Source organism: Mobula birostris, chromosome 5 (genome assembly GCF_030028105.1).
Source record: "Mobula birostris isolate sMobBir1 chromosome 5, sMobBir1.hap1, whole genome shotgun sequence".
Taxonomy (NCBI): domain Eukaryota; kingdom Metazoa; phylum Chordata; class Chondrichthyes; order Myliobatiformes; family Myliobatidae; genus Mobula; species Mobula birostris.
The window spans coordinates 181660892-181805070 of record NC_092374.1 but is presented as its reverse complement, the minus strand read 5'-3'; the positions used below and the strand labels follow the sequence as shown (position 1 = coordinate 181805070).

Genomic DNA, 144179 nt, shown 5'->3' with positions numbered 1-144179 from the left:
ATGACCCACAGCAGCTCCTCAAGCTCTACACAGTATTGATACCGCTCATTCTCAGGAAATTTCTTCTGATTTCAGATATCCTTTCAGAAATATGGGAGCCAAAAGTGAACACAATCATCCGCCTGCAAATGGGCCAGCACTTCTCTGCATTGAATTCTATTAGTCGTTGCCTGCCCATTTTGCCAACAGATATGATAAGACCATAAGAGCAGAATTAGGCCATTCAGCCCATCGAGTAGACACTGCCATTTTACCAAGGCTGATCCATTTTCCCTCCCAGCCCCAACTTTTCCTTCTCACCGTATTCCTTCATACCCTGACTAATCAAGAATCTATCAACCTCTGCCTTAAATGTACCAAATGATTTGGCCTCCACAGCCACCTGTGGCAATGAATTCTACACATTCACCACCATTGGCTAAGTAAATTCCTCTTCATCTCCATTCTAATACTATCCACATTGTTGCATTGCAAGCTTTGTGGCTTTTCAAAACTTCAATTACATAGAAACATAGAAAACCTACAGCACAATACAGGCCTTTCGGCCCACAAAGTTGTGCCGAACATGACCCTTCCTTAGAAATTACTAGGTTTACCCATAACTCATATCCATTATGATCTGATAATCAATGTACATCATAAAGAACAGGAGTCTGGGGAGCATTATTGTGTAATTCTCTGCAATCTGAAAAATGATTGCTCAGCACTACTGTTCTTCTTCAGTCAATTATGAGAATTTCTTTTGAAATTCCGAAGAATCATCAACCACTGGCCAGAGTAATACTTTCATTCCTTCAAAGATCTCAATCAAGATAGTAAACCATATGCTATTATTAATAAATCTGCACTGTATTTTAGCTGTCGGCCTATACATTTCTAATTTCAATTGATTTTGACTCATCTTATTGATTTTAGCTATTCATTCACCATGGATAAAAGCTTAACTGACTAGTTAATGGCAAATTTAATCACTCTTCCCTTTCTTAGGAGACTTATAGAACTTAAAACCCTCCAGTGCACCAACATTCCATCAAGGAGGCTTGAAAGGCAAGAATGATTTGTTATGAGCAAGCCAGTTGAACTATTATCAGTGGTGAACAAAGAGAGGATTGAAAGACCATAACATTTATAATTTTCTCCCTTATCGATGCAAGATGTGTCTCATCCTGAACAGGGGATATTTCTTCAAACCCATTACTTTAAATTACATTCTTTTTATGCGTCCCATCTCCTGCACCAAGAAACATCATTATAATAACCTGTTTTCCCTTAATTATTTCAATCTCTACATTTTCCAATCACTTTGAAAGATCTGTGTGGATTCCCTTTCTTTTCTTCACATACTACTGAGTATTTGAATCCTCTACTCTTCTTTGAATAGACAACCCCACGCTCAATTTTATTAATATTTTTTATTTAGTTTAATTTGGAACAGGGTATTCCGGCTCAATGAGCTGCACCACCCAGCAACCCACCCACCCTTGCCTAATCACAGGACGATTTACAATGACCAATTAACCTACTAACGGTACGCCTTTGGAACATGGACGGAAACTGGAGCAGCTGGGGCAACTCGCATGCTCACAGGAAGGACATACTGTACATACTTCTTACAGACAGTGTCAGAATTGAACTCCAAACTCCAATACCCTTTGATGTAATAGCATCTCACTAACCACTACACTACCGTAGCATGCAAGTAGCATAATTACTGTTGTATTATACAATTGTTTTATTCTAGTCTAGATGGGTCAGATCACTTCTAGTTAAAGAACACAATACAACAGACCTGGAGAACTGATACATACACAGAAAAGTTCAGTGAAAAAGACCCCTATGGCATACCACTAACCAGTACTAGACACTGCAAACATATTCAATGCAAAAGTTATCTTTTTCACCTTTTGCAATTTACTTTCCACCCTTGCATTTTACTTCCTTAGTACCCTAGTCTACACGAAAATGTTTGAAGTTCCCCTATAGCCAGTATATCTGGTAACTTCTCACTTGCTGTTTTCTCAGTTAGTTTGTGGGCTGACATCAGTTGAGTTTTACATAGCTCAAATGAACTCGAAGCGGAAACTGAAAGTAAAGATAAGATTTATTGCCTGTTGAATGCAGCAACATCTGTAGCATGTGGTTACTTGAACACCAAAGAATTAAATATCTAATACACGACTGAGTTAACTATTAATAATTTGTAACAATCAGATTGTTTGCATAATAAACCATTCCTTGTGTCCAGCATATTGAGAAAATACAAATATAATTTTCTGCAGAATTAATTGCAGTTTCATGTGTGTAAAGAATTACAATGCACCTTCATTATATGACAATAAATCTGGACCAATTATTTTAAAAAATAATTTGAATCATTTTATTTTTTATATTATACTTTGTTAAGAAAAAAGAACCATTCCAAACTAAGCATTATTTCTGATGGCACGGATTGGAACATATTTGCAACAAATATTGAACCAATACCAGAAGAGCAGCTACATATTTTTTGTATATACGGAAGCCTGTTGTGTCTCATTGATGAACATAATGCTGATAATAGAGTTAGATGTGTTGTTAATAACTGAAAGGGAAATATTCTCCTTATGCTCATACTTCTCTAAGTGCAGTGACCAGTGAAGATTTCTCAGATTGTTTTGGGATTTTCTCAAGCTAATTTAACCCCTAAAGATTATTTTTTTAAAAATCTGCTTCATCCCTTCTTACCACTTATGATACAGAAATTTCATTGTCTCTCAGGTGTGAAAATTACATGTTTCAGCAAATCTTCAGTGCCAATCTTTAAGGAAAACAGATGAGTCCTGTTGCTTATTTACATGCATTACTGCTCAGCTATTCATAAAAGTATAACAGACAGAATGAAATAAATGAAACATTTAAGAAAACCTGTTCAAAATTATTAATATTAATCTTTAAAAGATAATTGAAACTATCATTTCTCAATAGTATTGTTATTGTAACCATTTACCAGCAAATACTGATGTGTATTTCACGTCTGCAAGGATTTCAAAATGTATCGTACAATGTCATGTGTTCTCGCAACTGTCTAGCTGGCACCAAGCTGGAGTGAGACATTTCCTTTGAAAATATCTAACTGTTCTCAGGTTGTAAAAAAAAAATTTGTTGCTTTGTTTTGCAGTGAAGAAAGTCATTATATATCTTTTTATTATATGTGTGGTTTAAAGAATCGAGGGGTGGCACTGCATGCCATCAAAATTTGAGTGTGTGCCCGCTTATCTCCTGCAGTACTATTCTTCACCAGCCGAGACAGGTCTGTTTGACTTCCAAGAGCACTTTTCCAACTGATCAATCTGCTGTCAATGTAGCATCAATTACTGATGAAATGCATTTCTCTTTTGATGAAAGTGTACTGTTTGTCTAAGGATATAAATATGATGTAGAGCACTAAACCCTGCAGCCTCATCAGTCCGCACTACTGTTTCCATTCTACTGCAGCCATCTTCTGTTTTCAAACCTCCAAATATCTAAAGCATAGCCCCTTCTCGTTTTCCATTCATATACTATTCTAAAACTACGCAAGGGTAACATCCTCCCTGAATCTGTCCTGTTAACCCTATCAGACCTTTGTATGTTTCTGTGAGAATAAACAAAAGGCCTTGTCGACCCAAACTCTCCTCATTTGGCAATCTTGCCATTTGTAATCATTTGTTTCTCTCCCTCAATAGTAATAAATGATAATTTAGCCAAGGGGAAAATTATTTTAGTAGACCTTACCCACAAGTATATGAACATTCATTTCCAAATTAAGCATCTTCCGTGGAAATAATTTGCATTGATGCCAAAGTTCAGAAACTCATGATTCTTAACAACTTGAATGGGAAACCTGATGCCAAAATGTTATTTCAATCTGCTTTACCAAGGCTAATAAAAAAGTGGTGCAAATCATCAAGTAATCTGTACAGAACAGGAAATCACAGTAAACTGCAGTATTGTATTACAGTTTAATAATGGAGTGCAGTAATGACTTATATAGCTGATGATTTCCAGTTACTTACACCTGCAGTGCATGTGAGAACCACAATTGCTTAAGATGTTAACATATATTTTTGGTCAGATTCCTTTGTATTATCACAGATTAGACATGATGTATTCTTCATTCCTTCAATCATAATTTTAAAACTAGTTGTTTAAAATATCTGTAATAAACACCAGCATTTACAAGTGCAGTATATTTTCTGGGTCAACTGTTTCAGGTCAAATCCTAACCACGGATGGTGTTTCTAGTCAGAGGCAAACAGAACATAGAACAAAACAGCACAGTATAGGCCCCTCAGACAACAATTTTGTGCTGATATTATTACTTACTTCAAGATCAGTCTCACCCTTCCCTCCCACATAGCCATTTCTCTTTTATCCATGTGCTTATCTGAAAGTGACCTATATGTCTCTAATGTATCTGCATCTACAGTAATGTCTGGCGGTACTTACCACTCTCTGTGTAAAAAGAAACTGGCTCTGATGTCCCCCCTATACTTTCTTCCACTCACACTTGTAATAGCCATTAGCATTCTAGGAATGGGGCACTAGCTGTCCACTCTATTCACACCCCTTATCATACTATGCACCTCTATCAGGTCACCTCTCATCCTCCTTTACTCCAATTAGAAAGCCTGATCTCACTCAAACTTACTCACAAGACATGTCTCTACTCCAGGCAGCATCCTGGCAAATCTCCTCCACATTCTTTCTAAAGCCTTCACATCCTTCCTCCAATGTGGTGAACTGAACTCAACACAATACTCCGAGTTAGGCCTGATCAGACATTGATAGAGCTACAACATTTTCTCATGTCTCTTGAACTCAATCACCTGAACAATAAATGCCAGTATACCACTCGACTTTTTAACTATCCTATCAACTTGTGCAGCCACTTTGAAAAATCTGTGAGTTTGAACGGCAAGATTCCTCTGTTCCTCCATACTGCTAAGAACCTGCTATTGTCCTTGTATTCTGCCATCAAGTACAACCTTCCAAAATTTATCACTTGTCACATTTCTGGATTGAATTGCATCTCCCACTTCTCAGCCCAGCTCTGCATCCTGACAATGTCCTCTGACAGCCTTCTGCATTATCCGCCACTCTAACAACTCTTGTGTCATATGCAAAATCACTAACTCACCCTTCTCCTTCTTCAACCAAGTCATTTATAAAATTCACAAAGAGCAGGGCCCCAGAACAGATCCTTGCAGAACACACTTCATCATGCACTTCAAGGCAAAATATGTTTAATCTTCTACCACTCTCTGCCATCTATGGGCAAACAAATTCCAAACCTGCAGATCCAGGTTTCCTTGCATTCCATGCCCCATGACATTCGTACTGTACTTACGTGGGAATTCCTTGTCAATACTTACTAATATCCAAATACACCATGATCACCGCTTTAACTTCTTCAATTTTGTTTTGTCATACTTATTATCCTCAAGCTATTCCACCTCATGCAATGTTCCAAAATATTCAGTCTTGCTAAAATGGTCTTTAGAGTCACCTGCAAACATACTCATTTAGACAATAATACCATAAGACATAGGAGCAGAACTAGGCCATTCAGCCCATCGAGTATTCTCTGCCATCCCATCGTGGCTGATTTATTATCTCTCTCAACCTCATTCTCCCAACTTCTCCCTGTAACCTTTGCTGTCTTAACTAAATATCAAACTATCTGCTTTAAATACACTGAATAACTTGGCCTTCACGGCTACCCATGGCATTCAATTCCACAAAATCACTACGATCCGGCTGAAGAAAACTGGCCTCACATCAGTTCTAAATAGATGTCACTTTAGTCTGAGGCTATTCCGCCTAGTCCAAGGCTCAGCAACTATAGGAAACATCTGCCCCACATCCATCCTATCCAAACCTTTCAATATTCAAAAGGTTTCAATGAGATCACACCTCAGCCCCATTCTGCTAGACTCCACCAATTTCATCATACAAATCATTACATAACATGAAAAGAAGTGGTGCCAACACAATCCCTGCAGATCACCACGAGTCACCAGCAGCCAAACAGAGAAGTTCCATTTTATCCCACATATTGCCAACCACCTATCAATCAATCTTCTATTCATGCTAGTATCATTCCTGTAATACCATGGGCTCTAATCTTGTTAAGCAGCCTCACGTGTAGCACCTTAAAGACCTTCTGAAAATCCAAGTAAGCGACATCCTCTGTCTCTCCTTTGTCTATCTTGCTTGCTATTTTCTCAAAGAATTCCAAAAGAATTCAGGCAAGGTTTTCCCCTTACGGAAAGCATGCTCACTGTGGCCTATTTTATCATGTGCCTCCAAATAACACAAAACTTCATCCTTAATAATGGATTCCAACATCTTCCCAACCACTGACCTATAACGTCATTTCTTCGTCCTCCCTCCCCTCTTAAAGAGTGAAGTGACATTCGCATTTCTCCAGTCCTCTGGAATCATTACCGACCAAGTCCCACACTGTCTTCAGCTACCACTTTCAGAACCCTGGGGTGAAGTCATTCTAATCAGGATGACTACTCTACCTTCTGATTTTTCAACTTTCTAACCACTTTCTCCTTAGTAAAAGCAACTGCACTCAAGTCTGTCCCATGACACTCTCAAGTTCCTGGCATACTGTCTGTATCTGCCATAGTGAAGAGTGACACAAAATACGTGTTGTTCATCCACAACTTTTTGTCCCCCATCACTACCTCTCCAGTGTTATTTTCAAGTGGTCTGATATCCACTTTTCTCTCTTTTACTCTTTATGTATCTGAAAAAATATCTTGCTATCCTCTTTTATATTATTAGCTAGCTTTCCTTTATATTTCATCACCTCTCCTTATGGCTTTTTAATAGACAATAGATGCAGGAGTAGGCCATTCAGCCCTTCGAGCCAGCACCGCCATTCACTGTGATCATGGCTGATCATCCACAATCAGTACCCCGTTCCTGCCTTCTCCCCATATCACTATCTTCACTATCTTTAAGAGCTCTACCTAACTCTTTCTTGAAAGCACCCAGAGAATTGGCCTCCACTGCCTTCTGAGGCAGAGCATTCCACAGATCCACAACTCTCTGGGTGAAAAAGTTTTTTCTCAGCTCCGTTCTAAATGGCCTACCCCTTATTCTCAAACTGTGGCCTCTGGTTCTGGACTCCCCCAACATCGGGAAAATGTTTCCTGCCTCTAGTGTGTCCAATCCCTTAATAATCTTATATGTTTCAATCAGATCCCGTCTCAGCCTTCTAAATTCCAGTGTATACAAGCCCAGTCGCTCCAACCTTTCAACATATGATAGTCCCACCATCCCGGAAATTAACCTCGTGAACCTCCGCTGCACTCCCTCAATTGCAAGAATGTCCTTCCTCAAATGTGGAGACCAAAACTGCACACAATACTCCAGGTGTAGTCTCACCAGGGCCCTGTACAACTGCAGAGGGCCCTCTTTGTTCCAATACTCAACTCCCCTTATTATGAAGGCCAACGTGCCATTAGCTTTCTTCACTGCCTGCTGTACCTGCATGCTTACTTTCAGTGACTGATGAACAAGTACACCTAGATCTCATTGTACTTCCCCTTTTCTTAACTTGACACCATTCAAATAGTAATCTGCCTTCCTGTTCTTGCCACTAAAGTGGATAACCTCACATTTATCCACATTAAACCGCATCTACCCACTCATCCAACCTGTCCAAGTCATCCTGCATTATCTCAACATCCTCCACACATTTCACACTGCCACCCAGTTTTGTGTCATCTGCAAATTTGCAAATGTTACTTTTAATCCCTTCATCTAAATCATTAATGTATATTGTAAATAGCTGCGGTCCCAGCACCGAGCCTTGCGGTACCCCACTAGTCACAGCTGACCATTCTGAAAGGGACCCGTTAATCCCTACTCTTTGTTTCCTATCTGTCAACCATTTTTCTATCCATGTCAGTACCCTACCCCCAATACTATGTGCTCTAATTTTGCCCACTAATCTCCTATGTGGGAGCTTATCAAAGGCTTTCCGAAAGTCCAGGTACACTACATCTACTGGCTCTCCCTTGTCCATTTTCATAGATAAATCCTCAAAAAATTCTCTAAGATTAGTCAAGCACGATTTCCTCTTCGTAAATCCATGCTGACTCGGACCGATCCTGTTACTGCTAGCCAAATGTGCCGCTATTTCATCCTTTTTAATTGACTACAGCATCTTCCCCACCACTGATGTAAGGCTAACTGGTCTATAATTCCCTGTTTTCTCTCTCCCTCCTTTCTTAAAAAATGGGATAACATTAGCTACCCTCCAGTCCTCAGGAACTGATCCTGAATCTGTAGAACATTGGAAAATAATTACCAATGTGTCCATGATTTCTAGAACCACCTCCTTATGTACCCTGGGGTGCAGACCATCAGGCCCTGGGGATTTATCAGCCTTCAGTCCCATCAGTCTATCCAACACCATTTTCTGCCTAATGTGAATCTCCTTCAGTTCCTCCATTACCCTAGGTCCTCCAGCCACTATTACATCTGGGAGATTGTTTGTATCTTCCCGAGCGAAGACAGATCCAAAGTACCTGTTCAACTCATCTGCCAATTCCTTGTTTCCCATAATAAATTCACCCGTTTCTGTCTTCAGGGGCCTAACTTTGGTCTTAACTAATTTTTTCCTCTTCACATACCTAAAGGAGCTTTTACTATCCTCCTTTATACTCTTGGCTAGCTTGCCTTCTTATCTCATCTTTTCTCTTTGTATTGCCTTTTTAGTTATCCTCTGTTGCTCCTTAAAAGTTTCCCAATCCTCTGGCTTCCTGCTCATCTTTGCTATGTTATACTTCTTCTCTTTTATTTTTATACCATCCTTGACTTCCCTTGTCAGCCACAGTCGCCCCTTACTCCCCTTAGAATCTTTCTTCCTCTTTGGAATGAACTGATCCTGCACCTTCTGTATTATTCCCAGAAATACCTGCCATTGTTATTGCACTTTTAAATTGCCTTCTGTTTGTTTCTCAAAGCTTCCCTGTAATTTTTACTCTACTATATGCCCTCACTTTTTCCTTTGAGCTGCCCTTGACTTCCCTTGTCAGCCAAGGTTGCCTCATCCTACCTTTAGAATACTTCATCTTTGGGATGTATCTATCCTGCACCTTCTGAATTGCTAGTGTCATATGCAGGGATCATATGAGGAGCATTTAATGAGTTTTGGCAGCACCCATGGTAATTTTGAAGAATTAATGGGAGGAGGGGAAATCTCTTTGAAACCTATCAAATACCTGAAGGCCTAGAGTGGATGTGGAAAAGATTGTTCCTTTCATGAGACTGTCTAAGCCAGATGGCTCAGTATCAGAATAGAGGAATATCAATTTGGAATAGAAACAAGGAGGAATAGGAATGTGGTGAATCTATGGAATTCATTGCCACAGGTTGCTGTGGAGGCCAGGTCATTGTGTGTATTTAAGGTGGAGGTTGATAGATTCTTGATTAGTCATGCCATGAACAGTTCAGTGAGAAGACAGGAGAATTTGGTTGAAGGAGAATAGATAAGCCATGATGAAATGACATAGCAGAATCATTGGACTGAATAACCCAATTCTGCCCACATCTCTTTTAATTTTATGGTCTATGTCTCCTTCCAATTAGCTTTGACCAGCACCTCACTCATGCCTCTGTAATTCCCTTTACCCCACTGTAATCCTGATACATTGTCTCCCCCTCAAACCTCAGGGTGAATTCAATCATATTATAATCACTGTTTCCTAAGAGTTCCTTTGCCTTAAGCTCCCAAATCCAGAATTTCCTTTCCCCTGATGGGTTCAAACACAAGCTACTACAAAAAGCCAACTCAGGTATTCTACAAATTCACTCATGGGATCCACCATCTACCTGATTTTTCCAATCTATCTGCATATAGAAGTCCTTCATAACTATTATAACATTGCCCTTTTCACAAGCCTTTTCTATCTCCCACTGTAATTTGTATCCCACATCCTGACTGCTATTTGGAGGCCATCAGGGTCCTTTTACCCTTGCAGATTCTTAACTCTACCCACAAGGATTCTAGATCCCTGATCTTATGTCACATCTCACTAAAGATTTGATCTCATTTTTTGCAACAAAGTCACCCTACCCACTCTGCCTACCTGCTTACCTGCCTCTCCTTTCGATACAAAGTTTGTCCTTGGATGTTTAGCTCACAATTATGGTCTTCTTTCATCCACGATTCAGTCATGCCCATAACAAGGTACCTGCTAATCTCTAATTGCACTACAACATTATCTAACTGATTTCATATATTGTTTGCATTCAGAAATAATACCCTCAGCCCTGTAGCCATCACTCTTTTTGATTTTACCCATAAGACCATAAGACAAAGGAGCAGAAGTCGGCCATTCGGCCCATTGAGTCTGCTCCACCATTTTATCATGAGTTGATCCATTCACCCATTTAGACCTATTCCCCTTTCTTCTCACCATAACCTTTGATGCCCTGGCTACTCAGATACTTATCAATCTCTGCCTTGAATACACCCAATGACTTGGCCTCCACTGCCACTCGTGGCAACAAATTCCATAGATTCACCACCATCTGGCTACAAAAAGTTCTTTGCATCTCTGTTCTGAATGGGTACCCTTCAATCCTTAAGTCACGCCCTCTCGTACTAGACTCCCCCACCATGGGAAACAATTTTGCCACATCCACTCTGTCCATGCCTTTCCATATTCGAAATGTTTCTATAAGGTCCACCCTTCCCCATTCTTCTAAACTCCAAGGAATATGGTCCAAGAGCGGATAAACATTCCTCGTATGTTAACCCTCTCATTCCCGGAATCATTCTGGTGAATCTTCTCTGAAACCTCCCCAACATCAGCACATCGTTTCTTAAATAAGGAGACCAAAACTGCCCACAGTACTCCAGGTGAGGTCTTACCAGTGCCTTATAGAGCCTCAACATCACATTCCTGCTCCTATACTCTATTCCTCTGGAAATGAATGCCAACATTGCATTCACCTTCTTCACTACCGACTCAACCTGGAGGTTAACCTTAAGGGTATCCTGCACGAGGACTTCCAAGTCCTGTTGCATCTCAGAACTTTGAGTTCTCTCCCCATTTACATAATAATCTGCCTGTTTATTTCTTCAGCCAATGTGCATAACCATACACTTTCCCACATTGTATTGCATTTGCCACTTTTTTGCCTATTCTCCCAATCTATCCAAGTCTCTCTGCAGACTGTTTCCTCAGCACTACCAGCCCCTCCACCTATCTTTGTATCATCAGCAAACTGATTCACAAAGCCATCTATTCCATAATCCAAATTGTTGATGTACAACTTAAAAAGAAGCGGCCCCAACATGGACCCCTGTGGAACACCACTGGTAACTGGCAGCCAACCAGAATAGGATCCCTTTATTCCCACACTCTGTTTCCTGCCAACCAACCAAAGCTTTATCCACATATGTAACTTTCCCGTAATTCCATGGGCTCTTCTCTTGTTAAGCAGCCTCATGTGTGGCACCTTGTCAAAGGCCTTCTGAAGATCCAAATATAGAACATCCACTGCATCTCCCTTTTCTAGCCTACTTGTAATTTCCTCAAAATATTGCAATAGGTTTGTCAGGCAGGATTTTCCTTTAAATAAACCATGCTGAGTTCTGCCCATCTTGTCATATGCCTCCAGGTACTCTGTAACCCTACCATGTTACACTAACTCATCCTACTGACACAATTTTCCCCTACCATCCGCCCTCACAGTCCCAGTACACACTGCATTGACTTGCATACCAACTGCCCCATCCTCAGCCTTATCACTCCAGTTGCCATACACTTGCCAAATTTGTTTAAATCCTCCCCAATGGCTCTAGCAAATCTGCCTATGAGGATATTGGTTGGCTTCAGATTCAGGTAGAACCCATTCTTTATGTGCAGGTCATACATTCCTCAGACGAGATCTCAATTACCAAGAAATCTGAAATCCTGTCCTCTGCACCAATTCTTCAGCCACACATTCCTCAGACAAATCATCCTATTCTTACCTTCACTGGCACAAGGCACAAGCAGAAATCCATAGAATCCTACCCTGGTGATCCTACTTTTCAGCTTCCCAACTAACTCCTTATACTCCCTCCACAGAGCCTCCTGAATTTTCATACCTGTGCCATTAGTACCAACATGTAGCACCACTTCTCACCGCTCACTCTCCCGCTTTAGAATGCTGTGAACCCAAACAGTGAAATCCCTGACCCTGGAACCTGAGAGGCAAGATATCATCCAGGTGTCATTTTCATATCTACAGAATCTCTTGTCTGTTCTCATAACTACCTTAGAAAAATAGAGGACTAGGTGTAACCCTAAGTAATTCCTAAAGTAAGTACACATTCGGAACAGCATTGTGGGCTGAAGGGCCTGTATTGTGCTGTAGGTTTTCTATGTCTATGTTTCTAACTATGGAGTCCCCCACCACTAACACACTCCTCTTATCCCCCTTCCCCTTCTGAGCCAAAGAATCAAATCTAGTCCCCAAACAGTATCCAAAGTTCTACACTTATTATTGATGGGAATTGCCATGGGGTACTCTGCTCAGGTTGCCAATTTCCCTTTCCCTCTCCTGACAGATACCCATGTATCTGCCTCCTACAATTTAGGTGTAACTACCTCCCTCTAATTCCTATATATCACCTCCACATTCTCCTGAATGAGTCAAAAGTAACTGAAATGCAGCTCCAGTTCCTTAACACAGTCTCTAAGGAGGTGCAGCTTGGTGCACTTCCGTACTGCTGTAGTTATCAGGGAGACGAGAGGACTGCCAAAGTACCTAGATCTCACACAAGCAACATACTATAAAATATGGACCCGTTTAAAGTGCATTAGTTAGGTACTAACAGAAAAAAAATCCGGAAATTTACTTATACCCTGCACCTTTGTTTGCCTATAGCTGTTCTCGATGAAGCCTATTGAGCCAAAGCTGGACCATTCTAACACTGTCCAACTCAAACAATAGCCACTCCAGCAATCTCTTCAAAGCTACATTTTTATTTCTATTTCTATTTCACATATCCTTAACTCAACAAGTTTGAAACTCTGCTTTTGGCTTTATCTCTAATCGCTTTTGGCTTTAACTCTAATCGCTTTTGGAGAACAGTTCATTGTACTGGTTAGAGAAGGTTCAAGGATTCATTTTGTTGTCAAAGTATGCACATACAAAACAACTCTGATATTCATCTTTTCCAGATAGCCATAAAATACAGAAAACCATGGTAGTCAATGAAAGAAATGATACCAACGCCCCTCCCCACATCATGAAAAGAACAAGAAACAAAACTCGCAAAGCCCAACCCTCCCCCTAAACCCTCCGTCATACAAAAACCCAAAAGAACACCTACCTGGAACATTAAAAACACCAAATCATGAATGCCTTCCCTCACAAAAAGAGCTGCAACAAAATCAAATCCCCAAACTCCTCCTGCACAAACAAGAATAGTGCCGACAGCACCAATCCCCCCTCCCAAGCTCCTCTCTCACCAATCCCCCCCCAAGATCACCCACACACAAATAAAACATCAAACCCCAAATCTCCAGCCCCTCCTTCACATAAAACCCCACACATCACCCATCCAGAACCCCAATCTACAAATTGGGAACAAGAAAGAAAACACAGAAAACTGAAGGAGAGTAATATAAACTACAGTCTAATAATCACATAAATCTCAGAATTTCATAAACGTCCTACTGGCAGAATCAAGGAGACCTGTGGTCTTCCGACTGCCACACCACCAATCTGCGACCATCTGATCACCCCACATTGCCTTCCAATAGTGGTGATAAGAGTACAAAGCAACTTGCATACATTTAGACTTTCTATATCCCTGTCATAGGGACAGCTTGGCAGATTCAGCACAAAAGTTAAAACATGTGGACAGGAAGTATTACAGTAGGTATCAATTTGTCTAAAACGCCAAAAGCAGGGATCTGGAATTAAGGACTAATATATTCAGTTGGAAGAAGGTCCTGCACAGAGATTAAATAAGTGATATTAGTAATTCACATTAATTATATATGCATAGTATGGCTTTGTGTTGGTGCTTTGGCAATGCTCGGAAGATGGAAAGTTTGGAAATAGATCAGAACCAAACAGCCAGATTGGTAAAATAATACTATCAGTACATCATATGACTCACCTGATGATCATGTGTGGTATTGAGCTTTCCTGCTTGTTCCTGGGCTTGTTTGCAACCTAAGGAGCAAAACATTTGTTAATCATCTGGTATGCATCAGTTAGTCATTGGCCTTGTTACAAACACAGCTGGCATCAATGCTTGCTCTTTACAATAATTGTATAGTCAAGAAAAACAAACTGGCTGCACACCCACACAGCTTGAAGGAAAGAGTGAACACTGATAAATACATTGCTAGTAAGATTTACCACTTGGGTTTGCAAATGATTAACATCACTGGTTATCTAAAAATGGAGAGAGTTTGCCAGGGAGGACTCTTAAAAAGACACATGTGCCATCTGTGAATGCTTGTACTTCAGGGAATGCCTCCAATACAAGTATTCTTATTTAGTTTGCTCCAGTAGGCTCACTGAAATGTAGGTAAATTCTTGTCTCTTTGAGGAGGTGCATTCTCTTAAGATGTGGCAGAGGTCATTGGCAGTGGCAATTTGGAATGATACAAATGCTGGCAGGATGAAAGTGACTGTGTACTTGGACCTCCAGGGCCAAACTAGTCAAGGCACACATCAAGTTGTATTTATGTTTGCAGAGGGTTCACAGATCTCACTAACCACAACGAATGAGGTTTGACCACTGAACTTTAAAAAGTAGCGTCTCTGGGGAGGCTTTATTATTTTACAAGTCTCTACATAAACTGTTAAATTTCCAGCCACAGAGATCTTGCAGTTAGTTAAGTTTTAGGCCTAATGAGTGGTAGGAAGAATCAAACACCAACACAGAAATGAGACAAGTCTCTTGGCAGCTGCTCAGAAACCCCAAAAATGTGTTTGTGTTTGATCGGCACCAAGTTAAGCTCACTTTTGAATGACTGCATTTTTACTTTGCAGTTATGTGTGGAAAATTTTACTTGTGGGGACTTTACAAAAAGACATTTGAAAAAATTTAAGGGTGTTGAAAATCTGAAAGAAAAATCAACAGTTCATTCTTCATCTATGGAGAGTGACAAAGGTTAATGTTTTAGATTGATGGCTTGTTGTCAGGGGTTTTTCTATAGAGCAGAGTTAGCTGGAATGAAAGCAAAAGGCTCAGAGGTAATCCCTGGATAAGAAGAGCAAATGGGCGTAGACTCAAAAGGTAGAAGTTTTGAGGGATTTCAGAAATAACCAATGATCTTTCACCACGTATCTCTCTATTCTGAGCTTGCAAGCTCCAAACAGTTGGTCCTTAGCCGGTGTGTCTGGTTGGTTGCTGTACCCAGAAAAATCTCCCCATTCCTTAATTCTGAGCAATGCATGGCAGGAAGACTTAACCACAATGGCGAGTTCATCAAGGTGGCACTTTTGTTAAACGGACCAGTGCACCTACGGCACATGTCCTGTTGTATGCAGGGGGACGAAATGAAGTGATTAAAGAATTTGATGTTTGAGAAAGTCTGGATCAAAGGAGCTTTAAAAATAGAGTAGGGCCCTTTGGGACTGTTTACAGAACGCACATTTTCAACGAGACGGTAATAGAGATCTAAAAGTCACTGCTCTGAAACATCGAGATTAGGTCAAGTAAGATTTTAAAACTAGAATAACTACATGCAATTATGGTACAGGTAGAAATGGCTTGAAGGAGTGTCACCCCTCACCTAATGGAAACACTGTCCTTCCTCAAGATATTACATGGGATTACATACCACTAAGGCAGATTCAGACAAATCTGTTCATGCTGGTGCTTATGCTCTATTTCCTATTAGACCATAAGATATAGGAGCAGAATTAGGCCACTTGGCCAATGAGTTTGCTCCACCATCTCATCATACTGAACCATTTCTCTCTCAGCCCCAATCCACATATCCCTTCATGCCATGACTAATAAAGAAGTTATCAGCTTCTGCCTTAAATATACCCAAAGACAGCCTCCACAATCACCTGTGGAAATGAATTCCACAGATTCGTCACTCTCTGCCTAAAGAAATTCCTCCTCATCTCAGTTTGAAATGTACATCTCTTTATTCTGAGATGCGTCCTTTGGTCTTCAACTCTCCTACTACAGGAAACATCCTCTCCATCAAGCCCTTTCAACATTCAGTGAGATTCCCCTCAATCTTCTGAATTCCAGTGAGTGCAAGCCCACAGCCATCAAACTCTTCATATATTATAAGCCTTACAATCTCAGAATAATTTTCATGAACCTCCTTTGAACTGTCTCCAATGTCAGCAAATACTTTCTTCGCTAAGAGGCCCAAAACTGCTCACAATAGTCCAAGTGAGGCCTCACCAGTGCCTTATAAAGCCACAGCTTTACATCCATGCTTTTATATTTTAGTCCTCTCGAAATGATTGCTAACATTGCATTTGCTTTCCTCACCACTGACTTAATCTGCAAATTAATCTTTATGAAATTCTGCATGAGGACTCCCAAGTCCTCTTTCACCTCATATTTTTGAATTTTCTCTCCATTTAGAAATTTCTTCTTCTGAAGTGTATGATCATACACTTCCTGACACAGTATTCCATCTGCCACTTCATTGTCCATTCTCCTAATCTGCCTTTTTGTAGCCTCTGCTTCCTCAGCACCACTTGCCCCTCCATCTACGTCTGTACTGTCCACAAACGTGGCCACAAAGCCATCAATTTGGTCATCCAAATCGTTGACATACAACATAAAAAGCAGTCCCAAAACAGACCCTTGTGGAACACCACTAGTCACTGGCAGCCAACCAGAAAAGGCTCCCTTTATTCCCATTCTTTGTCTCCAGCCAATCAATCAATGCTCTATCCATGCAAGTATCTTTCCGATACTAGTCATACCTTATTGATCCCGGGGGAAATTGGTACTAACAGCACCTCTTAACTTTTCCTATTTTTTCTCAATAAAATTAATATTCTTAGTGATTGTTTAAATACTGATTCCCAGCTAAATGGCTCTTCTGTAACGTTGAAAGCTTAGCATGTAGAAACAAACTGAGCATTGTCATAAACCCATGCAGCCACTTCAAAAGTTGTAAGTATATACTTAGTATATACAAACCACTTAATATGTTTTCCTGGAACACCTTGGAACTGCTGATGCGGTAGTGCAGCTGAGCAGATATGTTGTGTAAATGGAAGTAAACCTACCAGTGGTAAACTAAATCTTTCTCTATAGTATTAAACTGTATTGTTTATTTAGTTAAACATCAGTAGCAATCTTGTGCTTTCCTGGTGATCTCCAACTCCTCTGTCTATCTCCATGTAAATTTCCTTGACTAAAGAAATAAATCTCAACTAATTAAAATTATAGTGCTGAGCAGATCAGGCAGCATCGATACAGCAAGAAATCTAGTTAACAGTTTCAGTTCGATAACATTTTATCAGAGGCTAGTCAGCTTTAACATTAACTCTGTTTTGCTCTCCACATGAAATACACTGCCTGACTTTAAAAGAGCTTGTAGTGTTTTTGGACCTTATTTTAGTTTCCCAGCATTTGCAGTATTTAGTTTTTGCAAATGAGAGTGTAAGCTGCGAGACCTACGCTTGAGTGAATGAAGTGCAGGTAAACAAGTGCCGAGTTCATAAGCAGCCTGAATTGGAAACTAATAAAATATTGTGGTTTCCTTGTGGTTAGACACTTGATTGGCCAGAAGGAATCAACCCAAAATAGACCAATATCTTCCATAAAGTATTTAATTTCAGAACATAAATGCACATTCATATTCAAAAATACTACCACAAAACCAGAAATATAGCTCACTTCAATATTGTTAAGCCCACTGCTTCTAAATTCCTTAATTCCTTGTAATAACCCAACACTTTATTAGTGATAAGATTATTTTTCTTATGGTTACCTACTCCATGTATTTGCATTATAAATTGATAAACTGTTTCCAATATTTTCTTTCGCCTACTGAAATTCTAAAGAAAAATTACTCCTTATAACATTACCTGCAAATGCTATCAACGCCATATAAATTAGACTCATGCTCTGACATCAAAAAAAAACAGAAGTATCTTTTTTTCAGAAATTACCAAGAACAGGAAATATCAGAATTTTTGGAAACAATCACATGGAACAGATACTCTTAGACAGAAAGAAAACGTATCCCAAATTAAAGAGGTGTATGATTACGGAGAGAAAATGCTTAGAAACAAACTGGAGGAAAAGAATAAACCCAAAGGAAGTTCAAAGGAAATGTAACAAAATAATATCAATGTAATAGCTATACTTTGCAAAAGAGTATTTAATTTGTAAATCACTTGATATTTTTAAAACCCATGGAAGTTGTGAGTAGGATTAAAATCCCATTAATAAGTCTTTTAGTTCATTTCAAGCAAAGTCATTAAAAAATAAGCAGTCACTCTTTACTACATTTTTGAAAATGTTTGGTAACAGGTTGAGGCGTTAAATTGGATTAGAATTGTCATTGCAGGAGAAGGCACAACATGGTATGAAATGATTGCCACTCTAACCGGAGGCCAGTGTCTTGTGGTTGCTGCAAGGATCATTGTGGATCCATAGAAAATAGGTGCAGGAGTAGGCCATTCGGCCCTTCAAGCCTACACCGCCATTCAGTACAATCATGGCTGATCATCCAACTCAGAACCCTGTACCTGCTTTCTCTCCATACCCCCTGATCCCTTTAGCCACAAGGGCCATATCCAACTCCCTCTTAAATATAGCCAATGAACTGGCCTCAACTGTTTCCTGTGGCAATGGAAACAATGTGTCCATTGTTTGTCATCTACATCAATGATCTGAATGATAACTGGATCAGCAAATTTGTGAATGACATCAAGACTGGCGTGGCAGTGGACAGTGAGGAAGACTATCAATACTTGCACCAGGATTTCGACCATATAGAGAAATGAAAGTTGGAATTTAATGCTAACCAGTGAGGTGTTCCAACTTGGGAGGACAAACCAGGGTACGTTATACATGTAGTGAGCATTAGGGAACTGTGGAGCATGGTAGAATAGAGGGATCTGGTATTACAAATCCATAATTCCTTTAAAGAAATATCACAGGTTGATAGAATCGTAAAGAAAGCTTTTGTCACATTGGCCTTCTGTAATCGAAATATTGGGTACAGGAGCTGGGATGTTATGTTGAAATGGTACAAGACATTGCTGATGGCTAATTTGGAGTATTCTGTGCTCCTGGTTACCTACCTACTAGAAAGAGGTCAATAAGTTTGAAAGAGTGCAGAAAATTTACAAGGATGTTTCCAGGAATTGAGGACCTGAGTTATAGGGGAAGGTTGAATAAGGTAGGACTTTATTTTCTTAAGCACAGAAGAATAGGGGAGATTTGATAGAAATATACATATTTGGGTGGTGGTATGGTGATACATTCCTACCAAAGAAGGTGTAAGGCACTCCTCACCTCAGGTAACCTGCAATGTGTACACCTGCCTAGCCTCTCGATCAGGGTCACATGAAGCCAGGGGAGCAGATGGTAGATGGTTGTAGGAGCAACTGGTGCATATCACAAGTCCAGTCTATGCAACCACTGATGCCAGCCAAACAATCTCTGAAGAGTGTTGATAATGCCTGGAGTCACCAATCATGTAAAGACACTTCCCATAAGGCAATGGTAAACCACTTCTGTCAAAAAAAATAGCCAAAAGCAATCATGGTTGTGGATAAGATGATGATGGTACATGGGGTGAGCAGGCTTTTTTCACTGAGGTTGGGTGAGACTAGAATTAGAGGTTATGAGTTAAGAGTGAAAGATGAAATATTTAAGAGGAACATGAATAGGCCATTAAGAGTGTGGAACAAGCTCCCAGTGGAAGTGATTTATGTGGGCTCAAGTTCAAAATTTAAGATATATTTGGATAGGTACACGGTTGGGAGGAGTATGGAGGGCTATGGTCTGGGTCCAGGTCGATGGGACGAGCAAGATAAATAGTTCAGTATAGAGAAGATCAGCCGAAAGTCCTGTTTCTGTGTTGTAATGTTCTATTACTCTATCACTCTGTAACAACTGGAAAATAACTGTAAGTAAACTTCAGAATTTTGTCAAGGATGCAATACCTGGTTCCATGTAGTAAAATCAAATCCTTAGAAGTGATTCAGTTTGTTAATCTGGATCTCCCCACAATAAGAGAGAAAACTATAATCATTGAAGCAGTAGCTCCCTCAGTTCCACACATAGGATTACATGCAGTACAATAATAATCCTCATAAATTTGTAAGTGTAGGTACATTTGTACACACATAGGTGACATCAAGGCTTTGCTCCCAGATGAACTCAATGCCTTTTATGCTTGGTTTGACCATCAAAACATGGAGTCGCCTTCATGAACCCCTAGTGATCCTGTGATTTCACTCTCTGAGGCTGACATGAGAACAGCTTTCAGGAGGGTGAATCCACAGAAAGCATCTGGACCAGACAGGGTACCTGGCCAAGTACTAAAAACATGTGTTCATTAACTGGTTGGAGTATTCACCAATATCTTTACACTCTCACTTCAGCAGTGTAAGGTATTCATCTGCATCGAGTAGGGTTGAATTACACTGGTGGCTATGAAGTACATGGTAACTTACTCAATAACTATCATCTTATTGTAACTATCAATTTTGTCCACTGAGGTGAAGAGTTTTGAAAGATTGATAATGCAACAATAAAGTAAAGTAAAGTAATGCAACATGTCAACTCATGCCTGAGAAGTGACTTGGATTCACTCCAATGTATGTACTGTCATAACAGATCAACAGCAAATGCCACTTTCCATGCTCTTCACTCAATACTGGAGCATCCGGATAGCAAGGATTCATACATCAGGATACTCTTCATTGACTACAGCTTGGCATTCAATAGAAACATAGAAACATAGAAAACCTACTGCACGATTCAGGCCCTTTGGCCCACAAAGTTGTGCCAAACATGTCCTACCTTAGAAATTACTAGGCTTACACATAACCCTCTATTTTTCTAAACACCATGACCTATCCAAAAGTATTTTAAAAGACCCTATCATAACCCACCTCCACCACCATTGCCAGCATCCCATTCCATGCACTCACCACTCTCTGAGTAAAAAAACTTACCCCTGACATCTCCTCTGTACCTACTCCCCAGCACCTTAAACCTGTGCCCTCTTGTGGAAACAATTTCAGTCCTGGAAAAAGCCTCTGACTATCCACACAATCAATGCCTCTCATCATCTTATACACCTCTATCAGGTCACTTCTCATCCTCTGTCACTCCAAGGAGAAAAGGGCGAGTTCACTCAACCTATTTTCATAAGCATGCTCCCCAATCCAGGCAACATCCTTGTAAATTTCCTCTGCACCCTTTCTGTGGCTTCCACATCCTTCCTTTAGCGAGGCGACCATAACTGAGCACAGTACTCCAAGTGGGGTCTGACCAGAGTCCAATATAGCTGCAACATTACCTCTCGGCTCATAAATTCAGTTCCACGATTGATGGAGGCCAATTCACCGTATGCCTTCTTAACCACAGAGTCAACCTGTGCAGCTGTTTTCAGCGTCCTATGTACTCGGACCCCAAAATCCCTTTGATCCTCCACACTGCCAAGAGTCTTACCATTAATACTATATCTGCCATCATATTTGACCTACCAAAATGAACCACTTCACACTTATCTGGGTTGAACTCCATCTGCCACTTCTCAGCCCAGTTTCTGACAGCTCTCCATACTATCCACAACACCTCCAACCTTTGTGCCATCAGCAAACTTACTAACCCATCCCTCCACTTCCTCATCCAGGTCATTTAGAAAAATCATGAAGAGTAAGGGTCTCAGAACGGATCCATGAGGTACACCACTGGTCACCAACCTCCATGCAGAATATGACCCATCTACAACCACTCTTTGCCTTCTGTGGGCTAGCCAGTTCTGGATCCACAAAGCAATGTCCCCTTGGATCCCATGTCTCGTTACCTTCTCAATAAGCCTTGCATGAGGTACCTTATCAAAATGCCTTGCTGAAATCCATATACAATACATCTACTGCTCTTCCTTCATCAATGTGTTTAGTCACATCCTCAAAAAATCCAATCAGGCTCGTAAGACACAACCTGCCCTTGACAAAACCATGCTGACTATTCCTAATCATATTATACCTCTCCAAATGTTCATAAATCCTACCTCTCGGGACCTTCTCCATCAACTTACCAAACACTGAGGTAAAACCCACTAGTCTATAATTTCCTGGACTACCTCTACTCCCTTTCTTGAATAAAGGAAGAACATACATAACACTCCAATCCTCCGGAACGTCTCCCGTCCCCATTGATGATGCAAAGATCATCGTCAGAGGCTCAGCAATCTCCTCCCTCACCTCCCACAGTAGTCTGGCATAAATTTCATTTGGTCCCAACGACTTGTCCAACTTGATGCTTTCCAAAAGCTCCAGCACATCCTCTTTCTTAATATCTACATGTTTATGCTTTTCAATACTATCCTCTCTTAAAATTAATCATGGAACTTCAATTCCTGGGCTACAATATCTGCTTTTGCAATTGGATCCTCGATTTCCTCACCTGCAAATGCCAGTCAGTTTAGATTGGCAACTACATCTCCTCCACAATCACCATCTGCACAGAAGCAGCACAAGGCTGTGTACTTATCCACCTCCTCTACCCACTTTATACTTATGACTGTGCAGATAAGCTGTGAGGATAAGCACAGCTCCAATGCCATATATGTTTGCTGATTCCACCCAGTGCTGTTGGCCATCTCAAAAGTGGTAACAAATTAGCATATTGGAGGGAGATTGAACATAACTGAGTGATGTTACAACAACTTCTCACGAAATGTCAGGAGGAGATAACCTGAGCCAATACTCATCAGGATATCAGAGGTGAAGAGGGGCAGCAACTTTAAATTCATTTGTGTTATCAGTTCAGCAGATCTGTCCTGGGTTCAGCATGCGAGTGCTATTATGTAGAAAGTATAGCAGTACCTCTATTTCTTAGAAGTTTGAAAAGATTCAGCATGTTATCTAAAACTTTGACAAACCTCTATAGCTGTATATTTGAAAGTATATTGACTGGTTGCTTCACAGCCTGGTATGGAAACACCAATGCCCTTGTATGGAAAAGCCTACAAGAATGGAGTGGAGATGGCCCTGTCCATCATGAGTAAAGCCCACTCAACCACCAAGCATATCTATATGGAGTTCTGTTGTGGGAAAGCACCATCCATTATCAAGGACCCCCACCATCCAGTCCATGCTTTCTTCTCAATGCTGCAATCAGGAAGGTACAGGAGCCTCAGGATCCATGCAACCAGGTTCAGGAACAGTTACTACCCCTCAGTTATCAGGCTGTTGAAGTCATCACACAACTTCACTCACAATCACTGAACTGTGTCCACAACCTGTGGACACGGTTTCAACGACTTCATCTCATGTTTTCAATATTTATTGCTTATTTATTTAATATCAGTATTATTTCTTTCTGTTCCTTTTTGTACTTTCACAGTTTGTTAATTTTTTTGCACATCAGTTATTTGTCTGTCCTGTTTGGGTGTGGCCTTTCATTGATTCTATTGTGTTTCTTGTACTTACTGCGACTGCTGCCCAAGAAATTGAATCTTGGAGTTGCATATGGTGACATATGTACAGCAACATTAAATTTACTTTGAACTTTGAATGAGAAAGTAGCATGCAGACAGGACATTGCCTGAAACTAATCACAACATGATGACTTACCTCTTCTCATTTTCATGGAGAAATACAAGGAGATAATAATAATTGCAATGCCAACAGCTGGAAGGATGAATGCGAGCGTTGACTGTGAACCTACACAGAAAAACAAAAGAACGCTTAGAATAAAAACTGAGCTACCTCCATGTCCATTGATTTGCCTGGATATTAAAAGACCATTGATTTCAACCTTGATATGCCCAACATCTGAATATAGGCAACTCATCAAGTGGATAATTGCAAATAACCATAAAACTTCTATCCCAAATTGTTAAGTTTTTCAGACTCATCTCTGCATTCATCATTTCTAGATGAATGAATTCTTATCCTGAGTTAAGGACGCTTAATCCTCAGGCTATGAAGGACACTGGTTATGAATTAAAATGTATTGTTTTCCTTGTTTCATTGGCCACCAACCAGAAATCACTGATATTCACCAGCGACATTTTAAACCAGAAACAGATAGTACCTTATGAAGTTATAATAACTTCTGGCAACAAAGATGGAAATACATTTTGATAAGTCAAAAATAATCATATTAGCAGAATTAAATTTGCAGTTATCACATAATATGAGAGAACGCAATATCAGAGCAGGCCTTAGACAACCAGAGAATGAAACGCAAAGCCAATGCAAAAAAGAAACCACATTCTACCACATAAAACTATAAATCTCCTGGCAAAACTTTCTCTGGTAAATATTTATGTCTGAATTTATAATGAAAATTAGTTATGTAAAGTTGGTGTTCTTAAGACAAACCTCTGCTCTTCCTTAACAGCCATGAAGATCTCAAGAGCATTAGTTATATTTTATCCTTCCATAAAAGCTCTCTTATCTTCATTACAGCATCTTTCTTCTTTTCTGCAACAACCCAATTCACAAATATTCCAGGCATTAATCGATTAACTGCTCAGTATCAAGAGCAGTTGAGCCTATCTAATTATGTTCTTCATTTCAAGTGTGTGGGTTAGTATTAAATTATTCATGGCAGTAAAGTGATATCAGTATACATCACAGACACTGGTTCTTCAGATCACCATATCCACGCCAAAGTTTTTTCCTTCCACGCCATAATTACTTAAGCACTTCCCAAATGCCTTTTAAATGTCTCTCTTTCTCTGGATATCCATCCCATAGGATGATGCTGGTTCCTTTCAGTCAGTTAGTGGAGTTTACCCCACTCCTCAGAGAGGAAGAGCGTGTGCGTGAATGGATTTTAGGTGAGTAGGGGGCTGCATACGTCAGACCCACCCTATCGACACCCCCTCCTAGATCCAGCAGCATGGTGGGGTCCAAGCCGGCTGGGGGGATTTCTGTTGCAATGAAAGGCCAGACCAAGCTTCGATGCAAGGGAAGCCCTTTCCGTGCTTCACGGCACATGTTTGCTAGATGGCCGTTGACCCTACAAGAGGGTTCATCCGCCCTTTGACAGGTCTTGTTTTTTTGTCCTGCAGGGTGTCTAGCCAACTTCCTCAGCAGGCAAGCCTGGTGGAGGAGCCTGTTTAGTCACCAGCCACCTGACCATGCAACAGGTAGTACGGGGTCACATGGTACCAGTAGCACTCAGGCGAGTGACCTGACAACAATGTAATAATTGTATCACACAGTATGGTAGAACACAATTACAGCAACACATTCCAGCATTTTGGGTACAGAGTAAAATAGCTTTGATATATATTAATAACCTAAATGAGGATAAAGGTCATGATTGCAAAGACCACAAAAGACAGAAAACATGGAAATCTGATAAACAACAAGCAAGCTTTAGTACTCACATACATAGAATAATGCCATGGGTAGAAATATGGCAAATGGTGTACAACAGAAATATTAAAAGCAAGCAGGGTTAGTACAAATGGAATAGTAGTATTTAAAATATGGAGCAGGATTAGAAAGATACAGGAATATCTGAAGAGTCCGAAGAAATTGAGAAGTTTGTGATGATCTGGGTTTTATTTACAGGGCAAAATAAGAAAAAAACTTTGAGCACAATGGCCAGCTCCATGTAGATTATGTCCTGCTCTGAACACAAAATCTAAGGATGATGTGAGTGTATTAAGGGGTGTTGAAGTTTTTTTGAAAATGATCCCTAGAATGAACAACATCAGTTCCTTTAAAATTTCTGTTTTTTTTTTTATTTTCCTTCCACAATAGAAAATGATGCTCAAAATCATAAAGGTTTTCGCAAAGCAAACTAGGAAAAAAAAATTTCTGTTGCAAAAAGATCTATAGAATGTGACTGCAGGTGTAAAAAGAATGGAAGATAACATGAAAGAAATTAAAATCAATGCAAAATATCTACTATGGAATAGATAAGAATAAGGTAACTGCAGTTCCAGTAATACTTTGTAAAAGGAAATAGAACAAATGCATAAAGTAGAAACATTTGTACGGTTGTCAAAAAAGACTAACAGTGAGATTAATCTCAAGGAGTCCACACAAGAATAATATGCCAAATGGCTACTTCTGGAAAAAGAATTATTATTTATTCCACTTCAATCTGGTGAAAATACTCAAGAGGCAAACGATTCTACTTACACTCAGATGGCTCTTCATACACCACAATGGTTTTGTAAAACACCACAAGATATAGGAGCAGAATTAAGCTAAATTGGATCACGGCTGATCTAATTTTCCTCCCAGACGCAGTCCCCGCACTTTCCCCCATACCTCTTCATGCCCTGACGAATCAGGAATATTTCTATACCTTAAACATAAATAAACATGGTTTCCACAGCTGCCTGTGGCAAAGTTTTCCATACATTCACCTCTCTCTGGCTAAACAAATTCCTCCTCATCTCCATTCTAAAATGACACCCCTCTAATATGGGGCGATGCCATCTGGTCTTAGACTACTGCGCCATGGGAAACATCCTCTGCATGTACATTCTATCAAGGTCTTTCAACATTCAAAAAGTTTCAATTCGGTCACCCTTCATTCTTCTGAATTCCAATGAATACAAGCCCTGAGCCATTGAGCACACTTCATGTAACAATCCATTCAATCTTGGAATCATTTTCGTGAACCTACTTCAAACCCTCTCCAGTGTCAGCACATTTGTTCTAAGATAAGGGTCACAAAACTGCTCACAATACTCAAAATGAGGCCTCAGTGCTTTACTCCACGCTTTTATATTCTAGTCCTCTTGAAATGAATGCCAACGTCTCATTTACCTTCCTCACCATAGGCTGAACCTGCAAGTTAACCTATAGGGAGTCCTGCACAAGGACTCCCAAGTCTCTTTGCACCTCAGGTTTTTGTATTTTCTCTTCATTTAGAAAATAGTTTACCCTTATACATTGGGCCTTTGAGAGACTGCACCTGGAATGTCGTGTGCAGATCTTGTCTCCTTAACTACCTGTGATGAAGAGATTTCGTTAACCTTTACCCGACTGATTCTCAAAATTTTTCACATGAAGAGAGATTAAACAGCTTGGTCTTACACTGGAATTCAGAACAATAACAAATGATCACATTGAAACATATTGTACAAGATTCCATGGGACGTGAAAGAATGGATGCAGAAATGTTGTTTCCCTTGTATTGTCTGCCTAATCTAATCACATCTCGGAGTAGCGTAAGAAGAAAATGATTTTCCAAAGTAGAAGTGAGACTTCGGTACTCTCCAGCTTCGAAGGTTTGGTTGCTTGGAACAATCAAGACTGATTCCAATAGATTCGGTTATAAAGGGAATAAAACTTTTGTTGGGAAAGTGGGATGTGGAAAATGAGCTGTCATGCTCATATTAAATGCAGGAGCGATCTCTAAGTGGTGAAACTTTAACAGTTGGACGAAACTACTCCAAACCTAGGAAATATACCAACTTTTTTTATTCCTGGTGTCGGTTCTATTCCCGGTGTAGATTCCATTCCCGGAGTGGGTTCCGTTCCCGGTTTGGGTCCTGCTGTCGGTGTCGGTTCTATCCAGGGGAAGAACTGTCAATGTGTAGCTGCAATTTTCCGTTCCCCTTGTGTGGGCGATGGATAATTCATAACTCCCGCTGTCGCTGATCTGCAAATCTTTCAGCAGCAAGGATGCATTCTCCGGGGAAAATGCAGTCCGGTGTTTATACTGGCCTTGCTGTCTACATCCAGCAAAACCGTGGGTTCTGTTTGACAGGCAACGATAATCCGCAATTTTCTTCCCTGCTCTGCTCCATTTGATCCGCAGATACCCTTGAATGTCTGAAACTTTATGACAGACGGGGAAATGTACGATTTGCCCAACGGTCCCATTCAAGCGTTCCTGATGCACTTTCGATGTTACAGCGACTGAAGGAAATAGTAATGTTTTAATATAAATGGACAATACCTGAATAATAAAGTTATTGTTTAATTCATAGTATAACTAATTACAGCAAACATTCACTGTTTTTCATATATTTCATCACCACGGGATGTTCTTAAATCCGATGGGTTTCACGCTGGACCTTTTCTGTCCCCGTGCCTGAGACATTCTTCGACATTGGTAATAATTATTACTAACGATAGACTGGAATCACTGGAAAGACCGACTCATGTGGCATCTTACTGAAAACCAAATTTTTCACAGTATGCACCAACTGATGGAAACAGCACCGGTGTCGTGAAATTGTCTAAATTGATCATGTACGCAGTCGAACCGGTTTCAGTGCTGTCCCTCAATTGTTCCAGACAACTTTGTGATTCCGTTCGGAATGGAGGAAAAAAACGCAGTATGAGGTTAATCGGTCCATCCAGCAGGTGTCAGTTCTTTGAAAAATTTTTCTGGTTCGGAACACTGCCCTCCTCACCCCAGCCACGCACACCCGCAGTTTTATCGTATGGTACCTTGCCAAAGCTGTTTTGTTTATTGAATTGACCGTTCGACTCAGCACATCACTTCGACCGCGTATTATACCATATAACCCCTTCGATTACATCCAAATTCCAAAGAAATATTAAAATATATAATTTCTTATACTAATCGTGGGAATTCTTACCGTTAAGAACAAAGAGGAAAGTGAAAAGAATGACGATGCACAATCCAGAATTCTCACTAAAATTCATTTTACTGCAGGTTGTGTGTGTTCATATAAGTTGAATTTATGGAAGTAACGTCAGTCCGCTTTCAGTCCTGAGATATCGATTCTGATTCTCATCAATCTCAGGTGAGGAAGACCGATAAATCTCTAGCCCCAACAAACCATCATCAGGGCGCAGATTCACGAATGGACATTGATTTAACCTATGGTCAGCGCCCTGACACCAGGGTGATGTCTACTTCCTGGAACGCTCACTGTAGCTTCAGTGCAACCTTGGCGAGATACTGGTGAGGTCGGTTTTAGTCGCTCTTACATTTCATAGGTTTTCAGTGTTATCAGAAAAAACAACAAATAGATGTTCTCATTAATGCAACTAACTAAACATTTGCTTCTGGATGGCCGGAACTTTGGTGATAGAAGATTATTCGTGTGTTATCACCGCTGCAGTACGCAAAACTTGGTGAGAGAGAGAGGTAGGTGTCTATTGAGATTCAAACTGTATTGACAACTGTGAATTGCATTAAAGACAATTTCAGGGCAGTTCGGTACATAATTTCATTGGCAAGGACAAACAGCTGCTACTGGGACCGAGTGACGGTATGAGTTTTCACCATTGATCACACCAAGGCTGATCGAAGTAATTTTCACACTACAATCGATATTGCAATCAAGATTGAGCAACCTGTCACTCAACACTTTCAAACTGAAAACTATCCATCTGGAAGCACTAAACACAAGAGGTTCTGTAGTTGTTGGAAATCCAAAGTAGCACACGCAAAATGCCGGAGAAACTCAGCAGGTCAGGCAGCATCTATAGAAGGAATAAAGTGTCTCCGCCCGAACCGTCTTAATTTCTTTCCATGGATGCCACCTGACCTGCTCAGTTCCTCCAGCATTTTGTGTGAGTTTCTGGAACTCTAACCCTTTCCCTTAAAGTAGAGAAACGTAACAATTCCATATCGCTGATTCAAAAACTATCGCACAAAGTGAAAATTCACCTTTCTGTTTTAGATATATGTGGACTCGGATCAAATCAATCTCTTGAGGCAATTGTATGATTGTGCACGAAAAATGGTCTTGCAGTACAGTACATATAATTGCAGGCGTTGGTTTGCCAAGCTTCCGGTTCAGAGGCTGCTAACAATCAGCATATGGCCTCTAATGTCAAGGATAACAATTAGGGACACGAGGTGAAAAAGTCAGTCTAGTTCTTAGGATCTAAAATAGCTAAGAATCCCCATAGCCACCAATTCTTTATATCTCAAAAAATATTCATGTTTATTTTAGATATAATAATGAGCTAGACATTGACAAATCTCTGGGGTAGAGAATTCGAGCAATTCTTCTCTCCTTTTACTACTACACTGTATGTAAATGCAAGGTGAAATTGACATCGTGTGAAGCTGCAACTTTGGACTCAAGAGCAAGTTTGCACAGAGACTCTGAAAGGGTAAGCAAAACTGAGATTTTTTAAACAAAGGAGACAAAAAACACAGTAGAACTTACAAGGTCCTGGATAACTAGGAACAACTCAGCCAGAACATCTCTAGGAAAGGATCAGAACAACCCAGTACCGAGTAGTTTGCACTGTATAGTACACGAAGCAATCTGTAGCCAGACGATTAAACCCCAGAGTCTTAAGAATGTTGCAAATAACCATTCTTATTACAAATGTCCAAGTATACAAAATTGTACACGTGCAAAATCTCGAGGAGAATTAATTGGAAGTATCCAAGGACAACTGCAATTTAAATGTAAACTAGAGAACTACAATGCATAAAACACCGAAGAGCAAGAATACATTATAATTGTAATTAATAAAACGCAGAGAATACAAAAAAAGACAACGGCAAAAAAACTCAGAGCCCTTAGCCTGCAGACTGTGACAGATTCCCTACCCTTACGGCCGGCACCTGACGGCCCAGAACTATCTCGCCGTAAACAATGGAATTCTGAAACAAGGTCAGGATCCCAAATATCCCGGGAAGGAAGCCAGCACCGTTCCTCTGGACCATATCCTTCCCAGTCTGCCTAGTATTGTAGTTATCCCCTTAACTTCCGTGAAGTAAGCTGTCTAGGACTGTGTAGACACTTTCGCCATCTATGATCCTTGGTAAAGCGGGCTTGGGAATCCGGGCCAAGGAGCTAGAAAGTAACAGTTTCAATTTGGAAACATGAAAAGCGGGATGAACTCTCATAGAAAGGTGAAGTTGCAACTTGCATGTTACGGGTTAATTTTACTAACGACTTTGAATGGATTCATAAAGCTTACGCTAGTTTCCGCTATTCTAGTTTAAACGGATATTTTTAGTTGAAAGCTAGTCCCGCTGACCAACATAGAAAGAAAGACGCAGGCGCCTCTTTCTTTGGGCCTTGGCCTGTTGCCCGGCAGAACTCTTCCAGAGTCTCTTTGGCCTTGAGCCCCCTTTGTTTGCACCTCTGAACAAACTGTCTAGCTGAGGGAAACCCAGCCTCTGCCTTCTAAAGAAGGAAAAGAGAGGGATGACACACAAATCGACATTCAAGAGGGGTCATACCCAATGATGAATGTTGAAACGCATTTTAGGCAAACACCGCCCAGATTAAATGCTCACTCCAGGACGAAGGTTTACCGGACAGTAGGCAGCGAAAGTTTCGCTCCTAATCCTGGTTCATCCTCCCAGTCTATCCACTAGTCGGAGGATGGAACCCTAAGATAGGACTAGAGGTATCCCTAATCAACTTGAAAAATGTTTGCCAGAATTTGAAGGTGAATTCGGGTCCTCTGTCCGAAACAACATCAGTAGGAAAACCATGAATACGGAAAACCTAGTGCATGAGAAGTTCTGCGGTCTTTCGTGCTGATAGCACATTAGTTGAAGAAACGAATCTGCAAGACGTGGAAAACCTGTCGAACACAACTAAGATACCGGTAAAGTAACGTGACGGGAGTCAGACCGATTTTAAAATCTAGATAAAGGTAAGGTCAGGGGCATGAAGGAATGTGTAGAGGTTGAAGAAAGCCTTGAGGTGGGGAATTACGATCTTTGTTGCAGGCACAAATGTCACACGCCTGCACGAACAATTTAATATTATATATACCGGACTCTTGTAAACTCCAGAACCCGTGAGATATCCCGGTGACCTGTGATCTTAGAAGTGTGATTCCATTTCAGAACCTCAGGTCGCAACAAATAATCAGCTAGGGTACTACCTGCTGGAACCTGGTTATGCCCTTCTAGGGCTTGCCTAACTTGGCAATCTATATCCCACGCCACTGAATTTTCGCCCGCTATAAAATTGGGTTTTAACCTCTCCACCTTATCTAGGAGATCGAATTGTCTCGCTAACTCATCAAGTTTCTGATTTTTAGATCCAGTACGATATGTCATAATAAAATTTAAACGACTGAAAAACAACGACAATTGACGCGGGTTTGACGAGAATTCAGTCTTTTCATGTTCTGAATACAAGACAAGTTTTCTGATCCGTCCAAAAGATGAATGGATGCCTAGTCCCCTCAAGCCAATGCCACAACTCCTCCAGTGCCAACTTCCCTGCCAAGAGTTCTCTATTCCTGATGTCGTAACTCACCTCAGCCGATGACAGAGGTCTTGAAAAACAGGCACAGGGATGTAATTTCTGGCTCATCTGTAGATTTCTAAGAAAAAAACGGCACCCACTAGAATATCAGCGGCATCTACCTCATCAATGATTTCAGCTGGACGCAGAATTGTGGCAGTAACAAAACGGTTTTTAAAATTATTAAAATCCGCTTCAGCCTCAGCGTCTGGGACCAACGGCAAGAACAGGATGCCTTTTTGGTCAGTCTCGTCAGAAAGGCCGCTATTGAGCTAAAGTTTCGAATATACCTCCTGTAAAAATTTGCAACCGCTAAATCGGTTGAACTTGCTAAACAGATATAGGTGGGATCCACTCTCGCACTACACGTTTTTTCCCCCTGGGTCCATTAGAATATTCCTTTGGGGAAGAGAAATCCTAAAACAGAAACTTTGGGGATGTAGATGTTGAGCATTTCCCTCAAAACTTCATTAATAAACGTCTGAAAGTCAGCTGGACTTTTGACAAGCCCAAAGATAATCAATAGTATTCATAATGACCTGTCGGGGTATTAAAAGCTGCCTTCGCTCATCCCGGTCACAAATACAGATTCAATTATAAGCATTTCTCGGGTCCAGTTTTCTAAAATAGTTGTCCCTTGCAACAATTCGAACGGTTTTTTTAATTCGTGGAAACCAGTAGCAATTCTTGATTGTTATTTTGTTTAAGTCCTTGTAATCTATACAAGGTCGAAGGCTCCTAACTTTCGTGATTACAAAAACAGAACCCCGCTCCTGCCAATGAAGTGGAGGGTCTGATAAACCTGAGGCGAGTGCATATTGAATATAATTGTCCATGTCGCCTTTCCGGTCCTGATTGGGGAAAAGGTCTTCCTCAAGTTGGACAGGTCTATGGCAATACTCCATGTCACAATCATAGCGCCAATGGGACGGTAGTCTGGTTGCTATCAGTTTACTAAAAACCTCAAGGATATCGGAATACTCGGGGAGGAATTTCATAACGATCATCGTTGGTCACAAACTCAGGAAAGTCAGAGGTAGGCTCAGAAACATGGGTGACTGACTCGGGATCTAGGGAAGCGTTTGAAGACAGACTTTTATCACATCTGGATGAGCCAGGCAGCACTGCGAGAATCATGCTCTTTGACTTCTCCAACGCTTTTAACACCATGCGACCTGCTTTAGAAACATAGAAACATAGAAAGCCTACGACACAATTCAGGCCCTTCGGCCCACAAAGCTGTGGCGAACATGTCCTTAGTTTAGAAATTACCTAGATTTACCCATAGTCCTCTATGTTTCTAAGCTTCATGTACCTATCCAGGAGTCTTTTAAAAGACCCTATTGTATCCGCCTTTACCACCGTCGCCGGCAACCCATTCCACGCACTCACTACTCTCTGCGTAAAAAACTTACCGCTGACATCTCCTCCGTACCTGCTTCCAAGCACCTTAAAACTGTGCCCTCAAATGTTAGCCATTTCACCCCTGGGAAAAAGCCTTCGGCTATCCACACGATCAATGCTTCTCATTATCTTGTACACCTCTATCAGGTCACCTCTCATCCTCTGTCGCTCCAAGGAGAAAAAGCTGAGTTCACCCAACCTATTCTCAGAAGACATGCCCCCCAATCCAGGCAACATCCTTGTAAATCTCCTCTGCACCCTTTATATGGTTTCCACATCCTTCCTGTAATGTAGCAACCAGAACTGACCAGGGTCCTATATAGCTGCAACATTACCTCTCGGCTCCTAAACTCAGTACCACGATTGATGAAGGCCAATGCACCGTATCCCTTCTTAACTACACAGTCAACCTGTGTAGCAACTTCGAGTGTCCTATGGACTCGGCCACAAGATCCCCCTGATCGTCTACACTGCCAAGAGTCTTACCATTATTACTATAATCTGCCATCATATTTGACCCACCAAAATGAACCACCTCACACTTATCTGGTTTGAACTTCATCTGCCACTTCTCAGCGCACTTTTGCATCCTATCGCTGTCCCGCTGTAAGCTCTGACAGCTCTCCACACTATCCACAACACCTGCAATCTTTGTATCATCAGCAAATTTACTAACCCATCCCTCCACTTTCTCATCCAGGACCACTGATCACCTTCCTCCATGCAGAATATGACCCATCTACAACCACACTTTGCCTTTTTGTGGGCAACCCAATTCTGGATCCACAACGCAATGTCCCCTTGGATCCCTATGCCTCCTTACTTTCTCAATAAGCCTTCCTTAACAAATGCCTTGCTGAAATCCATATACACTACATCTACTGCTCTACCTTCATCACTGTGATTAGTCACATCCTAAAAAAATTCAATCAGGCTCGTAAGGCACGACCTGCCTTTGACAAAGCCTTGTCCAATATTCCTAATCATATAATGCCTCTCCAATTGTTCATAAATCCTGCCTCTCAGGATCTTCTCCATCAAGTTAGCAACCACTGAAGTAAGGCTCACTGGTTTATAATTTCCTGGGATATCGCTACTCCCTTTCTGGAATAAAGGAACAACATCTGTAACCCTCCAATCCTCAGGAACCTCTCCCGTTCCTATTTATGATGCCAAGGTCATGGTCAAAGGCTCAGCAATCTCCTCCCTCGCTGCCCACAATAGCCTGAGGTACCTCTTATCCAGTCCCGGTGACTTATCCAACTTGATGCTTATCCAGCTTATCCAAAAGTACCAGTACATCTTCTTTCTTAATATCTATATGCTCAAGCTTTTCAGTCCGCTGTAAGTCATCCCTACAATCGCCAAAACCCTTTTCTGTAGTGAATACCTATGCGAAGTATTCATTTAGTACCTCTGCTTGTCACGGTCCGGTCTGTGAAATCCGCATTCCGGTTTACAGTCCGGTCCCTGGATTCCGTACTCCAGTTATACCATTTCTCCCTTGTTTCGTTGGGCACCTTAATTAAGACACCTGATTCTCGTTTCCAGCTGCCAACATAAATAGCTCTGGAGTCCAGTGTTTCCTTGCTGGACCGTCCTCGGCAGTAACCTCGTCAGAATCCCCGTAAAGTTAACCCGCTGGAGTGAGACTAAAACTGCTGTCTGTAGGTTCTGGGCCACGTCTAGGGCTTGCCACTACTTGGAGCCTTTTCGTGTCAAGATAAAGGTCAGTATTTCGTTGTGTTGTTTTGTCTCTCCGTGTTCTCCCTCCGCTGTGTAGGTCCGGCCGTTTGCCTCTACCTTGAGGGGGAACGGTCTCAGTGTTTTGTGCCCTGCGTCCAAGAAGAGTCCCGGCTCTATGTTCTGTGTCCAAAGAGGAGCTCCAGCTCAGTGTTCCGTGTCCTGTGTCTAAGAAGAGTCCCAGCTCTGTGTCCTCTGTCCAAGGAGGAACCCTGGTTCAGTGTTCTGTGTCCTGTGTCTAGTCAAGTCAAGCTCCAAGTCCAAGTCGAGGGTCAAGTCTTAGCCAAGCCTCCAGTCTAGTCCTAGGTACGGAGTTCCAGCCAAGACCCGAGTTCCGAGTCATGACTTGAGTTCCCTGTCAAGTTCAAGTCTCAAGTCCAAGTCCAGTTTTTCCGGTTTGTCACTCTTCGTCTACCTTCATGTTATCATTTTGTCCTCGCTCCTGGGTTTCCCTAGCATTCTTAAGAAACATAGTCCAGTTCCTAGTACTTCAGTGTCTGGGTCTTGCATTTGGATCCGCTTCCATCGCCCCCTGAAGACACTGTTATCTCCTTCGGTTCCATACACACATTTCCACTGTCGCACTTGATTGGTCCTATTCTCTCACGTCTTATCCTCTTGCTGTTCACATACTTGTAGAATGCCTTGGGGTTTTCCTTAATCCTGTCCGCCAAGGCCTTCTCATGGCCCCTTCTGGTACTCCTAATTTTATTCATAAGCTCCTTCCTGCTCACCTTATAATCTTCTAGATCTCTATTATTACCTAGCTCTTTGAACCTTTCGTAAGCTTTTCTTTCCTTCTTGACTAGATTTACAACAGACTTTGTACACCATGGTTCCTGTACCCTACCATCCTTTCCCTGTCTCATTGGAGTGTACCTATGCAGAACTCCACGCAAATATCCCTTGAACATTTGCCACATTTCTGCCGTACATTTCCTTGAGAACATCTGTTCCCAATTTATGATTCTAAGTGCCAGCTAATAGTCTCATATTTCCACTTACTTCACTTAAACGCTTTCCTAACTTGTCTGTTCCCATCCCTCTACAATGCTATGGTAAAGCAGATAGAATTGTGATCACTATCTCCAAAATGCCCTTCCACCGAGAGATATGACACCTGACCAGGTTCATTTTCCAATTGCAGATCAAGTGCAGCCTCTCCTCCTGTAGGCTTATCTACTTACGGTGTCAAGGAACCTTCCTGAACACACCTAACAAACTCCACCCCATCTAAACCCCTTGCTCTAGGGAGATGCCAATCAATATTTGGGAAATTAAAATCTCCCACCACGACAACCCTGTTATTACTACACCTTTCCAGAATCTGTCTCCGTATATGCTCCTCGATGTCCCTGTTACTATTGGATGGTCTATGAAAAAAACATCTGGTACAGTTATTAACCCCTTCCTGTTCCTAACTTCCACCCGCAGAGACCCCTTTGACAATCCCTGCATGACTTCTTCCTTTCTGCAGCTGTGACACTATATCTGATCAGCAGTGTCACGACCCCACCTCTTTTGCCTCCCTCCCTGTCCTTTCTGAAACATCTAAAACCTGGCACTCGAAGCAACCATTCCTGCCCTGAGCCATCCAAGTCTTTGTAATGGCCATAACATCATAGCTCCAAGTACTGATCCACGCTCTAAGCTCCTCTGCTTTGTTCATAGAAACATAGAAACATAGAAAATAGGTGCAGGAGTAGGCCATTCGGCCCTTCGAGCCTGCATCGCCATTTATTATGATCATGGCTGATCATCCAACTCAGAACCCCGCCCCAGCCCTCCCTCCATACCCCCTGATCCCCGTAGCCACAAGGGCCATTTCTAACTCCCTCTTAAGTATAGCCAATGTACTGGCCTCAACAGCTTCCTCTGGCAGAGAATTCCACAGATTCACCACTCTCTGAGTGAAGAAGATTTTCCTAATTTCGGTCCTAAAAGGCTTCCCCTTTATCCTCAAACTGTGACCCCTCGTTCTAGACTTCCCCAACATCGGGAACAATCTTCCTGCATCTAGCCTGTCCAATCCCTTTAGGATTTTATACGTTTCAATCAGATCCCCCCTCAATCTTCTAAATTCCGACGAGTACAAGCCCAGTTCATCCAGTCTTTCTTCATATGAAAGTCCTGCCATCCCAGGAATCAATCTGGTGAACCTTCTTTGTACTCCCTCTATGACAAGGATGTCTTTCCTCAGATTAGGACACCAAAACTGCACACAATACTCCAGGTGTGGTCTCACCAAGGCCTTGTACAACTGCAGTAGTACCTCCCTGCTCCTGTACTCAAATCCTCTCGCTATAAATGCCAGCATATCATTCGCCCTTTTCACCGCCTGCTGTACCTGCATGCCCACTTTCAATGACTGGTGTATAATGACACCCAGGTCTCGTTGCACCTCCCCTTTTCCTAATCGGCCACCATTCAGATAATAATCTGTTTTCCTATTTTTGCTACCAAAATGGATAACTTCACATTTATCCACATTAAATTGCATCTGCCATGAATTTGCCCACTCACCCAACCTATCCAAGTCACTCTGCATCCTCTTAGCATCCTCCTCACAGCTAACACTGCCACCCAGCTTCGTGTCATCCGCAAACTTGGAGATGCTGCATTTAATTCCCTCATCCAAGTCATTAATATATATTGTAAACAACTGGGGTCCTAGCACTGAGCCTTGCGGTACCCCACTAGTCACCGCCTGCCATTCTGAAAAGGTCCCGTTTATTCCCACTCTTTGCTTTCTGTCTGCTAACCAATTCTCCATCCTCATCAATACCTTACCCCCAATACTATGTGATTTAAGTTTGCACACTAATCTCCTGTGTGGGACCTTGTCAAAAGCCTTTTGAAAATCCAAATATACCACATCCACTGGTTCTCCCCTATCCACTCTACTAGTTACATCCTCAAAAAATTCTATGAGATTCGTCAGACATGATTTTCCTTTCAGAAATCCATGTTGACTTTGTCCGATAATTTCACCGCTTTCCAAATGTGCTGTTATCACATCTTTGATAACTGACTCCAGCAGTTTCCCCACCACCAACGTTAGGCTAACTGGTCTATAATTCCCTGGTTTCTCTCTCCCTCCTTTTTTAAAAAGTGGGGTTACATTAGCCACCCTCCAATCCTCAGGAACTAGTCCAGAATCTAAAGAGTTTTGAAAAATTATCACTAATGCATCCACTATTTCTTGGGCTACTTCCTTAAGCACTCTAGGATGCAGACCATCTGGCCCTGGGGAATTATTTGCCTTCAATCCCTTCAATTTACCTAACACCACTTCCCTACTAACAAGTATTTCGCTCAGTTCCTCCATCTCACTTGACCCTCTGTCCCCTACTATTTCTGGAAGATTATTTATGTCCTCCTTAGTGAAGACAGAACCAAAGTAATTATTCAATTGGTCTGCCATGTCCTTGCTCCCCATAATCAATTCACCTGTTTCTGTCTGTAGGGGACCTACATTTGTCTTTACCAGTCTTTTCCTTTTTACATACCTATAAACACTTTTACAGTCAGTTTTTATGTTCCCTGCCAGTTTTCTTTCATAATCTTTTTTTCCCCTTCCTAATTAAGCCCTTTGTCCTCCTCTGCTGAACTCTGAATTTCTCCCAGTCCTCAGGTGAGCCACTTTCTCTGGATAATTGGTATGCAGCTTCTTTGGAATTGATACTATCCCTAATTTCTCTTGTCAGCCACGGGTGCACTACCTTCCTTGATTTATTCTTTTGCCAAACTGGGATGAACAATTGTTGTAGTTCATCCATGCAACCTTTAAATGCTTGCCATTGCATATCCACCATCAATCCTTTAAGTGTCATTTGCCAGTCTATCTTAGCTAATTCATGTCTCATACCTTCAAAGTTACCCCTCTTTAAGTTCAGAACCTTTGTTTCTGAATTAACTATGTCACTCTCCATCTTAATGAAGAATTCCACCATATTATGGTCACTCTCACCCAAAGGGCCTCTCACGACAAGATTGCTAATTAACCCTTCCTCATTGCTCAAAACCCAGTCCAGAATAGCCTGCTCTCTAGTTGGTTCTTCGACATGTTGGTTCAAAAAACCATCCCGCATACATTCCAAGAAATCCCCTTCCTCAGCACCTTTACCAATTTGGTTCACCCAATCTACATGTAGATTGAAGTCACCCATTATAACTGCTGTTCCTTTATTGCACACATTTCTAATTTCCTGTTTAATACCATCTCCGACCTCACTACTACTGTTAGGTGGCCTGTGCACAACTCCCACCAGCGTCTTCTGCCCCTTAGTGTTACGCAGCTCTACCCAAATCGATTCCACATCTTCCCGGCTTATGTCCTTCCTTTCTATTGCGTTAGTCTCTTCTTTAACCAGCAACGCCACCCCACCTCCCCTCCCTTCATGTCTATCCCTCCTGAATATTGAATATCCCTGAACGTTGAGCTCCCATCCTTGGTCACCCTGGAGCCATGTCTCTGTGATCCCAACTATATCATAATCATTAATAACAATCTGCACTTTCAATTCATCCACCTTATTACGAATGCTCCTTGCATTTTAGGAATGCTCCTTGCATTGACACACAAAGCCTTCAGGCGCTCTTTTACAACTCTCTTAGCCCTTATACAATTATGTTGAAAAGTGGCCCTTTTTAATGCTTGCCCTGGATTTGTCGGCCTGCCACTTTTACTCTTCTCCTTAGTACTTTTTGCTTCTACCCTCACTTTACACCCCCCCCCCCCCCCCCCGTCTCTGTGCACTGGTTCCCATCCCCCTGTTGTGAACTAACCTCCTCATGCCTAGCCTCTTTAATTTGATTCCCACCCCCCAACCATTCTAGTTTAAAGTCACCTCAGTAGCCCTCGCTAATCTCCCTGCCAGGATATTGGTCCCCCTAGGATTCAAGTGTCACCCGTCCTTTTTGTACAGGTCACGCCTGCGCCAAAAGAGGTCCCAATGATCCAAAAACTTGAATCCCTGCCCCCTGCTCCAATCCCTCAGCCACGCATTTATCCTCCACCTCATCGCATTCCTACTCTCACTGTCGCGTGGCACAGGCAGTAATCCCGAGATTACTACCTTTCCGGTCCTTTTTCTCAACTCCCATCCTAGCTCCCTATATTCTCCTTTCAGGACCTCATCCCTTTTCCTACCTATGTCATTGGTACCTATCTGGCTCCTCACCCTCCCACTTCAGGATATCTTGGACATGATCAGAAATATCCCGGACCCTGGCACCAGGGAGGCAAACTACCATCCGGGTCTCTGGACTGCGTCCACAGAATCGCCTATCTGACCCCCTTACTATCGAGTCCCCTATCACAACTGCCCTCCTCTTCCTATTATGTTCATAACACTCCTTGGATTAAAACAGACACATCTCAAACCAACGGTCTGAGCGTGCGTCCTTTCTCTATCACCTGCCTATTCTGCCTCTCGCACCGTGTACAAGCTTTCTCTATTTGTGAGTCAACCGCCTCTTCCTCCGTCTCTTCAGCTCGGTTCCCACCCCCAGAAATTCTAGTTTAAACTCTCCCCAATAGCCTTAGCAAACCTCCCCGGCAGGATATTGGTACCCCTCCGATTCAAGTGCAACCCGTCTTTATTACGGAGCAAGGTCACGGAGAAGTAGCCGGATGACCTTGCTCCGTAATAAAGATTACTGACTACCTGTCCAGACAACCAAAGACAGCGAGCTTTCAGAGCTGCGTATCAGATAGTGTGGTTAGCAGCACAGGAGAACCTCAGGGAATTGTCCTGTCCCCTTCCTGTTCACCATCTACACCTCCGACTTCAGATACAACTCGCAGTCCTGCCAACTGCAGAAGTTTTCGGACGATTCGGCAGGCGTGGGCTGCGTCAGCCGGGATCAAAAGGCTGAGTATAGAAGAGTGGTAGCCAGATTTATTGAGTGGTGTGGACTGAATCGCCTGAAGCTCATCGTCACTAAGACAAAAGAGTTGGTGCTGGATTTCAGGAAGGTGAAAACACCCTGCATTCGCATCTCCATCAAGGGAATGAATGTGGATGTAGTCTGAGACTATACATAAGTTGGAAATCACCTGGACAATAAACTCGACTGGTCTAGAAATTCAGAGGCTCTGTACAAGAAGGGACAGGGCCCACTGTACTTCCTGAGGTGGCATCAACTCAATAAATCCGCTAAAAATATATATTTTATTGTATAACACTTGTTTCTGAAATAGTTGTCGGAGCGTTTAACTTTTGTAGGGTATTGTAAGGAATGTTATATTAAATTTTAGGAAAGTCATGACATTTCCAAGTTTGAAATAAAAAAGTTGATACAAAGGCAACTGTTCTCGGGCGATTTATATTCAATGATCAATTTCAGTTCGAGAGGGGAATTCCCCATGTCAACGGGAAAGCTGACTATAATAAAACAGGGGATAATGCTGGAAGGTCTCGATTTCCATGGACGAATAATGGGATTTAATGTTCATGGTCGTTGAACTTACTTTACACAGGTTAAATATCAAACACGCTTTAAGGTGTTGTAAAGGCAGAGAAATGGATGGCATGTAAAGAGAATGTTTGCTGTCGCGAGGTGGAAATATGAGAATGGCATACGCAACCCTGGTATCAGGTGAGATATCGCCGTGCATATTTCTTAGGTACATCCGCTCTCTCCAGTGGAAGTACAAGTTAGAGAGAAATACGAAAGGGACTGGCGTGAAATCTGCACAATTTTTCCCTGTGAAATGCAAACAAATACAGCAAATTTCAGACGAAACAGAATGATTTAACTAGTTGACAAATCAGATAGAATATACAGAGAGCCCAAATCAAGGTTATTATTACAAGTTGTCACTCCTGGTTAGTTCAGATGCAACATGAAATTTCCAATTATCAGAAAATAGTATGTACTTAATTTGCAATGTAAACATGAGATGCCATTTCCTCATTATTCGTTGCAAGAGTGCAGGAAGCTAAATCGAAGGAGATATGAATGGGAGTAGGACAGAGAATTGAAGAGGCTGGTAACTGGTCTGGAAGTCATCTTGCAGGAACAAATGCATTCTTAAAATAAGTCACAGAATTTCAGTTCATTTCGCCAATACAGAGATGGCATTGGAGATATCAAATTACTTATTTACCTAACAGCATCAACCCTACCGGGGCATAGACCACCGACAGCAGCTCGCCACTGCCCTCTTTTGGTGTAATATCTTTGTAAATCTGGAAAATTTACGAAGGAAAATAAGAACTGAAATGACAATTTTAGAAAACACAATGTCCATTCGAATACCCTTAGATTATCACCACCTAGGACAGAAGGAAGAAGAGCAGTAACACACAAAAAATTACACAACAGTCAGATAAAAATTTAAGGATAACGCAGAGTTCAGCACTCTACATGAGCATATGTAATTGTGATAGGAAATACACACCACTAAACTTAAATGAAAGCACAACCCAGAAAAATGAAGAAATTATCTCTATAGAAGAAAAACAAATACCAATGAAAGAGCATGACCGTCCATGGAAGTCATCCCCATGATACGAGCAGACTACATGTCCACAAGGAAGTGTTGAGTGCCTTCCTCAGAGTTCGAGACCCTTTCCCAGAAGCAGAGGTGTTCCTTGTGGCAATACAGGATCGTGGTTAACACAATAAATATCAAAGACGCATAACAAAAGACCAGCAAATTCAAGACGATAAATGCCAAATATGGCAAGAGAAACCAGAAGCAATCCAACACATTTCAGGATGCTGCAGCAGTTTGACTCGATCTTGTTTATTACACAAACAAAATCAAGTGGTAAAACATTTTTCACCAACATCTTGGTTTAAAACACAAACTCATAAAAGAAACCACATCTTACAAGCTTGATGCAGTTTTGGAGTCAAAATCCCACAAATTATATTATGTCCGAGCCGTTATTACAAATAGAACAATCCATAACAACCTTTCGGATTTGATAATACAGAATAAGCAAGCAAGAACAGCGTACTTAAGAGATACGCCATTCCAAACACACATAACATACAGAATTCAATAAGTGAATAACACCAGAAAGAGTTTAAATTAAAAGAAGAAATTTTAAAAAACCTATGGAATATGAAGAGGATATACATTGCCCCAACAGTCATATCTACAACATGTTTCATCACAAGTCACTACACAATAGCATTAAACAATTAGGGATACACAACAATATCTATGTAAATCTCCAGAAGGCCACAGTACTAAGCACCACTAGAATAGTTCGAAAGTTCCTAGCAATTTAGAAATGAGCGTGCTTGGCTGTGCCCATACCTCAGAATGTACTCGCTTGAGCTGAGAAACAATTAAAACATAATTATGTTATTGTCGTGGAAATTTAACCTTAGTCAGGTGAAAAGAATACTCGACTCCTGAGTCTCTTTTCGGGACCTTTATCTTACTTGGTACCAAGGAGAAAGAGAGAGGGCTAGTCTCCACCAGCTCCCGACTCTACTCTCCTGTTACAATAGCGCCCTTTTATACAGTTCAGCATAGTAACAGCACACTTATTATAACATATTGAATCATTGTATAGAAATATTACCACATTAACAATATGTTACCGTTCACTAAAAGAACTTAGAGTGAAAGGAGCAGTTACAAGTTAAACTATCTTGCAGAGCTCAAAGCATCAGTTTCTGTTTCTGTGGTCGCAGCAAATTAGATTCATATCTTATCTCGTGAGAGTTAGCTCGTACTGTTCTCTGTTTGCACACAAGGGTCTTTGCATTTGCAGTGTCCACTGTCCCTAGTCACGTCGCTTATTAACCCTTTTCCTCCACTGTTATGCAAACATTTAACACCACACTAACAGAATACAACGGAAAGGTCCCAATAAAAGACCCAAAACAAAACACGTCAACAAAATTTCCAAAAATGGTTAATACTCTCAACAATATTATATTACCACAATAAATAGGAAAACAGGAAACATCTGAAGAACTACTCACAATAACGTAATGCGCAGCATTAACAGCAGTGCAGTGCGATGTTTCTATAACAGAGGCATTCGTTAATAGAAACTCAAAACTGAGTAACGAAATGAGAACAACACACATCAAAGTTGCTGGTGAACTCAGCAGGCCAGGCAGCATCTCTAGGAAGAGGTACAGTCGACGTTTCAGGCCGAGACCTTTCGTCAGGACTAACTGAAGGAAGAGTTAGTAAGGGATTTGAAAGTGGGAGGGGCAGGGGAGATCCAAAATGATAGGAGAAGACAGGAGGGGGAGGGATGGAGCCCAGAGCTGGACAGGTGATTGGCAAAGGGGATACGAGAGGATCATGGGACAGGAGGTCCGGGGAGAAGGAAAAGTGGGGGGGAACCCAGAGGATGGGCAAGGGGTATATTCAGAGGGACAGAGGGAGAAAAAGGAGAGTGAGAGAAAGAATGTGTGTATATAAATAAATAACGGATTGGGTACGAGGGGGAGGTGGAGCATTAGTGGAAGTTAGAGAAGTCGATGTTCATGCCATCAGGTTGGAGGCTACCCAGACGGAATACAAGGTGTTGTTCCTCCAACCTGAGTGTGGCTTCATCTTTACAGTAGAGGAGGCCGTGGATAGACATATCAGAATGGGAATGGGACATTCGCACTCTGACATGGCTATCCACGGCCCACATCCCATTCCCATTACTTACCTTCATACATACCTATTAATACATGATAAAACTTTTCTTTTTAACCCTGGGAAAATGCTCGAATTTTTGACAGTCGGCAAAACATATATCTTAACTGAAGGAGAAATCACAAATGATCCATCAAAATATCGTCCTACTAATTATTTAGAAACTAAATCTAAAATTGTGTTATCATACAGCTCACAAATAATCTCCAGAACCGGCATGTGTCATGAAATTTGTTAACTTAGCAGCAGTTCAATGCAATATATAATATAGAAGAAAAAATAATAGTAAATAAATAAATTTCAGTATATGTATATTGAATGGATTTAAATCGTACAGAGGAAAAAATAATATATATATATTTTTCAAATTGAAGTAGTGTTCACGGGTTCAATATCCATTGAAGACTTGGATGGCGGTGGGGAGAAAGCTGCTTCTGAATCGTTGAGTGTGTGCCTTCAGGCTTCTGTACCTCCTGCCTGATGGTAACAGTGAGAAAAGGGCATGTCCTGGGTGCTGGTGGTACTTGATAATGGATGCTGTCTTTCTGATACACCGCTCCTTAAAGATGTCCTGTGTACTTTGTAGGCTAGTACCCATGCAGCTTCTTCCTGCCCTGTGCAGTAGTCACCCCATACCAGACAGTGATGCAGCCTGTCAGAATGCTCTCCACAATACATCTGTAGAATTTTTTGAGTGTATTTGCTGACATACCAAATCCCATCAAACTCCTAATGAAGCATAGTCGCTGTCTTGACTTCTTTATAGCTGTATCGATTCCTATGTGGACATAGAACCCGTGAACACAACATCATCTTTATAACATATATTATTTAAGACCATAAGATATAGGAGCAGAAGTGGGCCATTTGGCCCATTGAATCAGCTCTGCCATTCAATCTTGGGCTGATTCAATGCTTCCAGTCATCCCCACTCCCCTGCCTTCCCCCCATACCCTTTGATACCCTGGCTAATCAAGAACCTAACTGTATCTCTGCCTTAAACGCATCCAATGGCTTGGCCTCCACAGCCACTAGTGGCAACATCTTCCACAGATTTAACACCCTCTGACTAAAGTAATTTCTCTGCCTGTCATAGTGGGGCGCTGGGAGGTGGACCCAAATGCAAGACACAGACTCTGAAGTACTAGGAACAGGACAGGACTAGAGTCTAGAGTTAGGGATGGTGACTGGATGCAGACTAGGAGCTGGGACAAGAACACAGACTTGGGCTAGGACATTGGCTAGGAAAGCGGGACCAGGACAAGGAGCTGAGAACTAGGAGTCTGGGCTAGGGCTCCGAGCCAGAGACTGAACAAGGACCCAAAACCTGGGTCTTGACTCGGGCTCGGACCCCGGATCTAGGTGATGACAAGACGTGGCTACAGGACTGGACGTGGCTTGGGATCCTCGAGGTTTGGGTTCCTCGAGGCGAGGACGTGACGAAGCTTGGGTTGGGATTCCGAGCCAAGAGACTGGACAAGGACCCAGATCCTGGGCCTTGACTCGGGCTCGGACTCCGGATCTAGGCGAAGACATGACGTGGTCTTAGGACACAGGAACCTCGGAACACAAAGCCGGAAGACTTGACTTGGTCTTGGGGAGGACAGGAAAACAGAGCCTTGGTCTAGAGCACGGGAACACGGAGCTTTGGATTTGAGAGACAGGAACATGGAACACAGAGCCAGGACCCCTCCTTGGGAACAGGACGTAGGGCCGGGACTCAGACACAGAATGCTCAACACGACGAGACGGTTCTCAACTCTAGGTAGCGGCAAACGGCCAGACCTACCTAGCGAAGGCGTGGACACAGAGACAGTTCCAGCTCAACGATATACAGTTCCTTATCTTGACACAGCAAGGCTCCAGTCTCACTCTGGTGGTTGAACTTGACTAGGTTGTAGGCAAGGCTTTGGACACAGGTTGAAGGAAGGGGAAGGGAAGGGAACGGTCCAGCCTCAGGGTAACGGCAAAGGCGACCTGGCTTACCCAACGGAGGCAAGGACAGGAAGGGACAGATCCAACCGCAGGGTACGGTAAAGACAGCCTGACTTACCCCACGGAGGCGAGGACGGAATACTGACGAGACGAACTAGCCACCACACTTGAACCCAGAGCCAGTTATATTCCCAGCCCCAAGACGAGCATCAGGTGCCTATGATTAAACCCAACTGAAAAAAGGGACAGCCAGAAGACCTGGAGTCCGGAGTCCACGGACTGGACTGTGAATCAGAACGTGGACTTCACAGACCGGACCTTGACACTGCCTCTCTGTTCTAAATGGACATCCTTCAAACCTGAAGTTGTGCCCGCTTGTCCTAGACTCCTCTACCATGGGAAATAATTTTGTCATATATAATCTGTTTATGCCTTTTAACATTTGGAATGTTTCTATGAGATCCTTCCTCATTCTCCTGAACTCCAGGGAATACATCCCAAGAACTGCCAGACGTTTCTGTTATGGTACCCTTTCATTCCTGGAATCATTCTTGTGTATTTCTGTTTTTGCATGATTTTAATATATTTGATATACATATACTGTGACTTATTTATTTATTCATTATAGCTGTATCAATTTGCTGGGACCAGGTTAGGTCCTCTGAGATCTTGACATCGAGAAACTTGAAACTGCTCACTCTCTCCACTACTGATCTCTCTATGAGAATTGGTATGTGTCCCACGTCTTACCCTTTCTGAAGGCCACAATCAGCTCTCTCGTCCGATTGATGTTGAGTGCAAGATTGTTGCTGCAACAGCACTCCACTAGTTGGTGTATCTCACCCCTGGTCGGCCTCTCGTCTCCATCTACCAACAATGATTGTATCATCAGCCAATGTATAGATAGTATTTGAGCTATGCCTACTCACACAGTCATGTGCACAGACAGAGGAGAGCAATGGGCTATTCACACACCCCTGAGGTTCACCAGTGTTGATTGACAGCGAGGAGGAGATATTATCACTAATCCATACCAATTGCGTTTTCTGGTATGGAAGTTGAGGATCCAATTGTAGTGGGAGGTACAGAGGCCCAGGTTCTGTAACTACTCAGTCAGGATTGCGGAAATGATGGTATTAAATGCTGAGCTATAATCGATGAACAGCATCCTGGCATAGGTGTTTGTGTTATCCAGGTGGTCTAAGGCCATGTGAAGAGCCATTGAGATTGCATCTGCCGTTGACCTGATGTGGCAATAGGCAAATTGCAGTGGGTCTAGGTCATTTAGATAACCAGCATATACTTACAGAAGAGCAGAAATTATGCCTTAAGGATATGGAAGGATGGAACAAACAACTGGTAATAGACTCTGTAATTCCAAATCAATCCCAGAGGAAAAACAAACATCTTTCATGTTGCCGTATTGACTACCAAAAAACATTTGATTCAGAATAACACACATGGTTAATAGGAGTTCTTAATTTATAAAACCTCCACACAATGCTTATAATCTTCCTAAATCTGAGGAAGTACTGCAATAGATGGCAATAATCATGCTATCTATTAACAACCAAAGAAGAACAACGATCACTATCAAAATAAACTGAGACTTCTTTCAGGACGACTCACTAAGCACACAGTGAACATTGCCCGATGAAAATTGCAGAGTCATTATTACATTTAGATCAGCGATCCCTGATCTATACCATAGAGGTTATCTTTAGAACTCATGCAAAAGGCAGACTTTACAGTAAACAACTGAAGGGAAGTAACCTTATCACAGATCTTAGGTTTGAACTTAAGCATACACCAAATGAATGCATAAATAGAACTGGACCAGACACAAGCCAATAGATGAGGCAGGTAGTTTTGGCACAAATGATCTAGATTAAGATTGTGTGTGACGCACATGGTCACTGTGTTTCCATAATACCCTTGAGAAGAATGAAAGAAGGACACAAAGTTGTTAGATCAGAATGCTGGACAAGGAAAAGATCATGTGATTGTTAAGTGTCTACAGTAATACGTAACATTGGTGAGTTTTGTAATGTTTCTTCTCCGAGGATTGTCACTTTGTCGTCGTGGAGAGGTTTGGGAGTTCCTGAAATCCCAAGAGCCATGCTGTGTCGAGTTTAGCCATCCGTTTCTTAGCCCCCGGTAGTGCCACTCAAGCCAGTAAGGTCAAGGGGAGTTTGCAAACAGTGTTCAAACCATGACTTAAATTGTGCAGCTGGCAGGTGAAGATGCATCACAATGGCAGTGAAGTGGAGGAAGGCTGTAGTATTGAAGCATCCCCTGTCATCTTGCATTCCCAGTTACTGAACACGGACCCCGATCTGTCAAGAACTGTGTGGTGGCTGCCCATGTATTGGCCTCCCAACATTAAGCAAAGTCGTGCACGGGTGTTCTCAATTAAGGGAGTCCCCCTTAACATCCTGGATTAAGTCCTATGCTGTGGTGATAAGCAAGTAGCGATGGGGACAGGATTGTGAGGTCAGAATTCTGTGTGTGTATCCTGGATTGGCCTCTACAGCCACCTGAAGATCCTCCAAGAGATAATTTCTTAGGAAAAGATCATACTCGACTCAAGTGATTTCACTTTAGTGTGGTCTCCGTCGGTCGTGGTCTGCCCTAGGTATTGAGCCTCTGGTAGTCACTGGTTTGTCGGGCAGCGTCGGCTGTGGCTTTTGAGGCCGATCCTAGGACGGCAGGCTCTTCCACAGTTGCTGCATGGGTATGGCGTCGTGGAATTGTTGTCCGCTGTCCACTGTGCTCTCCGTTTAGCTTTCTGCTCTTCAAACTGACTCAGGATCACTCTTTCGCCTTGCTCTAGCTGTTGCTGGAGAGAACCTCGCCAATTGTTGCGGTCATCTGCTGTATCCTCCCAGCAATCTGTGTTGATTTTTAAGGCGTTCATGTCGCACTTGCAGAGGTCCTTGAGGCGAAGCTGGGGTTTACCAATGTTCCTCTTGCCTGTTGCTAGTTCTCTGTAGAGGATGTCCTTTGGCAGTCTACCATCCTTCATCGACGCACCTGGCCCAGCCAGCGCAGTCTGCGTTGTCTTAAAAGCGTAAACTGTTGTGGGAAGTCCAGCGCGGGAGAGGACCTTAGAGTTTGGGACTTTGTCTCTCCAGGTGATGCCGAGGATGTGGCGAAGGCTGCGCAGATGGAAACTATTGAGTTTCCTCTCCTGCTTGGAATAGGTGGTCCAAGTCTCGCTACTATACGGGAGGGTGCTGATAACGCAGCAGTCTTGGTCCTTGTAGCGAGTTTCGGATTCTCCAAGACCCGCGAGGAGAGTCGACCAAGGATGCATGCTGCTTTGCCGATACAACTATTGACTTCAGCATCGAGGGAGAGAGTGTCGCTAATGGTCGAGCCCAAGTATGTGAACTGGTGGACCACTTCTAGATCGTAATTGTCGATGGTAGTGACTGGTGTCTCCGCTACTTTCTGGGCAAGGACATTTGTTTTCTTTAGGCTGGTAGTAAGCCTGAAGTCCTTGCATGCCTTAGAGAAGCTGTCCATGAGAGTTTGTAGTGGCTGTTTAGTGTGCGAGGTTATAGAAGCGTCATCGGCAAAAAGCATGTCTTTCGCACCTTTTTTCTTGCTCTCAGGTGCGCAGGGTTGAACAGCCGCCCATCAGACCTGGTGTGCATGTAGATGTCTTCTGATGACGTCCCAAACGCATGCTTCAATAGCAGAGAGAAGATGCCGAATAATGTTGGGGCCAACATGCATCCTGTTTAACTCCACTACAAATAGCGAAGGGTTCTGATGAGCTGCCATCGTACTGAACAGTAGCCATCATGTCGTCATGGAATGAACTGATGATACTTTGGAGTTTCGGGGGGCAGCCGATCTTGAGGAGAATCTGAAAGATTCCATCCCTGCTGACAAGCTCGAAAGCCTTGGTCAAGTAGATGAAAGCGAGATAGAGGGGTTTCTGTTGTTCCCTGCACTTCTCTTGGAGTTGACGGAGTGAGAAAATCATGTCGACAGTTGACCTCCATGCGCGAAAACTATGTTGGGACTCAGGGTAGACCCCTTCTACCTACTACTTTTGTAATGTGTCTAGCATGTACTGGGATATCCAACATCCAGAAGATTTAACAGCATCTGAAAGTTGATTTGATGACTGTACATGTTATGAGTCATTTCATCCTGCATGTCATGAGAGGACAAGATTAGTAAGAAAGCAAAAATAACAAACATAGTGGGAGTGTGGCACTGTTGATCAGAGATAGTGTCACGGCTGCAGAAAAGGTGGACGCCATGAAGGTGGACGTCTACGGAGTATCTGTGGGTGGAGGTTAGGAACAGGAAGGGGTCAATAACTTTACTGGGTGTTTTTATAGGCCGCCAAATAGTAACAGGGATGTCGAGTAGCAGATAAGGAAACAGATCCTGGAAAGGTGTAATAATGACAGAGTTCTCGTGATGGGAGATTTTAATTTCCCAAATATCGACTGGCATCTCCCTAGAGCAAGGAGTTTAGGTGGGGTGGAGTTTGTTAGGTGTGCTCAGGAAGGTTTCTTGACACAACATGTAGTTAAGCCTACAAGAGAGGCTGTAATTGATTTGGTATTGGGAAATGAACCTGGTCAGGAGTCATATCTCTCAGTGGGAGGGCATTTTGGAGATAGTAATCATAATTCTATCTCTGTTACAATAACATTGGAGAGAGATAGGAATAGACAAGTTAGAAAAGCGTTTAATTGGATTAAGGGGAATTATGAGGCTATCAGGCAGGAAATTGGAAGCTTAAATTGGGAAAAGATGTTCTCAGGGAAAGGTACTGAAGAAATGTGGCAAATGTTCAGGGGATATTTGCGTGCAGTTCTGCATAGGTACGTTCCAATAAGACAAGGAAGGATAAGGGACAAGGATAGGGTACAGGAACCATGGTGTACAAATGCTGTAATAAATCTGATCTAGAAGAAAAGAAAAGCTTACAAAAGGTTCAGAGAGCTAGGTAGTGTTAGAGATTTAGAAGATTATAAGGCTAACAGGAAGGAGTTTAAGAAAGAAATTCGGAGAGCCAGAAGGGGACATGAGAAGACCTTGGCGGGCAGGACTAATGAAAATCCTAAGGCATTCTACAAGTATGTGAAGAGCAAGGGGATAAGACGTGAAAGAATAGGACTATCAAGTGGGACAGTGGGAAAGTATATATGGAACCGGAGGAAATAGCAGAGGAACTTAATGAATACTTTACTTCAGTATTCACTACGGAAAACGATCTTGGTGATTGTAGTGATGACTTGCAGCAGCCTGAAAAGCTTGAGCATGTAGATATTAAGAAAGAGGATGTGCTGGAAATTTTGGAAAGCATCAAGTTGGATAAGTCGCAGTGACCGGATGAGATGTACCCCAGGCTACTGTGGGAGGCGAGGGGGGACTCTGCTGAGCCTCTGGCGATGATCTTTACATCATCAATGGGGACGGGAGAGGTTCCAAAGGATTGGAGAGTTGCGGATGTTGTTCCTTTCTTCAAGAAAGGGAGTAGAAATAGCCCAGGAAATTATAGACCTGTGACCTCAGTGGTTGGTAACTTGATGGAAAAAATCCTGAGAGGCAGGATTTATGAACATTTGGAGAGGTATAATATTATTAGGAATAGTCAGCATGGCTTTCTCAAGGGCAGGTCCTGCCTTATGAGCCTGATTGAATTTTTTGAGAATGTGACTAAACATGCTGAAAAAGGAAGAGCAGTAGATGGATTTCAGCAAGGCATTTGATAAGGTACCCCATGCAAGGCTTATTGAGAAAGTAAGGAGGCATGGGTTCCAAGGTGACATTGCTTTGTGGATCCAGAACCAGCTTGCCGACAGAAGGCAAAGAGTGGTTGTAGATGGGTCATATTCTGCATGGATGTCGGTGAACGGTGGTGTGCCTCAGGGATCTGTTCTGGTACTCTTACTCTTCGTGATTTTTAAAAATGACCTGGATGAGGAAGTGGAGGGATGGGTTAGTAAGTTTGCTGATGACACAAAGGTTGGAGGTGTTGTGGATAGTTTGGAGGGCTGTCAGATGTCGGATCTTGGGGTCCGAGTCCATAGGACGCTGAAAGCAGCTGCGCAGGTTGACTCTGTGGTTAAGAAGGCATATGGTGTATTGGCCTTCATCAATTGTGGAATTGAGTTTAAGAGCCGAGAAGTAATGTTGCAGTTATCAGACCATGGTCAGACCCCACTTGGAGTACTGTGTTCAGTTTTAGTCGCCTCACTACAGGAAGGATGTGGAAAGCATAGAAAGGGTACAGAGGAAATTTACAAGGATGTTGCCTGGATTGGGGAGCATGCCTTATGAAAACAGGTTGAGCGAAATGGACCTTTACTCCTTGCAGCGACGAAGGATGAGAGGTTACCTGTTAGAGGTGTATAAGATGATGAGAGGCATTAATCGTGTGGATAGTCCGGGGCTTTTTCCCAGGGCTGAACTGGTAGCCACAAGAGGACACAGGTTTAAGGTGCTGGGGTGTAGGTATAGATGAGATGTCAGGGGTAAGTTTTTTACTCAAAGAGTGGTGAGTGCGTGGAATGGGCTGCCGGCAACGATGGTGGAGGCGGATACGATAGGGTCTTTTAAGAAACTTTTGGATAGGTACATGGAGCTTAGAAAAATAGAGGGCTATAGGTACTGTATTGTGCCGTGGGTTTTCTATGTTTCATCAGACGAAGTAACGGGTATACTAACCTCGGGTCCACATTCAAGATTTAAAAGCAGAGTTTCGCGCCAGTTTCCTCTTAGTTATACAATTCACGCCAGGCTGCATAAGTGCCACCTTTTAATCAAGACGATCGAGATTTCAAAGGCAGAGTTTCGCCGCAGTTTATTTGAGTTGTCGAATGACCAATCAACAAGAGGCAGTGTGTAAGAAGAGCTACCTTGCAGTCAGGTTCGCATTCTAGATTTAAAAGCAGAGCTTCGCGCCAGCTTTCTCTGGGTTGGACAACCCACAAAAGGGCTGCGTAAAAAGAGCTATCTTTTAATTCGGAGAGCAATCAGAAGAAAAAGTATTTCAGGATGTATATTGTATACATTTCTCTGACATTAAACGTACCTTTGAATCTAGATTTTTAAGCCAAAGGTCAGGCGCGTCCATTCAACAAGAGGGATTCAAAGGGCCCATAGGAATTATTCAAGCGCAAACGAAGCGGCCATTCTATTGACTGTACCAGTGTATAGTGCGGCTTTTGCTTATCATGTTTCGGCGAGATCAGGTTTGGGTGAGGTATATTGTCTTATATGTTACCCTCGCTCTTTCGTTATTTGTTCACTACTCATCTGTTCGGGCAGAGTAGATTCGTCCTCCACAACTTGGATCAACATGTTGACATCGCGTGGAGGCTTGCGTATTTCAATGCCGGCCCATGATGCAACGGCTGTGGGCAAGATACCGTACGAAGATTGATCGAACCGCGGCTCCCGAACAGACAGGCTCGCGTCTGCCCCTCCTGGACCTCTCTTCATCATCTAAACAAAGACCAATTAGAAATGTGAAGAGAAAAACACAAGCCATACAAAACACAAGGTATATTAGTGAGAAGGGTTCCAGAGGCAGTGTTTTGAACTCTGTATGGGTTGTGGGAAGTCTGGAAGACATCCAGCCTCCCGGATAAACACATGTGCGCCAGATGCACTGAGATGCAGCTCCAGAGAGAACATATTAAGGAACTGGAGCTGCAGCCTAGTGATCTTTGACTCAAACGGGAAAATGAGGTGATAGACAGGAGCTCCAGGGAGGTAGTCACGCCGAGGTTGCAGGAGACAGGTAACTGGGTGACTGTCAGGAGAAGGAGGGAAAATGCACAGCCAGTGCAGAGTACTCCTGTGACCATTCCCCTCAACAATACGTACACTACTTTAGATACTACTAAGGGGGACAAACTACCGGGAGAGGGGAGACACAGACAAAGGATCTCTGGCACTAAGTCTGATGCTGTGGCTCAGAAGAGTGGAGAGGTGAAGAGGACTGCACTATTGATAGATTCCTTAATCAGGTGAAAAGAGATTAGGTTCCATTGTCACGATAGAGACATCGGGTGGGATGTTGCCTCCCTGGTGCCAGCGTCACAGATAACTCAGATCAAGTCCATGGCATTCTCATGGGTGAGAGTGGGCAGCCTGAAGTCTTGGTGCAGATTGGCACCAATGGCATAGGGAAACAAGGCGAGCAGGTCCTGAACAGAGATCTTAGGGAGCTGGGCAGAAAGCTGAGAAACAGAACCTCCAGGGTAGTAATCTCTGGTTTGCTGCCTGTGCCACACGCCAGTGAGGATAAGAATAGAATGATTTGGCAGATTAATGTGTGGCTGAGGAACTGGTACAGGGTGCAGAGGTTCAGATTTATGGATTATTGGGATCTTTCCTGGGGAAGGTATGAGCTATACAAAAGAGACTGGTTACACCTGAACCCAAGGGGGACCAATATCCTTGCGGGCAGGTTGGCTAGAGTTGTTCCGGTAGGGTTAAGCTAATTTGGAAGAGGGATGGGAACCAGGGTGACTCTGCTGAAGATGAGGTTGGTGATTTACAGAGGCAATGTGGGCAGTGAGACTCCGAGCAAGAAGTTAATGATAGGGCAAAATTGCAGTCAACAGGATGAGTTGCAACATAAAAGGTGGACACAATTGAATAGGGTGAACACAGGACTGAAGTTGTTATACTTGAATGTGCACAGTATACGACATAAAGTAGGTGAACAGTTACAGATTTCATTTGTGTTATTGTAGGCATCACTGAATCATGGCTGAAAGAAGATTATAGCTGGGAGCTTAATATCCAAGGATACACATTGTATCAAAAGGAGAGGCAGGAAGGCAGAGGGGTTAATGTTGCTCTGTGGGTAAAAATGAAATCAAATCATTAGAAAGAGGTGGCATAGGGTGGGAAGGTGTTGAATCATTGTAGATAGAGCTAAGAAACTGTAAGGGTAAAAGACTCTGAAGTTATATATAGATCCTCAAACAGTAATAGCGACGTGGCCTACAAATTACAATGGGAGGTAGAAAATGCATACCAACAGGGACATTTTACAATAGTTATGGGGGATTTCAATACGCAGATAGGTTGCAAAAGTCAGGATGGTGCTAGATTCCAACAGTGGGTATTTCTAAAATGCCTATGAGTTTGCTTTTTAGAAAAGCTTATGCTTGAGCCCACTAGGGGACCAGCTATTCTGGATTGGGTGTTGTGCAATGAAATGAAATTGAGAAGAGAACAACTTAAGGTACAAGAACCTTTAGGAGAAAGTGATCATTATCTAATTGAATTTCCCCCAGAAATTTGAGAAGGAGAAGCTAAAGTCAGATGTATCAGTATTACGGTGGAGTAAAGGGCATTTCAGAGCCATGAGAGAAGAATTGGCCAGAATTGATTGGAAAAGAACAGTAGCAGGGATGACAGTAGAGCAGCAGTGGCTGGAATATCTGAAACCAAATTGGAAGGCACAGGATATATACATTCCAAAGAGGAAGAAGCATTCTATTGGCAAAATAACACAACCGTGGCTAACCAGAAATAAAAGCCAATATTAAAGCCAAAGAGAGGGTATATAATAGAGGAAACGTTAGTGGGATATTAGAGGATTGGGAAGCTTTCAAATATCAAGCAAAGATAACTAAAAAAGTCATCAAGGTAAAGATGGAATACAAAAGTAAGATGGCCAATAATATTTAAAAAGGACTATCAAAAGTTTCTTTGAATACATAAAGTGTAAAGGGAGGTGACGGTGAATATTATACCATTGAAAAACGATGCTGGAGTGATAGTAATGGGGAACAAGGAAATAGCAGATGAAATTAATAAGTACTTTGCATCAGTGTTCACTGTGGAAGACATTAGCAGTATGGTGGAAGTTCCAGGTGTCAGGGTTCACGAGTTGTGATAAATTATCATTACTAGGGAGAAGGTTCTTGGGAAAACCTTGAGAAGGCCTGAAGGTAGATAAGTCATCTGGACCAGATGATGTGGACAGCAGGGTTCTGAAAGAGGTGGCTGAAGAGATCATGGCGGCATTAGTAGTGATCTTTCAAGAATCACTAGATTCTGGAATGGTTCTGGAAGACAGGAAAATTGTAAATGTCATTCCACCCTTCAAGAAGGGAGAGAGGCTAAATAAAAGAAATTATAGGCCAGTTACTCTGACCTCAGTGGTTAAGAAGATGTTGGAGTCAATTATTAAGGATGTGATTTCAGGGAATTTGGAGGCACATGATAAAATAGGCTGTAGTCAGCAGAGTTTCTGCAAGAGAAACTCCTGCCTGACAAATCTGTTGGAACCCTTTGAAGAAATAACAAGCAGGAAAGACAAAGGAGAATCAATGAATGTTTTGTATTTGGATTTTCAGAAAGCATATGACAAGGTGCCAGACATGAGGCTGCTGAACAAGCTATGAGCCCATTGTATTACAGGAAAGATTCTAGTATGGATAGAGCAGTAGCCAACTGGCAGGAGGCAGAGTGAGAATAGAGGAAGTTTCTTGTGGTTTGGCTCCCAGTGACTAGTGTTCGAGAGGGATCCAATTCTTTTTACGTTATGTGGAATTGATAGCTTTGTTGCAGATTTTGCAGACTCTACAAAGATAGGTGGAGGGGCAGGTAGAATTGCAGAAGTAGAGAGGCTAAAGAAGGACTCAGACCAATTAGCAGAACGGGTGAAGAAGTGGCAGATGGAATACAGTGTCAAGAAGTGTATGGTCATGCACTTTGGTAGAAGGGATGAAAGTGTTGACGAGTTTTTCTAAATGGAGAGAAACTACAAAAAAATACTGAGATGCAAATGGATTTGGAGTGCTTCTGCAGGATTTCCTGAAGGTTAATTTGCAAATTGTGTCTGTGGGGAGGAAGACAAATGTGATGTTAGCATTCATTTCAAGAGGACTAGAATATAAAAGCAGGGGTGTAATGTTGAGACTTTATAATGCACTGTTGAGGACTCACTTGGAGTATTGTAAGCAGTTTGAGGCCCTTTATTAGAAAGGATGTGTTGAAACTGGAGAGGGTTCAAAGGAGGTTCATGAAAATGATTCCTATGCCCAGTTGTTCAATTTCCCACCATTTAGGACAACTTGGCTCTGTTAGAACATTGAGCTTGCATTTCTCAAATATGCTGTATGTCTGTATGTGCTAGAGTTCAAGTTTGTTCTCATCACTTTAGTTGATACATTCACTTCATTTATTTCTTTTACTCCTTTCCATACTCTCCTTTCTGCTGCCTCATCCGCTGGTTCACTTCTACAGCTTTCAACTGTGACAATTTTGCAGTGGTTTTTACATTTCAGTACAGCCACTACTGATGCCAATTGCATGATCTGCATTAATTCTTGTACCAGCTGGCCATTTTTGTAAGAAATGCTCATTGCCCCATAGATTTCCATAATTGTGAACTCCAAAATCATATTGGGAGTCTGTGTAGATGTTAATGATTTTTTTTTTTCCTTTTTCCATCTTAAGGACCTCAATCAGGACATTTAATTCTGCTTGTTGCAGAGGTGTACCAGGAGCCGTACTTCCTGATACGTGCACATCATTTTCAGAGATAATAACTCATCCAGACACTTAACATCTTCAAACATCCAGCTATCTTGCAATTTGCCACAGTTCTTTTTCTTTTCTCATTTGTTTATTTAATGCAGATCAACTCTATAGAGTTTTTACTGACTGTAATTTGTCACAGTTCTCCTTTTCCTTTCTCATTTGTTCATTTAACACACATCTGTTCTTTAGACCTCACAGTCTTTGTCATGCTGACATTGTTTCTAACACATTCTCTCTTAGTTGTCATGAGACTACGAATGTCAATTTGGTTTTCTTCTTTCCCTCAGGAATTCTCTGGACCTTGCCCAATGTTTTTTTAATATCATCCACCTGACATATTACATTCGAGAGTCCTGGCGAATATTACATTAGAGTCAGCATTCGCGGTATATTTTGTTCTGATTTCTTCAGCAGTCTTATCCAGCTGGATCATCAGAGTGCGTATGGTCAGAAAGTGTCATCAAATGACAGAAAGTAAAATCAGGAAGATTCAAAAGATACAAGAAAATTCAAAGTATATTTATCATCAAAGTATGTATGCATACTTTCCAAAGAAAGCCAAAAAAAACGAAGAAACACTATGGAGCTCATTCAAAGGAAACATCAAACGCCCAGCATGCCATAAAAAGAAAAAAATCACACAAATGACACAAAGAAATGAGTGAATAACAGACAGAATATTGAATCTCAAACCACAGAGTCCTTGAAACAGTTTAGTTCAGTTCAGTTCAATTTAGCACAATATCATTCACTGACTGCAGCTGCAGAGCCAGTCTGTGCCAAATAATTCCAATCAAAATCGGGCTAAAGAGCAATAAAAAAAAGTAACCAGAAGCACATGTAACATCATCCATAGACCCTATTTTAAAAAGAGAGCCATCCACAATCTACACCAATCAAACCATGCAAAAGACGCAAGACTCCTGCAGTAATGAGGGAGAGGGAGACGGAGACTGGTCAATGCAAGCAGAAAACACTGAACACCCGTTTGCCTTCTGCTTTCATCCGTGTTGATTTCAATCTTATTCAATGCTTAAGTTGGTGAGATTAGTGATTAATGGAGCAGATCATGGGATCGCATTTCGCCATTTTGCAGCACATTCCATTCTCAAACACAGCAAATTCCCCTGGAGACAGCAAAGGCACCAGGTTGCTCAATTGTCCCAAAAACAAATTGTCAAACTGTAAATTATAGGCACACAGTTTAATATTAGAAGCAAATTTAAAAGAAGGAGAAGTAGTGATAATTTAATGAAATGTATCCAGGACATCACTGATGGTCACTGGTGTCATCTTGGAGCTTCAAGTATCCAGCAAGTAAAATCAAAACAATAAAGAACTTAAACTTATGTTCTTCCTTTATGCTGTAACACAGTCTGAAATATTACAAGTGGTCATACAAACAAATACGTAATGAAAGCTAAAACTATACTCTACATGAAAAAACAAAGAGAAACAAGAAAACACAAATCACTACTGTAATCCAATGAAAATATTTACTACTTCACTTGGGTAACTTATTGTGGTATAAGTATGGAACTTTCTAATTTCTGGTCATTTACACCCCACCAATACATCTGTTTTCTCTCTTCCCCTGTTACCTTTTCCATCTATTATTTGTCATCAACTATCATGCACAAGCCTTCTGAAATGGCAACTATTTCTTGGTCAACACTCTCAGCCCTGATGCAGGATCTTAATCTGAAATTTCGACTGCTGCATTGCCTCCACAGATTCTGCTAGTTCCTCTGAGTTTGTCGGGCAGTTTACTTCTTTTGCTCCAGATTCTGGTATCTATAGACTCTGTATCGACTTCAGTCCTCAGGTCTACCAAACGGCAGTCGTCAAGTGCAAGTCTTACAATTACTGTTCCATTGATTTTCTGTTCACATCAAACTCCAGCACAACGTGGAAAGACTGCCACATCATTTCAAGATTGATTCTCTGGTCAGAAACTCTTAGTTTGGTGAGGGTGCTTCTTATATCAGACCTACCAAGTAATGTATCCTAACAGGGCTTTGAAAGTAAACAATACTGAAATCATACAGAGGGTTGTTATAATATGTTTCAAATAACAGTGCCATTCCATAGGAATGAAGGCATGTATTTGCTCTATTGATGGACAAAGTTTTTCCACTGGTACCCAGTTCCAAAATTGATACCCGTCATGTCCATTTTAAAGAGTCTGAAGTGAATCAGCTGCAGCATCCAGCTCTATGTCAATAATACTGAAATCTTATAAGTCTTCATTACCCTAAAAAGAACAAAGCATATTGGTTATATGTAGAAATCAAACATTTTCCCCAATTGCCAGCAGTAGTAAACAGCACTGAACAGAGAAATGGGCAAAATAGACAGTGGGAAGTTTACAACAATCCTTATACCAGATGCATTGTGGGGAATATTCTAATAAAGACAAGCATTTTAAGAAGGGAAAATAAATATCATCCACATGCATTTTCAGAAATAATGCATTAGTTAGCAAAATTAAGGCACATGAAATTAAAGGTTCATAACTGGCTGGGGTAGAAATTCACTTAAGGGCAGGAAACATGAGCAAGGGTTGACGTGGGTGCAGACACTCACAGCCCAGAGACACGCGGCAAGTTAATTTGATGACAAACAATTGGTTTATTGATCATTACAGAATGTCTCTTGGTGCTTCCCACTTCCTCCTCTCTCAGTTCCCCTTTTCCCAACCATGATTCCCCTCTCCCTGCCCACTTCCCACTCTCAACCTGCAATAGAGACCCACATCAGAATCAGGTTTATCATCACTCACACATGTCATGAAAATTGATTTTTTTTTCTGTAGCAGGAGTACACTGCACCACATAAAATTACTGCAGTACTGTCCAAAGGTCTTCAGCAGACTAGCTATACAGTATACGTGCCCAAGGATTTTGCACAGTACTGTATGTGAAAATGTCAGAGCATGTTCAGACAGCAATTCACAATGGGTACGAAATCCAAGTTTCATAACTAATACCATAGACTGCAAAGGCAGAGATATTATATTGATTCTGGCTATTTGATGGACTATGACTTCAGATACTTCAAAACCACATCTTTAACAGTGGACTTCAACAGCTCCGCCTCCCTCCCTTCTTAAAGTGTGGAGTGACATTTGCAATTTTCCAGCCCTCAAAAACCATTCCAGAATCTTGAAAGATCATTAGTAATGCCACCACAATCGCTTCAGCTACCTCTTTCAGAACCCTGGGTGTAGTCCATCTGGTCCATACGACTTATCTACCTTCAGATCTTTCATCTTCTCAAGGACTTCTGTAATAGCAATGACACTCATGTCTTCCTCATGAATTTCTGGCATATTGCTAGTGTCTTCAACAGTGAAGACTGACGCAAAATACTTATTAAGTTTATCTGCCATTTCTTTGTCCCCCATCACTACCTCTCCAGCATCATTTTCTAGCAGTCCAACATCCACTCTCGCCCCTCTTTTACTCTTTATATATCTGATAAAAACTTTTGATATCCTCTTTTATATGATTGGCTACCTTACCTTCTTATTTCATCTGTTCTATAAGTAAACAAGCCAAAAACCCAGAAATTCTGCAGATGTTGGATATCCAGAGCAATGCACACAAAATGCTAGATGAACTCAGCAACTCAGACACCATCCATAGAAAGGAATACACTGTTGACGTTTTGGTCTTTTTATAAGGCTTTTTAGTTACCTTCTGTTGGGTTTTAAAAACGTCCCAATCTTCTTACTTCACACTAATTTTTGCTGTACTATATGCCCTGTTTTGCTTTTATGCCGTCTTTGACTTCCCTGTCAGCCACAATTGCCTCACCCTCCCTTTTGAATACCTCTTCATCTTTGGGATGTATCTATCCTGCACCTTCCAATAAGTACCCACAAACTCAGGCCATTGCTGTTCTGCCATAATCCCTGCTAGAGTCTGCTTCCAATCAATCTTGGCTAGTTCTTCTATCATTCCTTTAATTCCCTTTCCTCCATTATAATACTGTTATATCTGACTTTAGCTTCTCCCCCTCGAACTGCAAGATGAATTCTATCATATTAAGATCACTGCCTCTCAAGGGCTTCTTTACATTAAGTTCCCTAATCAACTGTGGTTCATTACACAGCATCTAATTGACAACAGCTGATCCCCCAGTGGGTTTAATCACAAGCTGCTCCAAAAAGCCATCTCATAGGCATTCCACAAACTCCCCCTCTTGGGATCCAGCACCAACCTCATTCTCCCAATCTATCTGCACATTAAAGTTCCCATGACTATTGTAATATTGCCCTTTTGACATGCTTTTACCATCTTTCATTGTAATTTCTCTCCTACATCCTGACTACTGTTCAGAGGCCTGTATCTGACTCTCACCAGTTTCTTTTCACCCTTGCAGTTTCTTAACTCGACCCTCAAGGATTCAGCATCTTCCAGTCCTGTGTCACCACTTTCTCAGGATCTGATTTCATTTTTGTTAACCAACAGATCCACCCGCTGCCTACCAGCCTGTTCTTTCAACACAATATGGATGTTAGGCTCGCAACTATGTTCTTTCAGCCACGACCTACAATGTCTACAATGTACCTACAATCTCTCACTGCATTACAAAATTATGTACCTTATTCTGTATATAGTGTGCATTCAAATATAATACCTTCAGTCCTGCATTCATCACACTTAACAATTTTGCCACCTTGTTGCACTTCATCTCATCCAATTGATTGCAATTTTGCCCTATTATCCACCCGCTCTTCCTCACAGACTCACTACACAATGTTTTGACTTGTATACCAACTGCCCCGTCCTCAGCACAATCACCTCAGTTCCCATCCCCTGCCAAATTAGTTTAAGCACTCACTAGCAGCCTTAGCAAACCTGCCCAAAGGATTTTGGTCCCGCTCGAGTTCATGTGTAACCCACCATATTCATACAGGTCCCACCTTCACCAGAAAAGATCCTAATGATCCAGAAGTCTGAAATCCTGCCCCCTGCACCATGTCCTCAGCTACTCAGTCATCAGTACAATCATCCTATTACTGCCTGATAAGCACGTGCCAGGAGTACTCCAAGTATTACTACCTTGGAGGTCCTGAGTTTCAGCCTCTTCCCTCACTCCCTACACTCACTTCACTGGACCTCTTCCCCCTTTCTACCCATGTCATTGGTGCCATTTATGCATCACAATGCCTGGCTGCTCACTCTCTCTCTTGAAAATCCTCTGCAGCTGCTTTCAAACATCCTGCACTCTAGCACCTGGGAGGTAACACACCATTCTGGTGTGTCTTTCATGGCCACAGAATCTCCTGGCCAACCCTGTAACTGTCGAGTCTCCGATGACATGACTGCATCCTTCCTGGCAGAGCATCGGAGCCGGACACAGTGCCATGGGCCTGGCTGCTGCTGCAGCACCCTGGTAGGCCATCCACCCTCCACTCGGCAGCATCCAAAGGGGCACACTTGTTGCTGAGGGAGATGGGCACAGGGGAATGGACTTCAGGAAGGGTAAGATGAAGGAACGCACACCAATCCAAATAGAGGGATCAGAAGTGGAGAAAGAGCACAGTTTCAAGTTCTTGGGTGTCAAGATCGCTGAGGATCTAACCTGGTCCCAACATATCAATTGTCATGTGTGACACCAAGCAGAGCTACCGGACGGATGATGCTAATGAGAGAGATACAGAAGATAATGGAGAGACATTCAAAATGCTAATGAGAGAGAAGACAGAGATTAACGAGAAAGAAACACAATTCAGATATTGACCGACCAGTTGCTTTGAACCTGAACTGTTTGAAGTTTGATGGACAGGTGATACCCCAGCAGGGGGACAAAAGGAGCAGGTTTGCTAAGGCATGACACATGCCACAAGACCCTGGAAAGAGCAGTGTGCCCCCACAAATGGTGGGAGTTTGGGGGACCAGTTCGCGGGAATTGGTCAGCGGCTCACAGGGTGTAAAGGTACGATTGGTGGGAACCTGGGGTGTGTGTCCGCCCTTGCCTGGGTGCCGGGTTCACCGCGGAAGAATGATCGTATCTGGAACGGAGGAGTCACAGTCGGTGACCACAGCGGGATTAGAAGCCATCAAAATGTCTGCCTGAAACCAACTGCATCTCTCTGCATCTATCTCTCTCTCTCTCTCTCTCTCTCTCTCTCCCTCTCCCTCCCTCCCTCCCTCTCCCCCCCCCCACCCACTGGTACAACAACAGCGATTACTTCGAACTAATCAAATTACACAACATCTTTAATAAAACTTTATTAGTTCCTAGTAATCACAGACTCCAACGAGCGTTCCATTTCTGCTGGTTTGGCAACCCAGTTACAGGGTACGTAACATAAGTGGGGATCTCATCCGGGATTTTGAATGCCAAAATTTGGGACTGGGTAAATTGATTGGATTAAAATTCCCGAAAAAAAAGAAGGCAAACAGCAGAAATGGAGATTGAGGAATTTCTAAAGGTGCCAACCTTGGAGGCATTAGAGGATGCCAGGAAATCAGAATTGGCGACTGTTGCCAAATGGTTCTATCTTTTTAAGGGGAAGCCGACAATGAGGAGAGCGGAGGTGCACAAAGCTATCATTGAGCATTATGTATCTAAAGGTATGTTTCCCCACGGGGAGCTGGAGGTGGTGTCTATGAGCAAACCTGGTGGAGAAGCAGTGCAGCTGCAGATGGAAAAATTAAGACTCGAGCACGAGTTTCGAGTAAAGCAGCTAGAACGAGAAGAGAAGCAGTTAGAACGGGAGGAGAGAATAAAGCAGCTAGAACGAGAAGAGATGCAGTTAGAATGGGAGTAGAGAATAAAGCAGTTAGAACAAGAAGAGAGAGAGAAGGAAAGGGAGTTTGAGCTTGAGAAGTTAAGGATTCCACTAGACAGGGCCCAAATGCCAAACCAAGGTGGAGGGTTCAGAGCAACCCAGGAGGTTAGGTTGGTTCCCCCATTTGAGGAGGCCGATGTTGATCGGCACTTTCTACATTTTGAAAAAGTCGCTGCAAGTCAGGACTGGCCAAGGGATAAGTGAGCTGCTTTGCTTCAGAGCGTGCTGAAAGGGAAGGTTCAACAAGCTTACTTGGCATGGTCAGCAGAAGATGCCCAGAGGTATGATGTAGTGAATGAGGCTATACTCAGGATTTTTGAGTTGGTCCCGGAGGCATACCGGCAAAGGTACCGGAATGTGAGGAAGCAGTGGGGCCACATGTATTTAGAGTTTGCCCGTGAGATGCAGATGTATTGTGAGCTTTGGTGCGCCTCGAAAGGGGTCACTGGAAATTATGACAGACTGCTACAGCTAATACTGATTGAGCAATTTAAAGGTTGTGTCCCTGAAGGTATGAGGCCCTATCTAGATGAGAAAGAGGCAGAAACCTTAGCCGCAATTGCTAAGTTTGCGGATGAGTTTGCATTAACACACAAAGCAAAGTTTATCCCGAGTAAGAGCTACCAGAAGGGTAGTCGAGAGGGCAGAGAAAGTCCGCCTGAAAAGCCAGAAAGTAAGTCGGGGACTAGTGAGAAGGATGAGGAAGACAGGAAGCAGTCTGGTAGGAAGTCTCCTGGGGTCGTATGCTATAATTGTGGGAAAGCCAGTCACATTGCGTCCAGGTGTTTTGCCCCAAAGAAGGTATGGGGAAAGGAAAAACGACGACTCTGACTGGCTGTATTGAGCCGGCAAACAAACTGCTAGGGGAGAAGAGGTCTGATAGAGTTCAGGAAGGGCGCGAGAAGTTTATTTCAGCCGGATTGGTGTTGGTGAAGCAGCAGTCAAACCCAGTTCCAGAATGGATCTGGAGAGACACTGGGGCTTGTCAGTCATTGACCTTAAGGAGGGTGTTAGACTTTAGTTCAGAGACCGAGACTGGGGAGGTCAGTGTGATAAAAGGCATTGGGAAAGGGACTGAAGCCGTACCTTTGCACCAGATACACCTAAAAAGTGACTTAGTCTCCAGACCGGTCACAATAGGGGTGAGGCCCGAATTACCGATGGAAGACGTGGAGGTCTTACTCGGTAACGACCTTCCAGGTGGAGATGTATACCCAGCAGTAAAGCTGACAAGCAAGCCTGCCAGGACTGAGGACCCACCCATGGACTCACAGGTTTATCCCGTTTGCACAGTGACTCGGCGCATGTCCAGAAAGGCTGCCGAAGCGAATGTAGATTTAGCTGAGATGTTTTTACCAGCCTTGTACCAGGAGGAGTTAGAAAGTGAAAAGGAGGAGCATAGTGTTGGAAGAAAGTGAGGTAGATTTATCATTAGCAAGGAAGAAATTTATACAGGCACAGGAACAAGACGAGGAGCTGATGGTTTTGACGGAGACAGTTCTCTCCGAAGCAGAAATAAAAAGGGAATCAGTGGGCTATTATGTGAAGGAGGGAGTACTGATGAGGAAGTGGAGACCAAGTACCATGCCCGCACATGAGGAATGGGGGGTGGTACACCAGGTGGTCGTGCCAAAAATTTATGGGATGAGATTTTTAACCTGGCCCACAAGATACCCCTCAGTGGACATTTTGGGGTGAGGAAGACAGTCGAGAGAATTATGAAAGAGTTTTACTGGCCGAACATGAGGAAGGATATTATTGAGTATTGTAGATGTGAGCCGAGACAGTTAGAGCCTATTAATATGTTAAAAGCTTACCACAATCAGAAAGCAGATCTAGTCAGTGTTATCACAAAAATTAATGAGGTTGGGGTGCCAAATGATAAGGGGAAAACCCATCTTGAAAAGATAAATATGGTGCCGACCAGATTGGAGAACTCTATTGTTTTGGCCAACTTTGCTGATAAGGTCTCTCACTTAACCCCTGAACAGAGCGAGCCACTGATAAAGCTAATTAACCGGCATGCAGACGTATGTCCAGATGTTCCGAGGCGAGGCAAGGGGACGGTGCATGATGTTGTTGTCACATCAGATCAGCCTATTAAGCAACACCCCTATAGGATGATTAATTCAGTGATAAAAAGGTTAAAGAACGCAGAAGCGTATTTTGACGATTTAGTGGTCTGGAGCGACACGTGGGAGGAGCACATTGTGGCAGTAGAGGAACTGTTTAAACGGTTGTCTGAAGCCAACCTGACAGTGAACCTCGCGAAAAGTGAGTTCGGCCACGCTGAGGTCACTTATCTGGGGTATGTGGTAGGACAGGGGCAGCTGGCACCGATGCAGGCTAAGGTGCAGGCTATCTCTGAAGTTCCCATCCCGACGGACAAGAGAGCCCTGAGAAGGCTCTTGGGGATGGTGGGGTACTATCAGAAGTTCTGCAAAAACTTTGCAGGTATTACCCTCCCTCTTACTAAGCTTTTGCCGAAGAATGCAAAGTTTGTGTGGAACGATCTTTGTCAACAAGCCTTCGAGAGTCTGAAGGTGATTCTGTGCCACCACCCTGTATTGAATGCACCTGACTTTTCAAAACCCTTCTCCCTAGCAACAGATGCTAGCAACGAAGTGGCAGGGGCGGTGCTGTTGCAGACAGGCAAAGAGGAAATTGAACACCCAGTGGCTTATTTTTCTAAGAAGTTTAATGCCCATCAGAGAAATTATTCCACTGTGGAGAAGGAATTACTGGCAGTCATACTAGCATTACAACATTTTGAGGTTTATATTTGTCCGGCATGGAAACGACTGATAATTTACACTGATCACAATTCATTAGTGTTTTTGGCCACAATGAAGGATAAAAACAAACGCTTACTAAGTCGGAGCCTGGTCTTACAGGAATTTGATATTAAAATAAAACATACAAAAGGAACCGACAATGTGATTGCTGATTGTCTGTCAAGGTGTTAAAACTTAAAGTTCTCTGCATTAGCTGAATAGCTGATGACTATCTGTATACTAGTGTGTATCTTATAATGTGCATTCACACCCATAATTTTTACCCCAGTAAAAATCCTTTTAAGGGTGGGGGTGTCATGTGTGACACCAAGCAGAGCAACTGGACTGATGATTCTAATGAGAGAGACAACAGAAGACAATGGAGAAACATTCAAAATACTAATGAGAAAGAAGACAGAGATTAACGAGAAAGAAACACAATTCAGATATTGACCGACCGGTTGCTTTGAACCTGAACTGTTTGAAGTTTGATGGACAGGTGATACCCCAGTGGGGGGATAAAAGGAGCAGGTTTGCTAAGACACGACACACGCCACGAGACCCTGGAAAGAGTAGTGTGCCCCCACAAGTCGTGGGAGTTTGGAGGACTGGTTTGCGGGAACCAATCAGAGGCTCACAGGGTGTAAAGGTACAATCGGTGGGAACCTGGGGTGTGCGTCTGCCCTTGCCTGGGTGCCGGGTTCACCGCGGAAGAACGATCGTATCCGGAACGGAGGGATCACAGTCGGTGACCACAGTGGGATTAGAAGACATCAAAAGGTCTGCCTGAAACCAACTGCATCTCTTTCCCTCTCTCCAACGGTACAACAAAAGCGATTACTTCGAACTGCACTAAACTGAACTGAAGTCTGCTTCACTTAAGACTGATCATTTTACCCCTAGACTGAGACAGAGCTTGGCTGATTCCTACTACCCTAGTCTGTGTATATGTGTGTATTATCATTGCTAACCTGTTACATTTATATCCTTACGATTAGTGTACTGTATTACTTATTTCTTTAATAAAACTTTATTAGTTCCTGGTGATCACAGACTCCAACGAGCGTTCCATTTCTGCTGGTTTGGCAACCCATTTACAGGGTGCGTAACATAATGCAGTTACAAAAAAGGAAAGACAGTGACTGTACTTCATTAGGAATTTGAAGAGATTGGCATGTCAACAAATACACTCAAAAATTACTATAGATGTACCGTGGACAGCATTTTGACAGGCTGCATCACTGTCTGGTATGGAGGGTCTACTGCACAGAACCGAAAGAAGCTGCAGAGGGTTGTAAATTTAGTTGGCTCCATCTTGAGTGCTAGCCTACAAAGTACCCAGAACATCTTCAAGGAGCGGTGTCTCAGGAAGGCAGCGTCCATTATTAACGACCTCCAGCACCCAGGGCATGCCCTTTTCTCACTGTTACCATCAGGTAGGAGGTACAGAAGCCTGGAGGCCCACACTCAGCGATTCAGGAACAGCTTCTTCCCCTCTCCCATCCGATTCCTCAATGGACATTGTACCTGTGAACACTAGCTCACTTTTTTTAATATATATTATTTCTGTTTTCTGCATGATTTTCAATCTATTCAATATATGTATACTGTAATTGATTTATTTATTATTATTTTGTTTTTTCTTCTATATCACGTATTGCATTGAACTGTTGCTGCTAAGTTAACAAATTTCATGACACATGCTGGTGATAATAAACCTGACTCTGATTCTAACCCCTGCTCTAAGAGCTTACTCCCCTTAGCCCTCCAGATCTTCATGATTATATTCTAGAACTCACTGATTGTACTATGGTTAAAACTGTATCAGTCAAAGCTTTTAGATGTCAATTATTCAGACAAATGAGAAAAAGCAATTTGCATGTCAGTGAGGGGTAGGGTGCAGAAAGCAGTGGAATGAAACTGACGGGATATCTGTAATAAACCTGGCATAAATCTGATGGGCCAAATGGCCTCCTTTTGCATTGTAACAATTCTATGGAACAACAGATTTTAGAATTACTTTAAATTATCAAACATTTGGTACATGCTCAATAATATTGCTCCCCCAAACCACCCTCTGCCTGAAGCCAGATTTACATTTCATTTTTATAAATACATATTAAATTATACATACTATAACTGAGTTTTAGCCAATAGCAGACATTTATATGATAACATACCTGCTGTCTTACTTCAATGCTTGCATTTCTGTTTCTGTCTATAACAAATAAAATAAACCTTTATAAATTCTAGATAGTTAACAAAGAACATAGTTTCTTTGAATGTGGAAACTATACAAAGGGTGCAGAGATTTACAAGGATGTTGCCTGGATTGGGAAGCATGCCTTATGAAAATAGGTTGAGTGAATTTGGCCTTTTCTCCTTGGAGCGACAGAGGTTGAGAGGTGACCTGATAGAGGTGTATAAGTTGATGAGAGGCATTGACTGTGTGGATACTCAGAGGCTATTTCCCAGGGCTGAAATGGCTAACACGAGAGAGCACAGTTTTAAGGTGCTTGGAAGTAGGTACGGAGATATCAGGGGTAAGTTTTTTTTTAAAACGCAGAGAGTGGTGAGTGCGTGGAATGGGCTGCCAGTGACGGTGGTGGAGGCAGGTACGTAGGGTCTTTTAAGAGACTCCTGGATAGCAACTTGGAGCTTAGAAAAATAGAAGGTTATGGGTAAACTTAGGTAACTTCTAAAATAAGTACATATTCAGCACAGCATTTTGGGCCAAAGGGTCTGTATTGTGCTGTAGGTTTTCTATGTTTCTCATCACCATTTTTCTGTGGAAAAGTCAGATTTGACTCAATCTCTCTTATATTTTGGTCCAGGTTAATGTGATTTCCCTATAGTTGTAATTGAACATACTGTTGGGATTTTAGGGACAACAGACATTAGAAGAGGCTAAATCATCAAAGGAAAAATCATTTTACTCATTTTGTGGGGCTGATTTCATTGGGTGTACTGTGAAATAATCTTTAAGTGGTCTGTGACTTTAAGACCTTAAGACCACAATGAGCAGAATTATGCCATTCAGCGCATCAAGTCTGTTCCGCCATTCCATCATGTTAAATCCCGGATCCCACTCAACCCCATACACCAGCCTTCTCGCCCTATCCTTTGATGCCCTGACCAATCAGGAAACTATCAACCTCCACTTTAAATATAGCCACAGACGTGACCTCCACTGTGGCCTTGGCAGAGCATTCCACGGACATTCTATACTCTCCGGCTGAAATAAACTTGCTCCTTCCCTCAGCTCTAAAAGATCACCCCTCAATTTTGAGGCTATGCCCTGTAGATCTGGATAACCCTACCATTGGAAACATCCTTTCCACATCCACCTTATGTAGTCCTTTCATCATTCAGTATGAAGAAAACCACCTCCGCTCAAACCCATCAGAGACGCAAGCTTGTGCATTCCACCTCAGGAACCGTGAAGCCAAATGACAGCTTAAAGTAATCCGGTGTGGAGCAACACTGACGCATTGCGAGCACCCTATCTACTTAGGAGTCACCCTTGACAGATGCCTCACTTTCAAGAATCACATCAGTAAGTCAAAGGCAAAAGTGAGCGCACAAAACAACGTCCTGAATAAGCTCACTAACATAAAACGGGGAGCAAGCTCAAAAACATTGCAAGCCAGTGCACTTGCTCTTTGCTATCCCACTGCCGAATATGCCTGCCCTGCATGGGAAACATCTACTCATGCTAAGAAGATGGATGCCGTTCTGAAAGCAAATTGCCAACTTATCACACATTGTTTAAAACCAACAAACACCAGCAGCCTATATATCCTGGTGGGTATCGCTCCCCCAATATAAGAAGAAAGGTATCCAGCAAGAAAGAAAGACTCCATCAAACATCAGATCAGGGGCACCCTCTAAATGGTCATACTTCTACACCTAGCCGCCTAGAGTCAAGGAAGAGCTTCCTGAACGGCGTTGTTCCATTACAATCAACCGCATATCGCCTTGTGGAAAGACTGGCTCGCCAGTCTCAAACAACCCCCGACGATGGAAATTCCACCAGATGAAAGCCTTCCCCCAGGAGCTAATTGCAACTGGGCAGCCTGGAAGTGTTTAACAGACTTAGGACTGGTGTAGGTCGTTCAAAGGTGTCACTAAGCAAATGGGGATATACAACCAGCCTGACAACTTGTGAATGTGGAACTCAGCCACAAACTACGCAACATCTCCTGCAATGCCCATCACTAGAGGAACCCTGTACTCTTGCAGATCTTACTGAATTCAACAATAAGGCACAAAAATGTGTCCAGTTCTGGCTGGGCCATGTATGGACTGTCCGTGGACATGATAAGAAGAAGAACATTCAGTAGGTTTTAGTGAGATCCCCCTGCATTTTTCTGAATTCCAGTGAGTACAGGCCCAAAGCTGCCAAATGTTCCTCATATGTTAATCACTTCATTCCTGGAATCATCCTTGTGAACCTCCTCTGGACTCTCTCCAATGAAAACACATCCTTTCTGAGATATGGGGCCCAATACTGTTGACAATACTCCAAGTGCGACCTGAGTTGGTCTTATGAAACCTCAGCATCATCTCCTTAGTTTGCACATATTCTATTCCCCTTGAAATAAGGGCCAACATTGCACCTGCCTTCTTTACCACAGACTCAACCTGTATATTAACCTACTGGGAGTCTTGCACAAGGACTCCTAATTCCCTCTGAAACTCTGATGTTTGAATTTTCTACCCATTTAGATAATAGTTCATACTATTGTTCATTTTACCAAAATGCATTATCATACATTTCCCAACATTGTATTCCATCTGCCACTTCTTTGCCTATTCTTCCAATCTGTCTAAGTCCTGCTGCAATCGCATTGCTTCCTCAGCACTACCTACCCCTCTACCTATCAGCGCATCATCTGCAAGCTTTGCCACAAAGCCATCAATTCCATTATCTAAATCATTCACAAAGGATGTTAAAAGTATCTGTCCCAGTACTGACCCCTGAGGAATACTACTAGTCACTGGCAGCCGACCTGAAAATGCCCCCTTTATTCCCACTCACTGCCTCCTGCCTGTCAGCCATTCCTCTATTCATTCCAGTATTTTTCCTGTAACGCCACAGGATTTAATCTTGTTAAGTAAATAATTTTATTTGGGAATAAACTTCTGGACTCAACAGAGCACAGAATATGGATACACATAGAGCTAAAAAGTTTGTGAACCCTGGAGAAGTATCTCTATTTCTGCATAAATATGACCTAAATGTGATCAGATCTTCACAAGAACCAGATAAAGAGAACCTAATTAAATAAAGAGCACAAAAAAACATTATATTTGTTCACTTATTTATTAAGAAAAATTATACAATATGACATGTGTCTCTTGGAAAATGTATGTGAGTTCTGGGATAATGCCTTCTACAAAAGGTATTTGGAGTCCAGAGTTCCAATCAATGAGATGAGATTGGAGGTGAGAGTTGTAGAAGTGCCCTGCCCTACAGAACAGACAAACAAGGTCAGGTTAATAGAACATAGAATGGTACAGCACAGTACAGGCCCTTTGGCCCACAATGTTCTGCTGACCCTTAAACCCTGCCTCCCATATAACCCTCCACCTTAAATTCCTCCATATACCTGTCGAGTAGTCTCTTAAATTTCACTAGTGTATCTGCCACTACCACTGACTCAGGCAGTGCATCCCACTCACCAACCACTCTCTGAGTAAAGTACCTTCCTCTAATATCCCCCTGGAACTTCCCACCCCTTAACTTAAAGCCATGTCCTCTTGTATTGAGCAGTGGTGCCCTGGGGAAGAGGTGCTGGCTATCCACTCTATCTATTCCTCTTAATATCTTGTATACCTCGATCATGTCTCCTCTTATCCTCCTTCTCTCCAGAGAGTAAAGCCCTAGCTCCCTTAATCTCTGATCATAATGCATACTCTCTAAACCAGGCAGCATCCTGGTAAATCTCCTCTGTACCCTTTCCAATGGTTCCACATCCTTCCTATAATGAGGCGACCAGAACTGGTCACAGTACTCCAAGTGTGGCCTAACCAGAGTTTTATAGAGCTGCATCATTACCTCGCGACTCTTAAACTCTATCCCTAAACTTATGATAGCTAACACCCCATAAGCTTTCTTAACTACCTTATTTACCTGTGAGGCAACTTTCTGGGATCTGTGGACATGTACCCCCAGATCCCTCTGCTCCTCCACACTAGCAAGTATCCTGCCATTTACTTTGTATTCTGCCTTGGAGTTTGTCCTTCCAAAGTGTACCACCTCACACTTCTCCGGGTTGAACTCCATCTGCCAATTCTCAGCCCACTTCTGCATCCTATCAATGTCTCTCTGCAATCTTTGACAATCCTCTACACTATCTACAACACCACCAACCTTTGTGTCGTCTGCAAACTTGCCAACCCACCCTTCTACCCCCACATTCAGGTCTTTAATAAAAATCACAACAAGTAGAGGTCCCAGAACCGATACTTGTGGAACAAACCTAGTCACAACCTTCCAATCCAAATGTACTTCCTCCACCATGACCCTTTGCTTTCTGCAGGCAAGCCAATTCTGAATCCACCTGGCCAAGCTTCCCTGGATCCCATGCCTTCTGACTTTCTGAATAAGCCTACCGTGTGGAACCTTGTCAATTGCCTTACTAAAATCCATGTCGATCACATCCACTGTACTACCCTCATCTATATGCCTGGTCACCTCCTCAAAGAATTCTATCAGGCTTGTTAGACATGATCTGCCCTTCACAAAGCCATGCTGACAGTCCCTGATCAAACCATGATTCTCTAAATGCCCATTGATCCCATCTCTAAAAATCTTTTCCAACAGCTTTCCCACCACAGAGGTAAGGCTCACTGTTCTATAATTACCCGGACTATCCTACTACCTTATTTCTGAACAAGGGAACAACATTCGCCTCCCTCCAATCCTCCAGTACCATTCCCGTGGTCAATGAAGACAGGAAGATCCTAGCCAGAGTCTCAGCAATCTCTTCCCTTGCCTCGTGGAGCAACCTGTGGAATATTCCGTCAGGCCCCGGGGACTTATCCATCCTAATGTATTTTAACAACTCCAACACCTCCTCTCCCTTAATATCAACATGCTCCAGAACATCAACCTCACTCATATTGTGCTCACCATCATCAAGTTCCCTCCGATTGGTGAATACCGAAGAGAAGTATTCATTGAGGACCTCGCTCACTTCCGCAGCCTCCAGGCTCATCTTCCCACCTTTATCTCCAATCGGTCCTACCTTCATTCCTCATCCTTTTGTTCTTCACAAATTTGAAGGATGCCTTGGGGTTTTCCTTTACCCTACTTGTCAAGGCCTTCTCATGGCCCCATTCTTGCTCTCCTCAGCCCCTTCCTAAGCTCCTTTCTTGCTACCCTATATTCCTCAACAGACCCATCTGATCCTTGCTTCCTGAACCTTATGTATCCTGCCTTCTTCCACCTGACTAGATTTTCCACCTCACTTGTCACCCATGGTTCCTTCACCCTACCATTCTTTATCTTCCTCACTGAGACAAATTTATCCTTAACATTCTGCAAGAGATCCCTAAACATCGACCACACGTCCATAGTACATTTCTCTGCAAAAACATCATCCCAATTCACACCCGCAAGTTCTAGCCTTATAGCCTCATAATTTGCCCTTCCCCAATTAAAAATTTTCCTGTCCTCTCTGATTCTATCCTTTTCCATGATAATGTTAAAGGCCAGGAAGCGGTGGTTACTGTCCCCCAGATGTTCACCCACTGAGAGATCTGTGACCTGACCCAGATCGTTACCTAATACTAGATCTAGTATGGCATTCCCCCTAGTCAGCCTGTCAACATACTGTGACTGGAATCCGTCTTGGACACACTTAAACTCTGCCCCATCTAAACCATTGGAACTAATCAGGTGCCAATCAATATTAGGGAAGTTAAAGTCACCCATGGTAACAACCCTGTTACTTTTGCACCTTTCCAAAATCTGCCTCCCAATCTGCTCCTCTGTATCTCTGCTGCTACCAGGGGGGCTATAGAATATCCCCAATAGAGTAACTGCTCCCTTCCTGTTCCTCACTTCCACCCATACTGACTCAAAAGAGTATCCTGCTACATTACCCACCCTTTCTGTAGCTGCAATAGTATCCTTGATCAATAATGCTACCCCTCCTCCCCTTTTTCCGCCTTCTCTATTCCTTTTAAAGCACTGAAATCCAGGAATATTGAGAATCCATTCCTGCCCTGGTGCCAGCCAAGTCTCTGTTATGGCCACTGTATCACAATTCCATGTATGTATCCAAACTCTCAGTTCATCACCTTTGTTCCTGATGCTTCTTGCATTGAGGTACACACACTTCAGCCCTTCTACCTTACTACCTTTACACCGTTTATTCTGTTTCTCTTTCCTCAAAGCCTCTCTATATGTTAGATCTGGCTTTACTCCATGTACTTCTTTCACTGCTTTATCGCTCTGGGTCCCATCCCCCTTGCAAATTAGTTTAAACCCTCCCAAAATATGCTAGCAAACCCACCTGCAAGGATATTGCTCCCCCTCGAGTTCAGGTGCAACCCATCCAATCTGTACACCCCAGTGTCCCACCATCCCAACCTCCAGGTCGTGGACCGATACCGATCCGTGAAGAATGCAGCAGTAGCTGGGACGTACCCAGCACATCTTTAAGAAAAAAGCCGAAATAAACAAGCTAATTAATGCTGGATGGCACCTCATTAATTAGCTTGTTTATTTCGGCTTTTTTCTTAAAGATGTGCTAGGTGAGTCCCGGCTACCACTGCGCCACCGCATGCTGCACCCCTGCATTCTCTGCGGATCAGTATCAGTCAGCGGCCTGGAGGTCGGGGACCACTACACCACCCCAACCTCCGATAATTCAGCTTAACACACCATCATCAGTGTGCTCGGTGCTGTCTTCCCGATTCCGGTAAGTGACACTACACTGTACATACATTATTTCTACTTTATATAGGTTGTGTATTTGTATGTGTTATTTGGTATGATTTGGCAGCTTCATTGCTTAAAGGTTACTGGAGGGAGTGTTTCTGCCGAGAGCACTTGCGTGAGATTTTCGCTCCGGTGGACAGTGCGGTCATGATTGTAGAAAGGTATTTCCACTTTATGTAGGCTGTGTACTTATCATATCATTCCTGTTTTTACTATATGTTACTGTTATTTTAGATTTTATGTGTTATTTGGCATGATTCGGTAGGTTATTTTTTGGGTCTGCGAATGCTCATAATTTTTTCCCATATAAATAAAAGGTAATTGCTTCTTCACTTTACGACATTCCGGCTTACAAGCCATTTCATAGGAATACTCTACTTTCAGATGGCAGGGGAAACCTGTACACACACTTTAGCCCTTCTCACTTACTACCTTTACATCCTTTATTCTGCTTCTCTTTCCTCAAAGCCTCTTTATATGTTAGATCTGGCTTTACTGCATGCACTATACTTGCAGTTCTCGCATGACCTTTGTCCTCCTCCACCTCACTATCTGCTCTAACACTCTGGTTCCCCTCCCCCTGCAAATCTAGTTTAAACCCCCCAGAGCAGTAACATAGAAACATAGAAACTTAGAAAATAGGTGCTGGAGTAGGCCATTCTGCCCTTCGAGCCTGCACCACCATTCAGTATGATCATGGCTGATCATCCAACTCAGAACCCTGTACCAGCCTTCCCTCCATAACCCCGATCCCTTTAGCCACAAGGGCCATATCTAACTCCCTCTTAAATATAGCCAATGAACTGGCCTCGACTGTTTCCTGTGGCAGAGAATTCCACAGTTTCACCACTCTCTGTGTGAAGAAGTTTTTCCTAATCTCAGTCCTAAAAGGCTTCCCCTTTATCCTCAAACTGTAACCCCTCGCTCCGGACTTCCCCAACATCGGGAACAATCTTCCTGCATCTAGCCTGTCCAATCCCTTTAGGATTTTATACGTTTCAATCAGATCCCCCTTCAATCTTCTAAATTCCAACGAGTATAAGCCTAGTTCATCCAGTCTTTCATCATATGAAAGCCCTGCCATCCCAGGAATCAATCTGGTGAACCTTCTTTGTACTCCCTCTATGGCAAGGATGTCTTTCCTCAGATTAGGGGACCAAAACTGCACACAATACTCCAGGTGTGGTCTCACCAAGGCCTTGTACAACTGCAGTAGTACCTCCCTGCTCCTGTACTCAAATCCTCTTGCTATAAATGCCAGCATACCATTCGCCTTTTTCACCGCCTGCTGTACCTGCATGCCCACTTTCAATGACTGGTGTATAATGACACCCAGGTCTCGTTGCACCTCCCCTTTCCCTAATCGGCCACCATTCAGATAATAATCTGTTTTCCTGTTTTTGCCACCAAAGTGGATAACTTCACATTTATCCACATTAAATTGCATCTGCTATGAATTTGCCCACTCACCTAACCTATCCAAGACACCCTGCATCCTCTTAGCATCCTCCTCACAGCTAACACTGCCACCCAGCTTCGTGGCATCCGCAAACTTGGAGATGCTGCATTTAATTCCCTCATCCAAGTCATTAATATATATTGTAAACAACTGGGGTCCCAGCACTGCGCCTTGCGGTACCCCACTAGTCACCGCCTGCCATTCTGAAAAGGTCCCGTTTATTCCCACGCTTGCTTCCTGTCCGCCAAACAATTCTCTATCCACATCAATACCTTACCCCCAAAACCGTGTGTTTTAAGTTTGCACACTAATCTCCTGTGTGGGACCTTGTCAAAAGCCTTTTGAAAATCCAAATATACCACATCCACTGGTTCTTCCCTATCCACTCCACTAGTTACATCCTCAAAAAATTCAATGAGATTCGTCAGACATGATTTTCCTTTCACAAATCCATGCTGACTTTGTCCGATGATTTCACTGCTTTCCAAATGTGCTGTTATCACATCTTTGATAACTGACTCTAGCAGTTTCCCCACCACCAATGTTAGGCTAACCGGTCTATAATTCCCCGGTTTCTCTCTCCCTCCTTTTTTAAAAAGTGGGGTTACATTAGCCACCCTCCAATCCTCAGGAACTAGTCCAGAATCTAAAGAGTTTTGAAAAATTATCACCAATGCATCCACTATTTCTTGGGCTACTTCCTTAAGCACTCTGGGATGCAGACCTTCTGTCCCTGAGGATTTATCTGCCTTAAAATCCCTTCAATTTACCTAACACCACTTCCCTACTAACATGTATTTCGCTCAGTTCCTCCAACTCACTGGACCCTCTGTCCCCCTTGCAAACCTTCCCGCAAGGATGTCAGTCCCCCTCCAGTTCAGGTGCAACCCGTCCCGTCGGAACAGAACCCACTTTCCCTGGAACAAGGCCCAATTGTCCAGAAACATAAAGCTCTCCCTCCTGCACCGACTCCTTAGCCACGTATTTAGCTGCATTATCTTCCTATTTCTAGCCTCACTAGCACAGGGCATAGGTAGCGATCCTGAGATTGCAACCCTGGAGGTCTTGTCCTTCAACTTTGCACCTAACTTCCTCAACTCTCTTTGCAGGACCTCCTCCTTCTTCCTATCCACGACACTAGTCCCTAAATGGACCACGACATTTGGCTGCTCACCCTCCCTCTTCAGAATACTGAGAACTCGTCAGAGCTATCACGGACCCTGGCACCAGGAAGGCAACAGACCATCCGGGATTTTCGATCTCTCCCACAGAACCTCTTATCTGTCCTCCTAACTATCAAATCCCCTATCACTACTGCTCTCGTCTTTTCCCTCCTTCTCTTCTGAGCTGAGGGTCCAATCTCGGTGCCAGAGATGCGACCACTACAACTTGTCCCTGGTAGGTCATCCCCACCGAAACGGTATACTTATTATTGATGGGAGCAGCCACAGGGGTGCTCTGCTCATTCTGTCTATTCCCCTTTCCTCTCCTGACAGTCACTCAGCTACCTGTCTCCTGACTTTTAGGGGTGACGATCTCCCTGAAACTCCTGTCTATTTCTGCCTCTGCCTCCTGAGTGATCCGAAGTTCATCCAGCTCCAGCTCCAGTTCTCTAACTCGGTTTGTCAGGAGCTGCAGCTGGATGCACCTTTTACAGGTGTAGTCATCAGGGGCAATTGTGCTGTCCCCAACTTCCCACATATTGCAAACGCAGCACTCAACTGCCCTCACTGCTGCCTCCATTACCTACTTCTAAGTTAATTACTGACAACGCCTGCTCTTCTCAAGAAACATCCATTTTTGTGCACCATGCCTCGATCAAAACAACTTTCCGAGGACCTTACCAGTAGAACTGCATAGATGCAACAAGCTGGAAAAGGCTATAAAAGCATTTCTAAAGACCTGAGTGTTCATCATTCCACAGTACGCTAACGTTAAGGATGCATACAGCTCCTCTCCCCTCCCCCCACCCCCTCCGGGAAGGTCAGATCACAACCTGGTGCATCTAAAACCCTGCTACATGCCTCTGGTGAAGAGTAAACCTGCAACCTCGAAGACAGTGAGAAAGTGGTCGATGGAGGCTTATGAGGCGCTCCAGGGTTGTTTTGAGGTGACAGACTGGCAGGCACTCTGTGAGCCACATGGAGAGGATATTGATGGGCTCACAGAGTGCGTCACTGATTACATCAATTTCTGTGTGGACTGCAATGTTCCGACAAGAACTGTCCTTTGTTATTCAAATAACAAGCCATGGGTGACAAAGGACATTAAGGACATCCTGAATGCTAAAAAGAGGCTGTTTAGAGATGGAAATAGGGAGGAGCTGAGGTCAATACAGAGTGACCTGAAAGCCAGGATCAGGGAGGCTAAAGACAGGTACAGGAGGAAGCTTGAGTGGAAACTCCAGTAGAACAACATGAGAGAGGTCTGGAGTGGGATGAGGACCATCACTGGTTTCCGGCAAACTAGCAACAGGGAAGCTAAAGGCAGTGTGGACAGGGCCAATGAACTTAACCTGTTCTTTAACAGATTTGACATTGTGGCCCCTGCTCATCCCCCACATGAGCCATCTGTTGTTGGCCCCCAACCAACACATATTCCACTCTCCCCTCCTACCCCACCTCACAGTCCCCCACCCTGCTCTCATGACTATACCCCTTCCCTACACGAAACCACCATGGTGGGCTTCACAGCTGAACAGGTAAGACGACAGCTGAAACGTCTCAACCCAAGCAAGGCTGCAGGACCGGATGGTGTCAGTACCAGAGTGTTCAAAGCCTGTGCCCCTCAGCTATGTGGAGTACTTCGCCATATGTTCAACCTGAGCCTGAGGCTCTGGAGGGTTCCTGTACTGTGGAAGACGTCCTGCCTCATCCCTGTGCCAAAGACGCCGCGTCCCAGCGGCCTCAGTGACTACAGACTGGTGGCATTGACCTCCAACATCATGAAGACCCTGGAGAGACTTGTTCTGGAGCTGCTCTGGCCTATGGTCAGGCCACACTTACATCCCCACCAGTTCGCCTACCAGCCCCGACTAGGAGTTGAGGATGCCATCGTCTACCTGCTGAACTGTGTCTACCCCACCTGGACAAGCCAGCGAGCACTGTGAGGGTCATGTTTTTTGACTTCTCCAGTGCGTTCAACACCATCCGCCCTGCTCTGCTAGGAGAGAAGCTGACAGCGATGCAGTTGGATGCTTCCCTGGTATCAGGGATTCTTGATTACCTGACTGGCAGACCACAGTACGTGTGCTTGCAACACTGTGTGTCCGACAGAGTGATCAGCAGCACTGGGGCTCCACAGGGGACTGTCTTGTCTCCCTTTCTCTTCACCATTTACACCTCGGACTTCAACTACTGCACAGAGTCTTGTCATCTTCAGAAGTTTTCGGGCAATTCTGCCATAGTTGGATGCATCAGCAAGGGAGATGAGGCTGAGTACAGGGCTACGGTAGGAAACTTTGTCACATGATGTGAGCAGAATTATTTGCAGCTTAATGTGAAAAAGACTAAGGAGCTGGTGGTAGACCTGAGGAGAGCTAAGGTACCGGTGACCCCTGTTTCCATCCAGGGGGTCAGTGTGGACTTGGTGGAGGATTACAAATACCTGGGGATACGAATTGACAATAAACTGGACTGGTCAAAGAACACTGAGGCTGTCTACAAGAAGGGTCAGAGCCGTCTCTATTTCCTGAGGAGACTGAGGTCCTTTAACATCTGCCGGACGATGCTGAGGATGTTCTATGAGTCTGTGGTGGCCAGTGCTATCATGTTTGCTGTTGTGTGCTGGGGCAGCAGGCTGAGGGTAGCAGACACCAACAGAATCAACAAACTCATTCGTAAGGCCAGTGATGTTGTGGGGATGGAACTGGACTCTCTCACGGTGGTGTCTGAAAAGAGGATGCTGTCTAAGTTGCATGCCATCTTGGTCAATGTCTCCCATCCACTACATAATGTACTGGGTGGGCACAGGAGTACATTCAGCCGGAGACTCATTCCACCGAGATGCAGCACAGAGCGTCATAGGAAGTCATTCCTGTCTGTGGCCATCAAACTTTACAACTCCTCCCTTGGAGGGTCAGACACCCTGAGCCAATAGGCTGGTCCTGGACTTATTTCATAATTTACTGGCATAATTTACATATTACTATTTAACTATTTATGGTTCTATTACTATTTATTATTTATGGTGCAACTATAATGAAAACCAATTTCCCCCGGGATCAATAAAGTATGACTATGACTATGAGTAAAAGAAATTGTCTACAAATGGAGGAAAATTAATACTATCGCTATTTTCCCTAGGAGAGGGCATCCAGCAAAGATCACACCAAGAGCACAGTGTGCAATGCTGAAGGAGGTGGAAAAGAAACGAAGGGTAACAGATAACACCTGCAGAAAACACTATAACCTGCTAGTCTCTGTTCATGTGTCCAATACATGAAAAAAACTGAACAAGAATGGTGTTCATGGAAGGACACCATGGAGGAAACCACTGCTCTCCAAAAAACATTGCTACATTTCTCAAGTTTGCAAAAGACCACTTGGATGTTCTACAATGCTTCTGGGACAATGTTGTGAGGGCAGATAAGACAAAAACTGGAACTTTTTGGCAGAAGTGCACATTGCTATGTTTGGAGGAAAAAGGGCACTGCAGACCAACACCAAATCCTCATCCCAACTGTGAAGCGTGGTGGAAGGAGCATCATGGATTGGAGCTGCTTTGCTGCCTCCGGATCTGGACAGCTTGCAATCGTTGAGGGAACAATGAATTCAAAACTGTATCAAGACATTTTACAGGTGAATGTCAGGGTAGCAGTCCATCACCTGAAACTTAATAGATGTTGGATAATGCAAGAAGACAATCATCCAAAAGATAAGAGTAAATCAACAACAGAATTGTTTCAAAAGATTTGTGTTTTGAAATGGCCGAGTCAAAGTCCTGACCTTAATCCTATAGCAGTGTTGTGAAAGGAGCTGGAGGAAGCAGTTCATTAGATTAGATTCAACTTTATTGTCATTGTGCCGAGTACAGATACAAAGCCAATGAAATGCATTTAGCATCTGACCAGAAATGCAAAGAATAGTGTTATTTACAAAATAACTGTGAATAAAAAAGTGTTACAGCACACAAATATAAAAGTACTGAGACAGTACAATACGGATGCAATACTGCTTAGCGCTGTGATGAGAGGTTCAGCAGTGTCACAGCCTCAGGGAAGAAGCTCTTACTGTGCCTGCTGGTGCGGGAGTGGAGGCTCCTATAGCACCAACTGGATAGGAGGAGAGTAAAAAGTCCATGCTTAGGTTGAGATTTATCCATGATAATGCTTTTCACCCTGCCCAGGCAGTGTTTATGACAGATTTCTCAATGGTGGGCAATTGAGTGCTGATAATCCGCTGGGCAGTTTTCACCATACGCTGGAGTGCAAGGAAGCCAGCAACATCCCAGAGTTGAAACAGTTTTGTAAGGAGGAAAGAAAGAAAATTCCTCCAAGCCGATGTGCAGGACTGATCAACAGTTAGCGGAAGCATTTGGTTGAAGTTATTGATGTACATGAGTTCTTGAAAGCAAAGGTTCACATACTTTTTCCAACAAATACATGTAATATTGGATCATTTTCCCTCAATAAATGAACAAGTATATTTTTTTTTGTGTTATTTAATTAATTGGGTTATCTTTATCTAGTTTTTTGGACTTGCAAGAAGATCTGATCACATTTTAGGTCAACAATTCTGAATTCATCAGGAAGTGAAGATACTTATGGTATTTAATATGATTTGATACTTACGGTATTTACAGCGATATGCTGCAAAAAACACAGACATTATAATAACACAGCTGACCAATAATGCAATCGGTATGCTCCATGTTAAGATGGTGGTGTGACAACTTTGATCTGAAAATGTGTGAGAAGGAAACACTGAGTAAGTTGAATGTCTCCCATTTAGCACCTTCACCATGGTAAAACAACCCAAAGAGTTTTTAATAAGCATTAGCACACAAACTTGATACCATACTACAGAAAGAAACTTTATGACATACATAGATAGGGAGACCCAAGGGCTGGACACATCATATTTGCACAATATGTACACTCTACCATCTGGAGTTTGTGCCAAATTGAGAAGGCTCAATCAAAAAGTAGTCAAGTAATGGACATAACCAATGGTCTGTAACCAATGCCCCAGAGAATTTCACCATGCCTGGCTATATCTTTGCACAAGACGACTCACCAGGAAAGCACAGCATGGTATAGAAGCAAATGCCAGGGACTACTATTGATTATCCTCTTTACTGATTCTGAACTCCATAAATTTCCGAAGCAAAGTCAAGTGCACTCAAAGAGGCCTCCTGTTTGCCACCAACTACCCTTCCTCAGCAAAATTAATTAGAACTCTCCAAATTGAACACCACTTGGAAGTGGCACTGAGTAGAACAAGGAGACAGGATCTACTCTGGTCGGGGTCTTCAATGTCCAATTGTATAGCATCAGGATTGACCTCACTGAAGGAGTTCTTAAGCAGACAGATTGTACCAGGGTTGTGGCAAGAGAAAAGGGAACCAAGCTGATGAAAAGCCTCTTCAGCCTCATCCACATAAATTAAGTTAGTAAATTGGTTTGCTATTTTCAAATTTACCGAGGTAGAGTGAAAAAATAATTTTACATAGAACATAGAATAGTACAGGACAGTACAGGCCCTTCGGCCCACAATGTTGTGCCAACCCTCAGACCCTGCCTCCCATATAACCCCCCACCTTAAATTCTTCCATATATCTGTCTAGTAATCTTTTAAACTTCACTAGTGTATCTACCTCCACCACTGACTCAGGCAGTGCATTCCATGCACCAACCACACTCTGAGTTAAAAACCTTCCTCTAATATCCCCCTTGAACTTCCCACCCCTTACCTTAAAGCCATGTCCTCTTGTATTGAGCAGTGGTGCCCTGGGGAAGAGGCAATGGCTATCCACTCTATCTATTCCTCTTAATATCTTGTACATCTCTATCAAGTCTCCTCTCATCCTCCTTCTCTCCAAAGAGTAAAGCCCTAGCTCCCTTAATCTCTGATCATAATGCATACCCTCTAAACCAGTCAGCATCCTGGTAAATCTCCTCTGTACCCTTTCTAATGCTTCCACATCCTTCCTATAGTGAGGCGACCAGAACTGGACACAGTACTCCAAGTGTGGCCTAACCAGAGTTTTATAGAGCCGCATCATTACATTGCGACTCTTAAACTCTATCCCTCGACTTATTTTGGCTGCCATCCATACTGATCAGAGTATCAGTGAATTGAAAAGAAGTGAAAATAAGAACAGAATGAAGAATATAGTGACCCAGTTACAGAGAAAGCACAAAGCATGAAGACAAGGTACAAGACCAGGACAAGGTTGATTGTGAGGTCAAAAGTCCATCTTTTCAGACTACAGGGCCATTCGGTAGTATTATAACAGAGGGATACCAACTGCCCTCAAGGAACTGACCATGTTTTCAAGGTATAATATCTCCTGCCCGATGGAAAGGTGGGGCGGCGGGCAGGGGGTTGGGGTGGAATGAGAAAGGATGTCTGAGATCAGGGAGGTCTTTGATTACGTTAACAACAGGAATTCTGCAGATGCTGGAAATTCAAGCAACAGACATAAAGGTTGCTGGTGAACGCAGCAGGCCAGGCAGCATCTCTAGGAAGAGGTGCGGTCAACGTTTCAGGCCGAGACTCTTCATCTGATGAATGGTCTCGGCCTGAAACGTCGACTGCACCTCTTCCTAGAGATGTTGCCTGGCCTGCTGCGTTCACCAGCAACTTTTATGTGTGTTCTTTGATTACATTGGCTGCTTTATCAAGGGAGCAAGAAGTTTAGATAGTCTATGAAGTGAAGGCTGATTTTTGTGATATACGGAGCTGTTTCCAGTTCTCCCTGCAGTTTGTTATGGTCATGGACAAAGCAGTTTCCACACCAGGCTGTGATGCATCTTGATAGGATGTTTATATGGTGCATCTATAAAAATTGTGGAAGTGCCACATTTCTTTATCCTCCTAAGGAAGCAGAGGCATGGTGCACCTTCTTGGCTACGGCATCTACATGGTTAGAGCAAGACAGACTAATAGTGAGTTCACTCCTAAGAACATGAAGCTCTCAATCCTCTCGACATCAGCACTTTTGATGTAAACAGGAGCATGTACACTCCCTGAAGTCAACAACCAGCTCGATTGTTTAGCCAACATTGAAGTAAGGCTTGTATATCCACAGAAAATAACATGTACTGATTGCAGATTAATCCGGGTTTAACAGTGGTGATGTGAGTGGCCACTTCATACAGTACTTGTGACTTTAAAACATGCTGAGTACACAGAAATGCCGATGTTTGCAATGTTAGACTCACTGTTTTGCTGAATCTCTTCCTTTAGGACAGTGATTGAAATGGGGATTATAATGAAACCACTCAAGGCAATGAAAGGTTGAGATCCTGTCAAATATAAATGATATAATTAGTTTTACTGTTAAAACAAGAAATTTTGTACAATATTGAACTGTTGTTTACCTTTTTTCCCGAGGAATTTCCCAGTAAAGGAGCAGCCAAATTTCAGAATGTCAGTTGGTGTAATTATGGCCAAAAACAGGGCAGAGACAGTGCATAATGCAACAACAGGTATAAAGACAGCACCTGGAGGGAAGATTCAATAATACTGGTTAGTAATTCATAATACATTTAAATTTCTTTCAAATTCATACTTTGGGGGTCTGGGTAGACCTTGGGAGCACAGCCGGTGAAAATTCAAAGGATTCAAAAGATTCAAAGTTCAAAGGATATATGTAGTATCCAACTTTGAGATTCGTCTTTTCCACAGACAGCCACAAAACAAAGAAAACCATGGTACCCGTTCAAAGAAAAACATAAACCTCACCCCCCAAATGCAGAAAACAAATCACACAAATACATCATACACCCCCCTCACGCGCAAAGGGGAACAAGAAGGAATGATCAAAAGCACAGAAATATAAAACGCAAAATCAAAAGAGTCCATATTCAGTTCAGCTTAGTATTCATTACCTACAGGCTGCAAAGTTGCACAAAATAGTAACAGATAAAGGAGCTACCAGGAAATACATTCCAATCTATAAACCGCAGACCCAGAACTTCGGTACCATCCTCTGTCAGCATCGAGGGAGAGCGAGGTCATTCACGTGCAGGGAATTTTCCCTTGGGAGCAGTGGGGGGGGGGGGGTGGAGGGGGAGACCGTCACATGCGAACAACTTCCTCCAGCAGCAGTGCGCAAGAGGCTGGTATCAGGTGCTGAACACTCGCTCACATTCCACACTCGCCTCGCTGTTTCAATCCTCTTCAATGCATTTATCAGTGAGACTGGTGAAAAATGGTGTTGATCTTGGGCTCGTGCCCATTTCTAAGCTTCCTGGATGCAAGGCCTCCCATTACATTCTTGTAGGCAGCAAAGCACCAGAAAATGCCCCCAACAGTGACACAAGACTCAGCAACCATGAAAATTAGTGACATTTGCAAATCAGAATCATTATGACTTGGCAAGGAACCAACTGGTGATTGAGACCTCATACACCTGCTGTCCTTTCCTCAGCAATTTGAGTTGTGGAATTGGAAAGGAATGTCCTTCTAAACTATCAATGTGAATACAGTGTGGGACAACCAAAAGAATTTTCAATGGTAGGTTGAAGCATTAAGAATAAGATTTGGACCTGTACATTTGTTTTGATCTTCTTGACAAGGATAGTTTTAGCCTGATCTAGATACCCTTATTTTTGTCTGAGCCTAAGCCTTCTTACATGAGCAGATGAACTGCATACATTCTCCACAAGGATTTGGAGATGAACCCAGTAATTATTATTCCATTGCATTTTTAACTTTCCTACTAATCATTCTACTCCTTACTAAATAGTTCTTTCTCCTTGAATGAAAATTGCAGAATAAGCTTTCAAATTTTGGATATTTCATTTCAATACACAGTTTCCATTGCATCAATTATGAATCGGTTCTTGATTAGCCAGGGCATCAAAGGGTATGGGGAAGAGGCAGGGGAGTTGGGATGACTGGAAGAATTGGATCAGCCATGATTGAATGGCTGAACAGACTCGATGGGGCGAATGGCCTACTTCTGTTCCTCCATCTTATGGTCTTATGGTCCAATTTAATGCACTGAAGATTGTGTTATTCTTGCACTAACTGGAATTGATTCCCCTGAGGAGTGACCTTATACAGGTTATAAAGTCATGAGAACACCCTCCTTTTCCAGGTTAAGGAAATCTTGGCTGATGGTTTCAGAGATTCAAAGAGCATGTGAGGTGCCAGTTTTTCCACATAGAGGGTGCTGGACATATGCAATAAGCTGCCAGAGAAAGTGGTAGAGGTAGGTACAATAACAATTCACAAAGGACATTTGGAGAGGGTCAATGAGCTTGAGAGGGATATGGACCAAACACATCTGTGTGCTCATACCTTTAATCACAATCCAGGAGATGAGGGCAACGAAGGTACCAACAACAGACAAAATGTTGCAATTAATGAGGCTCTGAAACACTACAGAGAAATGAACAATAACATTAGAATGGCTTAACTCCACTTCAACCTACTTGACAGCTATTTATAAATATGAATAAAATGTACACAACCATCATCTCAGGTAATATTGAAGGGACCTGGGTGGGTAAGATTGACAGTGACATTGATGGCTCATAGATTGTTAATGAAATACAAAGCTAACACTCACTCTTACTCTCCCAAATTCACCTTTTTTGTCTCTTATGCTTCACTTTCAATAAAACATTAGGTGCTCCTGGATTATTCGTTGATTAAAACTATTAGTTTCTCTGCACCTTCCTTCCTTTCCTTTTTCTTGTTGAACCAACCTCACCAAACATCTTCCACTGCCTAGTATGAAAACTTCTCTAAACACATGCTGCTAATATCCAACTCCCAATCACAACACCATTTCAGGGCTCTATTGGTTCATAATCCTAACAGCGCCCCTTCTCAAATACAGCTCCTACCATTTACAAATCAGACATCATCATTCTGTATCAAAACTCATTCATAAATATTAGCAGACCATCCCCAAGCTCCACTACCTCTCTAAAGACATGTGACACGAGTAAACAGTTCACGTTTTAAGCCAAGACCCTTCATCAGAACTGGTTGACTGTTTACTCTTTTCCATAGATGCTGCCTGGCCTGCTGAGTTCCTCCACCATTTTCTGTGTGCTGCTTGGATTTCCAGCATCTGCAGAATTTCTGTTATAGGTGTCAGGTGAAACCAATAGAGGGAGAGAGGTGAAGTAAAGAGCTGGGAAGTTGACTGGTGAAAGAGATAAAGGACTGGAGAAGGGGAAGCTTCACAATTAAGTGCTGCTAAAGCGAAAAGACAAATTTTAAAGATTCATAAAGATAATGGAGATATAGTAGTAATTATGATATTAATAATATCTTTCAGGATTTTTATTCCAATCTATATAAATCTCTGTTTCCAGCAGATCCCTCTAAAATGAAAGCTTTTTTATATAAGATTAAATTTCCTCACATTACTGCTGAAGATCAACAGACCCTTGATGCTCCAATTGTTGAGCATGAAATTCAGAAAGCTTTATGGTCAATGCAATCAGGTAAAGCTCCTGGACTCGATGGTTATTCGGTAGGATTTTACAAAAAATTTGAAAAATTACTTTTTCCATACCTTTTGGAAATATTTCATGAATCTTTTGAGAAAGGTAATTTACCCTCCTCTTTTTATGAAGCTTCTGTTTCTTTAATCCTTAAGAAAGATAAAGATCCTAATGAATGCTCATCTTATAGACCTATTTCGCAATTAAATGTGGATGTTAAAATTCTTTCCAAGATAATCGCTAACCATTTGGAAAACATTTTATCTAAAATTATCTCTATGGATCAAACAGGCTTTATTAGAGGCCGTTACTCTTTTTCTAATGTTCGGAGATTGATGAATATTATATATTCACCATTATCCAAAACACTCCAATGTGTTATTTCTCTGGATGCAGAAAAGGCATTTGATAGAATTGAATGGACTTATTTGTTTTATGTATTAGAGAGATTTGGCTTGGTAATAACTTTAATAAGTGGATTCAAATGATCTATAAGAACCCTATCGCTTCTATCATTACTAATACTCTTAGGTCTCCCATTTTTTCTTTACTTTCACGCGGCACTCGACAAGGGTGTCCATTAAGTCCTTTATTATTTAATCTTGCATTGGAGCCTTTGGCTATAACAATTCGTGAAGCTAAAAATATTCATGGTATTTCTATAAATGGGACTATACATAAGATTTCTCTTTATGCAGACGATCTTTTGGTTTATATCTCGAATCCTGAAGAATCTATCCCTAATCTTTTGGAATTATTAAATGATTTTGGGAAATTTTCAGAAAATGAACTTAATTTAAATAAATGTGAATTGTTCCCTTTAAATGCTCCTGTTACTATATATAAGGATATTCCATTTAGAATTGTGAATTCTTTTAAATATTTGGGTATTATCATTACAAAAAAATATAAAGAACTTTATAAAGCTAATGTAGTTCCTTTATTGGACTCTATGAAACAATTATTTTCTAGATGGAATCCTCTTACACTTTCTTTAATAGGTCGTATTCATGCCGTGAAAATGATGATTTTACCTAGATTTTTATATTTTCAAAATATACCTATCTTTCTAACCAAAAATTTTTTTGATCAAATTGATTCTACTATTTCATACTTCATTTGGATTAATAAGAAACCAAGAGTTAATAAGGTTCATTTACAAAAATCTAAAATAGAAGGTGGACTCGCACTACCTAATTTTAGATTGTATTATTGGGCTGTTAATATTGGACAATTATATTTTTGGTTATATTGGCTCGATAAGAACCAAAAACCAGCTTGGATTGATTTAGAATTTAAAGCTATTAATCAATATTATTTAACTTCACTATTAGGAGCTCCATTGCCTTTACAACTTGCTAAAATTTCCAATTTAAATTTCTACCCTGTTATTAAACAGTCCTTACGGATTTGGTTTCAGTTTCACAACTCTTTTAATTTCAAACAATTTAAATTGTCTATTCCTGTATTTCGAAATTTGCTATTTAAACCTTCAATTACTGATCCCATCTTTCTTTTATGGAGAAACAAGGGGATCTTTTCTTTTGCAGATTTATTTAGTGATGGTCGATTGATGTCTTTTGAAGAGTTAATTACAGTAGTAAGTATTCTTTCTCTCACACACAGTTCTTGCAATATTTACAGGTTAGACAACTTTTACAAAAATATGTTTCTATGTTTCCATATATGCAAGAATCTGATTTTTGGGCACTATTTTGAATATGAATCCCTTAGTCAGAGGCTTCATTGGTAGAATTTATAATTTATTTGTACTACAAAAAGATAACCTCTCACTAAAGATTAAACAAAGATTGGGAGAGAGAACTTCATATGACTTTTGTTAATGAAGACTGGTCGCGAGTTCTGAAAATGGTTAATTCTTCTTTGATATGTGCCAATCATTGTTTAATTCAGTTTAAAATTGTTCACCGTTATTATTTAACAAAGGAGAGGCTATCCAAAATATTCCCTAATATAGATAATTATTGTGATAGGTGCAAAAATAAAGTAGCTACTTTGTCACATATGTTCTGGTCATGTCCCTCGTTGAAATCACTTTGGAAATCTTTATTTTCTACAATTTCTAAAGCTTTGAAAATTAGTTTACAACCTAATACAGTGACTGTTCTATTTGGAATAGTTCCACATCATATTCAGGGTATTTCATTTTCAAACCAACATGTAATTGCATTCATTACATTGTTGGCAAGAAGAGCTATTTTATTGAAGTGGAAAGATACCACTGCTCCAACACTAACTCGATGGTTTTCCCAAGTAATGTTATGTCTTAGTTTAGAAAAAATTAGAAGTAGAACTTTTGATCCCCGATTTGATTTTGAGAGAAGGTGGGGCTCTGTTGCTAAATATTATCATTTAATTTGAATCAATTTACATGGTTTCCTTCCAATTTTATGTTATATAAATGTGATTTGGCGGTTGTTGTTTTGTTTTTCTTCTTTTATATATATATATAAAATTGTAAGATGTATTGATCCGGGAGTTGGTTCCTAATGTTTTTTTTTCTCTTTTTTTTTGTTTTATAGTTCGTGGTTTTTGTTTAGTTAGCTAGGGTTCTCTTTTTTCCTTCTTTTTCTTTTATAAATTTTTTTTTCATTAGCATATATAAGTTTTTTTCCTTCAGCTTTATTAATTATACATATACTAATTTGTTGACTTGCTGTATTTTATAGCTGTAGAAGATTATATATTAATAAAAAGATTTAAAATGAAATGAAATGAGAGATAAAGGGCTAGAGAAAAGGAAATCTGACAAGAGAGGACAGAAGGACACGGGAGAAAGTGAAGGGAGAGCAGCACCGAGGGGAGGTGATGGGCAGGTAAGGAGATAATCTGAGAGGGAAATGGGAATGGGCGATGCTCAAGATTGGGGGTGCGGGGTCATTACCGGAAGTTCGAGAAATTGATGTTCATGCCAACAGGTTGGAGGCTACCCAGAAGGAATATAAGGTGTTGCTCCTCCAACCTGAGTGTAGCCTCACCATGACAATAGAGGAGGCAATGGACTGACATGTCAGAATGGGAACGGGTTGTAGAATTAAAATGCGTGGCCCCTGGGGACCCCGCTTTTTCTAGCCGATGGAGCAGACTCCCAATCTACGTTGTGTCTCACCAATATACAGGAAGCTATACTGGGAGCACTGAACACAGTAAATGACCCCCAACAGACTCACAGGTGAAGTGTTGCCTCACATGGAAGGACTGTTTGGTGCCCTTAATGGTAGTGAGGGAGGAGGTGTAGGGGGCAGGTGTAGCACTTGTTTCGATTGCAAGGATAAGTGCCAGGAGGGAAATCGTTGGGGAGGAATGAATGGACAAGGGAGTCGAATAGGGAACAATCCCTGCGGGTAGCAGAAAGTAGGTGGAAGGGAAAGATGTGCTTGGAGGTGAGATCCCACTGGAAATGGCAGAAGTTATGGAGAGTTATGTGCTGGACACAGAATCTGGTGGGGTGGTAGGTAAGGAGAAGAAAACCGTATCCCTGGAGGGGTGGCAGGAGACGGGGTGAGGGCAGACGTGTGGGAAATGGAAGAGATGCGGGTAAGAGCAGCATTGATGGTGAAGGAAAGGAAGCCTCTTTCTTTGAAGGAGGAGGATATCTCCGTAATTCTGGAATGAACCGTATATATACACATGTATATTCTGCATTGTTGTATTTTTACTGCTATTCCGTATGGGTTTGTTGACATATGTGCAGGAACTGAGCATCGTGTCGTGGGGGCGGGGTGGGAGGAGAGGTGGTGGGTGTCAGGACTCTTATTGCGTGATTGATATTTTGTCTGTGCTTACTGTGTGTGACTATAGTTAATGTGTCTTTGCACCTTGACTCCTAGTAACGCTGCCTCATTTGGCTGTATTCATTAGTATTCATATATAGTTAAATGACAATTAAACTTCAATTGAGTTGAAGTAAACTGAATTGAATTGAATTAAAAGCCTCATCCTGAGAGCAGATGCAGTGAGGATGGAGGAATTGACAGAAAGGGAATGGCATTTGTACAACTAACAGCGTGGGAAGTATATTCCAGATATCTGTGAGAATTCATCCCTCCCCACTGATCTCCCTGCTGGCACTTACCTGGCAAGCTGAACAAGTGCTATACCTGCCCCTATACCTCCTCCCTCACTACCATTCAGAGCCCCCAAAAGTGTTTTCAGGTGAGGTGACACTTCATCTGTGAGTCTGTTGGGGTCATCGACTGTATCCAGTTCTCCCAGTGTTGCCTCCTGTAAATTGGTGAGACCCAACGTAGATTGGGAGCCCATTTCACCGAGCACCTATGCTCCATCCGCCAGAAAAAGCGGGATCTCCCAGTGGCTAATCATTTTAATTCTACTTCCCATTCTGACATGTCAGTCCATGGCCTTCGCTACTGCCGTGATGAGGCCACACTCAGGTTGGAGGAGCAACGCCTTAATGTTCCTTCTGGGTAGCCTCCAACCTACTGGCATGAACATCGATTTCTCAAACTTCCAGTAATGCCACATCCCCCCCTTACCATTCCCATTCCCTCTCTCATGCATCTCCTTACCTGCCCATCACCTCCCCCTGGTGCTCCTCTTCCTTCCTTTTCTTCCATGGCCTTCTGTCCTTCCCTATCAGATTCCCCCTCCCCACCCCTTTATCTTTCACCAATCCTAACTCTTTGCTTCACCCTCCCCCCACTCCTGCTTTCACCTATCACTTGTGTTCCTTCCTCCACACCCCCCACCTTCTTACTCTGACTTCTCATCTTTTCTCCTCCAGTCCTGATGAAGAGACTCGGCCCAATCATCGACTGTACTCTTTCCCATAGATGCCGCCTGGCCTGCTGAGTTCCTCCAGCATTTTGTGTGTGTTACTTGGATTTCCAGCATCTGCAGATTTTCTCTTGTTTCTGAGGTAAAATGTATTTGTCTTATTGTATCTCAGTACAGCTGACAATTAATTGCCCATCCCTAATCGCCCTTGTCTGAGCATCAGTGAATAAGTTATTGATGAAAAGGTATTTAATAGCACTTTTAATGACAGGTTCAATCACTTTGCTGTTGATTCCGAATGGGCTGATTAGGCATCAATTATTTGGATTGAAGTTGTCCTGATTTTTTGTCTTCTGTCCAACTTTCCACAAGATTTTTAGTAGATGTCAGTGTTGCAACTGTATGGAATGGCATGCCAGGATTACAATGATATGTTCTTAAAAGTGAGAAAGTGCGAGCCAGAAGATAAAGATTCATCTCAGTCTCATCATGAGATCCCTGACACTCAGAGGCTATTCTCCAATCAATTTGATCCACTTCACATGAGATCAAGGAGAAGATGATTGCACTGGGTACAGAAAAGGCTATGAGACCCATAGCATCTCACCTATAGTATTGATGGTCTGCACTCCAGAAAGGCTACGAACACCATGCTGTACACATATGCATTTCTGCCAATGAAAATGATCCACCATGTTTCACAGATGCCTAGTTTTAAAGCTGCCAAATCTGTTCTACTGCAAGTCAATCCTATTCAGCATGTTTGCAGAGAAACACACCATGATACAAGGTGCAAAGACTTGCCTTCACAAGGCCTGTGTGGCACTCACTTCCACTAACACTATTGTCGGCAGAAGCATCCACTACAGGTGGATTAGGAAGGACAAAGCCAAGTCAGGTTTTCCCTCCTCTACCTCAGACCCATTCTGACAGTGATATCTTTCTGGCGAGCTGGTTGATTTATTGAGGTGATACCCAGCAAAACTCGGTGATGGATATTAAAGCCTCCCAACCTATTCAACATTTGACACGTACAGTACCTTGGTTTGATTTCTTCTCCAACCATGACAGAAGCAAGATTCCACTATGAGATACCACAGATGATACCAGTCCTGTGATTGACGCAATAATAATTATAGAGTCTTCACCAGAAATACCTGTTATTGAAATATTCACATAATAGAACAGAGTCAGTTATAAACAACAAAAACTGGTGCTTTGACCCAACTTGTCCATGTCAACCAAAGTATCTTTCTGAGATGGTCCCAGTTACCTGCATTTAGCCCACATCCTTCTGAACCAGGGATTCCCAACAAATTCTCTTTCTTTCTTTTCCAGTCTTTTTATTAATTTTCAAAATTTAAAACATAATAATATTGATAAACAGAGAATGGGATTATATTATTGATAACTAACAGTTGCAAATATAAAATTGCTAATAGTACAGATATGTTAGACCTCCCCACGTCTGAATATAATTGAACATGGTAAAAGATAAATGGGAAAAAAAAGAAAAAAATACACTAAAAAAAACCCAAACTAGAAAGAAAATATACTAATTAAGCAAAATTAGACTAAACTAAACTAAAACGAAGTCAGCTAACATATTACATTGGATACAATCATGAATGTTGTTAACTCCACTCCTTTATCCATATAGTTTTAGTTTTTAAAAAAAGGATTCAAAAAAAGTCAGGCTACATCATATGGAAATGTTGAATAAATGGTCTCCAAGTTTCTACAAATTTAACCGGGGATCAGAGGTGCCATTTCTAATTTTCTCTAAATTTAAGAAGATATACTTTGAGAAAACCATTGAAATGTAGTAGGGGGATTGACCTCTTTCCAATTCAATAAAATAGATTTTCTAGCCATTAATGTAAGGAATACAATCAGCCCGCAGGCTGAAGAGGATAAGTAACAAGTTCTATTAGTCCATGGTGTAAAAAGATTTGGAACCCCTGCTCATAACCTTTTCTATACACACACCACTCTGAATGTATTTTACATTTTGTAATTGCCTCTACTGCTTTATCTGACACCTTGATCCATATACCCACCCCCTCAAGTGTGAAACACCTTTCTCTCAGCTCCCCCAAGCCTTTCCCTTCTCACAAACCTATGACCTCTAGTTTTAGACTCCCCTACCAAGGGAAAAAGACTGCGACAATCCATCTTTCCTACATTCCTCCTGATTGCTTTTAAAATTCTATTAAGATCACCCACCTGATAGCCTCCCTTTTGCCAGTGAAAAGAGTCCAAGCCTATCTAATCACACAATTTAAAAAAGCATTAGAGAAAATGACCATTAATCCTCCCATATTTCAATACAGGCCATTTGGTAGACTCATCTGTCAGGAAATTCAGAATAAATTAGGGTTGATGTTGCTTCAAATCCATAATGGTTGAAGGTTCTTGCCTACTGCGTTATTGCAACTGAGTTATCATGCCTCCAAGAATGCATGGTGAATGTGGTCTATTCAGCGATGCCTGCATTAATTTAGCTGATCATTCAACTCGTCACAGATCTTGATTAATTTATGTGTAGTTATAAAACAAAACCTTGATCTATCCAGTGTATTCTTAGAGAATGTGATGCCTTATATGATTTCTCTGTTGCAATTTATAAGAGGAAGATTTAATCTGCTGAAACAGAAAATCTGATTTGTTAATAATGGTTGAGAAATAAATATTCTGGAGCACAAGAGTGAACTCAATCAGAATCAGGTTTAATATCACCAGCCTACATTGTGAAATTTGTTGACTTTGTGATAGCAGTACAATGCAATACATTATAATGGGATAAAACACTGAATTGCAGTATGTACATATATGTGCCTTCAGGCTTCTGTACCTCTTTCCTGATGGAAGCAATGAAAACAAGGAACGGCCTGATTGATAGGGTTACTTAACGATGGACGCTGTCTTTTTGAGGCATCGCTCCTTGAAGATGTCCTGGATACGACAGAGGTTAGTGCACATGGTGGAACTGACTAACTTTACAACTCTCTGCAGCTTATTTTGATCCTCTCTTTCTCACTGAAAGAAGTACCACACCCAAAACAGGGCCATGGCCCAGAAAGCACTTCTGGGATTTTGTGCTTACTTGCAGTACTTGCAGACTGTTATTTCCTACAGGGCGAAACCTAACATCATGCCTTTTGTGGTTGGCTGCCAGTGACTAGTGGTTTTCCACAGGGGTCAGTGTTGGGACCACTCCTTTTTACACTGTGCATCAATGATTTAGATGATAGAATAGATGGCTTTGTAGCCAAGTTTCTAGATGATACGAAGACTGGTGGAGGGGCAGGAAGTGTTGAGGAAACAGATAGGCTGCAGAAGGACTGAGACAGATTAGGAGAATGGGCACGAAAGTGGCAAATAAAATACAATGTTGGAAAATCATGGTAGTGCATTTTGGTAGAAGAAATAAATGTGCAGACTATTTTCTAAATGGCAAGAAAATCTAAAAGTCTGAGATGCAAACGGACTTGGGAGTCCTTGTGCAGAAGCCGTAAAAGTTAACTTGCAGCTAGAGTCGGTGGTGAGGAAAGCAAATGCAATGTTAGCATCCATTTCAAGTGGTCTAGAGTGCAGAAACACGGTGTGATGCTGAGGCTTTATGGAGCACTGGTGAGGCCTTGCCTTGGATACATCTTGAACAGTTTTGGGTTCCTCATCTAAGAAAAGATGTGGGAAGAGATGAACTGGCATTAGGGGGAGGGGTTCAGAGGAGTGTCATGCGGTTGATTCTGTGAATGAAAAGATTATCATACGAGGAACGTTTATTGGCTCAGGGTCTGTACTCACTGGAATTCAGAAGGATGAGGCTGGATCCCATTGAAACCTTTCAAATGTTGAAAGGCCGAGACAGAGTAGATGTGGAAAGGATGTTTCCCATGGTGAGGAAGTCTAGGACAAGAGGGCACAACCTCAGGATAGAGGGGCAACCATTTAAAACAGAGATTTGGAGAAATTTCTTTCGCCAGAAGGTGGTGAATTTGTGGAATTTAATACCACATGTAGCTGTGGAGGCCTGGTCGTTGGGTGTACTTAAGGCAGAGTTTGATAGGTTCTTGATTATTCAGGTCATCAAAGGTTACGGAGGGAAGGCTGAGGAATGGGGCTGACGAGGGGAAAATAGGATCAGCCATGATTGAATTGGGGAGCAGACTCAATGGAACAAATGGCCTAATTCTGCTCCTATGTCTTATGGTCCTATGAATGTCTCTGATGCTTCACTCCAGACGAGCTAAACACCTTTCATGAACACTTTGAAAGAGAGAATAAAACTAGATCTGTGTGAATCCCTACAGCACCTGGTGACCCTATAATTTGTCTCAGAGGCCAACATCAGAACACCTTTCATGAGGACAAGCCTTTGCAGAATGTCAGGCTCTGACATACCTGGTAGGCCACTGAAAACCTGTGCCAACCAGCTGATGGGAATATTGAAGAACATCTTCAATCTCTCACTGCTGCTGTTGGAGATTCCCAGCTGCTTCAAAAGGGCAACCATTACACTGGTGCCCAAAAGGAGCTGCGTGAGCTGTCTCTACAACCATTGCCCAGTAGCACTCATATCTACTGTGATGAAGTGCTTTGAGAGGTTGGTCATGATGAGAATCAACTCCTGCCTAAGCAAGGAGCTGTACCACTGCTATCACCAACCTATCACCAACATACATCTACAAAGGATGCAATCTCACTGGCTCACAGCAAGGAGCTGTACCACTGCTATCACCAACCTATCACCAACATACATCTACAGAGAATGCAATCTCACTGGCTCTCCACTCAGTCATGCATCACCTGACAACAGTAATACCTGTGTTAGGCTGCTGTTTATTGATTACAACTCTGCGTTTAACACCATCATGCCCTCAGTACCAATCGACAAGCTCCAAACTTGGGCCTCTGTACCTCTGTTTTCAACCGGATCCTTGACTTCCTCAACAGGGAATGACTGTCAGAATAGCTTGGAAAGAATGGTCTAGTCTCTCTACACCCATAAATGTGTGGTGAGGCATATGTCAAACACCATCTATAAATTTGCCGATGACATAAATATTGTTGGCAGAGTTTCAGATGGTGATGAGGAGCAAGATAGATCAGCTAGTTGAGTGGTGTCACCACAACAACCCAGCGTTCAATGTCAGTAATTCCAAAGAACTGATTGTGGACTTCAGGGAGGGGAAGTCGAGGGTACACTCATCAGTTCTCATCAAGGGATCAACAGTGGGAAGGGTGAGCAGTTTCAAGTTCCTGGGTGCAACATTTCTGAAGATCTATACTGGGCCCAGCACATTGACACAATTACAAAGAGGGCACAACAGAGGCTACATTTCATTAGGAGTTTGAAGACACTTAGTATGTCACCAAAGACACTCACAGATTTCTACAGATGTACTGTGGGGAGCACTCCAACTAATTACATCACCGTCTGGTATGGAGGGGTCACTGCACAGGATCATAGACAGCTGCAGAAAGTTACACACGAGCCAGCTCCATCATTGGAACTTGCATCCCCAGCATTGTGAGACTTTGCCATCTGAAGATATCCACAATGTGGTATCCAGCAATAACAACCCCCATCACCCAGGACACATTTTCTTCTCATTGCAACCATCAAAGAATTCGTACAGGAGCCTGAAGACATATACGCAATGTTTTAGTGACTGTAGTGTTCTCGTGCAGTGTGTTGAAGCTCTGACTAAACACCAAGTTAAACTGGAGCCAATCAAGACAGCGTCGTAGTTAAGTTAACCATTTACTGTGCACTCTTCCACATTAACATCGTATGGTGAAAACTGTTGATAAAAAAAATACAAACATATACAGCCTCTGTTTCATTCTGGAGACCATGCACGCTCTCTTCTTTTAGCGAGAGTCTCCAGCCGCCCTGAGTAGCGAGCGAGGGGTTCGCGACAAACTCGAGCCCACCCCGTGTTTGAAATTGAAAAGCCGGCACGTGCGCCACCCGAACCACCACTTCCTTAACAGAAACCGCGTTAATATTTTTACTTCAAATACATTCTTATGAACTTACGGCATTGCTTCTATAATGTTTCTTTGTGGGTAGAAATAGAGCTCTTCACGATCATGCTGCATGCATGGCACCCACCTTCACACCTTCCCGAACCAGAGGCTACACACAAGACGCGGCAAAACCAGAGGTGACGTCATCACATGCCGTGGCGAAACCAGAGGTGACGTCATCACATGCCGCGATATACCGTAGACAATGAATTTACCTTTGTTACACTGTAACTTAATTATCAACCTTTAACTTTAACTAGAAAATAGTTACAAACAAATCATTTAAAACTTAGACCCAACAAAGTCCAATAAATGCCTTAAGGGCAACACAGTGACAGCTTTTTGACAACAACCATAGAATTTTTGAATGGACAATGAAACCAGGTACAACAAATCAGTATTTTTGTCCATTTTGCTCTCTTTTGCACTTATTTCATTATATAATTACAGGTCATATTTTTTTATTATGTATTGCAATGTTCTTCAAAAGAGAAAAAGAGGCCTCTTGTGATTTTAAAGATGACATCGAAAACAACTACTGACATAATTTATCAAGGAGAAATCTTCTTCATGCTTTGAATTGAAGCATTGCTTGGAACATATCAGATTGGAATCACCTTCTCCTGATCCAGTGAGTGTGCATAAGCACAGGAAGATGTAATGTAGGTATCAAAAGCTGAAAATATCAGGTAATAGTTCCAGCTCAGCAGGTGTCTAAATGTTTTTGGTAGGGAGGAGGAAATAGTCAGGACTGGGAACAAATCAATGAAATTCGTCATCTGTGGTACCAGAGTGGGAGCTGATTGATCAACAGTGTGTTTTAGACCACATGTTATTTTTATACAGATGTATTAATGAAAAATAACAGATATCTCCGTTCCCCACTGTCGGCTCATGTTTTATTTTCTCTGCACATTCTCTACAGAAGGGTTTGCCCAAGTAGTCTCTCATCATGTATAACACTGGGCAGCAGATGCTATCAAATTACTTGATCTGACACACAGAGCTAATCAGCAATGGTCAGAATGTGATCGTTGTTCCACATACCACTAGTTAAAAGAAAGTAAAAATCAGTCAATCTCCCCATTTCCAATCCCCGTAAAGTAAATTCCACACTCAGACTGATTATGCATTCCTGTCAGGAGCAGTGCTGTCATATCCAAGAAGCCTGATATCCTACACTTACGGTCAAACCTGCCCGGTTTGTAAGTCGCTTGAGCCAGATAACTGAAGACCAGGGAAAATCTACTTCAGTGTTCTTATGTGAGAAAGGATACTAGACAAATCAATGTGACAGTTGGTAACTGTTGGCAAGAGAAAGGTTTGTTTCTGAAATTCAGAAACTGCAATATTATAAAACCAAGACGCAACATATTCTACAGATGCTGGAAATCTAGAGCAAGATACATAAAATATGATGGAATGATCATCAATTTCTCTAATTTCCCATAACCACACACTGTTTCCCATCAACCTCCACCGTTGCCCTTTGTTTTCCTTTATTCCAGTGGCCTCTCACTTCAGCTGTTCGCCCACACGGACCTCATGACTTGTCCTTCACCTCTCTGGCTTCCCATCTCCTTCCCTTTGTTTCATGATCTTCTATTCTGTCAGATTCCTCCTTCTACAGCCCTTTACTGCTACCACCTCTCACCTCCTTGCTTCTCACATCATTCCCTTTCATCCCTCTTCTCATATTTCCTGCCAGTTCGTCATCCTCTCCCTCCCCCTAACCTTATATTCTGGATTCTGCCTCCTTCCTTTCCTGTCCTGATGAAGGATCTCTACATGAAACGTCAGCTGTTCATTTCCTCCAATAGATATAGTCTGACCTATTGAGTTGTCCAGCATTTTGTGTGTGTGTTGTTCATGTTGTTAAACTAATTGGATTTCCCCAAAGAATTCAAAAGGGCATCGTCTCACCCAATCCCTGTCACAGAACATTTCAGAATCCACCAACTTCTCCTGATTACCCGTCCCTTCATCTTTCTCTGAGTGATAACTAATTGGCAACCCTTTCACCCAGCCAGGAGTCACCCTTCCTCGCTCAGTCAAACCCTTTTAAATTGTAGCAAAATATCTATTAATTCCACTATTGGCAATCTTTGCTACTGTTTGATTAACACAGCCTGCATTCCAAAGTCCACAAAGATCGTGACATATACCTTTAAGAAATCTCTATAAATGAAGCTTACCTGGGGGATTTAAGGTGTAATTTGCCTGGATAGAGCTGACAGGATTGGTAGCAACACAGGTGTACATTCCACATACATTTGTCAAGTCAGTCAAGATGATGAGGCTTCTGCTTTCATTGATTAGCCAGTGACGCTGTGAGATTTTCCCTCCATTTTTCAGCCATTCATATTTCTGAGGATTTCCATTAACCTCACAGGTGAGTTGGATGGTGTTGCCAGTGATGCTATAGCTCCTTATGAAAGTTTTTGACAGCTTATCTAGAGGGAAAAATGTTGAAAAATGAGCAGTAATAATTCATTCTTTTTTCAAATTAGCCCTCATTGATTGAGTTATAAACAAATAAATACATTTTATAGAATGATTGTAGATCAACAAAATAAACCAAAAAACATTGGATGATAAGACAGTTTGAAATTGGAGCCAGTGCTTTATGTGTGAAATTTGAACACTTTTCCACACAAAGGATACTTGATTTTTTCTTCCACAAAAGGCAAATGATACCAGTCAAGTTTATGAATTTACTTCTCGAAATTTGCTGCTGGCAACTACACAACGTTACCAGCAGGGGGCCCTCCAGCAGGCAGCGAGACGAAACACCAGTAAATGCATTGATAAATGCCTTTTCTGGAATGGCAGTCAACGTTATTTTTCTGTGTGAGGTCCTCAGTCCATGGGCACCTCACTCAATAGAAATAATGACTGAGGAAAGGAGAGACTGTTATCATGACAATCTTGGGTTTGGCTGTCAATGGCTTTGTGATTGAACCCAACAGTTCAATGATAGACCTCACTTATGGGTACACCTGAAAACCTGCATGCAAGGGAGATACTACCAAGTTCTAATGAAGGACAGGAGATTTCTACATACAAGTGACAAATCTTTGGTGAAGAAATTAATTCCTCATCTTCAAAAGGATTTTCTGACTTATATACCCAGTCAGTCCCAAAAGGTTAGAGAGAAATGGTACAGAAAATTTAACAGGAGGGATCAGATGTTTGGCCTTCGAACCTGTTTTGCTGTTCAATACAATTGTGGCTGAGTTGCTATTTTAAACAGTGTTGTTTTATCCGTATCCCTGCTGGGTGTTTTTTGAATGTCTAGAAATCTGATATCGCTTTCTAGAATATATTCAGAGGCAGCCGGCAGAGTGAAATTTCACAGGGAACCAGCATGGACTGCGTCCCAGGGTTGTAAAAACTCACAACTTTTAATTTCTTACCTCTTGTGATGAGACCTTGGTGGTAGCCGGGTATTCATTAGATTTAGAGTTAGGGTTAATCTCACAGCCTGAGGGAAGAACCTGTTACCCTATCTAGCCATTCTAGTCCTGATACACCACTAAATCCTTGCTGATGATAGTGGGTCAAAGAGATTGTGCGATGGGTGGTAGGGGGTCTCAACAATACTTTGGGTGCTCAGTCTACAACGCTTTCAGTAGAAGTCACAAATAAGGGAGAGGGAGTCTCCAATGATCCTCTCAGTGGTTTTCTCCCCTATCCTCAGTAGGGTCTTGCAGTCTGCTGTCTTGCAGCTTCCGTACCATAAAATGATGCAGCCAGACAGGACACTGGATGGTACTCCTATACAAAGTTCTTAGGATGGGGACAGAGAGCCTTGCACACTTCAATCCCCTCAGTAAGTGTAGATGCTGTTATATCTTCTTGACTGTTACTCATTGGGGTTTACTTGTCTGCACTAAATTGAAGCTGTGGCCTGCAACTAATGTTGTGATGAGGCCACACTTAGGCTGGAGGAACAGCACCTTATATTCCTTTTGGCTAGCCTCCAACCTGATGGCACGAACATTCATTTCTCAAACTTCTGGTAATGCCCCCCAACCCTCCCCCCACCTCTCCATTTCCCATTCCTTTTTCCTTCTCTCACTCATCTCCTTGACAGCCCCTTGCCTCCCTTTGGTGCTCTTTCCCCCTTTTTCTTTCTTCCATGGCCTTCTGTCTCTTTCAGCAATCATCTTCCCAGCCCTTTACTTCATCCCTCCCCCTCCAGGTTTCACCTGTTGCCTAGTGTTTCTCTCTCCCCTTGCCAACTTTTCAAATCTACTCCTCAGCATTTTTTTCCCTCCAGTCCTGACAAAGTATTTCGGCCTGAAACATTGACTGTTTTTTTCCCCATAGATGCTGCCTGGCCTGCTGAGTTCCTTCAGCATTTTCTGTGAGTTGCTTGGATTTACAGCAACTGCAGATTTTCTCCGGGACAGAAATATATGGTAGATCACAATTCCATAGCAACTCCTCAGAGGAAGAGTAAATATATATGCAAATACAACAGAGGCTGGCTGAACAGCTACATTTATTTTACTAACGTTATATCTTCTGGGTGAAGAAACTAATTAATTTACAATAGTATCGATAATCACAAATCCTGTATGTACAGCTCTGGAGCAAATGAGTAAATAATTCAACAGCTTCAGCATTTTCAAGGTACACAAGCAAGTGAATACTTACAGAAGAGAAGCAATTCAATTGTAGTTGTTCTTCTCTCATCTACAACAAAATTATAAACACCTTGATCCTCAGGTTTTATCCTGTCTACCAGCAGACAGCCAGTAGAAGCGTTAAACTGTAAACGGGATCTGAATTGTTCAGATGGTTTCTCCACAGGTTCATCTGGAACGTAATCCAAAATAGTAACAAGGCTTTTATTGCTGCCAGTGAAGGTCCATAAAATTTCACTCCTGCTGAGATCACCTTCATGTTCAGGATCCAGAAAAACTGATGAACCAATGGTCCCATTTACTACTTTCCATTTCTCTAATTTGGATTAAAAAAAAGAAAAACATTCTTTGAACTCTCGTGGTAAAATTCTGATTATTCAGCAGCATAACTGAGGTACACTCTCAAATGACAATGTATTATATCAACAGACACTTATAGAATGCCATCCTAGAGTTTTGGAACTTGACAACGTGGAACCAGAATTTCCATCAGTCGTGTCAACCAAGTTAATGGGTTCATCCATGTCACAGAACAGTAGAGCCAGGAACAGGCCCTTCGGCCCACGATGACAAATGAAACAAATCCCATCTGCCTGCATGTTCGATTCCCTTCATTTTCATGCACCTTTTTAAATTCCTCTTAAACACAGCAACCATCACCTGGCCTCTCCAAGGTCCCTGAAAAGGTCAGAGAGAAGATCAACATACTTAAAAACAGCCTTTCTTTATATTTTGTAAAGCTCCAAATTGCAGCCAATTTAGTTACTCAGGTGTTAGATTACTGAAAGCCAATATGCAGCCATCTAAGGTTTTCAGGAAAAAAATGTTTTTTAATATATTAAGTGCAATCGTGAACAATAGCCAGATCAGAAACGCTGATCAAGTCAACTTGTTCTCAAAGAGAACTCTGATAGGCCAATCAGATGGTTCACCGCTGCTCAGTGATAGAACACAAAATTCATATGTACAATTAAGAAACATTAAAAAATAGTAGAAGTACTGGAGTCATGATGATCATGATGAAGTCTGCTGGAGAGAGACATTTATACACATGCTGTCCTCCATAATTCAAAGAGATTGAAGGATAAGGTTGCAGGGTGACAAAACATGGCAGGAACACTTGGAGCTAAAAACTAATCCCTACCGGGAGAAAACAGCACCTGGTCTTTCTGCACTGTTCTCCAGCAGTTTAAGGACTAAGTCCAGCTGGAACATAATTCACAAGTGGTCTTGAAAGTTAGGCATTAACCCTATCTGCCAACAACCAAGCATTGCCATCCTGGTCCTTTTCATGATAGCTTATGAAGAAGCATGTGACTTCCCTCCCAGAGATGATAGGTGTTTGTGCACTCGACTATTGAAGGCTTGGACCCATCGTCGCAGATGTTTCCAACCACAGCATCTGGAAGGCTGTTCCAAATTCTGATAGCACAGTGAAGGAAGCTTCTATCCAGTGTGTAGGTTCTCGCATCAGGCATAGAAACAGCATGAGCAGGCATAGATAAACTTGATCGTGTGGTGCACCATCTCTCATAAGATGAAGGCAGCATGGCGCGAAGGTCTGCAGGGCTGTGGCTGGTGTGCATTTTGTTTAGCACAGTAGCTGCAGCAACCTGTCGCCTGTAGTGTAAGCTACTGATGAATAGCTTCTCATGAGTTGTGGCTTCATCTACACCTATAATCCTGAGAGCCTTTCTTTGAATGGTATCACGCTGGCTGAGGACACCCTGTGAGGCATTCATCCATGATAAGCAGGAATACTCCATGATACTTCGTACTTGGGCTTTGTAAACAGTGGCCCTGCCCTCTTTGTCTAGTTTGGATGCTTCTGTTTGCAGAGCTCCAAGCCTTTGTCCAGCCTTGTTTGAAATAGTGGAAAGGTGTTTATCCCACACCAACTTGCTGTCAATATTAACACCAAGGATTACTAGCTCCTTCTTTAAATCCAGCTTTCAATTCCCAAAATACAGGTCGGGGTTAGATGGATTTCTCTTCCTAGACATCACCATTGCCTTGCACTTAGTAGGCTCAAAGGTGACATTCCAGTCGTCTGCCCAGACTTTCATCCTGTCAAGATCCCTATTCAGGCCTGCTGCCTGTTTAATATTGAAAGCCTTTTTTCTACATTTTAACCTCAGTGGTAAAACAATTCCTACATTCCTAAAGCAGGAATCTGAGACACGTCTCACTCCCATTCACTCTCATCACAGAGCACAGCATCCACTTTTTTGAGAATCAACAAAACCAATATCTGTGTACCATATCATCTGGGGAGATGCTGGGCTAGGGCTGGTCATTCACAGAATCCTTCAGCAGATAATAGACATGGAAGAACCACTGGTAACTTATGCAGCCCCGATGATCCTGTGATTTCAGTCCCTGAGGCCGACGTGTGTGTGTATCCTTCAGGAAGGTGAACCCACGAAATACATCCAACCCAGACGGATCAACCGGCTGGAGTGTGCACTCAGATCTTCAACCTCTCGTGTTGGCAGTCCATCTTCTTCAAGCAGGTTTCACTTATACCGGTGTCTAAGAAGAACAGTGACCTGCCTCGATGACCAGCATCCAATAGCACTTACATCCACAGTGATGAAGTGTTTTTAGAGGTTGGTGATGAAACACAACAACTCCTCCCTGAGAGGTGACTTGTAGCCACTCCAATTACCCTACTGGCACTACAAGTTCACAAAAAATGTCACCGCATTGACTCTTCACTCAACCCTGGAACAACTGGACAGCAAAGGTGCCTACATCAGGATGTTCTTTATTCACCACAGCTTGGCATTCAATACTATCATCCCCTCAAAACTAATCAATAAGCCTCAAGACCTTGGCCAAAATACCTCATTGTGCAATTGGATCATCAATTTCAGACTTGCAGACCCCATTCTGTTCAGATTGGCAATAACATCTTGTCCACAAACTCCATCAGCACAGGTACACCACAAGGCAACGTGTTTAACCTCCTGCTCAGACTGTGTGGCTCAGCACAGCTACAATGCCATATTTAAGGTTGCTGATGACACCACTGTCATAGGCCGAAACAAAGGTGGTGTTCAATCATATATAGGAGGGAGACTGAAAATCTGGCTGAGCGGTACCACAACAACCTCTTATTCAATTTCAGTGAGACCAAGGAACTGGTTATTGACTTCTGGAGGAGAAAACCAGAGGTCCATGAGCCAGTCCTCAAAGGATCAGAGTTGGAGAGGGTCAGCAATGTTAAATTCTTCGGTGTTTTCATTTCAGAGGACCTATCCTGGGCCTCGCACGTAAGTGCAATTTTGAAGAAAGCAAAGCAGCATCTCTACTTCATTAGGAGTTTGCGAAGATTTGGGAAGGCATCCAAAAAATTCTTTTCAAATCTTTTTATTATTATATTATTCCAAAAAAAACACGAGTACATCGAAGTAACAACACTTACAATGTCTCAAGGAAGAAAACCATCATCTTAAAGATTGAATAATTTAGTGATAATAAAAAATCCTTACTAAGCAGAAACAATGGGGGAAAAACCCATTAGAGGTGTACAACCCCGGAGCCATGCGTCATACAAAAAGCTTCTAAAAATAAACATCAAACCACCAGCAAGAAAGAAAAATATACAAAAAAATTTACAATTAGATCGTGGAGAAAATCTATCAATTAGCTCAAATGATAATAACGAGCAAATGAGCCCCATCTTTTCTCAAAATCAAATAAAGGTTCAAAGGTTCAACTTCTAATTTTCTCCAAACTAAGACATAGCATCACTTGAGAGAACCATTGTGACAAAAGTGGGAGCTGATGCATCCTTCCACTTCAACAAAATGGCCCTCTTAGCTATCAATGTAACAAATGCAATAACATGTTGGTCAGGCACAGAAATACCATAGATATTTTGAGGAATTATTCCGAAAAGCACAGTTAACTTGTTAGGTTGTAGATTAATTTTAAGTGCTTTGGAAATTGTCGAAAAAACTGACTTCCAGAACTGTTCCAGTATAGAACAAGACCAAAACGTATGTGTCAGTGTAGCTATCTCAGTATTACATCTATCACAATGACTATCAATATTAGGAAATATTTTAGAGAGTCTCTCCTCCATCAAATGGTAACGATGTACAATTTTAAATTGAATCAGTGAATGACTAGCACAGATCGAAGAAGAATTAACCAGTTTCAGAATCCCTGTCCAATCCTGCATCATAAAAGTCAAATTGAGTTCCTTTTCCCAATCCTGTTTAATCTTAAATAAAAGACGCTTATCCCATTGTAATAATAAATTATAAATTCTTCCAATAGTACCCTTCGTCAAAGGGTTTATACTCAGAATAGTATCTAACAGGTCAGCCTCCAATATGCAAGGAAAATTACTTAAATATTCTTGTAAGAAATGTCTAACTTGAAGGTATTGTAAAAAGTGAGTATGAAAGAGAATTAGATTAGATTAGATTATGAGGACACGCAGTCCTTGTTTATTGTCATTTAGTAATGCATGCATTAAGAAATGATACAATGTTCCTCCAGTATGATATCACAGAAACACAAGACAGACCAAGACTAAAAAACTGACAAAAACCACATAATTATAACATATAGTACAATAGGGCAAAGCAATACCGTTTATCAACTAGCTTGTTCAAAATACATCAATCTTCTTTAAATAAATTCAAAAAAGAATACCCTTATTTTTCCAAAGTAAAAAAATTGGATCACTCAAAGAAGGCTTAAAAAAATAATTTCGATAAATTAAACTACAAAGTTAAATTTTTTAAGATTAAAAAAAATTGCGGAACTGGAGACAAATTTGTAAAGAATGCTTAATCACAGGCTATACTTTTAAATTAGCAACTTTAGCTAGTTGTATAGGTAAAGCAACTCCCAATAACAAGGTTAAATAAAACTGTTTCACAGCTTTCAGTTCCAGGTCCACTCAAATTGGCCGATCGTTTTTATCAACCCAATACAAACAAAAGGACATGTATCGGACATTAACAGCCCAATAATACATTCTTAAATTAGGCAAAGCAAGACCTCCATCGTTTTACAACTTTTGTAAATGACATTTACCAATCCATGGTCTTTTATTATTCCAAATAAAAGATAAAATAATACAATCAATCCCATCAAAAAACTTCTTAAGTCAAAAAAACAGGGATATTCTGAAATAAATATAAAACTTTTGGTAAAATCATCATTTTAACTATATGAATATGACCAACAAGTGAAAATGTAAGTGGACTCCATCTACTAAATAAATACTTTATAGAGAGTCTACTAAAAGAACAAAATTGGCTTTATAAAGATCCTTATATTCTTTAGTGATTATAACACCTAAATATCTAAAAGAATCCATAACTTTAAATGGAGTATTATCATATATAGAGACAGATTCATTTAAAGGAAACAATTCCCTTTTACTAAAATTTATTTTATATCCTGAAAAATCTCCAAATTCATTGAATAATCTTAGCAAGGCAGGAATACATTCGTTGGGATTAGATACCTAAACCAATAAATTGTCAGTGTAAAGACAGATCTTATGCATGGTCTCATTCACAAAATTCCCATGAATATTTTTAGCTTCACGAAGAGCAGTAGTAAGGGGTTCTAATATTAAATTAAATAATAAAGGACTTAATAGACAACCTTGTCTTGCCCCCGGTGAAAGCTGGAAAAAAAGGAGACCTACAGTTATTAGTGACAACCGTAGCAATATGAGCCTTATATATCATTTTAATTGAATTATTAAAATTAACACCAAAGCCAAATTTCTCTAAAACATTAAATAAATATTTCTATTTGACTCAATTGAACACTTTTTCAGCATTCAAAGATACGACGTATTGTAGAGTTTTAAACGAAGACAAATATATAAAGTTAAGTAGTCTCCGAACAGTTAAAAAAGAATAGCGACCCTTTATATAGCCTGTTTGATCTTTAAAAATAATTTTACCTAAAATATTCTCCAACCGATTGGCCGTTATCTTTGACAGAATCTTAGCATCAACATTCAGTAATGAGATAGGTCTGTATGAGGCACAGTCAGTAGGATCTTTATCCTTTTTAAGAATTAAAGAAATAGAAGCTTCATAAAAAGTAGAGGGTAAATCACCTTTCACAAAAGAATTCTTAAATTTTTCCAACAAATATTGAGAAAGCAATTTTCCAAATTTTTAATAAAATTCTACAGGATAACCATCAAGTCCAGGGGTCTTACAGATTGCATTGAAAAAATAGCTTTATGAATTTCGACTTCAGTAATTTGGGCATCAAGAGTTTTTTTTGATCTTCAACAGAAATTTTAGGAAAAGCAATCTTTCGTAAAAAAGCATTCATTTCCGATAGATCTACTGGAAACTGAAATTTATAAAGTTCAGTATAAAAATCTTGAACAATCTTATTAATTTCTTCATACTCCCGAGCCAGGGTACCATCATTCCTATAGATTTCCAGAATTTGTCTTTTGGCTCCAGCTGGTTTTAATTGAGATGCGAGCAGTTTGTTATTTTTATCTCCAAACATATAAAATTGGCTCTTTAACTTAAGCAAATAGCCTTCAATGGGATGAGTTAATAATAGGTTACATTGTGATTGAAGTTCCACCCTTTGTTTAAATAAATCAATATTAGGGGAAATTGCATAAATATTATCTAAATCTTTAATTTGTTTTGATATTTTATCTAATTCTGCTTTAGTCTGTTTTTTAAGTTTCGCTGAATAAGAAATGATATGACAACGCAAAAATGCTATAAATGTATCCCATATAATTAATTTAGATATACCCCCTATATCATTAAAAAGAAAGAATTCTTTTATCTGGTTTTCAATAAAACTAACAAAGTCAGAGTTTTGCAATAATATCTGAGACATGCACCATGGTGGAAGGGCAAGAATGACATCATAAAATTCAAAAAACAAACTCAGAGGCGCTTGATCAGATATAGCAATAGCGTCATATTCACAATTTTTAACACTAGGCAAGAAGCAGGGATCAATTATAATATAATCGATCCTCGGATATTTTTACAGACGTGAAAAAAAGGAATATTCTCTGTTATCGGGATGCAGATGCCTCCATAATTCGATCAATCCGAAATCGATCAAAAAGGAATAAATAAGTGATATGGAATGATTTGGAAGTTGCTGATTGGTTGAGCTCTTGTCAATCATAGGATTTAAACAACAGTTAAAATCCCCGCCCATAATCAACATATATTCATTTAAATCAGGCAGTTAAGTAAATACCTTTTAAAAAAAAGGATCATCTAAGTTAGGACAATACATACTGACTGAAACAACTTTTCTGTTACAGATCACTCCTTTAACAATTAAAAATCTACCATTAGAATCTGATTCAATATCCTCTTGAATAAATATATTGGATTTAATAAAGATAGACACGCCTTTAGTTTTACTCTGAGAGGTAGAGTGGAATTGCAAGCCTCTCCACCATCCAAAAAACCTATTTTGATCTCCCCCCTGTAATGTGTCTCCTGAGCAAAAATTATATCAGGTTGGAATTGATTAATAATTTTAAAAGTCTTCTTTCATTTGATGGGATGGCTCCAACCACGTACATTCCAACTTATAGCATTAATCAATTTAAATAAATACCATACTATCATTTTATTTACTTTATACATGTGCAGAGCACATACCAATACGGGATGATCAAAAATGGCGGTGATGAAGAATACAACCACATAGAAAAAATGCATGCTCTGGAACCACCCAATGGGAAAAAACTCCTAACTCTAACCCCACCCTCCTCTCCGAAAGCCCAAAGGAAAAGCAAGGAAAGCCAAGGACGGCTCTGTCTGTATTTTCTTTCTCTCCCCCTAGTTAGTAAAAAATTACAGTGACCTTGTAAAAAAGACAATAAAGTCTCAACAAAGGTAAGTATTTACATTCCATTATCTATTAAACAATAGAAAACCAAAATACTGTTATCTCTTAGAGAGAAAAACAAATGCCATCTTTAAGTTTAACATTAAGTCCCTGAAAAAACTTTAAATTTGGTTATAAGACGCTATAATAAAACAGAAAAAAAGTTAATAGTATATTTAACCAATCTAAATTTTCAAAAATATTAATTAATAATGTCGTAAGTAATTAAACCCTCCCAAATATATATGACTATTGTCATTTAGTAATGCACGCATTAAGAAATGATACAATATTTCCTCCGGTGTGATATCACAAAACACAGGACAGACCAAGACAGAAAAAACTAACAAAACCACATAATTATAACATATAGTTACAACAGTGCAACGATACCATAACTTGATGAAGAAGTCCATGAGCACAGTAAAAAGTTCAAAGTCTCTCAAATGTCCCACATCTCACACAGACGGGAGAAGGAAGAAAAACTCTCCCTGCCATGCCCGACGACAGTCCAAATCTGAGTCATCCGAAAACTTTGAGCCTCCAATCAGCTCTCCGACACCGAGTACTGAGCGCCATCTCTGTCCGAACGATTCAACCTCAATCTCAGTCGCCAACAGCAGGCAAAGCCGGGGATTTTGAGGCCTTCCCTCCGGAAGATTCCCAACCACACAGTAACAACAGCAGCGAACTGGCGTTTCAGAAATTTCTCCAGATGTTCCTCTGTGCTTTCACGTCCGTCTCCATCAAATCAGAATTGTCCGCTGCCCCTATTTAACGGATACGATATCATTTTTCACTGGAGGGCTGCGCACGCACGGCGTGCTGCTCTCTCTCCTCCCGCCATTTAATTTAGGTAATTAAGAAAGAAATTTTTAAAAAATCAAACCAGGTATTAGGTTAAAGAACCAAATCCCTTTATCTTCTTTTCTCAGTCGAATATCCAAATAACCATTTAAGCAGTCATACTTGAACCATAAATCTTCTTTCCAAAAGAAAACCAATAATATGCAATAATGAACAAATCTACTTATCTTCTTTTATTAGTCTCTCAATGGAATATCCAAATAGGGAGGAGAAGATGGCGGTGTGACGCAGCGCTCGCGGCTGTTCTGAATGATATCGATTATGTGTGAACTAGGATGCCGTGCACAATCCTGATTTGATGGAGACAGCTGTGAGAAGCACGGAGGAACACCTGAAGTAACTTCTGAAATGCCAGCTTCGCTGCCGCTGCTACTGTGTGATGAGAATCTCCGGAGGGGAAGGCCCCAAATCCTTGGCTTTGCCTATTGCCTTTTGCCGGAGCCGGGATCGAAGCGCTCGGTAGAGATGGTGCTCGGTGCTCGGTGTCGGAGAGCTGGTCGGAGGCTCGGAGTTTTCAAACGGACTCGGAGTCGGACTGTGGTTGGATGCTTCCAGTATGCTGCATCGGCAAGTTGGCGGTGCTGGAGGTTCACCGTCTGCATGAGATGATGGGACTTGCGAGAGACTTTGAGACTTTTAACGTGCCATGGTCTGTTCTTATCAAATTACAGTATTGCTTTGCAATGTTGTAACTATATGTTATAATTATGTGGTTTTTGTTAGTTTTTAAGTCGGTTTGTCTTGTGTTTCTGAGATATCATTCTGGAAAAATATTATATCATTTCTCAATGCATGCATTACTAAATGACAATAAAAGAGGACTGTGTGTCCTCATAATCTAAAATCTTCTTTCTGAAATCCGAATAATATACAGGTGACCAAACAACCTTTCAGATAGTTCATTCGGTAGCGACGGCAGGTATAGTCTGAACGAAGTCCAGTGCGGCTTTTGATCAAAAAATATACGAGGAGGAGAGCTAGGAGGAAAAACTTTAATTCTTGTTGGGTAATGCAGAGAAGGAAACAGTTTCTTATCATATGACTGTTTCAATACCAAAGCAAATCTTGATCTTTGTTCCATTACCTCCCTCAGACAATCATCATAAAAATGGAGCTCAGACTCCTCAAATCTAAAATCTCTCTGTTTTCTTGCCTGTCGCATTATTTGATCTTTAATTTTAAAGTGATGAAAACAAACCAGAACAGATCTTGGTTTATTTGGATCCTTAAATTTCAAAGTAAATGCTCTGTGTGCTCTTTCTGTAGCAGGCGGCTGTGATAAAATGGTAGAAAATAAAGTATGAAAAAGCTTACCAAAGTAAGCAGTTAAATCTCCATCTTCAGCTCCTTCTTGCAGCCCAACAATTTGTATATTCTTTCGGTGAGACCTAGCTTCCAGGTCGTAAATCTTATTTTGATATCTTTCCAAACAGGTTGTAGCTTCAAACAATTTTTGCTTAGTTATCTTCAACTCCTCTTCATGTGTAATAACTTGAGTTTCCAAGCCTTGAAGTTTTCCCAGAAATGACTTCATTTCATTACTATTCTTTTCCAGTTGGTCTTTAATTGACCCATTCTGATCTTTAATCGAAGTCAGTGTCTGAACGATATCTTCAGCCCATGTGGCATTTCATCACATCTTTCCTTTGGCATCTTTCCTTTTCCATTACCTTTGTCACTCGGTTCAGACAGGTTCCTCCCACTCCTCGTAGACATAGAATATTATTCCCCCTCAAGAATCAGCAAATAAAAATTTTAAATTTGAAGCTTAAACTGGGGGAGAGAAAGAAAACTAAGAGCAGCACAAAACTACTGCTACTTTATTTGCAGACAGGGGCGGTCTCCTTGTCAAAAGCCTTCTGAAAATCCAGGATATCACATCTACCGCAACACACATCAAAGTTGCTGGTGAATGCAGCAGGCCAGGCAGCATCTGTAGGAAGAGGTGCAGTCGACGTTTCAGGCCGAGACCCTTCGTCAGGACTAACTGAAGGAAGAGTGAGTAAGGGAATTGAAAGTTGGAGGGGGAAGGGGAGATCCAAAATGATAGGCGAAGACAGGAGGGGGAGGGATAGAGCCAAGAGCTGGACAGGTGATAGGCAAAAGGGGATACGAGAGGATCATGGGACAGGAGGTCCTGGAAGAAAGACGGGCGGGGGGGGGGGAGACCCAGAGGATGGGCAAGAGGTATATTCAGAGGGACAGAGGGAGGAAAAGGAGAGTGAGAGAAAGAATGTGTGCATAAAAATAAGTAACAGATGGGGTACAAGGGGGAGCTGGGGCCTTAGTGGAAGTTAGAGAAGTCGATGTTCATGCCATCAGGTTGGAGGCTACCCAGACGGAATATAAGGTGTTGTTCCTCCAACCTGAGTGAGGCTTCATCTTTACAGTAGAGGAGGCCGTGGATAGACATGTCAGAATGGGAATGGGATGTGGAATTAAAATGTGTGGCCACTGGGAGATCCTGCTTTCTCTGGCGGACAGAGTGTAGATGTTCAGCAAAGCGGTCTCCCAGTCTGCGTCGGGTCTCGCCAATATATAAAAGGCCACATCGGGAGCACCGGACACAGTATATCACCCCAGTCGACTCACAGGTGAAGCGTTGCCTCACCTGGAAGGACTGTTTGGGGCCCTGAATGGTGGTAAGGGAGGAAGTGTAAGGGCATGTGTAGCACTTGTTCCGCTTACATGGATAAGTGCCAGGAGGGAGATCAGTGGGGAGGGATGGGGGGGACGAATGGACAAGGGAGTTGCGTAGGGAGCGATCCCTGTGGAATGCAGTGGGGGGGGGAAAGATGTGCTTAGTGGTGGGATCCCGTTGGAGGTGGCGGAAGTTACGGAGAATATGTTGGACCCGGAGGCTGGTGGGGTGGTAGGTGAGGACCAGGGGAACCCTATTCCTAGTGGGGTGGCGGGAGGATGGAGTGAGAGCAGATGTACGTGAAATGGGGGAGATGCATTTAAGAGCAGAGTTGATAGTGGAGGAAGGGAAGCCCCTTTCTTTAAAAAAGGAAGACATCTCCCTCGTCCTAGAATGAAAAGCCTCATCCTGAGAGCAGATGCGGTGGAGACAGAGGAATTGCGAGAAGGGGATGGCGTTTTTGCAAGAGACAGGGTGAGAAGAGGAATAGTCCAGATAGCTGTGAGAGTCAGTAGGCTTATAGTAGACATCAGTGGATAAGCTGTCTCCAGAGACAGAGACAGAAAGATCTAGAAGGGGAGGGAGGTGTCAGAAATGGACCAGGTAAACTTGAGGGCAGGGTGAAAGTTGGAGGCAAAGTTAATAAAGTCAACGAGTTCTACATGCGTGCAGGAAGCAGCGCCAATGCAGTCATCGATGTAGCGAAGGAAAAGTGGGGGACAGATACCAGAATAGGCACGGAACATAGATTGTTCCACAAACCCAACAAAAAGGCAGGCATAGCTAGGACCCATACGGGTGCCCATAGCTACACCTTTAGTTTGGATGAAGTGGGAGGAGCCAAAGGAGAAATTATTAAGAGTAAGGACTAATTCTGCTAGACGGAGCAGAGTGGAGGTAGAGGGGAACTGATTAGGTCTGGAATCCAAAAAGAAGCGTAGAGCTTTGAGACCATCCTGATGGGGGATAGAAGTATATAAGGACTGGACATCCATGGTGAAAATAAAGCGGTGGGGGCCAGGGAACTTAAAATCATCGAAAAGTTTAGGAGCGTGAGAAGTGTCACGAACATAGGTCGGAAGGGATTGAACAAGGGGTGATAAAACCGTGTCGAGGTATGCAGAAACGAGTTCGGTGGGGCAGGAGCAAGCTGAGACAATAGGTCTGCCAGGACAGGCAGGTTTGTGGATCTTGGGTAGGAGGTAGAAACGGGAAGTGTGAGGTGTGGGAACTATAAGGTTGGTAGCAGTGGATGGGAGATCCCCTGCGTGGATAAAGTCGGTGATGGTGTGGGAGACAATGGCCTGGTGCTCCTTAGTGGGGTCACGATCGAGGGGTAAATAAGAGGAGGTATCCGCGAGTTGTCGCTGTGCCTCGGCAAGGTAGAGGTCAGTACGCCATACTACAACAGCACCCCCCTTATCGGCGGGTTTAATAATAAGGTTAGGATTAGTGCAGAGGGAATGGAGAGCAGAGCGTTCCGAAGGAGTGAGGTTGGAATGGGGACAAGGTGCGGTGAAGTCGAGACGGTTGATGTCCCGTCGGCAATTAACATCTACTGCATCTCCTTTGTCTACCCTGCCTGTAATTTCCTCAAAACATTGCAGCAGGTTTGTCAGGCAGGATTTTCCTTTCAGGAAACCATGCTGGCTTTGGCCTGTCTTGACATGTGCCTCCAGGTACTCCATGATCTCGCCCCTAACAATTGATTCCAACAACTTCCCAACCACTGATGTCAGGCTCACAGGTCTACAGTTTCCTATCTGCTGCCTCCCCCCCTTCTTAAATAGCAGAGTAACATTTGCAATTTTCCAGTCATCCGGTACAATGCCAGAATCTATCGATTCTTTAAAGATCATTGTTCATGCCTCCGCAATCTCTCCAGCTACTTCCTTTAGAACTCGAGGGTGCATTCCATCAGGTCCACCCTCAGACCATTAAGCTTCCTGAGCACCTTCTCAGTCATAATTTTTGCTGCACATACTTCACTTCCCTGACACTCCTGAATGTCCAGTATACAGCAGGTGTCTTCCACCATGACGACTGATGCAAAATACGCATTCAGTTCTCTGCCATCTCTGCACATCTCATTACAATATCTCCAGCATCATTTTCTATTGGTCCTATACCTAACCCTCGACTCTCTTTTCCCCTTTTTATACATAAAGAAAGCTTTTAGTATCTTCTTTGATATCAGTTGCCAGCTTCCTTTCATAATTCATCTTTTCCTTCCTAATGACCTTCTTAGTTTCCTTTGGCAAGTTATTAAAAGCTTCCCAATCTTCTATCTTCCCACTAGCTTTGGCTTCCTTGTATGCACTCTCTTTTGCTTTTACTTTGGCTCTGACTTCACTTGTCAGCCACAGTAGCGTCCTTCCATCTGAAAATTTCTTCTTATATGGAATATATCTGTCTTGCACTTCCCTCATTTGTCACAGAAACTCCAGTCAATGCTGTTCTGCTGTCCTTCCTGCTAGCGTCCCTTTCCAGTGAACTTTGTCCAGTTCCTCTCTCATGCCATTGTAATTTCTTTTATTCCACTGAAATGATGACATTGGAATTTAGTTTCACCTTCTCAAATTTCAAAGTAAACTCGATCATATTGTGAGCACTGTTCCCTAAGGGTTCCTTAACCTTAAGCTCTCTTATCACCTCCAGATCATTGCACAACACCGAATCCAGCACAACTGATCCCCTAGTGGGCTCAAAAACAAGCTGTTCTAAAAAGCCATCCCTTAGACATTCTACAAATCCTCTCTCTTGAGGTCCAATACAGGCCTGGTTTTCCCAATCCACTTTCATGTTAAAATCCCCGATGATCATCATGACATTGCCCTTCTGACATGCCTTTTCTGTCTCCTGCTGTAATTTGTAATCTACATCCCAGCTGCTGTCTGGAGGCCTGTGTACGACTGCCATTAGGGACCTTTTACCCTTGCCATTTCTTAATTCAATCCATAGAGACTCTATACCTTCTGATCCCATGTCATCCCTTTCTAATGATTTAATATTATTTCTTATACACAGGGCCACATCACCCCCTCTGCCAACTAATCTATCTTTCCACTACACTGTATATCCCGTGGATATTCAGCTCCCAATGGCAGCCATCCTTTAGCCAAGTTTCAGAGATGGCCACAACGTCATACTTGCCAATCTGTAGCTGAAATTCAAGATCACCTAATTTTATTTCTTATGCTGCGTGCATTCAAATATAATACTTTCAGTCCAGTATTTGTTGCTTTCTGTTTTAATTGCACCATGCATCTATTGCCCTGTAACTCATCCCACTGGCTGTGATTATGCCTCATCTCCTGCCTGTCCTTTCTATCATCTCTGTTGCACGCTATCTTTGAATTATTTCTGTTTTTCTTCTTCAGCCCTATCACTCCCATTCCCATGCCAAATCAGAGTAAACCCTCCCTAACAGCTCTATTATACCTGCCCGCGATGATATTGGACCCCTTTGGGTATTGATCACCAAGCGCCCACAACATTTGGGGCATGCCCTCTTCATGCTGAAGACCCACACTCACTGATTTAGTTACAGCTTCTTCCCTCCACCAACATATTTAGAAACAGTTCATGAACACATGAACTCTGCCTTATTTTTACTTCATTTTTGCACTTATTTATTTTGTAATCATATAAATGTTATGTCTTTGTTTTGAAACAACAAATTTTATGTTTTAATAAACTTGATTCTGATAATGACTGTCCTGATTCTGTGTCCGAGAATCAAAATACAACTCAAAATTTCATTAATTTTGCCGCCTTTTTCCACATGGCTCTTATCTTCACAAGGTTCATTCTTTCCCTTTTTGTAACTCTATACCTTTGTCTTAGCCACTTTATCCGGTAAACCTGCTTGATAATGCAAATATCTGATCAGCCAAACAAGGGACAGCAACTCAATGTGTAAAAACATGCAGACGTGGTTAAACGTGCAGCTGAGGATGTAGGGAGTCTGCAAAAGGACTGACAGATTAGGACACTGAACAAAGAAGTGGCAGGTCGAATACAGTGCAGGGAAGTGTATAGTTACACACCTCAGTAGAAAGAATAAAGGTGTAGATGATTTTCTAAACAGGGATCAAATTCAGAAATCAAAGGTGCAAACTATTGGAGGGTACTCTCAAAATTAACTTGCAGGTTCAGTCGGTAGTAAGCAAGATAAATGCAACATTAGCGTACATATTGAGAGGACTAGAATATAAACACAAGGAAATAATGCTGAGAATTAATAACAGATTGGTTAGACAAAACTTGGAATACGGTGAACAGTTTTCGGCCCCTTATCTAAGAAAGGATATGCTGGTCTTGGAGAGGCACCAAAGGAGGTCAACAAGAATGACCTCAGGAATGAGAAGGGTTAGCACTTGAGGAGTGTTTGACAGCTCTGGGTTTGTGGAGTGTAGAAGAATTGGTGGGGGTGGGGGTGGGGGGGGGGAAGGTGCAATGAAATGTATTGAATATTGAAAAGTCTAAACAGAGTTGATGTTGTGAAGATATTTCCAATAGTGGGGGAGCTTTAAGAGGGCACAGCCTCAGTATACAAGGATGGGAAGATGGAGCTGAGATCAGGTATGAAATTGGAGCTACAATCCAGAGCACAGGAAGGATGGGTTTCTAAGATTGTAATGGGAATGTGGGTATATGTTTATCCAGAACCAGTTATTAGGAGTGCTATGGGAATGTGAGTAAGTGTTATCAGGAATGTGATCCAGGTGTGTGACTGGCATCAGGAGCTGCAGTAAGTGCGCGCCCAATTAATTTCAAGCTTACATATGCAAATTGAGCAGTAAAGTGTTATGCAAATGGTAGAGCTCCTCGTCAATTGAATAAGACAGCCCCCTGGTCCAACATGAAAGCAGCTGAAAAAAAAACTGCCTTTTATCTGCAGCCAGTGTTCTATTTTAATAATGCTCTGAGTTCATGGATCTCAAAATGTAAATTAATTGTGTAATTGGGTAATTCAAGGCTACCATCAAGGACCCCACCACAAGGGTCCCATTCCTATCGTCAGATGAGAGGTTCAGAAGCCTGAAGTTCCACAGGAAGAGCTACTTTCCTACAACCATCAGGTCCTTGAACCAATCTGCACAACCTCAGCAAAGGAATATCTTGCAAAACCATGGATTTATAGTTTTATTTTCCACCAACATCTTTATTTCTTCACTGTCTGGTGTACTTTAAGCTCTGTGATCTCTGAACCTACACGTCCATAACGTTGATGCAAGCAAGTCTTTCATCACATCAGTACCTCACCACACTTGTGGAAATGACAAAAAACTTCATTTGTCTTGACTCTGGGTTTCATCACACTCCTTAACCAATGTCTTTATAAGTCTCCTTTAGCGGGGTTCAGGTAATTTCTGATCCTCATAAATAGATTAGATTATGAGGACACTCAGTCCTCATTTATTGTCACTTAGAAATGCAGGCATTAAGAAATGACACAATGTTCCTCCAGAATGGTATCACAAGAAAACACAGGACAAACCAAGACTAAAACTTACAAAACCACATAATTATAACATATAGTTACAACAGTGCAAAGCAATACCATAATTTGATAAAGAGCAGACCATGGGCATGGTAAAAAAAAAGTCTCACAGTCCCGATAGCCTCATCATCTCACACAGGTGGCAGAAGGGAGAAACTCTCCCTGCCATGAACCTCCAAGTGCCACAAACTTGCCGATGCAGCACCATTGGAAGCACCCAACTGCAGCCGACTCTGAGTCAGTCCGAAAACTTCGAGCCTCCGACCAGCCTCTCCGACACAGCCTCTCTGAGCACCATCCTCTGCCAAGCGTTTCAACCCCACCCCAGCCACCAAGCAACAAGCAAAGCGGAGGAATCGGGGCCTTCCCCTCCGGAGATTCTGGACCACACAGTAGCAGCAGCAGTGAAGCAGGCATTTCAGAAGTTTCACCAGATGTTCCTCCATGCTCTCACATCTGTCTCCATTAAATCAGGATTGTGCACGGCACCCTACTTGACAAATAACAGACATCACCACCGGAGTGGCCGCTGCAAGCTGTGTCACGCCGCCATCTTCTCCTTATTTAGAGTATTTGAGATCAGAGTACATTTGGAGTATTTGAGATCCATATTCAACACAGTTCTACGCTGAGTCTCTGACAATGGGTGGGGGTGTGCTGGAAGAGGTAGAATGCTGGTGGATGTACTATAGGATACTCAGGATGCAGCACATTGGCACTCAGTCTCACAGCTCCAGTAATCTAGCTTGAATCCTGATCTCTGGCATTATCTCAAGTTTACACATACGTCCTGTGACAATGTGGATTGTCTCTGGGTACTCTGGTTTCCTCCAACATCCCAACAACATGAGACTGGTAGGTTAGTGAAGAGTGTAAATAGTCTGCAGTGCAATTTGAATGGTAATGTAGACAGAAAAGGCAGAATAGCCTATAGGAAATGTGGTGGGGAATGGGATTCCTCTGTGAGTTGGCATAGATGATGGGGTAAATGGCCTTGTTCTATGTTGTAAGGAACTGTGGAGATGGTGCGTACTGGAGGAATGGAAATACTGGAGACTGTAAGCAGGGGAGGGAAAAGTTTGAGGGCAAGGTGTTAAGAAAGCAAAAAGTAATGGCAGACAGCTCTGTCATAGTTTGAGATTGCCAGCTGTACAGAAGACAGGATCAGAGGATTTCTCAAAGCCTTATTGAAAAAGTATAACATCAGCTAAACAAATGGGAACTCTGAGGTGTTTAACATAAGGAGCATTTCAGATAGATTTGAGAGCATTATATCCACATCGGGAATACAGAGCGAACTCCCAATGTAAACTTCCAGGGCCCTCTCTGTTTCAAACATCTCTAAACCCACCAGTGTAGATGGTGTATGCATCGTATGGCTTCAAAGTATGAAATACTAACAGATCTATTATATACAAGGGGTGATTGATAGGTTCGTGACTTAAGGTGCAAGGAGTTCCTTCTACATCAACTCCTTTTACCTTAGGCTATGAACCTATCAATCACCCCTGAGGATTTATTAACTGAGGAGTTATTAACTGACGAGGTATTAACTTCAAACTTCGTGCATAATCACTCAGAGTTAAACTGTATGTGCATATAACGAGAGCTGTTTCACTCATCTCCTTCTCCTTATCAATCACTTCTCCTGTGGACACTTTCAGGAGGTACAAGATCCGTATGCTCCACGACCGCTGAATTAATTGTGTAAATGTAAGAGGGGACTATGTTGAAAAATAAACGTGCTAGGTTTTCTAAAATTGACTCCTTCTATCTTAAGCCACGAACTTATCAATCATTCCTCCTATTGTGGCGAACATTCAGTCCATGATGACAGATGAGAAGAACTCATTCAACTAACAGCCAATTTATTGTAACTACTACAAAAAACAGATAGGGAACTATGACCCAGGGAGAAAACACACTCATACACCCAGTAACATTTCTGGCGGAAGATCCGCGTCGGCACTACGTATGGTTTGCAACGACGCAGAAGTATAAATAACGCTTTTTTACTCTAATACACTCTCGCCGTAACCCCGCTCCAATACTGTTACAGGGGTCCCGTTTTATTGCGATAAGCAAAATAAAAAAACAAAGCGGGCGCTAAGACCCGAGGAGAGAACCCACTCAGTCACATACAGACGGGGAGGTGATTATTACACACCCCGGTTACAATTCGGGTGACCTACAAGCGCGTAACTTTATAACCCCGGCTAAAATGTAACAATAAATGAATTTGAACGTCCCATCATAATCCCATGAACGCATTTTAAAATAAGAATAAATAGCGCTGGCCAGTAGTAATTCTGGACCGTGTTGACGACCATGGCCCCACCCGAACATCCCAACAACGAACTAATAAGAGAGCGCTTACACTTGGACAAATTTATCAATAGGTACTAAAATGAGAATACTTTTTTCCACCGTCCCGTGGTGGTTAAAATCTTACCTGGAGCTCCCAGGGACGGCAACAGAAAGAGCAAGAGGAAATGAGAGCAGAGCAACATGTCGAATAACCAAACAAAGACAGAGACGGCGGTAACGGAAAATTCATCTTCCCGGTTTTCGCTGCATGGTGGGGAACGATTAGGAGCCCAGATATGCGTTAGTTTATTTGCTGCCTCCTGGCGATTTCCTTGTTCTCTATGTTACTATGTTTTATTTCCAATCCACACCTCAATCTCGCCCCCCCGCCGTCGATTTCCGCTTTGGGGGCGTAACTCCCACAGGCGATGTTAAAGTAAAATATGCAAGTCGGGGTCTGCAGTGCTTGCCTTACGAAAGTTAAGTATTTGATTGTAAACTGATTTATATTTAATAAACTCTTGAGAAAAGATTATTGTTGGTAGCACATGCGAACTTATTAAATTACACTCTTTAAACAGCAATGCAAATGTGTATTCAGTTCAGAGGCATAGTTTACGCTTTTTTAATTATGTTGTAGGAAACCAACGTTGTTCTTGTCCTTTTCTTCAGCTGTTTTTATGCAAATCCTATATCGGTTTTTCCCTGCAGTATTTGTTGAGAATGACTGCTCTACTACTGCTTGTGTGTGTGTCTTTATCGGCTATGAATATTGGTGCTCCAACTGCATAGATCGATTATTTAGCAACGACCCCCGGTGGGTTTCGGAATGCCTTAACTTGTTGCTTTATGGTATAAAGCAAATACTAACTTTTACATCAGCCAGTCTTCAGACCTCAATGTGGATTGTAGATTGAATTTAAACTGCGGCTCTGAATAATCTGCATTTTGGGGGTTGGTTGCAGACAAAGAAACACTCCGTTTGGTCGCAGAAGCCTGCATGTGTATGAATGCAGCCCCGAGTTGGTGGGAATTAACATTCATTTTCGGTGCCTGGAGCGTGGGTGTTTAGATGGAGGTGTTTCAAAATTGTATGGGAGCAATGTAGAAACAATGTGACTATAGAATTATCCTGTTGTTACCTTTGATCTTAGCTTTCAAAAATGTTATATAACATTGGGTCTGGCAGGCCTCTCCTTCCAAGAGTGCTTCTGATGCTGAATGATGCCTGTTGCTCGTTTTTTGCTAAACAAACACTTCTATATCCACTAGCTTCAGTGTCTCTCTGGTGACGTTGTTCACTTTACAACACTGCTGTGGTAAGCAGGAGGGACAGAAGCCTACTTTCTGACAAATGTGAGGTTCTTGAATCGCCCTGCACAGCCCAACCCTACCTCAGCAATAAACACTATGGACCACGTTTAGATTATGAGGACATGCAGTCCTCTTTTATTGTCATTTAGTAATGCATGCATTAAGAAATGATACAATTTATTCCTCCAGAATGATATCACAGAAACACAAGACAAACCAAGAATAAAAAAACTGAGAAAAACCACATAATTATAACATATAATTACAACAGTGCAAGCAATACCGTAATTTGATAGAACAGACCATGAGCACGGTAAAAAGTCTCAAAGTCTCTCAAAAGTCCCATCATCTCACGCAGATGATTGAAGGGTGAAACTCTCCCTGCCATGAGCTTCCAGCGCTCCAAACTTGTCGATGCAGCATCCTGGAAGCACCCGACCGCAGTCCGACTCTGAGTCCATCCAAAAACTTCGAGCCTCTGACCAGCCCTCCAACACCGAGCACCATCTCTGCTGAGCGCTTCGACGCCAGCCCCGGCAATAGGCAATAGCCAAAGCCAAGGATTTGGGGCCTTCCCCTCTGGAGATTCTCGATCGCACAGTAGCAGCGGCAGCGAAGCAGGAATTTCAGAAGTTTCTCCAGATGTTCCTCCGTGCTTCTCACAGCTGTCTCCATCAAATCAGGATTGTGTACGGCATCCTAGTTCACAAATATGATATCATTCGGAGTGGCCGCGTGCACTGCGTCGTGCCGCCATTTTCTCCTCCCCCCCAGTTTTGCATTACCATTACCATGGACTTTTTTCCGATTTTTTTATGCATCATGATCTTGTTTTTGCAGTCTTTTTTGCCCTCCTCTCTTCACAGTCCTGTATATTTTATGCGATTTACTGTATTATGTAGCAGGCTGGTGGCATAGTGGCATCAGCGCCGGACTTCGGAGTGAAGGTTCCCAGGTTCAAACCCAGCTGGCTCCCCGCCTTCCATCCATGTTGGGTTGAGTGTCGAGCTAGCAACTCAATCACATAAAAAGGAAATTGCCTGCTACAGAAATATCAACAGCAAAAAGTTGATGGCCTATGCTCCCTGTGAGTTTAAATTTCCTTTCCTTACTGTATATGGAAATATATGCTGTGTGTTGTCTGTATGGTGGAATTGTGGATATTGGAATGGCAGGTTATGCTCAATGATAAGAGCTGAAAAGTACACCTCATTTGGTGACCTTGTCTGTCAGACTTTGGTTTTCTGCTGAAAAGAAATGTGAAATACTTGAGCAGCCTTCCCTGCGCTTAGCCTCCCTAAAAGAAATAAAAGCATAAGGTGTATCCTTATTACAGGTGTGCGCCGCTTAACGTCCATTCAAACAACGTCCGATCACATATACATCTGTAGTCACACACACACACACATTACCTGCAATAGTCAGGATCAGAACTCACTTTTTTGCATGGAAATGGGTGATTTTAAATGAGTGATTTAGAAGTTCTGTATCTTCAAGTTCAAGTTTATTGTCATCTGGCTGATCGTCCACAAACGAAACAACCTCTGTCCGGACCACGGTGTAGCCACAATACATATATCACACACACCACATAAAACAATATATTACCACATTATTTAATAAAGTGTAATTCAAAATGCATATAAAGTGCGCAGTACAGGTAAACAGTTCGCTGTCCTAATGACGAGACCTCAGTGGTGGCCGACTGCACTTAAACCCAGCCCATCACGGGCTTCGATGTACCTGTAAGTGGAAGTGTTTCAAGAAAAAACCCCCAAATAATTTGCTTGCCACGAGCACATTTTTAAAGATGTCTTTGCGGTTGATTTTGGAATTTTGCTCCAATTTAAACCCCGCTCTAATCCCCTATAAATCGACTGTAAAGCCTGCCCACAGAGAAAACTGATAGGTATACTTAGCACAAAGAGAGACCAATCAGGATGCTCTCTCTGTCACTCGCTCTCTCTGTCTGTTCCTGTCTCTGTCTCTCTCTCTCTCTCTCTCTCTCTCCCCCCCCCCTCTCTCTTACTCACTAGTTTTCAAAAAAAATCGATTTGCGGGATAATCTGTATAATTTGAAGGCTTCAGGGAGCTACTGTCGATATGCGGGAGACTCCCGGAACTTCCTGGAGAGGTGGGATGTCTGAGATTGGAGCTGTGGGTGGTGAAACAGTTATTTGCATACAGAGAGTAAAGGAGGTGGCTTAGGACACAGCCCTGAGGGGCTCCGGTGTTGAGGGTCAGAGAGGCAGAGGTGAGGGAGCCCATTCTTACGACCTGCTGGTGATCTGACAGGAAGTCCAGGATCCCACTGCACAAGGCAGGGTGAAGGACAAAGTCTCTGAGCTTCTTGTTGAGCCTCGAAGGAATTATGGTATTGAATGCTGAACTGTAGTCCAAGAACAGCATTCTCACATAAGCAGCCCTCTTCTTTATTTGGAGAGGCCAAAGATATGAGTATACAGTAAATGGTACGACTGACTCTTAGGAGAATTGATATGTAGAAGAATATTGTGTAAGTCCACAGCTCCCTGAAAGTGGCAACACAAGTAGATGGAGCAGTAAAACCAAAGCAATTGGCATGCATACTTTCCTCAGTCAGGGTAGAATGAGAACGTCATGATGCAACTGTCTAAAACTTCGGTTAAGTCACATTTGGAATATTGTCTGCTCATAAGAGGAATTATATGAAAATGGTGCAGAAGAGTTTTACCAGGGTGTTGCCTGGACTGGAGAACATTCGCCATAAGGAGAGGATGGATTGTTTACAGAATACCAGAGGGGGAAGCTGTTAAAGCATATAAAACTGTAAGAGGCATAGATAGATTAGAAATACCACTTTCTGCAGGGATCACTCTCTACGCAACTCCCTAGTCCATTCATCCCTCCCCACTGATCTCCCACCTGCACTTATCCTTGAAAGCAGAACAAGTGCCACACCTGCCCCTACGTCTCCTCCCTCGTCACCATTCAGGACCTAAACAGTCCTTCCAAGCGAGCCAACATCTCACTCGTGAGTCTGTTGGGTTCATCTTAAATACAAAATAATCTGCAGATGCTGGGGTCAAAGCAACACTCACAACACGCTGGAGGAACTCAGCAGGTCGGGCAGCATCCATGGAAAAGATCGGTCGACGTTTTGGGCCGGAACCCTTCGTGAAAGGTTCCGGCCCGAAACGTCGACCGATCTTTTCCATGGATGCTGCCCGATCCGCTGAGTTCCTCCAGCGTGTTGGGAGTGTCGGGTTCATCTACTGTATCCGGTGCTCCAGACGATTGTCCTCTTGTAAATCGAAGAGACATGATATAGATTGGGAGACGTCTTTACCTACACTCTGTCCGCCAGAAAAAGCAGGATCAACCAGAGGACACCCATTTTAATTCTACTTCCCATTCACATTCTGACATGTCAGACCATGGCTTCCTCTGCTCCCACCATGAGGCCACACTCAGATTAGAGGAGAAACACCTTATTTTCCACCTGAGTAGCCTCCAACCTGATGGCATGAACATCGATTTCTCAAAATTCTGTTAATTGTCCCCCCTCCCCTTCACCATTTCCCATTCCCATTTCCCTCTCTCACCTTATCTCTTTACCTGCCCCTCACCTCCCTCTGATGCTCCTTTCCTCTTCCCTTCCTTCCTTCCATGGCCTTTTGTCTTCTCCTATCGGATTCCCCATTTTCTAGTCCTTTATCACTTTCACCAATCGACTTCCTAGCTCTTAACTTCATCCCTACCCCTCTTTCACCTATCACCTACATCCCTGTACCCCTTCCTCCCCTCTCCTGCCTCCACTTTCGTACTCTGATTTCTCATCTTTTTCTCCAGCCCTGATGAAGGATCTTGGCCTGAAATGTCAACTGTTTTCTCTTTTCCATAGATGCTCTCTGGCCTGCTGCGTTCCTTCAGCAATTTTGTGTGTGTTCCTTGGAATTTCTTCACGTAACAGGTAGTAAATCTTTAGATTCTTCTCATTTGGAAGGGTGTGTCATTGAGTTCAATCAAAATGTGGATAAATAGATTTCTGGATAGTGAGGAAATGTAGGGATAAGGGAACAGTTCTGGAAAATGGAATTGAGGGACAGTAAATCATTATCTTGATGAATGGCACAGTCCCAAAAGGCTGATTTGCCTGTTCCAATCGCTGATGTCCTGAAAATAGTCAGTGCTTTCCGCCATTAACAACTGAAATTACAGTATGCAGCTGTGTAAACAAAGACTAAACAGATAGTTGTGAGCCAGTTCCATTTACCTAAGCAAATAATAATAAAGGTTATTGAAATACGACCGAACTGTGTAAACACAACTAAAAACTTGAATCTTCAGATATGGATTTGTTACTTTGAACTTTGACTTTCATTCTTAGGACTGACAGCAAGTATGCCATGTGAAAATCTACAGGAAATACACACCAGTACTTGCCTAATTAGATAAAGAGTTTAATGATGATGGATGACATCAACAACAGCTGGAACGTCAACAGTGAAGGATGTCAAAGTTCAAACTAAAATTTATTATCAGAGTTCGTACATGTCACCACACAAAACCCTAAATTTCATTTTTCTTGTGGGCATACTTAGCAAATCTATAGTACAGAAACTGTAAACATCAGGAACTGTTCACTATAAACAAACTGTGCAAATGCGGATATAAATAAATAGCAATAAATAATGAGCATGACATTACAATATAACAGATTCCTTAAATGAGTGGAGCTATCCTCTTTTGTTCAAGACCTTGTTGGTTGAGGGGTAGTAACTGTTCCTGAACATGGTGGTGTGAGTCCTAGGACACCTGTACCTCCTACCCAACTGCAGCAGCAAGAAAAGAACATGGCCTGGATGTTGAGGATCTTTTGAAGGTGGATGCTGCTCTCCTATGGCAACGTTTCATGTAGATGTGTTCAGTGGTTGGGAGGGATTTACTTGTGATGGGTCCAGGACAGGCCCTTTGAGATACTGACACCCAGGAATTTAAAGTTACTGACTGTCTCCAACCCTGATCCTCCGATGACTACCAGCTCATGGATTTCTGGTTTCGCTGTCCTAGAGTCAGATAGTGCCAGTGTAGATTAGTGACTCTCTGCGGGCTGGAGGGATTTGGATATCAAAAATTAGCGAGATCTTGATCAGCTGAGTAAATGGCTGATGAAAGGGAAATGTAGTTTAATTCAGATAACTGGCATGTATTACATTTTAGAAAGTCAATTCAAGATAGAACTCTCACCATGATGGCAGTGTTGTTGAACAGAGGAACCGTGAAGTTCAGGGACATGATTCCATACAAGTAGAATCACAGGCAAAGTGATGAAGAAGGATTTTGGCACAGCAGACTTCAGGAGTCAGGGCATTAACAGTGAAGTTGGCCAGTTATGATGCAGTTGCACAAGAGGCTGATGAGATCGCAAGAGGAGCAGAAGTAGGCCATTCGGCCCATCGAGTCTGCTCCGCAGCTTCCCCATGAGCTAAACTATTAACCCATCTAGTTCCAATTTCCGGCTTTTTCCCCATATCCCTTGATACCCTGACTAATTAGATACCTGTCAATCTCCTCCTTAAACACCTTCAATGATCGGGCCTCCGCAGCTGTATGTGGCAACGAATTCCACAAATCCACGACCCTCTGGCTAAAAAAATTTCTCCTCATCTCTGTTTTAACTGGGTACCCTCTAATTCTAAGACTATGGCCTCTTGTCCTGGACTCACCCACCAAGGGAAACAACCTTTCCACATCTACTCTGTCCAACCCTTTCAACATTCGAAATGTTTCTATGAGATCCCCTCTCATTCTTCTGTACTCTAATGAATACAATCCAAGAGCCGACAGACGCTCCTCATATGTTAGCCCCTGCATTCCAGGAATCATCCTCGTAAATCTTCTCTGAACTCTCTCCAACATCAGTATATCCTTTCTAAGATAGGAGGCCCAAATCTGCACACAGTATTCCAAATGAGGTCTCACCAGTGCCCCATAGAGCCTCATCAACACCTCCTTACTCTTATACCCTATTCCTCTTGGAATGAATGCCAACATAGCATTCGCTTTCCTTACCGCCAATCCAACTTGGTGGTTAACCTTTAGGGTATCCTGCACGAGGACCCCCAAGTCCCTTTGCACTTCCGATTTTTGAATTTTCTCCCCATCTAAATAATAATCTGCCCGATTATTTCTTCTTCCGAAATGTACAACCGTGCATTTGTCAATGTTGTATCTCATCTGCCATTTCTTTGCCGACTCTCCTAAACTGACTAAGTCTCTCTGCAACCTCTCTGTTTCTTCAACATTTCCTGCTCCTCCACCTATCTTGGTGTCATCCGCAAACTTGGCCACAAAACCATTTAATCCATAATCCAAATCATCGATATACATCGTAAAAAGAAGCAGCCCCAACACCGACCCCTGCGGAACACCAGTAGTAACCGGCAACCAATCAGAATAGGATCCCTTTATTCCCACCGTTTGCTTTCTGCCTATCAGCCAATGCTCCACCCATTCCAATATCTTTCCTGTAATTCCATGGGCTCTCATCTTATTAAGCAGCCTCATATGCGGCACCTTATCGAAGGCCTTTTGAAAATCCAAATACACAACATCCACAGCCTCTCCCTTGTCAATCTTATTTGAGATTACCTCAAAAAATTCCAATAAGTTGGTAAGGCAGGATCTTCCCTTCATGAAACCATGCTGGCTTCGGCCTATCTTGTCATGCACCTCGAGGTATTTCGTAACCTCGTCCTTGAGGATTGACTCCAATATCTTTCCAATCACCGATGTCAGACTAATAGGTCTGTAATTTTCTTTTTGCTGCCTCCTTCCTGTCTTAAGTAGTGGAACTACATTTGCGACCTTCCAGTCCTCCGGAACCATGCCAAAGTCTATTGATTCCTGGAAGATCATTTCCAATGCTTCCACAATCTCCAAAGCCACCTCCTTCAGAACCCTTGGGTGCACCTCATTCGGGCCGGGAGACTTATGTATTCTTAGTCCACTTAGCTTCCCAAGCACTTTCTCTCTAGTAATCTTGACTGTACCTAATTCTATTCCCTGATACCTCTGGCTATCAGGTATATTGCTCATGTCTTCCACTGTGAAGACTGATGCAAAATACTCATTTAGTTCCTCCGCCATCTCTTTTTTATCCATTATAATTACTCCAGTATCATTTTCAATCGGTCCCATATCTACCCTTGTCACTCTTTTACCCTTCATATATTTAAAAAAACTCTTAGTATCCTTTTTTATGTTAATTGCCAACTTCCTTTCATAATTCATCTTTTCTTTCCTAATGACTTCCTTAGTTTCTTTCTGTAAGTTTTTAAAGGTCTTCCAGTCCTCATTTTTTCCACTAATTTTTGCTTCCTTGTACACCGTTTCTTTTGCTTTTATTTTTGCCTTAACCTCTCTCGTTTGTGCCATATTTGTGCCATTTTTCCATTCATGATTTTCTTTTTTCTTGGAATATATTTTTCCTGCATTTTCATTATTTCTTGTAGGAATTTCATCCAATTCTGCTCTGCCGTCCCTCCATTTAGTTTACTTTTCCAATTGACTTGGGCCAGTTCCTCTCTCATACCACTGTAATTTCCCCTGTTCCACTGAAATATTGATACACCTGATACCAGCTTCTCCTTTTCAAATTTGAACCTGAACTCAATCATGAGGCTGCAGTTTGTTGTGGAAAAATCTCAGAGGCAGCAGACAGAACAGATCAGGCCGACTCAGAGAATTGTTTCAGACTAAAGGACTTTATTTATACGTGATATCACAGAGAGCCTCTTTTCCTAAAAGCGGTGTTCAGAGGCTCTGGTTAGCTTTCAGACACGCTTCATTATATAGACACAGCGGACGTAACTAAAAGCACTTAACAATAACATTGCTTGACTGTGAACTTAGGTCTAGAATGTAACAAACAACGTGACTTTGAACTTGGCCTAAATTTCAACAAACAATAGCATTACGTAAATGCGGCGCCATAACATTTTTCTTTAAACTTTATCAAGGACTTTTAGCTAACTTCTAAGAGCAAGGACTTTAGCTGAATTTTAAGAGCATTCACAAGCTATTAGGTTAACCCCTACATATCCAAAGAGTCTTAATTCTTCCACAATTCCCTCCTTGTTGATCCTTTCAGGTCAACACTCCTCATGAGGTATTTCCTTCTCTTCCTCATAGGGGGGTTCATATCCCTCCCGAAAGGGTCTTTCTTTGCCAGGATGTACCTCCTCCCCCCACCAGTTTCACCTACTGCACATTTCCCTCACCATCTGGGGTATCATAGGGACATTTTCAGGCCCGAGGAAGGCTCTTTTCATTAACTGGTAACAACACAATCGTATGCTCCACATACACAGCACCCTAAAACACAAACCATTACCACTATAATTATTCCATGGGTAATCCAGTTTCCCTAGCCAGAAAACCATCCCTCTATTATTTCCCACCATTTTGTTCTTGAACCAAAGTTCTTAAACTGTTTCTTTATCTTTCTAATCTCCTCAATTTTTCCCCTTATGTGTTGACTAAAGTCAGTTATGTTTTCTAAGGCATCGGGAATATAAGTACAACATTCCTGCCCTACCACAGTGCATGTCCCTCCTTTTTCGGCTAAGAGTAGGTCCAGGGCCAGTCTATTTTGCAAGGCTACCATTGCGTCTGCACGTCAGTTAGGACATCGTCAGTGTCATTGGCCAATTTCTCTAGAGCGGCTGCCATATTAATTTCTTGAGAATTTCAGGCCACACCATATGAGGGAAGTGCTACCGTCCAAAACCTTTCACTTTCCAAAATCCCTTGCTTACTTCGCCTTAAATAAGGCTTTTGTGATATGCAGGGGTTCCCAACCACCGGGCCGTGGACCGGTACCTGGCCACAAAGCATGTGCTACCGGGCCGCGAGGGAACGATATGATATGGCGATATGAGTCAGCTGCACCTTTTCCCATTCCCTGTCACGCCTTGTTGAGCCATTACGTATGCGAGGTCATTACCCATGTGTTATCCGTGTCAGCGCGGGAAGAAGATCAACTCCTCGAGCTTGCAAATGATGGTGGGCTGAAAAGTATTTTCGGGCATTCTGGATCAAAGTCAGGACTAAATATCCTGAGATAACCACGAAAGCACTGAAAACATTGCTTCCATTTCCAACATCCTATCTCTTCGAAACGGGGTTTTCTGCAATGAATGCAACAAAAACTAAATTGTGGAATAGACTGGACATAAGGAATCCCCTTCGAGTATCGCTGTCTCCCATCACCCCTCGATGGCACCGTCTTGTTGCAAGGAAACAAGCCCAGGGCTCCCACTGATTCAGCGATATTGGTGTGTGCAATGATTTTATATGTTCATATGGGGAAAATACGTACTGTGTGTTTAATATACAAACGTTACTTAAAATGTTATGATGCTATTGACTTATATAACCATACAACAATTACAGCACGAAAACAGGCCATCTCTGCCCTTCTAGTCTGTGCTGAATGCTACTCTCACCTAGTCCCACCGACCTGCACTCAGCCCACAACCCTCCATTCATTTCCTGTCCATATACCTATACAATTTTTCTTTACATGATAATATCAAACCTGCTTCTGCCACTTCTACTGGAAGTTCATTCAACACTTACTTCAAGCTCCCCTGATAATTGACTTATCACTATATTCATGCGAGGAAAGTACGCACTGTGTGTTTAATATTAAATTTGTTAGATAAACACTTTTAGAAATGAAATTGAGTGTATTAGCCACTTATCACCTATATTCTGGTTGTGATTAACAGCCCCCCGCCCCCGAACAGAATCGCCAAAAACGATTTGCAGGAAAGAAAATCGGCAGGTACATGCATGCGCAATGGTGCCCGCGCAAGGCTTCATGGTCATTATAGTTTTTCTCTGGGTAAACACAATGTATTTTACTGCTACTCTTGGCCGTTGGTGACCCTACCCCCCCCCCCCCCGCCCCCGGGTTGGTCGGTCGGCAAGTATATTGTCAATAATAAACCGGTCCGCAGTGCAAAAAAGGTTGATGACACCTGTTTTATAGGATGCATGGAGGGCACTATATAGGCCAAATAACAGCAGCCCGTCCAATTTCCTGGGGACACATTCCCATTTTTGCCTGGCGGCCCTGGAAACCAAAGATAAGCTGTTTCCCCACATACTGCTCTGTTCAGTACGGGCTATTACCCAAAAATGTTCCATTTCCCCCCGCTGTATTACAATAACAAATTCTATTTACAGTTTTCTGTGTATTGCTAACTCAAAGGAGGGCATCCTTTTTCCCTCTGTCGGGGTATGGAGGTACCATCCTTTGAAACAGGTACATCCACAATCCCCTTCACTGACATCACAGTCCTTTATCATCTTTTGCCAGTCTCTTGTTCTAAAGTTGGAATAGGATGTGCTAAGTAGGTTCATAAGTCACACAGAAAGCATTTTGCTTCTGTTCGGGGACCCCTTCCAGGGACATTCCCTGGGTGGCATGCTGAGGTATCTTTACAGACACCCAACAAGAGTCCAACTCTTCACTTTGTTGACTGGCATAAGTGACACAAAGACAAAAAGGTGTTTTTGGATAAGGCCATACTACCTCCCCCCAGTATCAGTTCCCGTAAAAGCATCTGGCTTGTTAGCTTCATAGTTTATTGTCTTCCAACTCCTGGTGCAGTTTGCACCTAGTAGCGTGAATCCATTCTCCTTTTCCTTCAACCTTTACCGCAGTTCGGGTTGTTAGCAGCACTGGGTAGAGGCCTTTCCACCTGGGAGAGAAAGAATATTTATTCATTGATCTCACATATATTCTATCTGCCTGTTACCTTCAGTTAAAGGTGCCTGGGCTCGCCAGACACTCTCACATAATTTCCTTGCCTCCTGACACAATGCTTGTGCATATTTCAGTGTCTTCTCATCATTCCATATTAGCACTGCCTTTTCTGCGGTCATAGGGGGCTTAGTTCCTGTTGCCATAGGCCGCTCCATCGAAATTTCATGAGGGGTAAGTCCTATATTTCTATTCTTCTGATTTTCGCAGAGTGTACGTTACTAAGGGCATTGCCTCTGGCCATCCGAGACCGCTTTGCTGACAAACTTTTGTCAAAGCCGCTTTTACTTCCCCGTTTGCTCTTTCCACCATACCTAAGGACTGAGGCTAGTAGGGGATATGCAATTTCTACTGGAACCCCAAGGCTTCCTTCAGTTCCTGCACTAATTTATTTGTAAAATGAGTTCCCCAGTCGCTATTTATCCCTTGGGGCATTCCAAATCTAGGTATAATTTCCGGTTGGGGAAGGTGATCAAATCTAGTGGGCGCCTTTCCTCTATTGTTTTGCTGACAAACTAAACAAGTTCGTGCTGCCTCCTCGATAGTTACTGTTATCCCTGGTGTGTCCCATTGTTGAGTGATGGCATGCTGCATCCCTCCTTTGCCCATGTGAGCCTGGTCATGTGCCAAGCGAGCCACAGGCAAAAATAAACTCTGCAGGCACACTACTTGGCCGTCTGGGTGACGCCTTAGCCTGGTATTCTGGTAACACGCAGATTTGCTCCAGGCACATTTCTCTTGCTGTGAGGCAAGATTTTGGGCTTCCTGCAACTGCTGGACGTCCATACTCACAGGGAGCTCCTTCCCTCCCGATTCAGCCCAAGGAGTCTGTAGCACAGGTTGTCGCTGAAGGGCCACCTATTTTGCTACCATGTCTGCAAATCTATTTCCCTTGGAGATCTCATTCTCGGCTGAGGTGTGTGCCTCGCACTTAATTATTACTAAAGTCTGTGGCAACTGTATGGCTTCTAAAAGCAACACACATCAAAGTTGCTGGTGAACGCAGCAGGTCAGGCAGCACCTCTAGGAAGAGGTACAGTCGACGTATCGGGCCGAGACCCTTCGTCAGGACTAACTGAAGGAAGAGCTAGCTGAATCCACCTGAACTGCGGTTCCCCACCTTGGGAGGATCTCCTGAACTAGGATCCGTGCAGCGGTGCGGGTGGTGCAGTCCCTTGTTGGGAAAGCCTCCACCCACCGGGTGAAGTGATCCATGATTACTAGACAGTAGCTTTTCCCCCTGCTTTTTGGCAGGGGCCCTGTGAAGTCTATCTGGATGTTTTCCCAGGGTCCCCTCGGCCGAGGCTGATTTGCCAACTGTAGCATTCTGCCCTTACCAGGGTTATGCTGGGCACAAATGATGCAACGGCGGCAGAATTTCTCACCATCCCCACCCATCCCTGGCCCCCACCAGTCCTGCCGGAGGGTTGTCATCATGCTCTGTCTTCCCTCATGCATCGCCCCATGATATAACTTCAGTAGTATCTGTCTAATACAGGGTGGGGCCAACGCGACTCTTTCCTCCCCATGTGTCCAGCACCCATTTGGTCCCTCTTTTGCTCCTTTTCTCCTTCATTTGTCCTTCTCTTCTGCCTCTACTTCATATAATTTTACTAAGCTGGCTTTTCTGTCATTTCCTTCTGCACACTTGCTATTTCAATTTCCTCTTGTTCCCCTGCTTCCTTATTCGCAGTGATGTCTGCCCTCGGAGGAACTGGGAAAACTTTATGTTCTGGAGTGGCCGCAGTCTCTCTGAGTATCCCCTGGTGTTTTTGTTCCTTCGCTATACCCTGAACAATGGTCAGTGTGTCAGTTTGTATAGGGTCCTGCTTAGGGGGTTTATACAGACCCTCCTCTATTTTAACTGAGCTTATCTTTACTCGACCACAATCTTGCTTGTGTATTCTGCTGCTCCTTGTGCGTTCACTGCACCTGACTCATCCACGTTATTTCTCCTTTTCGTGAATCTGTAACAGCTCCTGCTTCCCTTAGGATGTCTATTCCAAGGAGCGTGCCCTCGTTATTTGGACATACCCAGAAATACAGTGGAAGCTGCACTCCCCCGATTTCTAGTATTTGCTTCTTGCTTCTTTCTGCTTTAAGTGTTTTCCCTCCTACACCCCTAATATAACTGGCCTGTACGGTTGTTGGTAAGAGTAAGTCTGTTATCGATACAGACATATTGCATTGCTGTCCCCCTAACAATGCCGTTGTGTATATCCGTGAGTCACCAGCACTGAAAGTGGAGCCCACAGCCACATGTTTTTCTGCCCTAAGAGGCGCCGTTACTAGCTCTTTGATCTGATCGACAGTCAGACTGGTTGCTGATAGGGTGTGTGACTGGGTGTCTGCCATGACCTTCACCTGGGTTTTCCCCCTCCCTTTTGGACACTGTCTCCAACCATTTCCCTATAGGCGACAGCTATAGCATATCAACTCCTTCACTGTTTTATACCCAGTCCGGCAGTCCTTTACTAGGTGCCCTGGCTGCTGGCAAGCAAAACAACCTCTCCGGGACATCACAGCAGCTGCATCCACTATACCCACTTTACGATTTCTCTTGCCTTTTCTTTGGTCTATCTCACTGGCCCACGAAACTATAGCAGAGTAGTTGGACCACACTGTTATGCCTAAATCTAAAACTTCCTGGTGGGCTGAGCTCAGGCCTTCCTTCAGCACTTTTAGGAAGACTCGGTCATCTCTCCCTGGATTATCCAACCCTGAATACTCCTCATATGCTCAGTATTTACGTTCTGCATAATCCATGGCTGTCTCGTCAGATTTTTGAATCACTGCCATTATCGTTCCCCAGCTACTGTTGCCTCCTCCCAGCCGCTGCCTCACTTCCCCTTCATTACTGGTGCTCCCAGTAGTTGCCCATGCACCATCCGGCACCATCGGGCCATCCTGTCCCACATATTCCTCGGGCACTTGGCTTTCACTAACACATGTATATCTTTAGGGTGCATCTGGTGAATTTCAACCATCTCCTTGAGCTAGTGCTAGAATTCTGAATTCCCACAGGTGACTTTAAGTGAGGGCTACTCAGACAAAATATTCTGTTTCTCCCCGAGGGTGAAGGGCTTATGAATGGTCAAGGGCTGGCTTGGATCATCAGGGTTCTCAACCTGATGTTGCCTGACTTCAATAGGTGCCATTCTGGTTGATCTCTCTGGGTAAAACCTCTCCCTGAGAGATCCCCACACTGATTCCCACACTGTGCAAAATATAAAAGACAGGTACCAGTTAAATAACACATAGTTAAAACCGCAGAGTATGTATTCCACAATCTGCCACTTTTGAGTACCCGAACTGATGATGCCTGCTGTATTCCTTTGCATCACACTTGCACACGCATACACTAAAATGCAGCTCCCCGAACAAGTATACACGCCCCCACTCCGGCGTCTTGAACAATACTGTTGGTTACCACCTTTCACAACTGGTGGTCCAAGTCTCACCAAGTTAACGTGCAAAGATTTCTCACTTACATAAACACATATGCACACGCACACACTACTTTTATATCTACCAGCTCAGCTCTCCACGTTCGTGATACTTCACGTACCGCTCACCACCGACCGAACAGATCCAAGTGTGAGTGTTATTTTAGAAAAAAACTCACCAACTTAGACTGCTAGGAACGCTGGCCACACGACGGGTCACGAAGTATCCGACTCCTGACACCAAATGTAGTGTGGATGAAATCACCAGAGAGACAGAGTCACTGGTAGATACAAAGCAGCTTCTTTATTCCACACAACAAAGTATAGCAGGCATCATACCAATGGAGACGCTTTCCATAGAAAGCTCTGCTAGCCCAATATGGGCTCGATATTTATATGCTAAACACAAAGGCAATCGTTGCTTAAAAAGTTATGGACAATGCTTCCTTTTGAAGCCACATACAAATATCACACCTTCTAACTTCATCCTTTCCTTCCGACCCCAACATGTCTGGGTTGGTATCCACAGCTTTTAGGAATGCAATTAAATCCACAATACATTTATTTGGCATTTTACGTGCTAACATGGAAGACAATTAATATTTATAATGTATAGATAATACTGTCTTCAAAACTACAGCATCAGGTCAAAATATGGCGCCAGAAGCATCTGGTATTCGCACCTTTTTAGGGAGCGCATTGTTGTGGATGCAATCCATAGTACTTTGTCAAATAGTCAAATAGAAGTCTGGTGGCCAAAGTCATTTAAGTGTAAACAAATCATCTACCCAAAAAAACTCATTCTAACAATTGCGACGGTATAGTATGGGTTCTGAACTGTCCTTTTCCCACCCACTCATTAATTTTAGCATTTGAGGGGCCCTAATTTGAGGAAGCTCCATGTATACACCTTCAGCTGCACAGTGCAGTGTTGCCACTAATTTACAAAGGGTCTGCAGACCCAGCAGGGGAAGCGGGGCTGTTTTAGATATAATGAGGGTGTCTGTTAAAAGCTTATTCTCCATTCTCTTTTTCTCTTTTCCTGCCTCTTTTTTTGTCTGCCTTTTCATGCGTGTTTTTTTAGTCATCTCTGATACTGCTTTCACTTCCTTCAGCAACCCCAGATTCAATTCCTCTTTACTGATACCCTTCTCTCTTTACAGTGATGTCTGGTCCACTGGAGGTGTCAGGTGCCTGAACTTCTGGAATGGGGGTTGTAAGGAGGGGGTGCGGGTCGTCCCATGGCAGTCGTCATCATTATTGAATTGTCTATTTCACTATTGGGTGCCAATGAGGCACTGGCCCGTACGGAGAGTTACGGATAAAGTCCCATGGCAGGTTTCGTTTCAGCCCCAGCCTTCTCTATTTCAGGCTGCTTAATCTCCTTTTCTTTGGAGGTTGGTGTCTTTTAGCCACCTCCTTCCATCATTTAAAGCATCTTAACATGTAATCAGCATCCCAATTTGGGTCGCCGTCCCCATTTCAGGTGGTGTCCTCCCAGTGCTGGATTAGTCTCGAATTAAAACTTCCCCCATATGGCCAATCCCTATGTGACCATTCATACAAATCACTACTGAATGTTACTGCACAACGATCAGCTCCAGTCTCTCTGATTACCATATCTGCCAGGGATCCAGGCGGGACAAAGGGGTCTCCTATTTGCTGGTGGTGCCATTTTATCTTTTTAATCTTTTTGGCAGTCTTTTTCCTACCTGCAGTTGGGTGTTCAAAGCCTTGGTCTTACCTCCGGAACTCTTCAATTTATTAGCAGGATCAGCGCTAGCCGATCAACTGCTGGCACTTCCCATTTTTCCTGTTTAGGATTTTAATTTCAGCTAAGACAGCACAAAGTTTCTTTATACACACTATGTACACAATGAGCACTCACTGGTGTGTTTCCTCTGTCCTTCCACAGGTCTCTGAGTTCAGTCACGGAATTGATTGGTAGCTACCTTGGTACTCCCACGAGCACCACCAGCCGTCCCTCTTTCAGATAGGAGACAGGACACCTGTCTTGCTTCTCCTTTTCTGCCTAGGGTTATTTTTCTGGATCCTGCTCTTATTGAGGATCCCATCCTCGTCGCCAATCATTGCAGAAAAATCTCAGGAGCAGCAGACAGAACAAATCAGGCCAATTCAGAGAATTGTTTCAGACTAAAGGACTTTATTTATACGTGATATCATGGAAAGCCTCTTTTCTTAAAAGCGGTGTTCAGAGGCTCTGGTTAGCTTTCAGACATGCTTCATTATATAGACACAGCGGACGTAACTAAAAGCACTTAACAATAACATTGCTTGACTGTGAACTTAGGTCTAGAATGTAACAAACAACATGACTTTGAACTAGGCCTAAATTTCAACAAACAATAGCATTACGTAAATGTGGCGCCATAACATTTTTCTTTAGACTTTATCAAGGACTTTTAGCTAAATTCTAAGAGCAAGGACTTTAGCTGAATTTTAAGAGCATTCACAAGCTATTGGGTTAACTCCTACATATCCAAAGAGTCTTAATTCTTCCACACAGTTAGAGTATTGTGTTCAGCTTTGGGTCATCCTGGTATGGAATACTATTATTAAATCAACAAGAGTGCCACAAATATTTCCAATGATGCTGCCAGGACTCAAGCGACAAAGTTATAGGGAAGCGGCTGTACAAGCTTTAATTATTTTCCTTCGTAAGAGAATGAGAGGCGATCTTACGGAGGTGTGAAACATAATGGTGCACATTGATAGGATGAATATATTTCTCCTATGATTAGGAACCCCCAAACACGAGGGCTTAGTTTGAAGTTGAGACTGGAAAGATGTACTTGGAACTTGAGAGGTAACTATATTATTTTTAAAAGAGGGTGGTACATATTTAAATTGAATTGTCAGAGGAAGTGGTTGAGGCAGATACAGTATAATAACAACTTTTAAAAGATATGGGTATGTAGACAGGAAAGGTTTAGAATGCCCTAGGCCAAACTTCAGCAAATGACACTAGTTTGGATGAGTATGTTGGTGAGCATGGAGTATTTGGGCCAAAGAACCTGTTTGCGTACTGTGTGACTCTATGAACAGTAGTAATCCATTCAAATTGAAACAAGTTATTTTCCCCACAAATGTTTCAATTAGAATAGACTGAGTCTTGTGCTCACCAAAGCTCCGGTTGAATTTCTCCCAGGCTAATTGGCTCCAACTCTTACTGCAGCCTTGGTGCAAACTTTAAACCAGAAGCCAAAATCCAGTGGTGAAACACATGTGTCTGCACTTGACATCTAGTCAGCACTTCAAGTAAGTGTGGTGATAAGGGGAAAGTGTTCCAAATATTGCCACAGAGAGCTGGATATTGTGTTTGGTGGAACTCAATTATCCCTGCCCTGGAGGTCACTGCAGGAGTTCCTAGGCTCGACCATCTTCAGCTGCATTCCTTCAAAATGTCAGCAGTTGAGATATTACTGAATGTTTCATTCCGTTCAAAATTCCTCAGAAAATGATTGCATTCAGGAATGGGCGATGAGTGCTTGAAGCAAGTATCATTTCCAGTCCAATGTTCCAGATGTAAGTTTTCACAAATAAAACAGTATAAGTGTTAGGTTTAGAAAAACATGTAGTAGCTAATTTACTGAATACCAAAGAAACTGAACACAAAACACAATAAAAGTCATTTATGTAATTGCTTCCTCATGCCAGACCGTAAGGTGTAGGAGCTGAATTA

At 42.3% G+C, this 144179-nt stretch overlaps 1 protein-coding gene across 3 annotated transcripts; it reads right to left on the bottom strand.

The window, feature by feature from the left end:
- Positions 1-59775: 59775 nt before the first annotated feature.
- Positions 59776-125296, bottom strand: LOC140198104 (hemicentin-1-like). Of its 3 annotated transcripts, XM_072259014.1 has the most exons (10): positions 125046-125296; positions 105715-105876; positions 103248-103505; positions 96054-96170; positions 89096-89176; positions 87169-87291; positions 87010-87093; positions 84415-84522; positions 70392-70429; positions 59777-60886 (listed from the first exon to the last, which is right to left on the bottom strand). In XM_072259014.1, the coding sequence occupies exons 1-10, from the start codon at positions 125101-125103 to the stop codon at positions 60869-60871; spliced, it is 1047 nt and encodes a 348-aa protein (XP_072115115.1). In that variant the 5' UTR covers positions 125104-125296; the 3' UTR covers positions 59777-60868. The 3 variants fall into 3 exon arrangements, with proteins under 3 accessions (XP_072115114.1, XP_072115115.1, XP_072115113.1); XM_072259013.1 differs by lacking the exon at positions 84415-84522 and having other exon boundaries at positions 59776-60886; positions 105715-106020; XM_072259012.1 differs by lacking the exons at positions 59777-60886; positions 70392-70429; positions 84415-84522 and adding an exon at positions 73574-73684 and having other exon boundaries at positions 105715-106020.
- Between the last annotated feature and the right edge of the window lie 18883 nt (positions 125297-144179).

Coding starts and splice junctions, on each gene's coding strand:
- LOC140198104 (XM_072259012.1), bottom strand. CDS start 125,103: ATGTTGCTCTGCTCTCATTTCCTCTTGCTCTTTCTGTTGCCGTCCCTG. Junction 103,506..105,714: donor AATTGAATTGCTTCTCTTCT/GTAAGTATTCAC, acceptor TTTTCCCTCTAG/ATAAGCTGTCAAAAACTTTC. Junction 73,685..87,009: donor GGAAGAGATTCAGCAAAACA/GTGAGTCTAACA, acceptor TCTGTTCTGTAG/GGCAGGGCACTTCTACAACT.